The sequence below is a fragment of the Manis javanica genome, chromosome 2, assembly GCF_040802235.1.
Source record: "Manis javanica isolate MJ-LG chromosome 2, MJ_LKY, whole genome shotgun sequence".
NCBI lineage: Eukaryota > Metazoa > Chordata > Mammalia > Pholidota > Manidae > Manis > Manis javanica.
The window spans coordinates 143,677,098-143,821,276 of NC_133157.1; the positions used below are offsets into that span (position 1 = coordinate 143,677,098).

A 144,179-nucleotide genomic window follows, 5' to 3' on the forward strand; every position below is an offset into this window, starting at 1 on the left:
GTTGTGGAAAAAAGTGTATGTATGAAAGTTAAGTGACAAAAACTAAAAAATACTTGATGATTTTTGGAAATCTGCTTTTACCCCTTCACCTCCCATCCCAAGTTAAATAGAGTCACATTCTAATTTTAGGGGTCATATACAGGTAATTGTGTATGACCAGTGTAGCCATTATTTTAAAAAATGGTGACGTTTATTCACTACTCACAATTGCCACAGGATGAAAAAGTATAAAAACCAAGAACACTGACCAATTTTGATATTATAAATTAATAACAAATTAATTCAATTCTTAACGACCAGCTTGACTGCTCTGTATTGCAGGGCACTCAGCCATATGCTGTCAAGTTTCAAGAGACTACAGCTAGTATTGCTTCTCCATTCCCCAACAAAGTTGTTTTTTATTTAATAATTACTTTTTTCTAGTACTTATTGGAAATTCTCCCAATTTCAAGTTCTTCTGCTCCACTACAACCAAAAGTATGTTTTGTTTAATGTTAACATGCTCACACTATTAAAAGATAAAGGTCTGGAATCCCCAATGGCCAGAGTCCTATGTCCTTGTCTTTTTACCTACTTGTAAAAATAACTGAACATACATTTTATATGAATACTGAGCAACACATATTCTTTCTCCTTTCATTGCCAACAATATATTTCATATTGTTTTGCAATGGAAAATTTGAAAACACTCAACTTGATAAAACAAGAAGATGTTAAAAGGCAAATTCCAGATGGAGCCAAAACATGAAGATTGTAATAAGGTTCTAGAAAAAAGCTTGGATAAATGTATGTATTTTCTGGGAGTAGTAAAGATCTTTTAAGGACAAAAACTCAGAAGCAACAGAGGAAAAAGACTGATCGATCTAACTGCATAAAAATGTAAAACTTACATATGGAAAAAAGGTCACAAAGTAAGCCAACAGTAAACTGGAATTTGCCACACCTACCAAAGACAAAGGCTCTTTAATGTACAAGGGATTCACACATATTAAAAAAAAAAGGTAACCATGCAAGATAAAGGATAAGGACGGTCAGTTTAAAAGACAAAACTTATTTTTAAAAGACCAAAATATATAAAAATATGTTCAAATCTCATTCATAATTAAGGAAACACATACAAACAAAAAGATACCATTTTTTTCACAAATGAGATAGCAAAAATTACAATGTTTGATTATGCCCAGAGCTAGGGAGGGTGGACGGAAACAGACAATCCTATCACAGCACAGAATAGCTAATAATTCAACAAAGGAAAACAGCCCAGTTGTCCATCAATAGGGAGCTGTTTAAATCACTTATGGCATAGTCAGAAGACAGAATACAAGATGGCCACTGAAGGCAACGAGGTAGGTCTGTCTATACGTACTGACATGGGAAGGTCTTCAAGATATACTAGTAAAAAAAAAATACATATATATATTTTATAAAAAAGATATAATAAGTAAAAAAAGAAAAAGGGCGGGTTATTGAATGAACAGAGCATCAGTGAGGGGAAAGAAGTATATAGGGTATATTGCGATTCCTTTCTGTCTTTCAGAGGCATTACAAAATACTTCTAGCTGTGGTTATCTTTAGATAAATAACTAAAGGGTAGGGGAAGAGGATGGGGGAACTTTTACTTGTCATTTCATACCATTCTGTACTGTTTACGGTTCTACCCTTAAAGGTAGAACATTATTCTAAAGGTTATAAAGGTATGAAACATTATTTCAGCAGAAGTAGGCAGATAGACTGTAACTCATTGTTTTCTCATCTCTCTACATTTAAAACAAAAAACCATGTTCTTTTTTTAACACAAACACAAAGTTAAACCAAAATATACAAAATTAAAACACATACACACATATACACACACACTGATGTTAAGCACAGGGGAAAGCCTACTTTTTCCATATCAGACATTTACTATCCTAATGTATAAAATACATAGGTAAATTATCCAAAGATATCAAAATGCTTCATTAATCTTCTGGCAGTTTCCATTTCTTATGGTAATATAAGACTATAGGTACAAAACATCAGTGAATACAGAAATTCCAAGTGTCTCATCTGAATAATGTTCTGACCACTACATGATGTTTTTGTCCTTGTACCATCTCACAGTCATGATTCAGAAGCTGATCTTCGGATCAGGTTCCCAAAATAAGCAGTGATTGTCTTTAATTTATTATTAAGAAAGTTTTGTTCAATTTCCACTTGACCTCCAGGCCCAGCTAAGGATGCCACCTAAAAAAAGAAACAAGAAGGTCACACACACATAACCATGATTGAAAAATCAATCTTTCATTCATATGCTTCATCTAATAATAAGATTTTGGCCTTTTATTTAATAAAGTCCTCATAAATGAGGTATTGCATGTGTTCATTGTTACTTTCCAGATAGGTATTAATGCAATATTTGGTGGCAGAAATACTTGTTGTTCAGACATTTGATATTATGAGCAAGACCATAGTGTTACTGTACAGGACCCAATCTCTCCAATACCAGAAGATAGAGCACTCAGACGAAAAGAAAATGAACATATCCTTCTTTAATATCAGGTTTATTAAGATAGAAACTTACAGAACAACCCCCTTTCCTGAAAACTTCTGTCCTGCTCACCCTATCTTCTTCATCTTACCCGTTCATTCATTCAACAATATTTACTGATTATCTGCCACACAATGCTAGGAATACATCAGGGAGCAGATATGATCCCACTGTGATGTGCAATTCTAGTCTTTACTGCCTGCTTTTTCCTTCTCTAACTGGTCTCTTTTACTATTCTCCTAAGTAGGTTCACCTCTTTCACCTGTTGCTCGTGTGTGTGTGTTTAATCCCCCTTTTTTTGTAGTAAAATATATTGCTCTTTTTGAGGTCTACTACATTACAGTGACAAGCTCATCCCTTTACTAGGAAGCTAAAAGCACCACCTTGTCTTCACCTCTGCAGACTTAGTATCAAAAGGATGCTTCAGACTAACAATGCTTTACCGTAAGTTCTTGTTCAGATGAAGTTTTGTTTTAGTCCAACCTCTCAGGTCTATCAACTACCAAATATATTACCCTGTACCCCATGACTACATCACCAGAGATCAGTTTCTGGGGCCAGTAGTGAGAATGGTTAAGGGCAAGGGGAATGCAGCAGGAAGCTCCAGAAGTCACAGCCATGGAGACACTAAGTGTTGGAGAAAAGGGATACCCAAAGTATTAGGGACAGGTACAAACAAGGAGACATGTATTTCCTGCCATTATAACTAGCAAAACTACAGTTGTTCACTTTGCAAAGGAAGCACTGTCAGTCTAGTTTGGCTTGGACACTGACAGAGCTCAGCTCAGTGGCATGACACACACTACACCAGCATCTGGCAGGAGGTAAGGCCGACTGTGTGTCACCAACGAGTATGTATTTTAAAGCATCTCAACTTCCTCTTAGAAAAAAAGTCACAGATACAGAAATAGGAAAGAAACAACAGTCATTCTATGGTGCATTCTTAAGAGGAAAAGAAAAAAAAAGGAGCAGCAGCCATCCCACTAACCCACCCACAAACAACACATTGAAGAGATGCTATGTTATCAATAGGAATAAACAACATTGTGAGTCAAACACGGTATCTGTTATAATGATAAAAAGCACACATCCACCCCACTACTTGCAAATGAGGAATATAATAATTAAAGAAAAACTAGAAATCTAAAATAGCCAAGTCATCTCAGAGTGGCAATTATCTGGAATAATTGTTTTATTTTCTATTTTAGTACCTTTCTATCAGTCTGATTTTTCACAAGGAAGGGCAAAACAATTTTTTCTTTAAGGTATAAAAGACATTTGATGAGTGTCACAGTAATATTTCTATGAGTTAAGATATAACTTAAGGGCAGTGCCTCTTGTGTTCCTCTAAACAGTGATGTATTTAAAGAAAGTAAGACAGGCAAGGTGAAGTTTTCTCTGGGGGAGGTGCTGGGAATGGAGTGGGGAGAAAGGACAGGAGGAAAGAACAGGCTGAGCTGGGAGAACTGAAGAGCACGATCTACTAGGATAGGGCTAGTGACAAAAAGCAAAGTCAGAGGTAAGGTTTTTTTTTTTTTTTTTAACCATGGAAAAGCTTTATTTTACCCACACCATATTTGCCCTTAACATGATGTCAAACTTCCAGATCCAGTAAATTAATTTAAAAAATTAATTTACCCAGACACCTGAAGGACATTAAGTGATAAAGTGATAATAGAAATCTATTATTGTAACATTCTGCATAAATCATTTGAACCCAACTTTGTCCAAAATCTATCACAATTACATACATTCTTTGCAACTATAATGTGGACATAATGGCCTTAAATCTGATTTCTGGAAAGTAGCAAATGTAGGGATGTATGTAAGGCAATTGTCATACTTGGTACATAGGAGCTAATATATGAGAGTAATAATAATTATTACATGTATATATTCCTTAAGCATATGTATAGTTTCAAATTTCTATTGTATCACTCATTTCATGACTTTTGTAAGTTAACTTATCTGATTCTGGTTTAATAATACATATATAAGGCTGTTAATTATTTCAATAATATAATTTTTTATGAAGTCATATGACAATACATGGACTATGATAAATACTTTAAAATTTTTACTTCTTCCTTATTTGTACACCTTTTATCTTTTATAGTACTATGGGGACTGCAATACACATAGCAGGCCTTTAATAGTGAAATAATGAAAATGAATATTTGGTTGAATAAGTAATCAGTTAAGGAATATAATAAAACTTTTAAGTTATTTCAATGACATCCTTGAGAAAATATGGTGCATTATTTTTCTTCTATTAAGAATATTTCCAGTCACTATCAATTTATGTTTAACATTTATATAATTCAAAGATAAAATGATTCTACCATATATTAATTTTTTTTTCTTTTGAGAGGGCATCTCTCATATTTATTGATCAAATGGTTGTTAACAACAATAAAATTCTGTATAGGGGAGTCAATGCTCAATGCACAATGATTAATCTACCCCCAGGCTAATTCTTGTCACTCTCCAATCTTCTGACGCATAACAAACAAGTTCTTACATGGTGAACAAATTCTTACATAGTGAATAAGTTCTTACAAGGTGAACAGTACAAGGGCAGTCATCACAAAAACTTTCGGTTTTGATCACTCATTATGAACTATAAACAATCAGGTCAAATATGCATATTTGTTTGATTTTTATACTTGATTTATATGTGAATCCCACATTTCTCCCTTTATTATTATTATTATTATTTTTAACAAAATGCTGAAGTGGTAGGTAGATACAAGATAAAGTTAGAAAACATAGTTTAGTGTTGTAAGAGAGCAAATGTAGATGATCAGGTGTGTGCCTGTAGACTATGTGTTAATCCAAGCTAGACAAGGGCAATAAAACATCCACGGATGCAGAAGATTTCCCTCAAAACGGGGTGTGTGTGTGTGTGTGAGGTTCTAAGCCTCACCTCTGTTGATCCCCAATTTCTCACCTGATGGCCCCCCTGCGACTGTGCCTGTCTTAGGTTGTTCCTCCCTTGAGGAATCTTACCCGTCTCTGGCTAACCAGTCATCTTCCGGGGCCATACAGGGAAATGTAAAGTTGGTAAGTGAGAGAGAAGCCATATTGTTTGAAAAGGTTAGCTTTTTACTTCTTTGCAGATTTATGCCCTGTGGCTTCTATGCCCAGCACTTGTCTCGAGGTATCTTTACCACTTGGAGGAATTATGATACTCGGTGAATTCGATATGAGGCACGAATTCTATTTAAGGTTGTAATTAGGAAGGAAGAGGAAAAGATATAGAGGTAGCAAAAGGAAGAAAACATGGGAAGATTGATTATTTCTTTGACATATCTTCTTGTAGAGTAACTTAAGCATGTATAGGTTTTAAACTACTAATTAAACTGCGCACACACATTAACATAATAGGAATACAGTTACATAACCAAAGCAGATCTATCATTACCAGCCATCTCCAGTGAGGCCAAGAAAACCAGTTAGGCACCCTAGGAATTTGTGAAAATTTGTCTACGATACAATGGATATTGTCCAACTGTACTTGAACAGTCTGAGAGAAATCAGACAAATTAAAACAACCCATTCCTGGGAACTGTTCACATCCAATATGTTCTTTTTTTTTTCTTTTTGAGAGGGCATCTCTCATATTTATTGATCAAATGGTTGTTAACAACAATAAAATTCTGTATAGGGGAGTCAATGCTCAATACACAATCATTAATCCATCTCAAGCCTAATTCTCGTCAGTCTCCAATCTTCTGAAGCATAACAAACAAGTTCTTACATGGTGAATGAATTCTTACATAGTGAATAAGTTCTTACATGGTGAACAGTACAAGTGCATTCATCACAGAAACTTTCGGTTTTGATCACGCATTATGAACTATAAACAATCAGGTCAAATATGAATATTCACTTGATTTTTATACTTGATTTATATGTGGATCCCACATTTCTCCCTTATTATTATTATTATTATTATTTTAAATAAAATGCTGAAGTGATAGGTAGATGCAAGATGAAGGTAGAAAACATAATTTAGTGCTGTAAGAAAGCAAATGTAGATGATCAGGTGTGTGCCTATAAGCTAAGTATTAATCCAAACTAGACAAGGGCAACAAAATATCCATGGATGCAGAAGGTTTCTCTCAAAATGGGGGGGGGTGAGGTTCTAAGCCTCACCTCTGTTGATCCCCAATTTCTCACCTGATGGCCCCCTGTGACTGTGCCTGTCTTAGGTTGTTCCTCCCTTGAGGAATCTTACCCGTCTCTGGCTAACCAGTCATCTTCCGGGGCCATACAGGGAAATGTAAAGTTGGTAAGTGAGAGAGAAGCCATATTGTTTGAAAAGGTTAGCTTTTTACTTCTTTGCAGATTTATGCCCCGTGGCTTCTATGCCCAGCACTTGTCTCAAGGTATCTTTACCACCTGGAGGAAATATGATACTCGGTAAATTCTATATGAGGCACGAATTCTATTTAAGGGTTGTAATTAGGAAGGAAGAAGAGAGCTATAGAGGTAGCAGATGGAAGAAAACATGGGAGGATTGATTATTTCTTTGACATATCTTCTTGTAGAGTACCTTAAGCATGTATAGGTTTTAAACTACTAACTGACTTGCGCACACATATTAACATAATAGGAATACGGTGACATAAACAAAGCAAATCTATAATTACCAGCCATCTCCAGTGAAGCCAAGAAAAACAGTTAGGCACCCTAGGCATTTGTGAAAATTTGTCTATGATATGATGGATATTGTCCAACTGTACTTGAACAGTCTAAGAGAAATCAGACAAATTAAAACAACCCATTCCAGGGAACTGTTCACATCCCATATGTTCTTTTAACAGTAGATAGTCTGTAGTTGTAAGATTTTGGAGCACTGCAACTTGCACTTCTCCTAATTCTCAGTTGAGTTCCAACAGTATAGATCCAGTCAAATTTGTTGTTTTACTGTATGCACAGGCCAGCTTAGATATCTCCTTCTTCATTCCAATGGCAAGTCCAGGAACCAGTGGGATGAATGCAGCTACAACTGCAGTGTTGCCTGGATCTTTGTTGAGGTTTTTTGATGATCATCTTCTGGTATGACTCCTCCAAAGAGTGCTGATGTTGGAAGTTCTTCTTCATATTGTATCTTAGTTCATTTTCTGGGTAGCCAAATTAGGCTTTGATCCTCTGTATAAACACAAACAGACCCTTTGCCCACACTTTGATATGCCCTTTATACCACTGTGTAGAACTCATTGGAGGTCACCACACAGGAACTGCTTTTTTTTCTTTTTTAAGAGAAAGGAATATCATCAGAAAAGTGTACCTCCATAGCCGATCATCTGACACCCTTAAGTGATCAAAATTAAGGATATTTAAAGCATGCATTAACCATTGATATACAGTTAGTTTTATCCTATCAGGGAGTAATCCCCCTTCTCTTTCATTATTTTTTGTTATTTTTAATCTATATTTACATGAAGAATATTATGTTTACTAGGCTCTCCCCTATACCAGGTCCCCCCTATAAACCCCTTTACAGTCACTGTCTATCAGCATAGCAAAATGTTGTAGAATCACTACTTGTCTTCTCTGTCTTGTACAGCCCTCCCCTTTCTCCCACTCCCCCTATGCATGCTAATCTTAATACCCCTCTTCTTCTTACCCCCCACTTATCCCTCCCTACCCATCCATCCTCCCCAGTCCCTTTCCCTTTGGTACCTGTTAGTCCATTCTTGGGTTCTATGATTCCACTGCTGTTTTGTTCCTTCAGTTTTTCCTTTGTTCTTATACTCCACAGATGAGTGAAATCATTTGGTATTTCTCTTTCTCCACTTGGCTTATTTCACTGAGCATAATACCCTCCAGCTCCATCCATGTTGCTGCAAATGGTAGGATTTGCCCTCTTCTTATGGCTGAGTAGTATTCCATTGTGTATATGTACCACATCTTCTTTATCCATTCATCTACCGATGGACATTTAGGTTGCTTCCAATTCTTGGCTATTGTAAATAGTGCTGCGATAAACATAGGGGTGCATCTGTCTTTCTCAAACTTGATTGCTGCGTTCTTAGGGTAAATTCCTAGGAGTGGAATTCCTGGGTCAAATTTTAAGTCTGTTTTGAGCATTTTGATGAACCTCCTCCATACTGCTTTCCAAAATGGTTGAACTAATTTACATTCCCACCAGCAGTGTACGAGGGTTCCCCTTTCTCCACAGCCTCGCCAACATTTGTTGTTGTTTGTCTTTTGGATGGCAGCTATCCTTACTGGTGTGAGGTGATACCTCATTGTAGTTTTAATTTGCATTTCTCTGATAATTAGCAATGTGGAGCATCTGTTCATGTGTCTGTTGGCCATCTGTATTTCTTTTTTAGAGAACTGTCTGTTCAGTTCCTCTGTACATTTTTTAATTGGATTATTTGATTTTTGTTTGTTGAGGCGTGTGAGCTCTGTATATACTTTGGACGTCAAGCCTTTATCGGATCTGTCATTTACAAATATATTCTCCCATACTGTAGGGTTCCTTTTTGTTCTATTGATGGTGTCTTTTGCTGTACAGAAGCTTTTCAGCTTAATATAGTCCCACTTGTTCATTTTTGCTGTTGTTTTCCTTGCCCAGGAGATATGTTCAAGAAGAGGTCACTCATGTTTATATCTAAGAGGTTTTTGCCTATATTTTCTTCACGAGTTTTATGATTTCATGACTTACATTCAGGTCTTTGATTCATTTTGAATTTACTTTTGTATATGGGGTTAGACAAAGGTCCAGTTTCATTCTCCTACATGTAGCTGTCCAGTTTTGCCAGCACCATCTGTTGAAGAGACTGTCATTTCGCCATTGTATGTCCATGGCTCCTTTATCAAATATTAATTGACCATATATGTTTGGGTTAATGCCTGGAGCCTCTAGCCTGTTCCACTTGTCTATGGCTCTGTTCTTGTGCCAGTACCAAATTGTCTTGATTACTATGGCTTTATAGTAGAGCTTGAAGTTGGGGAGTGAGATTCCCCTTACTTTATTCTTGTTTCTCAGGATTGCTTTGGTTATTCGGGGTCTTTGGTGTTTCTATATGATTTTTTGAATTATTTGTTCCAGTTCATTGAAGAATGTTGCTGGTAATTTGATAGGGATTGCATTGAATCTGTATATTGCTTTGGGCAGGATGGCCATTTTGACAATATTGATTCTTCCTAGCCACGAGCATGGGATGAGTTCCCATTTGTTAGTGTCCCTTTTAATTTCTCTTAACAGTGACTTGTAGTTTTCAGAGTATAGATCATTCACTTCTTTGATGGATTTTCGAATGTTGTACCATTCTTGCATCCCTGGGATGAATCCCACTTGGTCATGGTGTATGATCCTTTTGATATACTTTTGAATTGGGTTTGCTAATATTTTATTGAGTATTTTTCATCTACATTCATCAGGGATATTGGTCTGTAATTTTCTTTTTTGGTGGGGTCTTTGCCTGGTTTTGGTATTAGGGTGATGTTGGCTTCATAGAATGAGTTTGGGGGTATTCCCTCCTCTTCTATTTTTGGAAAACTTTAAGGAGAATGGGTATTATGTCTTCTCTGTGTGTCTGATAAAATTCCGAGGTACATCCATCTGGCCCAGGTGCTTTGTTCTTGGGTAGTTTCCTGATTACCGTTTCAATTTCTTTGCTTGTAATTGGCTTGTTTAACTTTTGTGTTTCTTCCTTGGTCAGTCTTGGAAGGTTGTATTTTTCTAGGAAGTTGTCCATTTCTTCTAGGTTTTCCAGCTTGTTGGCATATAGGTTTCATAGTAGTCTTTAATAATTCTTTGTATTTCTGTGGAGTCTGTCGTGATTTTTCTGTTCTCATTTCTGATTCTGTTGATTTGTGTTGATTCTCTTTTTCTCTTAATAAGTTTGGCTAGAGGCTTATCTGTTGTGTTTATTTTCTTAAAGAATCAGCTCTTGGTTTCATTGATTTTTGCTATTGTTTTATTCTTCTCAATTTTGTTTATTTTTTCTCTGATCTTTATTATGTCCCTCCTTATGCTGACTTTAGGTCTCCTTTGTTCTTCTTTTTCCAATTTCGATAATTGTGATGTTACACTATTCATTTGGGATTGTTCTTCTTTCTTCAAGTGTGCCTGGATCGGTATATACTTTCCTCTTAAGACTGCTTTCGCTACGTCCCACAGAAGTTGGGGCTTTGTGTTGTTGTCATTATTTTCTATATATTCCTTGATCTCTATTTTAATTTGTTCATTGATCCATTGATTATTTAGGAGCATGTTGTTAAGCGTCCACGTTTTTGTGAGCCTTTTTGTTTTCTTTGTAGAATTTATTTCTAGTTTTATACCTTTGTGGTCTGAAAAATTGGTTGGTAGAATTTCAATATTTTGGATTTTGCTGAGGCTCTTTTTGTGGGCTAGTATGTGGTCTATTCTGGAGAATGCTCCATGCGCACTTGAGAAGAATGTATATCCTGTTGCTTTTGAATGTAGAGTTCTATAGATGTCTATTACGTCCATCTGTTCTACTGTGTTGTTCAGTGCCTCCGTGTCCTTACTTATTTTCTGCCCAGTGGATCTATCCTTTGGGGTGAGTGGTGTGTTGAAGTCTCCTAAAATGAATGCATTGCAGTCTATTTCCCCCTTTAGTTCTGTTAGTATTTGTTTCACATATGCTTGTGCTCCTGTGTTGGGTGCATATATATTTAGAATGGTTATATCCTCTTCCTGGACTGAGCCCTTTATCATTATGTAGTATCCTTCTTTATCTCTTGTTACTTTCTTTGTTTTGAAGTCTATCTTGTCTGATATTAGTACTGCAACTCCTGCTTTCTTCTCGCTGTTGTTTGCCTGAAATATCTTTTTCCATCCCTTGACTTTTAGTCTGTGCATGTCTTTGGGTTTGAGGTGAGTTTCTTGTAAGCAGCATATAGATGGGTCTTGCTTTTTTATCCATTCTATTACTCTGTGTCTTTTGATTGGTGCGTTAAGTCCATTTACATTTAGGGTGACTATTGAGAGATATGTACTTATCACCATTGCAGGCTTTAGATTCGTGGTTACCAAAGGTTCAAGGTTAGCCTCTTTAGTATCTTACTGCCTAACTTAGCTCGCTTATTGAGCTGTTATATACACTGTCTGGAGATTCTTTTCTTCTCTCCCTTCTTATTCCTCCTCCTCCATTCTTCATATGTTGGGTGTTTTGTTCTGTGCTCTTTCTAGGAGTGCTCCCATCTAGAGCAGTCCCTGTAGGATGCCCTGTAGAGGTGGTTTGTGGAAAGCAAATTCCCTCAGCTTTTGCTTGTCTGGGAATTGTTTAATCCTGCCATCATATTTAAATGATAGTCGTGCTGGATACAGTGTCCTTGGTTCAAGGCCCTTCTGTTTCATTGCATTAAATATATCATGCCATTCTCTTCTGGCCTATAGGGTTTCTGTCGAGAAGTCTGATGTTAGCCTGATGTGTTTTCCTTTATAGGTGACCTTTTTCTCTCTAGCTGCCTTTAAAACTCTTTCCTTGTCCTTGATCTTTGATATTTTAATTATTATGTGCCTTGGTGTTGTCCTCCTTGGATCCTTTCTGTTGGGGGTTCTGTGTATTTCTGTGGTCTGTTCGATTATTTCCTCCCCCAGTTTGGGGAAGTTTTCAGCAATTATTTCTTCCAAGATACTTTCCGTCCCTTTTCCTCTCTCTTCTTCTTCTGCTATCCCTATAATACTGATATTGTTCCTTTTGGATTGGTCACACAGTTCTCTTAATATTGTTTCATTTCTGGAGATCCTTTTATCTCTCTGTATATCAGCTTCTATGCGTTCCTGCTCTCTGGTTTCAATTCCATCAATGGTCTCTTGCATCTTATCCATTCTGCTTATAAATCCTTCCAGAGTTCGTTTCATTTCTGTAATCTCCCTTCTGGCATCTGTGATCTCCCTCCAGACTTCATCCCATTTCTCTTGTGTATTTCTCTGCATCTCTGTCAGCATGTTTATGATTTTTATTTTGAATTCTTTGTCAGGAAGACTGGTTAGGTCTGTCTCCTTCTCTGGTGTCTCTGTGATCTTGGTTTGCCTGTAATTTTGTCTTTTCATGGTGATAGGAATAGTTTGCAGAGCTGGGACTAGTGACGGCTGGAAGAACTTCCCTTCTTGTTGGTTTGTGGCCCTCCTCTCCTGGGAGAATAGCGACCTCTAGTGGCTTGTGCTGGGTTGCTGCACGCAGATAGGGCTTATGCTTCATGCCCGGCTGCTATGGAGTTTATCTCCACTGTCCCTGTGGGTATGGCATGGCTTGGGCTGCTGCTCCAAAGTGGTGGAGTCACATTGGAGGGGGAGCAGCTGGGAGGCTGTTTATCTCCGTAAGTGGCCTCCATGCTCCCTGCAGCCCAGGGGAATAGAGTGCCCAGAGATCCCCGGATTCCCTACCTCTGGACTAAGTGTCCTGCCCTGCCCCTTTAAGACTTCCAAAATGCACCCGCCAAAACAAAAGAACGACCACAAAAAAAAAATGGCCGCTCGTTTTTCTTTATTCTCCGGCACCAGCCTCGGGCACCCGCTCACCGGTATTGCTGCCCTGTTTCCCTAGTATTGGGGTCCCTATCCCTTTAAGACTTCCAAAAAGCGCTCGCGAAAACAAAACAACAACAAAAAAAAGGTGGCCGCTCGCATTTCTTTTGTTCTTGGCGCTGTCTCCGATACCCGCTCGCCGCAGAGGTAAGTTTTAATATTAGTTCTACTACTAATTTGCTACAGGAATTTATACAGCTATTAAGATAGGTTAAAAATGTGTATTAATATCTGAAAAATAGAAATACCACCTATCTCCCAAAAAGGTGTATTTTGTAATCTATAAATTGAATTACATTAAAACAAATCTCTGAGAAGGTAGGGTAGTTCCTTCTCTCTCTCCACTTTTCAGAGGGTTGCCTGGACTTGGGTAGTCTGGATTGAAAAAGGAATGAAGATATGCTTACATGGGAGTTTTCTGAGGTCTGTTACAAAATAGTTAAAAACTATTTTATTCAACAACCTTTAACTGAGTGCTTATTACAGGCTTTTGTTCTAGGCAGTGGAATGTAGAAAAAAAAACTCCAAAGAAATCTCTGCCTTCATGAATCTTACAATCTAGCTGGGGTAGTGAGAAGATGTACAAAGAAAGCAAGTACTGCTCCTGATATTGAGGGAAGGATGAATCTATGTCAAAATATGATGAGAAAACTTCAATTTATTTAGTGCTTAGAAACATTAGAAAAAAACCCTGAATATGTTACTTTCAAGGGTTCTAATCTTTTTCTACTTTTTCACAAATATATGTATTTTAAAGTCAGAATGCTGGAGTTAGAAAGACTGTAAATATCAGGTAGTTCAAGTCAATAAATACTTTGCTTCAAGCAAACAATGCCATCAATTTTTAACTGTATTTTTCCCGAGCAGGTTTAACTGACAACATGTATTTGATTCCTTCCCCTTTCTAAAAGTTTAATAAGTTGAGGGGGGAAAGATAGGGGGTGAAGGGAAGGTGAGGATGGGGAGAGAAGGAGAGGGAAGGAAAGACAGATAGGGGAGAAAAGTGTAGGTAGGTAAACAAAGATCAGCAATTCTGGAATACATGCCATGTTTTGGCATATTATCTAAATAGACTAGATTTACCCAAAGAAATTTCAGTTAGTTTGGGCTGGAACTAGAACACAGACTGAACTTTTCTCAACTAGATTTTTTTATAGGGCAATAAAGTTGTTCCTTGGGTACTGGGAAAGGATAAATGGGTAAAGATCACAATGAAGGTAGTAACTTTAGTAAAAAAGTAAGCCATAAAAGATGAGTCAAATAAACTCATCTTTTACTCAAGTACATTTCAAACACTCAAAACTGCATTTCTTCAAATGCAAACCGATTTAAAGTAAAAATGTATAGTAACTGAATGAGAGAAAATAATTTCTGAACTGGATCCTAATGTAAAAATACATAATAAATACTAAGGACAGGAACACTTTATTACAAGAAAAATTAGAGTGCTAAAAACATGTCCTGTTACTACATTGGAGAGGTGATTATATCTTCAGTATGCAAAAATTTGCTTAGAAAAAAATTACACCAGGTGAAAATTAAGTGTATTTTTTATGTAGCCTACGGATCTCTGTCAATTACAGTGACAGGTGCAGCTGGCATCTGAAATACTGGCTGTGATTACAGACCTAGTGTCTTATCTACTTCCTTTTGTCCTCATGTTCTTTTTGTTATATCTAAAAACTACACACAAATAAAAGTTGTGTAAGATTTCTGATGAACAGTTCTGTGGGAGATAAAATATTTTTGTAATTGGAAAACCATGCAATACTCAAACTTATATTAAATCAGTTCCATTTCTCTGCACATAAACAGAAATGAGATTTCTCTGCTTAAGTGAATAAATCCTAACTTTTTTGCTGATAGCTTTTCAGATCACTTGCTTTCATAGATATTATTTTCCCTCTCCTTTTTTTCAAATATTTACTTTTTCATTAAAACAAATAAATTTAAAAAGCCACCACTGTCAACAGGAAAACACTGGCATTAGGTTAAAAAAACTCTTCTGGGCAACAAAAGCTCAACTACATTAGAAGGCTGCCAATAATCCATTCATTTACCCAGCTTTGTCCCTTACGTGTTCTCAGAACCAGATACTAGGAACATGAGGACTGTTCTTGAGTTCAAGAAGATACATAAAGCACAACAGACAAGATACTCTGGAAGCCCTGCTATTAGCGTAGGACTTGTATGTCATGCTAAGTGCGGCATCCTTCTACTTCCTATGTACATCATTTACTGAATAAACTTACTCACTAGGAGTGAAGGAAATACAGTTTTTGTTCAGAAGCATTTGTGCCTTCCCAAGTTGCTCATGAGGCAGTTGCCAGCCCCTCTGGTGAATGACACTATACACAGTACAAGGACGAACAATACTGCCCTAACTGTCCAGGGGCAAAGCTGGTTAACAAACATTAGAAGCTGATCAATTGTATCCCTAATTGCAATGTATGATTAAACGGTGGATTTCACTAGGAACAGAGTGGGTCTAGAAACCTGGTCCCAGTTATCAAATGAGATAAGAGGATACCAGTGGCAGATAAAGCTCAGCAGCAAGTGCCTTTAATTATGTGGCGAATTTTCAGCCCTCGTTTTTCTCACCACTAAGGAGCAGAACAGAGCTGATTCAGCAGAATTTATGTGTAATTCCCTTTGCTTCTCTTGCCACCTTGACTTCTAGTCACCATTCCCATTCTCCTGGTGGGTGAACCCAGAGATAAGAGATGAATCTTTTCCTCTCCCTAAGGAGTACCTTCTCAGTGGGAGCCGGCAAGGAGCTAACTGCCATGGGGCAGAATGATAAGGCAAGTTACTGAACTTCCCTAGCTCACTCGCCAATAAAATCGGGCCAATTTCCTAACTTGCTCACTCCAGATCTGTTAGGACAACCCACTGAAATGCGCAGAGGAACCTCGCAAAGTCTAAGTTAAGTATGTCATTCAGACAAGAAACATATCTTCAGTTCCCATGCTGTATACGAATGCAGGGCACTGGTCCTGTGTAGGAGGAATGTACTTTTGAGTGCTCTGAGTGTTGAAGGCTGGTTATTTTTAGGTTAAGCAGTTTTACAGCTTACTTTTCCTACATGTACCAGAAGTCCAATCCAGTCCTTTTAGCGTTCACTGAACTCTCTCCTACTTCTGGTGCCTACACTTGGCCTAAGGGTCCTCCATTTGCTGGGACAATTTTATCATATTTACATGGATATAGTTTTGGCTATATGAGCAAGCTGCCATTAGGCCAGATTTCCACTATAGAAATTTCAGTTAGAACAATTTGACACAAATTTATCTTCAAGCTTTATATTTAGAAACTAGTAAGGCCTCGGTTTTCCATTTATGAAAAAAGCAGATATTATACAAGCTTAGAAATAATATTTGCAAAGAAACCAGTGGTAAATTTTTATTCTATTAAGCCAAACAAAACAATAAAAATGCTAATGAACTGAATTTAGTTATATTTAAAATATTTTTCTAAACAATAATTTCCTAACAGTTTTCACATTCATAAATGTTTAACTATTTGAATGCATATAATTGTATTCTTTTATATGGGATGTTTCAGGAATGTTACCTGTAAATAAGTCCATTCTTCTTTCCTTCTTCTGACCTACCTACCTATCTAGCCAACTACTAAAAGTGTGCTGACTGCTATAACTAGAACTTTTCCCTTCCTAGACACTATACACCGGCTCCAAAAGGAGCCACAAGAACTCTGTCAACTAGAAGAGATCTCGATTTAAATCTCCCATCAATTTCTGTAAAGATACAACTTAAACAAACACATGCAGGATTTTCCTACGGTATTGGGTCAATTTATAAGTACTTTCTCACTTTACTAGGAAATAAGGTAGGTGGGGTTTGGCCTGAGTGTTAACATGATGTCTGTTTGGGGGAGTCGTGCCTACATCTAGCAGGCAAGTGGCAGGTGTTACAATAATGTGGGGCCACCCAGTGGATTTTTTTCAACATAATTCTAAGGGACGCTGTTCAACGTTGCCTTGCTTTCTATACTGGTATGAACAAATTATAAAGAAAAGTACGTTAAATTAATTTGACCTAAAACTACAAATGCTATCACTTTTCTGAGGCTAGGCATTTTAAGAGTTAAGGCTAAAGAAGTACTGCTTCAATCCAACTAGGAGCCCCCACTCTCACCATTCCAGTGTCTGCTCAAGAGACAGGACTCCTGTCTGAGATTCAACCCACAGCGATTTCATACAAAGATGTCTGACAACTGTTGCTGTGTAACTTCTTTGGGGAGGCTAATCATTCTACTCTGCTAAAAAAGGATCCATATGGTAGATATTTACTATTTAAAATAAAGTTTTTCATGTTTGGAAAGCATCCAGGATCCAAACCTAGTATTGGCTACAATTCTATGGCTCTCAAAGGAGAGAGATGAAGGAAAACACAGCGAGAAACAGGCATCAAACAGATAAAATAATTTACCGTGGGCTCTTTGAATTGCATCTAATCAGTTTCCAAGTTTCAATACTTGTTTCAGAATGTGAGATACACCTTTCCTCCAAAGAGTCTCTCAAAAAGAATTTCAAAACTACTCAATTCTTGAGTTTGATAGTGTGAGTTCAAATAATAAGGAATACGTGTCCTGGAATAATCCTCAAACAGTAGGTAAAAAGGGAATAAGAGAGTGAGGTAATAGGGGACCTAGAAAAATATTTTACTAGTTACAGAAAACCATTAGCCTCATATCCCATATGGAGAGACTGCAAGCAAGCTATATGCATACTAAGTTCCATACTCAGTTTCTTTCTTAAATGTAAATATTATCCAGGGTACTAATCATCCTGGATGAGAAATTAACTCTACATATGGATAGATTTTCTTCATTTTAAAAAGAAAAGCTGATGCCCCAATTTTATTTATTTTCCAATTTAATACCAACCTAATGTACCTGAAATGTGGTTTCCGGTTGACTTTTATTATTCTCTAATGTCATTACTCCCTCTAGTGGTAGAAAATGTGATCAAACGACCAGCTCTAATAAAGGTAGGTTTTTGAGGTAAACCAAAAACACAAGTTTAAAGAAAAAAATTTAACTTTCTTATTGGGCAAATGTTAACTAAAAAAATTTACTCACTGTAACTTTTACAATAAACAGTGAATTTTCAATTGTCATTCAAGTATATGAGAAAAGTAAGAATTACGGTATCAACAGGCTCTACATTATCTGGGAGCTACCTTAATCTGAGAGACCTGAGTCACATGAGTAGCCACAGGTATTGGGTTTAATAACAAATTTGATATAAAAATGCATGAAGAAAGAGGATACTACTTTTTCTTGTAATATGGTATTTGGGAGGTGTAATGTTTAGATATGATGGCTTATAAATAGATGACTGACAACAATATCTAATTTCATCTCCCTTTAATTCAGAAAAAGAGCTTAGGCTTGTTGATTTTATTTCCTTGTCTTTTAACCCAGAGAATCTCAACTCTGGCAACACATGATCTCTTGGGAAATTAAAAAAATTTATGCTTGGGCCCCATCTCAGAAAATAAATCAGAGCATCATTCCTGGTGGACCACGGTATCAGTAGTTTTAAAACGGCACTAAAACTATAAAACTTTCAGAAGAAGACATAGGAAAAATATCTTCATGACATTGATCTGGCAATGATTTCTTGGATATGACACCAAAAGTGCAGCCAATACACAGAAAAAAACAGGTAAGCTGAACTCCACCAAAATTAAAGACTTTGGTGCAGCAAAGGACACTGTATCAAGAGAGTAAAAAGACAATTCATGGAATGGGAGCAAACACTGGCAAAGCAAGTATTTAATAAGAGATAGTATCAATATATGCATATGGAAAGATGCTCAACATCACAAGTCAACAGGGAAATGCAAATAGAATCAAAGCCACAATGAGATATCATTTTATATCCAGTAGGATGCTTCTTATCAAACAAGAACAAACAGAAACTACCAAGTACTGGTGAAAATGTGGAGAAATTGGACCTCGTGCGAATTGTTGCTGGGAATGCAAAAAATGGTTCAGCAGTTGAGATGAACAGTATAGTGGTTCCTCAAAAAACTAAACAATCACCATATGATGTAGCAATTCCACTTCTGTAGCACTGAAAGCAGGAATACATATTTTTACAGCCAAAAGGTGGAAAACAGCTCCAAATGTCCACTTGTGAATGAAGGGATGGATAAACAAAATGTAGTCTATACAAGCAATGGAGTATCATTCAGCCTTAAAAAGGAACGAGATTTTGAAATATGGAGGATGACCTTTTAGGACATTATGCCAAGTGAAATAAACTAAACACAAAAGGACAAATATTGTAGGATTCCATTTATATGAGGTACCTAGAGTAGTCAAATTCATAGTCAGAAAGAATGGTGGTTGCGAGGGGCAAGTGGTTGGAGTAATGGATAGTTAGTGTTTAATGGGTATAGAATTTCAGTACAGGATGATGGAGAAGCTCTGAGATGGTGGGAGTGCTTGTACAACAACTGAATGTACGTAATGCCACTGAATTGTATGCTTACACATGATTTATGGTAAATTTTGTTGTGCATATCTTAGCACAATTAAAAAAAAAGCCACTTGGGCAGTTTTAATTTGCAGTCAGAGCTGGGAACCAGTGTTGCAAAGACGAAGCAGATAAGCCAAGAAAGGGAGAGTGTGACAAGTTAACATGTGAAAATATTCAGTATGAGCAGTATGTTTCTGACAGGAGGAAGAGTAAAATCTATAATTTGGCATGTATTTCTATAAATTAATTCTATCATTTCACAAATATTAAAGATGTCCACTCTTTCTTCTAGAGAGAACATATCCTCTTTCCATACTGGTCCTCTTGAAAATCCAAGTAATGTTTACATTCTTCCACAATAACTATATAATAGGATCTAAGTAACAGACACAATACTTTATTGAGGGTTTATGGGCTGGAGGTACTGTAAGGTACTGTGATAAATGCCTTACCCACATATTTCAGTTATTCCTTAGAACTATCACCAGAAAGCTAGTACTGGCAGGACTGAGACTAAACTAGGTCTGCCTCATTATCTCCTTTTTATAGCCCATTACCTGAAGATTATCCACATATTTCTAGTCCTCTGTCATTGGTGTTCTTGCTACCTTCTCCGACAACCCAATCTTCTTTAAAGGTGAGTTGACATGCTGTATTATCCAAGCTTTCCTGAAGTCACCTACCAGACAGCCAGAGCACTTGGCCTCCGCCTTTCTTACAAGACTGCATTATTGTTATTACATACCTGCCTCGTAATCCCTAGGAAGACGCTGACCTAGCATGACTGCTGACTCCTGGAGACACTACAGAGGGAAACCACCTCTGGACAGACCTGGGATGGTATGAATGTGTGTGTGTAGGATGGAGGGTGGTGCCTCAGCCTGGGGCAGGAGGCACGTGCTTGTGAGAAGATAAGTGAGGACACTGGACGCCGAGAACTTAGAAATTTTGTTCCTGCTCCTCCCTACCCATTGCCTGTATAAACACATATGCTGCCTTACGTGCAGCCCCTGAGGGATCTGGTCTATGTTCAGGAGTTAAGGTAGGGCAGTCTAAAAAGAAGCCCTGCTGTGAAAAGCTGACAGAGCCAGGAGACAACAAGATCTGACAGCGGCTTTCTCACCCCACCCTCTCCAAACCCCAAGAGCTGATCAATTATACTGACACATTATAGAGCACAGCCTTCAAATGCTGCTTTTGTCCTGCTCCTCCCCAAACGTGGGGAGTTGCATCCTGAGACAGTGTTTTGTGATCATTAACTGCAGTCGTGTGGTACCTAGTTAGCAACCCCATAGCTCGCCTACCTTCATCCCTCAAGGTTATCACTGGGGCTGACATGGGCTCTAACAATGGTCCTCAACACAGGCTGCACATTAGAACGACTCAGGGAGCTTTAAAAGCAGAGTCAGACCAATTTTTGCGGTGGGGCTTGGAGAGTCACAGTTTTCACAAGTGCTCCCAGTGATTCTCAAGAGCAGCCAGAGCTGGCACTGGATTCAAGCCTGGCTTCTCTCCTTTTGGATTACTTGTATATGGCCAATACCCAGTAAGACAAGACATTTGAGGATCACAAATATTTCATGGAAGAGCAACAAAATGTATCATAAACTATATCAAATACAGAAAAGATTAAACAGATTTATTAATTTAAGCCTTTTATTATAATAATGTCAAGATATATTATTAGAGTATTAAAGAAGAAAAAAAGCAATGCAGAAATATTAAGTATATAGAATTAACTAAAAAATACAATAGATGGGATAGATAATACAAAGTACTTTCTGAGGAATGAACTAACTGGAAGACCCAGTCTCCAGAATGAAAAAGGAAGAGACAGAGCACCAGAAAATAGTCATGGAGGATTCATACCCACATAGTGGATGTCCGGAAAAAAGGAAAAAAGATAGAGGAGAACATAGTTGAACAAATAATGGAGTTAACTTCTCCAGAATAAAATAAGCTGAAAAAGCTAAGAATGATAAGGCCAGCTCTCAGAGTACTAAATAGGAAAGGAAACACCCACCCTTAGCAATACTGATATAAAACTTAGAATATGAAAGACAAAAGATTTTCAACAGAACGCTTAGCACACAGCAGATACGCAGTAAGTATTCATAAAAAAAAATCTACAGCATGAAATAAAGACATCATCAAACTTTTATAAGGCAGTTATTGTACCAAATTCAATTATTCTAGGGGGAAAAAATAACATGATGAACAAAATGAGGATATTTGAATTTGGTCAAGTTTCCTAAATCTCAAGACTGTTGTTAAAATTGTTTCTGGTGAAATTAAAGTTTTATCTGTATATTTTTAGTTATGCTACTATTTTGGGGAATAATCTAAAACCTCCATTCTCAAGGTAGGTTTCATTAAAGACAGATCTTGGCTAGTTATGCACATTTGAAACACAACACACCGTCATCCTTTCCCTCCTTTCCCGACACACAATTAAAGACCCAGAGTGCTCTATTCATGTGTAAGTACACTAGGAGCTGAGGGGATAAAGAGGGTGAAACAGGCATGGAGTTAACTACAGAACACTTCCAGTTTTCTAGTAATAGTCAAAAAGCCAGGGACTGCTCATAAGCACGTTTTCAATTACAGAAATGCCTTTTATCTTTATTTGCCCCTTCTTTGTAACAGTTATGCCAGAGGCTCATAGAAGCTTTTCAGTAATGGCTTACCTGGTCAATATCAGCATTTCTTGGAAGAAAGTAAACTATGTTATTAGTGATCTTCTTGGACAGTCTGAAAATTTCAAAGGTGGACAGCATTAAGGAAAAGTACAAAAACAGCAATTAATTTGTTATTATATCATAACCTAAATGTACTTTGATATGTAAAAATAAGACACACATTTAAATCCTTTAATGGAACCAAAAAGAGAATTAGGTACCAGATTTTGCAATTCAATAGCATACTGCTACAGAAAGGTCAGAGATTAGAAGTTAAACCTATTTATTCAGTTACCCTAGTGGTGGGCAGACAAGAGTCAGAAACACATTTTCTCTTTCTGCCATTTCCTAATTATTGGGAAAATAGAAATAACAGGAAAGCATAATACCATCATTTTCCAGTAAAGAATATAAAGACAAGTAAATATGGTTGCGCTAGTCTGTTATGAATTTTAATTAGCAATTTGGAAACACATTTCCTGTTACAGTCAAACAGAATTCCTCTGGGAGTAGAGATAAAGAAAGGGACAAATAATAAATGCTATTCTTTATGAAATAGGAGTTTGCTTCAGTATCTTGTAAGAGTAACAGGAAAAATTTGGAGATGCACAGAGAATTAGCACCAAGTTAGTGTGAGTTGGAGACAAGTTAAGGGATAGTCACCTAGACTTTGGGAACATGTCTTGAGGAATTCCCAATTTCCAGACAATATTTCCAAACAATGCATTCTAGTTCTTGTTTTGTAATGGCAAAACTGAATAGTAACCAAAGGAAATATGACCTCACATTTGCTACTATTTTGTAGGTCAACTACCACTTAATTTTTACATACTTGCTTTTTATGTAAATTAAACTGTAATCTTTCAAGAGTTATTATTAGCTGATCTCTCTCCTTTTCATTAATCTCTTTGAAACACACACACACATCCTTCGTCTCCACAACCACCGTGTGAGTAAACCCTTAGACTTCCAAAGGATATCCATCAGGAGTCATCATCGTCCTAATGTCAAAGGTCTCTGCAGTGGCATAGTCTGGCCCTCCCCAAGGAGGGCTAAGGAACACAACATCAGCCTTTAAATGAGAAGCCAACAGCAAGAAATCTCCACAGATGAACTCTATTTTGTCTGCTATTCCATAAACCTCTGCATTATTGCGAGCAAGATCGATCTTAACAGGATCAATATCAATGGCAATCACTAAAAATGGAAAAAGGAAAGATGAGTCAGATGACACTGATTATTAGTTATACAGAACAGTTCCTCTTCTGAGTAGTCTGTTGTTTTTTATTTTTCTGTCAAGAGCTTTCTTTTTTTTTTCTCATGTTGCCTATGCACTTTTTTTGAGAAAGTAGTTTTATTTCATTTATTTTTTATTACAATTTTTAAATTAAGGTATCATTGATATACACTCTTATGAAGGTTTCACATGAAAAACAATGGGGTTACTACATTCACCCATATTATCAAGTCCCGCCCCCCCATTCCCCATTGCAGTCACTGTCCATCAGTGTAGTAATATATCACAGTCACTACTTGTCTTCTGTGTGCTACACTGTCTATCCCGTGACCCCACACCATGGGTACCATCATGATACCTCACAATTCCCTTCTCCCTCCACCTGGCACCTCCCCCACAACCCCTTGCCTTTGGTAACCACTAGTCCCTTCTTCGGAGTTTGTGAGTCTGCTGCTGTTTTGTTCCTTCAGTTATCTTTCATTGTTATACACCACAAATGAGGAAAATCATTTGTTACTTGTCTTTCTCTGCCTGGCTTATTTCACTGAGCATAATACCCTCCAGCTCCATCCACGTGGTTGCAAATGGTAGGATTTGTTTCCTTCTTATGGCTTAATAGTATTCCAATGTGTTAATGGACCACATTTTCTTTATCCATTCATCTACTGATGGACACTTAGGTTGCTTTCATATCTCGGCTATTGCAAATAGTGCTGCAATAAACATAGGGATGCATATATCTTTTTGAATCTGAGAACTTGTATTCTTTGGGTAAATTCCTAGGAGTGGAATTCTTGGGTCAAATGGTATTTCTATTTTTAGTTTTTTGAGGAACCTCCATATTGTTTTCCACAATAGTTGAATTAGTTTATATTCCCACCAGCAGCGTAGGAGGGTTCCCCTTTCTCTGCATTCTCACCAGCATTTGTTGTTGTTTGTCTTTTCGATGCTGGCCAACCTAACTGGTGTGAAGTGATATCTCATTGTGGTTTTAATGTGCATTTCCCTGATAACTGGCAATGTGGAGCATCTTTTCATGTGCCTGTTGGCCATCTGAATTTCTTCTTTGGAGAATTGTCTGTTCATATCCTCCACCCATTTTTTAATTGTGTTATTTGCTTTTTGGGTGTTGAGGTGTGTGAGTTCTTTATTTATTTTGGATGTTAACCCCTTGTTGGATATGTCATTTACAAATATATTCTCCCATACTGTAGGATGCCTTTTTGTTCTGCTGATGGTGTCCTTTGCTGTACAGAAGCTTTTTAGCTTGATGTAGTCCCTCCCATGTGTTCATTTTTGCTTTTGTTTCCCTTTCCTGAGATGCATTCAGGAAAAAGTTGCTCATGTTTATATTCAGATTTTTGCCTGTGTTGTCTTCTAAGAGTTTTATGGTTTCATGACTTACATTCAGGTCTTTGATCCATTTCAAGTTTACTTTTGTGTATGGGGTTAGACAGCAATCCAGTGTCATTCTCTTGCAAGCAGCTGTCCAGTTTTGCCAACACCAGTTCTTGAAGAGGCTGCCATTTCCTTACTGTATGTCCATGGCTCCTTTATCGTATATTAATTGACCATATATGCTTGGGTTTTTATCTGGGCTCTCTAGTCTGTTCCATTGGTCTATGGGTCTGTTCTTGTGCCAGTACCAAATTGTCTTGATTACTGTGGCTTTGTAGTAGAGCTTGAAGTTGGAGAGCGTAATCCCCCCAGCTTTATTCTTCCTTCTCAGGATTGGGTCTTTTGTGGCTCCATATGAATTTTAGAACTATTTGCTCTAGTAGGTTGAAGAATGTTGTTGGTATTTTGATAGGAATTGCATTGAATCTGTAGACTGCTTTAGGCTGGATGGCCATTTTGACAATATTAATTCTTCCTATTCATGAGCATGGGATGTATTTCCATTTATTGATATCTTCTTTAATTTCTGTGTAGGAGCTTTCTTTAAAGACTAAGGGAGATATGGCCACATGTACCAGATACAATTTAATTAAAAATTTTAAATCAAAATTAGATTCACTTGTGTTGTACCAAGGAATGGTGATGGAAGGAACTGGCTTTCAGAGTTGTCTCATTCAGCCAGCTTTACCAAAGCAAGCAGTGAAAGTTGCCATGATCTCCTGAAAGACAAATCTGTGCTAAGCACTACACTCTGTGGACTTTAAAGCCTGAGTGACAAACACTTGGAAAGATCACTGACAGCATGTAAAGCCTGTCGTGCTAAGATTTCAGAGAAGACCAATTTCCTTAAAATGAGAAAACTTCAAAGGATGACAAATTTGAACTTCTTCAGAAAAGTAAATTAAAACACATTTTGACAAACCTACATAGCCAATTTATGATGAAGAAATGTAAAAACATCTGTTGATAATGTTTAATGAGACCTTTTAGGTAGAAGGAACAATGTTATATTTCTCCAAATGGGCTTTCATTTAATTTATTTCAATTTCATAATTAGCAATGCAAACATGTTAATTTTAGCTCATTCATGTCTTGCAGTAAATAACTCAATGCACCTGTATGTGCACCAGTGTGTTAGTGGCAATATTTTATATTTGGAAGGGCTAAGTGGAATCCTGATGCATATGCCATGATTTTCATGGAAACATAGCTGTTTCCCAAAAAATGCCAGTTTCAAAATTTTCAACAGTGCACTAAATAAATCACTTGAACAATGAATACAAGCACCAATTACATTTGTAAAGCCATGCATTTACAACGCCATTTCTTCTGTTCTAAATAAACTCATATTTATATGAGAAAACATGAGTATGTCCTTTTTAGCTGCTCTGTATAGACACAGTGGAAAGATATTCTGACAATACCGACACTCAATAGGAAAAGTGACCTTCAGCATCAAATGTATTTTGTTAATCCTCCTGTTTCCATCTGTACTTCTTTTATAGACTGACTTTGTTTTGAGGCCTAACAGAATGGCAACACTCTATGACACAGATGAAATACTGACAAATGTTGGATGATACTGTATAGAACTGCATTGTCCAGTAATAGTAGCCATTAGCCACAAGTTGCTATTACCTTTAAATTGATGAAAATTAAATAATATTCAGAATTTAGATGCTCTGTCACACTGCCACATTTCAAATGCTCAACAGCCACATATGTCTATGGCTACCACCCTTGTCAGTGCAGATATAGGATATATCTGTTTCAGATCTGTTGCTTCATCAGAGGGCAGATATTTTGTCTTGTTATGATACAATGCCAAAACGAAGACAAATGTTACAACTTTTGAGGAAAATCATTTTCATGCAATGAACATTGATTTTTTTTAAGCTCACAGGAATGGCTAAACTTGCAAAGGCAGAGAACCTTTTGAGTAAATAATGAATTCAGAGAAAACAATAAAATAGTTATTATTTCAAGTAAACATGAAAATAGCTTTCATCTCCAGGCTGTTGGGGGGCCATATAACATTAGCAAATGTCATGTCCTGGAGCATATGAGATACTGAATAAGGCCAGTTTATCATCATTACTCTTAAAGTCAATGTTAAGTTTCACTTCATCATCTTCTAGCTTTTATATTAAGCTTTCCAGAATCATACTCTTTCCTAGTTAACATCAAGAACTTTATATGAACTAATAAGAATCAATTGAAATTTACTGAAATGGAAACTGTATGTATAATATAAAGGCACTGGTGGAAAAAAGCATCTTCAGAGTATGACTTGACAATTGATGTCTCTAAATACCCTGTCACACTATCCCCTAAAGAGAATTTAGAAAGAACAGGAATATCAGACTTAGAAAAAAACAAAAACAAAAACCGAATAAAAGCCCTGGCTTCATGACTCGGTGATGCCCATGTGAGCAGACTACTGAGTTTCATGCAGCCTTGTTTTTTTCTCTGCAGACAGCACAAGAACTACCTACGTGACACAGTTCTGAGGAGATGCGTGGTATAGATCTTTTCTTTTGTGTGATTGCAAAGTCAACCATGAGATGACCTAATATTTAAGTCTTTTTTCTAGTGTCTTAGAATGTTAAAGCTAAAAGGTATGGGAGGTTATCTCAGTTTAATGTCTCCTTTAAATTAAGGTTAAAGGATGTCCAAAGTCATCAAGGTGATGTGTGGCAAAACTGGGACTCCGTGCCCATTCTTCTCTTCTTCTAAAGAACAGTCTTCCATTTTAGTCTTTTTAGTTTTATATAATGTTATAACCTTGGCTCCATCAAGCTGTGTCTGTGTAATTGTGGGCAAGTTACTTCATCTCTTTATTTCCTAGTTTATCTGTGAAATACAGATAATAAAAGATGCACCGAACAAGATCACTAAATAAATTAATGTATATCAAACACTTATACCAGCAGGTGATGCAAAGTATATGTGTAATATATGGTATTTTTATTTTAAATATTTGGCATTAAATTATTAATTATATATTAAATTTCAGCAAAGATAGGCTGAAGGATAATGCAATGTTTACTGAATATACTGAAGTAAATTATTTTTCTTCAACTGATGGCTGATTACCTCTCTTTCCTGTTAAATGCAATGTTTACTGAACATATTGAAGTAAATTACTTTCCTTCCACCGATGGCTGATTACCTCTCTTTCCTGTTAAGGCAAACTGAATGGTATTTCCTCCAACTCCACAAAATGCATCTACTACAATGTCACACTTGAAGGACTGACTGACCCGGCCAGCAATGTGCTCAGCAATCTTCTCAGGTGTAACTGAAAACCAGCCCTCTGTGAAGGAAGAGGATTTCAGTTAAGAGGTTCAATTTCAAGAAGCCAAGCCAAGCATAAACAGAGCAAACATTACTTATATGTAACACCCTTAAAAAAAATTTTTTTCTTTCAAAAAATTAGAAATTACCTAGTTTTAGAGAAGAGTTCTACAAAGCTTGTTATAAAAAGGAGAAATACCACTTCCATTCTCAATTTCCACAGAAACAACCACCTCAATTCTTGCCTGATTCTTTTGCAATATACCTCCAATAACTGCATGCAATTCTGAATTTTCAGTTTGAGGTATTAACTATTGACTACTATAGAAAATGAAAAGTTCACTCTTCTAATTGGCCAACTCCACTGAGTTTCCCAATTATTTCATACCTAATGAGGAAGCAATAAACCAGATGTGTACTGTACATTTTGGAAAAATTAAGACATCCAAAGGGTGAGAAAAAGCAAAGAGCTGATAGCAAAAGGCTGCAGAGCTGTAGGAATAGCAGAATCCTCACCATTTTCAGAAATGAGGTCCAGAGGAAAGAGGACATTGCCTTCCTTCTTTCCCAACAGAAGAAATTAACTTTTCAGAAAACTATTTCTCTGAACAAAATGGTGTACCAATTTTCCTATTCCCTTTCTTCACCATCACTTTAAATGGGTCCTCATTGTTGGGAGAATAAAAAAATAAACTGCTTTTATAGGATCAAAGGCTTTTTTCTTGGGTCAAAAGTCTTACTTCTCCTAACAAACTCCTGTGTAGTTTCCTCAATATACAACATTTTGTAAGTAATTATAAGAGGTTCACAGAACTCCTGAACTTCTATTCCAGAGCAACATGTCCTCATTTTCAATTTTTAAGGACCAATATTTAGGTACTCCAATATGAAACCATCCATTCACAGAATTGAATCAAGTAAGCTGTTTAAGGTCACAGTAGGAAAACAAGAGAAAGAATCCCAAGTTTCCAGCATTAACTCATTAAGTTACATATTTCTGCACTATGTTATTTCTTCATCAGATGTTCTGTTCAATTATCTATCAATTCCTTTTGCTATCTTAAGATGCTACAAATACAGATTAAACCTGAGTCTGATGTTTTAACAACAAATATAAATCCAAATAGAGAGACTGTAGAAAGTAACTGGCCATTGTTCTCTAGAAAATATCTAAGTCATAACTGACAAAAAAGGGTAAGCACTACTCCAGATGAAAGGAAAATAAGGAAACATGAAAACTAAATGCAGTATGTTATTCTATACTGGAAAAAGAAAAGGTTTAGAGGACATGACTAGGATAATAAACTATGGACTATGAATTATATTGTAATAATATTAAATTTGTAATTTTGCCTTGTGACATAAAAATACACACAATTCTATTTCTTAGAAAATACACACAAAAGTATTAAGGGGTAGGGGGCTACTGGTTCAGAGAAATACACACACACAGAATGATAAAGCAAATGTGGCAAAATGTTAAAAATAGTTGAATGTGGGTAAAGGAGATAGGCAAATTTTCTATTATTCTTGCAGCTTACATGTAAGTTTGAAATTATTTCAAAATAAAGTTAAAAAATTACATAAATACTTTACCTCTGTCTAATTTAATCCCATCATCAAAACGGGAGAAGAGCCTGTATCTCTGGGCCCAGTATTTTGCCAGCTCAGGAACAGCAGCAATTTCAGGAGGCAGACCAATTACCTTTCTGTTCTTGTTTTTCTTCTTCTTCTTCTTTTTAATTTCAGCTATAATAAAAAGAATATAGAGAATGCAGATGCTCACTATGAAACAGAGGAAATCACAGGTGAATTTATTTAAAAGTGTAGTGACATCAAATACTTAACAATCTGGGCTTGCACTTGAGAACAAGTATGTGAACTCATACCAGGAGAAGCAGAAGGCACAACGGACACAACGCAGAGTTCAGATCATAGCCTCTAGTTTGCAGGTATTGGCCCCCTGAGCTCTGAAAAGTAACCCAGGTTCTCTAAGATCCACTTTTTTAATACCTCAAGAGGAATGAATGAGCAGTATTTCACCAACTTCAGAGGATTGTTAGGAGATAGGTAGAGGTATTATCAAAAGTATAAAAGTTATTATGTCTGCTAGATAAGACATTGCTTTAGTTGGTGATTTACAGAGATCCAAATGTTTCCCTTCCCTTCTTTAAAATAGTATCTCCCAAGGATTGATTAAGCTCTAAGTCTCAGCTCATTAATCCTCCGAACTCAGCTATGATCTACAAGTCCCACAACCTCCGTGAAATGCAAACAGGTGTCATTAGCTCCACTGAGTAGAAAAGGGCCTCATTCACTCAGAAACTGGCTTTTTCTTAGATAAACAATTTTTACTAGTTTGGTTATTTAGTTTTAATTCTGAGATTAAAGAAGCAACTTAGAAATATGAGAGTATGGTCACAGCTAAGTTTAATGATAAGAAGTAATGTTGACAAATAAAACACTCCTTATATTTAAATGGTCCCCAAGGATAGGACTGTCTTCATATGGTTATTGCAAATAGCAAAAGGTGTCATCAAAAGCAAAGTGCAACATGTGTTTCTTAGGAGAGGGGGACACTGACATTCTGAGTAAACAATTCCTTACTGTACAAGACCACCCTGTACATGACTTAACATTAAGTGATTCAAAGTAGTATATGCTAGTTAGTATTTCCCAGATCATTCTGACAACTGACATCTTCCAAATGCTCCTGGGAAGGTGGCATAACCTCAGGTGAGAACTACCAGCACTGTGACTAGTAGTGATTAGGCAGGTAGGGTAGGGCAGGAAAATGGGATGGAGGAATCAGACAACTTGGCACTCCACGCTGTGCCACCTTCCAGCTGTGTGAGCTCAAATTTCTTAGTTTCTCTCAGCTTTACTTTCCACACTTAGAGAATGGGGATAATTCCACCTATCTCCCTGAGCTGCTTCACACATTAAGTGAGAATAAAGGCACATGAAAGCATTTCATAAGTCTGCAAATATTACATGAATATCAGTTGTATAATGACAATAAAAAAAACTTAACCTACCTTACGTATGCTACTGAGAAAGGCAAAGAACTAAGTGACACAAAGATCACAGGTTTACACACACTAAGGTTCACAGAGAAAATACTAAGGTCCAAATAAGGCATTTTCTTCACTACTAAATTAGGAAAGAAACCATCACAACAAATATAATTGCTTCATTAGGGTGAGTGTGAAATAATTCATCAATAAAACTGAATACTCTGTCACATGAAAATTTCTACCTTATAAAATTCTCAGTGTTCTACTGTACACAATTATTTTTTAAATTATGAAAGAACATTTGGTGTAAAGTAAATTCAAAGTGTACAGAAAGGCATAAAGTAAAAGTGTGGCTCTGTTCTCCATTCATTACAGCCAACTACTATAAATATTTGTCAACATACCACCCAAAAACAAACTATCTCTATTAACATCCATGACAAAAAGCAAAAAGAGGAAAAAAGAAAAGAAAGCCAGGGCAATACCAAATTTCAAAAGGAATAAAAGGGATTGGCCCCAGTGAGCCCATGGGAACAGTTGAGCAGTGCAGACCAATCTTAATCGCACAGGAGGAGGTCTGCAAACACAGTTTTCCCACATGCTTTCCCTTCTATTTTATTTACTCTCTTAGTCAAGAGTGTAGTGTGCTCTGTGTGCCAAAGCACAGCCATTAGCACATTTACATTTAATATGCCTTCTCTCAAAAGCATTCATGGACACTAGTGGAAAACATAAAAAAAACATATATTTATCTAATATCTAAATCCATTAGCAGACTGAAGCACAGTCAGTCTTACCTGCAGTTTCTATGTGAAGAGAGTCTGGTGTAACCTGAGTAACACAATCTTCCTTATCTGTAATGGCTGCTACTGTGCTGGCCCTTCCGTTTTTTCCTGTTTCGAGTTCACCAGTTGAAGATGTGACATGATCCTTCTCAGGTTCTGGAGTGCTTGTCCCCAGGGGATTGTTGTCTTTTATAACAGACATTTCCTGTTCCTCGGAATCAGTACTTGTGCAAGTGTCTTGCACATTGTCATGAGAAACTGACTCCTGTGATGCTTCCTCATCCACTGGTTCATTTACCCACTTTAGGAATTTTTCCACCTGAAATTTCAGTTGTCACAAGTGTGAATTAATTCCAAATTACACAGAATATTACCACCTGCTTTAGCTTTACTATTCATGACTTGACTGATATGCTGTGTCATGATCATTAGTGATCAGATTACTGATCTAATCAGATTACTCTGATAAATTCACTGTATCATACAAGCTAACATGAGTAGGTAATTATGAGCTAACTATAATATCTAGACATATCATGACCTTAATTTTTCAAATTTTATGGAGCTTTCTGTAATGGCCCAGGCTACAATCTACATTAAAGGGTACTCAGCATCAAAGATAAACTCTAAAAAGATTTGTGCCAATTATCTGTAAGAATAAGAGCAGTGCTAGCTTGGAAAGAATGTGAGCTGCCTTTTAATGAAGCAGTAGAGTCAGTAAAATGATTCCTAAAAACTAGGTTTCTGCTTCAAATGTTAACAAGGCTCCAGGCCAGGTAATATATGCCTCTTGCAATTTTCTGAACAAGAATGGTCTTTATAACAATCTTCATCACCATCCTAAGAGTTAGGAAATGAGAACAAAAGATGGACATGGTCAATAACCCAGAACCTTCCTTTTAGGAGATTGTGCCTACAGAGCATCAGATCTCTAAGGACACAACAGTGACATTTTTTCTTCAATACTTAGCAGTTATATTTCTGCTCTTCAACTATAGATGAATGTATGGGGCCTATCTCATCCAACACATTACAAAAAGTCCCATAAGACTGATTGGGAAATTGTTCCAGATATAACCAGTACCACTAAAATATTAAAATATCACCAGCAACCAACCAATCCGAAATATAATAAAAATAGAAGCAGTTATAAATTTGTAACATGTTTTGGAAAAATGCTAAAGTTAGGAAGGCTAGTTCCCTAAGGGTAAAACAGTCATCACAGAGGCCGGAAATTTTGTTCCATTGCCTGAAGAGCTGCTGAAGATGGGACTGACACAAAGGTCCTGTTCACTAGCAGATGTTTTCTTATGTAATGGAGAAGGATCACTCATTAGGCCAAGCAGAAGGAACTCTGACTACTTTTGTGTTCCAGGTTCTTGGAGAGCAGGTACAGCAAGGTCCACAAGAGGGGATAGGAATATTCCACAAGAGTGGATAGGAATATTCCAATTAACAATGTGAATCACTCAATTAGCACAAGAGTATTAGGATGAACTTGTATAGCAAAGTTTGACTGATCACCTCTAGATAACCTCAAAAATTAAGGCTTACAACAGATGCGGTAACAGAAATTAGACTTCCAGGATCCTACTTAGCCTGGAATAGATGAGAGATAACCAGCCTGTTACTACTATGCAAGGCAATGTTACCTATTTACCTTCCCAGATACTATGCAAGGCAATTTTACCTATTTACCTTCCCAGATACTTCTACTTTGTAGCTTTTAAAACATCCCCCTTTCATACTGCTCCCAAACTTTTTTCAAATTTAGTTCCCACAATATATGCCTTTAGAAAGTAAGTTATAAACCAATCTTAGGTACCATTTACAAAATTTTAAGTATATCTGGTAGAAACAGGTTTCCCACCGGAAAACAATTTTAAGGAGTCAAGCTCACAAATGAGTTTCTATTGTAAATACTTATATATACCTTACTCAAAGTTTTGCTTTTCTTGAGAAATGTTTTTTCTGACTCTTCAGTAAAGAAGATGTGTTTGTTTTTCATATTTATCTGTCTTCTCATGTCCAAGAACTTTGACTTGTACTTCACATTCTTCTGTAGATACCTTACCCGCCGATGACTGAAATTTGAAATTCCACCGTATCTGTTACCAAACCAAAAGAAGGTGACTCAGACCTTAAGTTCTGAGTTTGTTTCCTTACATAAAAAAAGATTAACAATTTTCACTATTTTTCTGTTAGCAGCCACCATTTTCACTTTTCTTAATTTTGCAAATTATGAAATAAAATTCAAAATGCAAAGGAGTTTAAGCTATAGCTTATGTGTTAATTCTCAGGTAAATGTGAAACAACAAAGTTGGGAATAGCAACATGTCTTTTATATAGAGCAGAAAGCAGAAATTACGTAGTAAAATGTAATTAAGAAAGAATAGGAAATAAATTTTTTCTCACCCAGGTTTTACCAAAGCTCTTTAACACTTAGCTGAATATGTTTATCTTAAAAGTGGTCATTAAATTCTTAACCTAAAATAATCCAAGCTTACCAAAGAGGCAAACACCTGTTATCAAAATAATTGAGAATGTCTGCTCATCTACTCATTTGAATTTTTCTAGTCCTAAAATACATATTTGCTATGAAGCCTTCTTTTGACTACATCAAACCTCTTTTAACTGCCTCTCCTATAGATTGGAGACTTAACAGTGTAATACAAAATTTAGTATAGAATTTAGCACGTATAAATTCCTGAATGGTTTGGTTTGAAATGTCAGTTGTTATCTTTTAGCTATATTAGGAACTTCTTTATAAAAAGTCTTTATCTTGTCCTTCTTTTTAAAGTAGAGTCGGGTACCCTAAATAGGAGTAGAGCTAAGGTGAATCCCAGGTAACAGAATAAATCCCTATGAGTCAATACTAGGAAGAGCTAACTCAGTAATTTCTCAATAAAAATTACATGTGGTTAGAAATAAATTCTGCCAGGAATTTAAACATGGCAATACCAGGAAAATGTCTTATATTACTTATCTTTATGAGCCTTAGCCTTAAATGATTATACAAACTACAACTGTCTTGAAGTATCAAGACAAAGATAAAATAAATAATTAAAAAAAATATTCATAGATCATTTTTATAAGCATGTTTTTTAATTTTAATTTTTTATTAAGTTATTATTGATATACACTCTTATGAAGGTTTCACATGAAAAAATCAATGTGGCTACTACATTTACCCATATTATCAAGTCCCCACCCATACCCCAAATGCAGTCACTGTCCATCAGTGTAGTAAGATGCCATAGATTCATTATTTGCCTTTTATGAGCATGTATTTCTGAGCTAATTTGGATTCAATTTGTAAGTCAACCTTGAGATTTACGCCCTTTTACTGCTGATTTCATAATGTGTAGGTATCCATTAAATTTTCACAACTAACAAAATAAGTCTCAATTTTCAGAAACATCAAAGACCTTAATCTTGGTTTAAATCACTGGTGCAAGCTGACATCCATGGCAGGTCTTAAGTGTGCCTTAACTACTCAATTCAGTCTTTGTCAGATACAGGAACCATTTCAGTTTTCTGATATTTAATGCTTGGGCATTTAATCCCAGAGAAAAATTTTATTTTCTGGACAGAAATATTCAGAGCAGCTTTATCTGTTAATAGTGAAATGCCACAGACAATCCAAGTGTCCTTTAACAAACAAATGGTTGAACAACTATGGTACATCCATGCTATTAAGCATTAAGAAGGAATGAACTATCGGTACATGCAATAACCTGGGGGGTCTACAAGGACACATGCTTAGATCTTAGGAACAACCCAGATGTACATACAGGATTATCAATTAAATACACAAGGATCAGATATATGTGTGTGTGCTGATATGGCAGGGCGTTCATGGTACAGTGTTGAAGACAAAATATGCAACATATATAAGAAAGCAAGCCACAGAATATGTATGGTATGATTCCATTTTTGTGTTTTATAAAAAGGGAGTAACAAGTGTGAGTGTGGGCATGTACATAATTATAAAAGTAAATTAGGAAGATAAATGCCAAACATTGCATATCTATGGAGAATAATTTGAAGGAAAGATTTTCTCTCTTTTTACTTGTTTTAGGTTTAATTACTTTCATAATAAAAAGAAAAAAGACCACTGCAGCTTTGAACTTTTCATGGCATGTTTGCAATACACTTCAGATCTACACAGAGGTAGACACAGGAAGTGCTAAGTGTAACGAGAAAAATGTTTAGAAGTCTCAGGAGATGGCTTGCATCCCTTTTCTGGGAAATTATGTGATCTTCACCAAGTCAAAACCTCTGTAAGCTGCAGTGCTTCAACTATGAAATTGGAACAATAGTGGACTGTGATGAAGCACAACTGAGTTATACATGTGAAGACATCAAATGTACAGTGATATCTCTAAAATTTCTACCAACAAGAGTGTTTTAATTATACCATTGCAAATCCTATCCCATACATAATCGTTATTAGCTCTTTGGATATCAGAGAGCTTTGAGATAACTGAAGAGGTTAAGATTTCTGAAGACAAAGCATTTATGTATAATTACTTTTGTCCAGAGCCATGCTTGAATCCTAGAACGGAACCACTGTCATCAAAGTCTGAATCTGGGTTTTCATCAATGTCCAGTTCATGACTAAACAAATAAACAAAAGGTAAATAGTAGTAAGTCATTACTTGCAGAGCCCACCAGCTCAGGCAAATATAAAAAGATACACGTAGTCAATCTATGCAAATTTCCCCACCACAACCATCAACTGCAGCTTACAAATCTAGGAAGACAGAAGAGTACTTTAATCAGGATTTTCCAAATGAGAGAAAGTACCTACCAGTGTTTGGAACATAGCACTAAGCACTCAATTGTTAAACCATGTCAAGTAGTTATCTCTATTTCTGAACATATACAAATATAGATCTCTCCATCCTCCTTTGGAAAAACACCAGTAAAAGTGTAGGATCATCCTAGATAACCCAGGATCATCCATCTATTAGGGATGCGTTCCAGTGCTCCCTACACCCTGGGCAATAGGACCAAGTGAAGAAAAATGGTGAGAAATAATTCTTACAAATTAAGTTAAGGTCACTGTACCCACTAGGTCCCAGGAAGCATACACATAGTCACTGCCTCTGGGAACTAATGGAGGAGTTAACAAGCAATGTCTACCACGCAGAAGGAACACAGTTATGGACATACTTCTAAGTACTGAGTTACTGTGCCTCCAAAACTTGATTATTGTTTCTCTAAAAGCTGTATGGAGCATGAAGGTGTTATGTAGAGCACTTCATTTCCTGTCAGAGAAGTAAAATGCTTTCAGCTAATACCCAAGTTCTGTAATGTCCATCCTTTCCTTGTATTTCACAGCATTAACATTTGACCATATATCCTACCTTCCACTATTCTCTACGTGTTTGATTATGTACATCACTGCCTCCAGAAGAGTTGGTCTTTAGCCTGAGAGCTGGCATTGTTGCTATGTAACTCTGAGCAACGTGCTTATTTTTGTCTTGTCTTAGTATTTCTATTTGTAGAATGAAAGCATTGGACTGGATATTGGAGGTCTATTTTAGCAATAAAATTCTGTGTAATATATACTAAGACTTTTGGGGAAAAAAAATCAGGACTTCCTCCAGAGAGACCATATCTACTTATATATTATTAGTTAAAAGCTATCATCCATTGATAGCTACTGTCAGATGTATTACATGCTAGGTTCCAGTCCTCCCAGTAAGCTCACAAAGAGGTAACATGGAACTTGCCTCCTTTTGAGTTTGCTTGGCTTATGTTCAGGTGGATCTTCTTCACTCTCATCTCCATCAATACCGTTGGGATGTACTCTTTCTTTGACTGTGTTTGCTTCTGAAGACTCCTGTGAATCTGAAGAGGCAGAGATATTACAGTGGTTTTTTCCCCCATGGTTAGACAACTCTTCTGCCATTTACAAAGGCAATCAAAACATTTCAGTGCCTTTTCTACAAACTGTATGTGCATGACAGGCATAGTGCTAGACCACATCTATCTATTCTGTATATCTATATGCAGAGACTGAGCATAAAAAAATGTAGCTATGTCCATTAAAGTTTAGAAGTTTCCAAGATCTAACTATTTAAAAAGCAAACTAGAACTATTTATCCTCACAGCTGTCCAAATCTATATAAATTAATATATGAAGTTACCTTTTTGATAGCTGTCAGCTATCACATTTTGATGGAATTTTAATCTAAATGACTATAAAGACAGCATGATCACATTGATTTAAAATTGATTGCTCTCTATGAAGAAGCAAACACAGTTAACTGTGTCTAATACAGCTGTTAAATTCATAGTGGAAGTTAACAGAAAGATAAACACCACCTTTTTTAAAAAAGCATATTTTTAACATGTGGTGCTTTCAACTGAGGCATATGTCTGTCTTTGTTCCTTTTCTTCAAACTAGAACCAAGTGGGTAGGTGGGACTACAAGTGGAGAGGTGCCTGCAGTGTAGGCAGTGGGAAGCTCTGACTGTGTGGGGGCAGAATGCTTCAGGAGACCACCCAGTATAAAGTATGCTTACACAGAAATGCAATATATACCTTCTGTTTTCATCTCAAGGGAGGATGTGAAAGAAATCAAAATCTAGAATTCTCAAGTTGATCCCAATGGCAGTCACACTGGAGCTAATTATAGAAATGGCTAATTATATACATAAGTAAGAGAACAGACAACAGAAACATTCAGCCTATACATGTGACTTGGGAAACAGGCCACAGAAGGCAGACTGTGAGGTTTACAGCATTTGACAAAGGAAAAAACTGGAAGACAAGGGAAGATAATCAAAGGAAATAACATGAAGTAGTAAGATAGGGACCAATACATTGACCAATATATATATTTCATGGCCAAAATAAGTACAAAAGTAATCGGGAGGGTATAAAAGAGTACCAAAAGACTAATATAAAATAATCACAGAAAGGTAAAAGGATGAAAATAACACCAAAATAGAAAGGCAGAATACTGTACTAAAGTAAGCTCCACTGTAAGAGACCACAGAAAAGAGAAATAAGAAAGTAAAGAGGGCTCTTTAGTAACTTTCTAAAGGAAACTCTCAACTGCAATCTGCGAAAAGCAAAGCAAACCCCAACATTAAGCAAAAAGCCCAGACCTTCTGTTTCATACAGGAACAAAGCTGAGAAACAGAGTCCTTATAAACAAGACTTTTCTAGCACCAAACATCAAGGATGCTAAGACAACATCTTATTAGTGGGCTTCAGGAAATTCCCAAGTTATCAATACTTCCTCCTCCCCCATTTTCCTGGGGGCCATCAGTTGGAGAACCCTTCTCCCTGGCAAGAACATGCTTACACACTCCACTCTAACTTCTCTTAACGCGCCTCTGACTGGTTTCTTTAGCCCTGAGGGTGGCACCAGTGTGCACGATGAGGGTTTTTTTAAAATATCACTTAGGCATGAGTCAATTCTTTTCCTATTCTGGATATTCTATGAGAATCCTGAAATCAACCCTCCCAGTTATAAATTAATATCATGCCCTGTTGAGATTCTCTACAGAGCAAGACATCATTTATCCCTAATGAATTTCAGATATGACTCAAAATCAGACCTGCCTAATGTCAAACATGTAGTATGGACGTCTCTCTAGCATGACTCCTATAAACTCATTTGCTCTGAAGAAACTAGCAAGTCCCAAACTCACTGTAAATTAGATTTCTTGAGGGATATCCAAGTTTTAATTCACTGGCCACCAAGGTACAAGAGGAAGGAATGTGATACTTTTGAGAAAGGGTAACAAGCAACTTGTGATATAAAAGTAAGATGGATCATTTCATTATACCACCATAAAGGATTAGTGTTATCTTGTTATTAAACAGATTCATTTTCCTAACCATTACTTAGTAGGGTAAGTCTTGGCCAGTCTTACCCTGAGCTGGTTGGTTTGTGCTGCTATTCCCAGATGAGGTACTTTCCTTGGCTCCTCCATTACATGGTTCTCCTTGGCCAGAAGCAGGGCATTCTTTTCTGCTGTTAACTTCACTTAGCCACTGATGCCCATCACAGCTCACAGAGGAATCCAACTGGCTCTGTTCTATGGCCTCTGAATTCAGACTTATGTTACTAATTCCATCAAGTATTTCATTATGCTCTTTATCACTTGAACTACAGCTTTCACTATCAACTGTAACAGATGGGGATGGGAAAGAAATTAAGTCTGCTTTCACACAACTTTCATCATTCTCACTGTCAACTTCTACTTTAGACCCACAAGTATCTGTATCACAGGTTTGTGAGGCATCAAAAGTCCAACCCTGAGCTTCCCAATAGTGGAACTGTTCCAAATAATACCAATAAAGTTGGCTATAGTGTTGTTCCCATTCTTCCTTTGTATCAGGAATGTTCCAAGGTTCAGAACATAGAGTTTGATCTGAATGTTTTTCTTGCCAGCTTTGCCACAGCAGTCCTCCACCATATTCATTCCAATACTCTTCCCATTTCTTCGTAATTTCTAGCTTTGGAGATAATGTATTTTCAGCAGGAAGATTTTCAGTTTCAGTGTCTCTTTTGGTTTGAGGGTTACACGTTCTGGTGTTCTCACACTGGCCAACTGAAGATGGATCATCGGAAGCCAGAAAGTCATCCTCTTCATATTCTGGTCTCCAAGATTCTCTCATAATTTCATCTAAGTACTTCTTTTGAAGTTTTTTATTTTTCTTTTTTATTTTAACTTTATTTCTACTATTCATAGACACCTAGATAAAATAACAAATATAAAATGTATTTCATCAACTGAAAGACAAAATAGAATCCAAGTCTTTTTTGATGTCAAATGAAACAAAACACACTCAAACTCCCACCCTGGGCTTTCAGTTATAAAAACAAGGGGATATTACTATCTAAATTCCCAAAAGCAGGAACAATCACACCTGGGACACATCATAACTTGTAGTGTTGGTTAATTTATAAATACACACATTTAAGATGAGTGGTATACTCTAATTTATGAATGTATTAGATTTCGGATAGAAAAATTCCATGTGGTATTGAAGAAAACTAAGAAACAAAATAAAAGTAAACCAATACCTCAAAATTCTTATGTGCAGATACCCCACCAAACTGAAGTGGCAGTCCCATGCTTCTCATGAGCTCAGCCTCAGAATCAAGTTCACTTTCATCTAGGTCCATGCCTTTGCTGTCATGTGACTCTGTAGTGCCCTGGGAGTAGCCATCTTCCTCTTCTTCTGTAGCATGGTCTCCTACAGATAGCATTTGTTAGTTTTAGAGAAAATTTAAACACAGGTTTTATCAACCTTAGACCCAGATTAATGCAAATGGTTTAATTGTTAAGTGGAGAAAGAAAAGGAACCGATGACAATATGGACCAGTAAAAAAACAGCCAACTAAGAATCAAGAGACAATTCCTGGTCTGGCTTTGCCTGCCACTATTCATCCAGCTGCCCAATCAACTTGTGTTTACTGAGCATTTCCTCTGTGCTGGATATAAGAAGGAACCTGGTAGGGTAACCACAGGGGAAATACTTCCATTCATATTCTTTTTCTGCAGTATTACCAAACTAAATCAATGGACTTAAAATAATGATTTGTGAAGTCATTTTAGGAGCTGGTAGAAGAGGTGAGAGGTACGTCTTTGGGCCCCTCATGGGTACTGCAATCACAATTGGGATTTACATCCTGGGACTCTGTAGGAAAGTAGATCTAATAAAAGCATTCTGTTATTAGAAGTCTGAAATCCACTGAACTGACTGACCCTTTCAAGCCCTCTAATTCTAGGTCTTATTGAACCTGCTTTGTTAAAACAAGTGTTACTTTATCTTAATATGGTTACAAAAAGTAGGTCATACCACTAACTGGACAAATGCCATTCAAATACTCTATTAAGAATTTTAAATGTGAGATAAAAATCACTTTCTATTATTAGCATACTCAATTAGGTCTGAGCTGCACTCCAGCTAAATGATCTAAGGTAATAGACAGTAAATTTCACATAGCAAACATGGAGACTGAAAAAAAGAAATCTTGTGTGGACACATTCTACTAAAACAAAGGGGGAAAAAAGGCATTTAAGTAAGGAAGGGGATTCCACTCACCATTCCAGTGAATGAACTTACGAAAGCTCAGGAGAGAGCAAACTAGGGACAATGAATCAGCTAAGAGTTATGCTCCTTTCATGGTATATGTATTTCTTACGTTCAGTGGGAGCCTAGTGTCTAAAGTAACCTTATTTGTGCAGCATTACACTGAAACGCAAACTCAACATTTCATCTAGTGTTTAATTGAAGAAATAGTGATTGCTCCATTAAAGGATTTTCAAGGGTAACATGACACATTTTACTTGTGCTGATTTTAGCCTATTAATTCATGCTGCCATTTCCTGTGTCTAGAGAAACATAAAAGATCTGTGTGAAAAGAACAAATGGAGTCATGATAGGAAAATCTAAGAGAGCTCAAGATGGTTTTTAGGTAACTAGGTGAAGCTCACAGTATAGAACAAATTCTATTTATTATTTGGGAAAGTTAGCCCAGATGGCAGCCTCTTTACTTTAGGCAAAAGACTGTGGACGTTCACTTGGAATTCATCCTGAATAATTTATCTGTACAAAAGTATTTAAACAAGGAGGCCATTAAACAGGTGGCTCTGCCTTGGTAGCTGATGTAAGCAAACCAAAATCTAGGCCAGAGTCAAAGCACTTGTATCTAAGAAAAAGAAACTTAAAAGCCACCAATCACGCACAGCCAACTATGCTTTCCACTGCTTAAGCTATAACAAATTCAATCACTTCCCAGCATGGCGCCTGCATCTTCTCTATAAAACCCTTCCTCTGGCTCCTGTCATGCAGCGTTCCTAACCACCTTTGGTTTGGTGCTGCCCAGTCTTCATAGATGTATGCACAAATAAACTTGAAAATTTTTAATGTGCCTCAGTTTAACTTTTAACACAATAAAATTCTGCTAAAAAATATATGTTCTCTACTTCCCAAAGCTTCAAATTTTGGGTTGCTCTCATCCAATGGTGACAACTCAGGAGGAAATGCTACACAGGGAAAAAGAGGCTACCTTAGGTCCACACAGGAACCAGCTACAGGGAAAGAAGAGATGCTTTGATAGAGGCTATAAAGCCACATTATAATAAACAATAAGGACTATCTACAAGAACAGAATATTTGTCAATTTTAATTTTTATGCTAACAAATCAATACAGTATTATAACAAGTTAATACATATTAACAAGTTAATAATATTATAACAACTTAATACACCATTATGGTTAGTTTGAGCGAAAAAGGGCTATAGAGTTTTATACTGTATTACCTGCATTGCTGCCACTGTCTTTGACAAAGTAGCCTTTTAATCCTAAATTGCATAATTTTCGATCTCTGTGAAGCAAATTAAACAGTCAATATTGAAGTAAACTCAATTATAAATTCAGAAAGAAAATAAAACAGGTTCAAGGCAGCATAGATTAGTTAATAAAAAGTTAAAGAACAGAAAACCAATCTGCTACTATATTTTTCTCATCTGGAATATGGAGGTAGTAATACATATTTTATGGGGTTGTTACAAAGGGTGCCAGTTTATGTAAAATATTTAGTACATACAACATGGCAAGCATTTACAACCACTAATTATTAAAACTGAGTGGTAGTTCTGGATACTGGGGGAAGAATTCAATCCTCCTTGTGATATATAAACAATGAAGGTGTTCCCTAAATTTACTGTAAGAAGTGAGCATAGAAATGGAAAGATTTATCTTATACATATATAAATCCACATGCAGACACAAGTCTGTTTGCAAATAGAACAAATTAGCCATTGCCTAGTAGACAAGACATTCATGGTCCAGGCAAAGGCTGTTTTGGGGAGTACCATACAACAAAGTTCTTATTCAAATATTTTATCACGTTGAAACATAAGACAAAACAATCCAGTCTCATGATTTTTAAAAACAGTGAATGGTTAAACCTTTCTTTACATATGTACTTCTAAATTTTTCTCTATTTACTAAGATTGGAAATCATATAACCAAAATAAACTTAACAGACCACTTGAAAAGGGAGGAAATGTTGCTATTATTATCTTTCTACCAGTAAATTCAGCTGTAATAAACTCCATCATAACTGCCATAATAAGGCCGTCTTCAAGTAATAGCTAATACTACTTTTCTAATGGACCTACCTATAATAAATTCAACAAAATGAAATTCTTGTGTGCTTAATATATTTTTTGACACTTTATAAAATATAAAGTGACTCCCAGCAGGGCAGTACATGGCAGAGGGGATGAAGTGCAAGTGTGCTTTGGTAGCATGCCCACCGGCCCCCAAGGCATGGGATGGTGGAAGGGGCCAGGGCAGCAGGGAGAGCAGCAGCTGCAGAGGCATCAATCATGTGCCGTCAGCACCCAAGGACAAGGGCACTAAGCTGTCGGGTGGAGGAGAGGGCAGATATGGTTGCAAGACTGGTCATGTGTATGGAGGATAATGATAGCCAAGAGGCTCCTACACATATTTATGTGTGTATGTAAAATACGCATATATACTGCCTAATGTTGTCTGCCAAGAGAGTGCAGAAAGATGACATTCCAGGAGCAGTGAGCATAATGAGCACCTAGGTCTTGGTTTATGCATAGTATTCTACACTAAAAGGAACCAAGGTGCCTTGGAGAAATGGCAATTTCAAGCTGAAGCATAGACTATAAAAGATAAACTAGGATCATCTTATTATGTTGGTTTGGAAGAGTTCAAAGAATGCCAGTGACACAGCAAAAGGATACAGGAGATACTCAAGGGACCTCCACCAGCCAAAACTGAGACAGTTGAATACCAAACAAATAACAATAAAAATGGAATATAACCCATTAATAAACTAACAGTTTAGAGCCCATGTTAATATAAATAAAGGAAAAAACAAACACATGAGAGAGAAGGGAAAGTGCTCATATAGAATGCAAAGTAATAAAAACAGAAGCGAAGGCAGTATAGCACAGAGAAGACAAGTAGTGACTCTATAGCATCTTACTATGCTGATGGACAGTGACTGTAATGGGGTATGTGGTGGGGACTTGATAATGGGGGGAATCTAGTAACCACAGTGTTGCTCATGTGATTGTATATTAATGATACCAAAAACCCAAAACAAAACAGAAGCTATGAGGGAAACAGAATCATTCTTTAGCAACCTTCAGAGGTAGCTGACTCAGACATGAACATGTGTCATGTTGGAATATCTGCTGATAAAATACTAATTCATAGAAAGGGAACCACTGTGATTTTACAGTGGAGGAACCTGGGAAACAGCAACATTAGGAGATGGAGGTCAAGGCCACAGTGGTGGCATGGGTCTATAGAAAGCGACTTCCGAAGGGACGCACAGCCAAGCATAGGACCCTTTCTGTAGCATTCCTGCCAAGAAGGCATGGCCCAGTTCTGTGCCTATGGAAATGTCAAACAGACCCAGGTTAAGTAAGGTTATCCTACAGAAAGTAAAGTCTGTAGTTTTTAAACTGCTGAGGGCATGAAAGGAAGGGAAGAGTAAAGAATTTGTCCAGATTGGAGAATAATGGCAAGACAAGTAAATATAACATGTGGAACTACGTGGAACGCTCCATCAGAAAGGAAAGAGAAACAGTTGAGAAAGTTGGGGAAATTTGAATCGACTACAATGGTTATGTAAGAGAATATCCTTCTTTTGGTAAAATACACAGTGGAGATTAAGGAATGATGGAGAATCTCTTGGTCTTAAATGGCTCAGAAAAAGACTAATGATTATCTGTGTGTACATGCATGTATGTGTATGGAAAGGGAGAGATGAAGCAAATGTAGTTAATCGTTCACACTTGGTAAACTTGGGTGAGGGGAATATGGGATTTCCCTGAACTGTTTTTTTGTAAGTTTTAAATTATTTCCAAATGAATTACCTAAAAAATAACTAAGTAATTAAAGCCTATTATTTATAGCACAAGCAAATTTATAACAAAAATCTACCACTCCATCATTTCTGCATTTTCCTATCTATGTTCTATTCCAGGCTTTGCATATAAATACACAAAATTTTTACATAATTGTAATCAGAGTAGGTATTTTATATTTAGGTATGTTAAGTAATACAAGGTATCTTTTCATGTTACTGCACAGCCACTGTAATGATTGTTTTTAAGAGTTCCGTAACATTGCAATTCTGTCTTCTTCATACGGATAACTTACAGAAACTTAAGTGTGTGGAGAAAATAGGATTACTACTCTAATTACAGAGTTCATAAGACGTTATGTTAATATACTATCCTCAGAAAATAAAAATCAGTTACACTATTGTGTTTTACTTTGTGCCCTTGAGGGGAGGTATACAAATAATCCTACTTAGTATGAGAATCAACTCAATTACTGAGAAGTTGTTTGGCACCTATGCTAATGCTTACTTTCTATGTTTTCTGCTATATGGTACTAATTTTTCAGTTTAATAATTTATTCTAGAATTCTGCTGACAATCAAATCTGTTGTTTTAAGAGTCTGGGACAGACCTTTTCCTGCCTGCAAAGTCAGAATTACACTTACAAACTCTGAACTTCACCCTGTCTCCCACTCCCAAGTACTTAGCCATGACTACTGACAACAATTTCAAGATCTTATCTCCAAGTTATTTTTGTTCTAAGGGGTTCTAATTTGTCTGAACATTAAGTGATCTGAAGGAAAAAACCATTCTTTTCTCCTTACCAATACTGAACTCAGAATGTAGCTTCTAAAAGTAAAGTAGAGCTTCTCAGTTTTAAGAATATGTATGAAATTATCCATAATGGAATAAATGCATGTTTAAGTTCAAAAAGACTAAATTCAAAGTAATAGATTTTTATGCTAATTAAGTTGTGCTTTAAATAAAGTCACGTCACTTTAATTGAAGTACAGTCATATGTTGCTTTCTACAGGTATTGCATGAGGATTTCTCTCAACTCATTTTATTTTATAACTTACATTCCTTGCTCTTCTTTTTTGGAAAGGAGGCTTCATGAAGACAGCACCAAGACTTGACTGGGCTGCAGGCTAAGAATTAAGTGTGTGGCCTTGGTTGGTACCATATGCGAGAGGACTCTCTTTTCTTGGTCTGCACCTCCAACACACAGACAGGTAATCTTTTCTAGTAAGCTCCACAGCCCCCATCACAGTTCCAGCCTGCATGCCTTCTGGGGACTAGGTAGCTTAACAGGTCATGCCAGGTCCTGAGAAAGGAGCAGAGAGACCCTTCTTCATGGATGAGAGGTGAAACTGGTGTCCAAGGTTATTACTAGTATGTACCAAGGCTATGGAGAATGAGGTAGAAAGATTAGCAAAGCAGAGAGAATGCCAGCTTTTAAACTTTTATGGAAACTGTTTCCTGCTTAGGCAACTTTCAAGTACCTCTAAGAGCATTCATCACTGGGAAAGATGTATTTCTGATGCCTGGTATTCAAATTTCCTGTTATACTTGTTAAGTGTTTTCTATAAAGCACCTGCTCTATCAACTAAATCCACAGAGTATGGTGATTCTGGATGAGTACTTGAACGTGGCATACTGCAAGGACTAAATAAACCTTAACTGCTGAGTTAAATTGCAAAGTGGAGACCAGGCCTGGATTGTAGTAACCCCCTAAGAGCCCTGACTGAGCAGTTCATCATCATCTCTTGAATACAACAATTATCACTACCATGCCAAAGTCATCCTTTTATCACAGTACCTGACACATGGGTGGGCAAAATACATGCTGAAGTAATGATTCTCAGAAATTTCTGAAGTACTAGAAGCAATTTCTCTACTGAAAACAGTAGACAACAGTTAATTAGTTTCAAACAGTATAAGGGAAAAGAGGTCCTTTCTGAGAGTGCTGCAATGGGCTCCCAGAAATACTATGTGACTTGCCCAAGGCCATACAGCTAAGTTTTGGTAGAGGTGAGGTGTAAACAGATAGATACTCTGTGTCTAAGGCTGGTGCTCTTAATTTACAGCTCAGGAACTTGTGGGGAAAAACTCAACAAATGACTTTGTTGTGCTGTATACAGAATACTAGAGATCACTACCAGACACTGTCACATGGGTCTGATCAGAGGTAAATACAGGCTCTTTAGTTTCCAGAATCTATCTCAACTAGAATATATATGTGAAAGTATCACAGGTCACCATCTGTTCTAATGGCTTTAGATGTCTTTAATATCTTAATCAGGAAGAATCAATAAGATCACATGTTCTAGACTAACAAGAGGACAGTAGAAAAGCTTTGGAGTCACACAGACCTGGGGTTAGTGTATTCACCTAACTGGCTGTGTGATTTTTTTAAGACCAATAACTGAGACCTGGTTTTCTGCCTGGATAAATTCAGTAAGGGTAATAAGACATACCTAAGGGGGCTGCTGGGATGCCTAAATGGAAAAAAAAAGTAAAAAAGTCAGTGCCTGACACTGAGTGAGTCATCAGTTTGGTAGATAAAAAAGATTTTTTTTTTTGCCAATTCTAGTGGATATTTTTAGTTTCTCATTTGCTTGATACTACAGCAGCTTTCGAATGTAACTCCTTCAAAAGTTTGGTGACAGCATACTTGAGCTTGCCTTCTACCTTTCTCAGTTAATCCATGTCTCCTCCTCTTTTCATCTTTAAAATGTTGGAAATCCTCAAGGATGGATCCCACCTCCATAACCCTCCCCAAGCATGGCTTTCAATTACTGTTTGCACTAGAATGCCTCAAGTTTTTAAGATAGCACAGACATCTCCAAAGCTCCAAACCAATGTATCCAACTACCTGTAACATCTATCCTGGGACATTTCTTAGGTACTTCAAAATCAGGATGTCCAAAATTGACTGTCTTCTCACTGCTGTCCCAAAATAAAAACCCATGAGTCTTCTGAGGTCTCTATTTCAGTGAAAAGCATCAGAACAAGCCAGAAAACAGTGAGTTACACTTGACCTAGTCTCCTCCTTCCCAGCCTTGATTTTTCATTCAGTTTACATCAGTTTCTCTGATATTTTCTCCTTCCTTCATTTCCACTGCCACCAATCCTAATCAACCACACCATATTCTATTATGGGGAAAATGGTTTTAAGTGGTTCTCCTCCAAACCATCTCCATGTTGCTGTTACAGTGTAACATTTAAACTGCAAATCTGAGCCTGGCTTCTACAAAGTCCTGCATGTTTTGACCCTGCCTACCTCACCAATCCTATCTGCTATCTTTCTTTCTTGGTCATTTTGTTTCAGGCTTTGGTTTGCTCCCTGAAGGGGTTTACACAGAGTTCTGTTCGCTGGGAATGCTTCCTCCTCCTCAAACATACCCCAGTTTATTTCCACTCACTATCCTAAGACCTCTTTTCAAATGTTACTTCCTCAAAGAAATCTCTGGGATTTCAGGTTAGGTTTTTGTTATCACAGCATCCTGTACTTCCCTCCTATAGCACTTACAAGTATAATTAACAAAATAATTATGTAAGTCATCTTAATATTGACATCCTTTGCTGAAAAAGTAAATGCAAAGTGGGTAGGGACCGCCTGTGTCTTGCACCCAGTGCCTACCAACAGGCCTAATACAAGAGCACAAATAGCATTCCTTGAAAGAACACATGAATACAAACACAATGCTTTTTACATTAAATTTAACGTAGTCTTTAATTTCTTTTCCTATATTCCATGAAAACACACGATTAGTAAGAATTCCTCCAAACTTAAAACTCTACTGCATTAAATTACATTCAAATTCTAGCACATAAAATTCACTTCCACAAGTTGAATCTTACAATGAGCTTGTGAGAGGATTAGGGTAAATACACCTGTTTTAGAGATGAAGATTCAAGGGGCTTATTACTTCACACACATATTAAAAAATAAGCCATCCGTAGAATCTAATTCTTCAGTTTTTTCCTACTCCTCAGCTACCTTCCCATGCAGAGCAATTGCTACCGGAAACAAGTATTTTCCAAAAATACAGACAGCTCAAAAACTGCTATAATGAGTTAAATGTTTTATCTAAGGTAATTATAAGTTCCATTTATGTGCATTTACACTTTAGCACATCTTAAGGTTTTAAAAAAGATGTTAGCCCCAAAAAGTTACTCAAATTTAAACCGTCACCTTGTGACATCATATCCATTACCGATTTCCTTTTTAAGGTTCACTTTCCCCAATTTTAAAATGTCCCCTCAACTTAAAAATGAAATGACATACATGAGCTACCACGTTTTTTCCTAACAATCTACAAAGCTGTTTACTCCTTCACTTAGTGGCAGTAGGCGACCGCTCCGTCAAGTCTAACGACTTGTTTTCCTTCTTACACATCACCTTGCCCCAGGGGCACATACTCTGGCCTTGGTTTCAGGGATCAATTGCAACTAGTTTGCAACGCCTCCATTTCTGGGAAATAATCGTGCTGGAAATGAAGAGGAACACGTCGGTACTTACTCCACAAATGCCCTGGAGCAGAGGCAGAGGATCTTACAATCCTCCTCCAGGTCCTCAATGAAGAGAAACATTTCGGCCACGCGGCTCCACTTCTCGCAGCACATTTTACCAACACGGAGGAGGAAGCCCTGCGGAAGCGGCACGAGCCCGGCCTCCGGCCTCGCCTCGGCTCCCGCGGACCGAAGGAAGGCCTCGGCCGCGCGCCTCGTGGGTGAGGAGTGAGGAACAAGCACGGAGCGGCTCGATCCGCGAGCGAGCTGCGGGGCCGCCGCCGGAAGTGCCTCCGGGCCGCCACAGGAAGGGGCTGGGCGAAGGGAGGTGTCACACTGAGCGCCGCCCGGGATACAGCCGCCTCTGCCTTGTGCTTTACAGGTTGCGCGGGGAAAACCGGCCGCTCAAATCTCTCCGCTTCCCTGGGTCGCTGAGCCACCGGAGAGCTCCCGCCGCTTGCGGGAGAGGACGAGCCGCGCCTGCCGCCTCCCGCCCGAGGTGCGTCGGCCCCGCTGGGCCTCCGCGCGCTCTTCCCCGCCCGATGCCGGGCGGCGCGTCAGTCTCGCGGGGCTAGGAGCGGCCGCGGCCGCGCGTCCATTCTCCTGGGGCCGCTCGGGAGCCGCCGGCCCGGACGGGCATGTTCTGCTCCCCGCAGGACTCGGGGTTTGGTCCAGGCACCGGAGCGGCAGGGAGGGGAGGCCCTTCTGGGTCACAAAGATCCTATTCACCTCGCCCTGCATCTCCCTCGCGCTCAAAACCTCCAGTTGGGCTTGTTTCAATTTAGGTGGTGGGCGAGGTGACTCCAGACTCACTAGAGGCCTCTTGTCTTGCCGAGAGATCTGATTCCGGCATCTGAATTGAGCCTACCTTGTATAAAAGCTAAAGGAAATGACGTGATTATCACGAGAGTGTACTTGAGAGGCTACATGAGTGGTGACAGAGGGATCGCGCGTCCAGACCCATCAAGACTCCTGGTTTGTGCGCCTTTATTACCTGTGTGACCTGGGCGGGCGACTCACCTCTCCGAGCCTCTTGGTGATATTCTGTAGAATAGGGGTGATTCATAGTACCTGTTTCCTAGGGCTGTTGAAAGGACTAGGTGAAACTGTGTTACCAGACCTATCATGTATGCTACTACTAATAGTTTGGGTGGATGCATACTTTATATGCGTCGGGCACTGTCTCGTCGCTGGGGTTTGCCGCCTGCAAAACAGGTCTCTGTCTTCAAGCTGCTGATTAATAAGAAAAATATTCTTGCACATAACCAGGGCGTCTAAAACTGCAACATCACTGCTAGATTTGAAAGAAAGCAGTCAGTATTTAATGTGGTATGCGTTGATACTGCCCAAGCAGCTTCTACAAAGAAGCACTTTCAGACTTCAAGGCTGTTGGAGCACTCAGGGCTTGGTTTCTGCTATTAAGACCAGAATGCCATTGATATTTCTTTAAAATATATAAAAACTGAGGCAAAATCCAGACGTATAGAACAGTCATTAAAATAATTTGATCGTGTTTACTGTGAATGGAAATAAAAGATTAATTTTCAAACGAAATGCTTATTCCCACATCCTTGTGCCTTGCTCTGATGTCAGAGATGCCCATTTAATGACTCAAGAAGGTAAAGAGCTGCACAGTTGTAGATACACCAGGATAGATGTGCCACATTTTTGGAATGAGATTAGGTTCAGAAAATAAGGGAAGAATAGTGATTATCAAACGGGGGAAGATTTTAGCTAGATGTTGACATTCTAGAATTAAAAAAAAAAACAACTTTGAAAGGTAATTCATATCAGAACCTAGAGTTTGAAGCTTGAAATCTAAAAGGTATTGTTTAAAGATAAAATAATAGGTTTGGCCAGATACTTTACTTGAAATTTAGATAAACTTCAATTTTATTTATTGATTATTTATTGATCACTTAAAAGTGAGTACTAAACCCTGTTGAACCATTATAAAATATGTGGAAAGGAAAAAGGGAAAGTTAATTTATATTTCCGTGAGTATTTTAATTGGCAGTTTCAGCATGTCTCCACTGTGGCTCATACTGAAAGTAAGAAATGGGTCTGTTACTACATGGTTCTAAAAGTACTGGTAATGTGTGTTTAAAAATAGGTTCATTTCCTAAAGGTTTTGTAGAGAACAAACAAAACAGAAATCCTCTGTTCTCTATTAGTTTTTGAGATATTCTAATTTTCGACATCTACAAAGTCATTTATAGTGTTTCTCATTATCAATACCAACATGGTGATATTTTAACATGTCAACTGCCTAGGACGGTGTTTTATTGTAGATTTTTTTTGATAGGAAATTACCTGGAATTTGATAACTTAAATATTATATCTCCCCAAAAACATCTTTTAACAGTTCAGTTTTTATTGGGCTAAAATAAAATGATAAGGAGTCAAGTACAACCTATGGCAAATGGGAGGGAGAGAAGGGCGAGGCAGATGTAGAGGAAAGACAAACTGCAATATTAATACTTTCAGCTTTTCTGTCAGAGAGAGAGAGAGAGAGATTAAAGAAAATGTAATGACAACCAGAATAGGAAGGAGAACCATATTTTAATTTTGGCTCTTACTTTTTCACTGAATTAATTTAGTAATGTTGGGCATGTCAGCTTGGCTGTGTTTAACTTTTGTTTTCTGCAAAATCAAGAGGTTGCATTCATTAAGTTCTAAAGCCATTTTCATATTTTAAAAAGTATTTTTATCAACTCAAAAGCTTGTTATTCAAACTCTAATAGTTTTTAATGACAAGTTTTGGGACACTTATTGGTTCACATTTTTGTCAAAGATTTGGGTGAGCACAGTTCAGACCTGTCTATATTTAGCTGATATTTGTTAGGTGCCAACTCTATGCCTATTTTTCAAAGTGCTTTACATGTTTTCTCATATAACCAGCCATGTATTTTGTTGACTCATACATCCCCTGTGTTTGGAATAGTGTGGAGCACAAACTACTTGCTCCATAAATATTTATGAAGTGGATTAATGACTCAATGATGTAAGTCTTCTCTGGGCCATCCCCTTTTTTGTACCCTCTAGTCTGTCCCCACTGGCCTAGTCAAGGACAGGCCCCAACACTGTTCGGTCCTGCACCATCTGATTCTGATTCTAAATTGTTACTGCTGTCTGCCCACTTTTGACTGCTCTCCCTATCATTTTTCCTCAGCTGACCATGATGCTTCTCAGACTACACCAAGTGTACACCCTTTGTACTTCTTGTTCTTTTAGCCACAAATTCTATTCCAGATACCCACATGGTTTGCTTTCTCACTTCTTCAGGTTTCTGCTCAATTGTACCTTTTGGAAAGGCCCTCCCAGACTACCTGGTACCCGCCTCCCCCCTCACCTGCTATAGATTTCCATAATCCTCTTACCCTGCTGTATGTTTTTCTCTCTAGCACCTGTTATCATCTAACATAGTATGTATATTGTTATTCCAGTTTTACAGGTCTTAGCAAACTGAGACATAGGTAGGTTACTGTTTATGCCCCTCTCAATATCAGGTAACTGGAGTCAATCAAAGGAAGTTACCTGAGTGGTGAAAGGTTATGAAGCTAAAGTCTAATCTGAGGAGTGATTGTAAGAATCAAGGATTCTGACTAGCAAAGGCAATTGCTCAGCTTGTGATAGCCATCCTGAGACCTCAGACAGAGGTTGTCTAATGGAAGAGGTTCTATGTTATAGATCTAGGTCCAGTAGGGAAAAGTTACGGTGATGTAAGCATAAGGTGGAGATGGTTTTGAAGATGGAATGGGACACCTTTTGAGTTTTCTGTTCTCGAAGGGTTTAAATCAAAACCAAGGATGACCATCTGTGGAGGAGGTTCTTGCATGAAGCACTGGGGCACTGTTAAGGGACTAGATCTCATGAAGATTTCTGTCTAACCTCTCGCCCTGATGTCTGTCTGCACACTGTCCCTCTTCCCCTTACTGTTTGTTAAGTTTGTATAATAAATTAGAATGTGGTAGAGGATAAGAGGTAAAATTCTATTACCAGTTTGGTTGGGGGAGGTACTAATAAGGCTTTAAAATCCTAAGATTTTACAATCCTATTAAAAATAAAAAAATGAGACTAGATTATTGGGGCAGTGTATTAAGCATTAAGGATCAGATTACCAAAATGATTGGCTTTTAGGCCTAGGAAAAGTTCCTTTTAACATATTTGAGAGGCTATTATAAATTTTAATTTATTAATTATTTAAAAAGCTTTTTCTGTTGAGATATAATTCACCATAACATTCATTATTTCAAAATGTACAACTTAGTTGTTTTTAGTATCACAAGGTTGTACAACCACTGCTATGATTTAATTGTGGAACATTTTCATTGTCTCAAAAAGACACCTCCATTTTCCTTATCAGACGCCTCTCATTGTCCCCTTCCCCAGCTCTTGGCATCCACTAATCTTTCTGTTTCTATAGATTAGCCAATTCTGGTATTTCATATAAATGGAATCATACAAAATGTGGTCTTTAGTGTCTGACTTTTTAAATTTAGTATAATGTTTTCAAGGTTCTTATATATTTTGGCACAAACCAGTATTTCATTCCTTTGTATGGCTAAATAATTTTCTGTTGGATGGGTATAGCACATTTTGTTTATCCTTTCATCAGCTAATGGATATTTGGGTTGTTTCCACTTTTTGGCTATTATGAATAATGCTGCTGTCAAAATGTTTGTATACAAATGTTTGTGTGAATATATCTATTTTCAGTCCTCTGGGATATATACCTACGAGAGAAGTACTGGGTTAATAGTAACTCTGTGTTTAAGTTTTTAAGGAACTGTTAACTGATTTCCACAGTGGCTACACCATTTATATTCCCCCCAGCAGTGTATGAAGGTTCTGATTTCTCCAGATCATGACCAATACTTGTTTTCTTTTTTTTTTTATTACAGCCATCCTAGTTGGGGAAGCTCTCATTTTAAAAAGTAGTAAGTTTGACATGTTGCATTCTAAATGATCAAACATTGATAAATTATGGCCTTAATGTGTGCTGTATTCATCTTTGGTTAACCATAACAGGCCCAGATTTCTCAAGATAAATGCTATTGGTTACAAGAAAATTAGACTGAATCCTCTGTCCTTGAGAACAAGTCAAAGTGCAGGCCTTGCTAATAGTTAGGAAGTTAATCTTGGTATAAAGACAACATATAATTGCTCTTAAATGTCTGTCTGTCTCTCTCTGTATCCTGTTCTTCCAATTATTCATTTCTTGCCTCACCCACAAGTATTTGAGATGGTTTTCAGAAAGATTATGTCCTATGGGGCAGTGATAAATTATCTCTTAGAATAAGAACTAGAGAAAACAAGAATGGAAGAAGGAAATCTTACATAGGAGAGCATGATCATAAGGGCTAACCTAATAGTATCATCGAATATCATTGACCTTCAGCTTATTATCTGGTAAAGTTACCAAGGAGAGACATGGTCAGTTATATATCAGAACTTCTTACTTTTCTATGAGGCAGCAGTTTTTTTATAGCTCTGAGTTTAAAAAAAGCTTTGGGGGGCTTTATACAGTGCAACTAAACTATAGAAGTGTCCTCACTTAAGTACTGGTAATGTGAATATAATTTTTAATTGTGATACACTCATGCAGAGCTGTAATATTTGTCAGATTTGTGCATATCTCACTATTTTATGGAAATTCTAACTCTGGATATTAATGATTACCTTCTTTTAATCATATTTTTCTTCCATTTGTATACTATATTTTCCAGAATACATACATTGAAGCTTGGGACAAGATATTTATTTAATTTCCGGTAAGTTAAGTGACTGGTTTATAAAGTGCAATAAAATAATTGTATGGCTTTACTTTTAGTAATTTAAGATTTAAGAGAAATTTTAGTGACTGTAAGATACTGATAAATTTTAATTATTGCATGATGTCAAAAGAACAGAGAGGTTTTCTATAAATCTGCTTATATATAAGAGAATACCCCAAAATGTATATCATTTCCTAAAGAACTGGATTATTTTTATTGAATAAGATATTGATGTTTTCTTTTGTAAAGAACAGATATCTCAACAGAACCTAGTTTAAGATACAAATACTCAGTATGATCCATTTAAGATGTCAAATTATTAAGATCAATCTGAAATTTCATTCTTCATCAGCTTTGTTTTCCTTCTCAGTTATAGCTTTTGAGTTATTTCAAAAGCTAAACATGACATGCTTCATGAGCAAATGGTGTCTTATAATTTTCACATTGAATTCTGCAACAAAGTTAACCATTAATCTACTAATTTTTGGTATTAAGAAATGACTCTATATAGTACTTATGTAGACTAAAATATTTAATTTCTTAGCTATGAAGAGAATAACATTGGATTATTTTTCCCTTCTCTGATAGTGGCAAAATTAAAGACCTGCCATGACAATGAAGAAGGAGACAGCATTTGTCATTTTCACCTGAAGAAAGATGATAGACAAAAATCAAACCTGTGGTACAGGACAGGATTCTGTGCCCTACATGACTTGTCTGATTCACATACTTGAAGAATGGTTTGGTGTGGAGCAATTGGAGGACTATTTGAATTTTGCAAACTATCTCTTGTGGGTTTTTACACCACTGATACTTTTAATACTCCCTTACTTTACAATATTTCTTCTCTACCTTACTATTATTTTCTTACACATTTATAAGAGGAAGAATGTATTAAAAGAAGCCTATTCTCATAACTTATGGGATGGTGCAAGGAAGACAGTGGCAACTCTGTGGGATGGACATGCAGCAGTTTGGCATGGTAAGCAAGATTAATTTGATCTCTGTGTGTTGCTATTCTTGTGTCATCCCATTTTATTTATTGAGAAGATACTGAAAAATATAAAATGGAAGAGATATTTATTATTACCTGCTAGCTATTTGAATGCATTGTGCATATATATGTCTTTCTTAAAAAAGATTTTTTATATACACATACTTTCCATAGAATCACACAGCAGTATAGATATTTACTATCAACTAAAATATAAAAATTTATTTTTAAGATACCTAAGAGAATAAAAGACTAAAACTATATAGAAACCTTTAAAAAAAATTCTTTAATTAAGACAATGTGGTACATACACACAATGGAATATTATTCAGCCATAAGAAGAAAACAAATCCTACCATTTGCAACAACATGGATGGAGCTAGAGGGTATTATGCTCAGTGAAATAAGCCAGGCAGAGAAAGATAAGTACCAAATGATTTCACTCATATGTGGAGTATAACAACAAAGCAAAAACTGAAGGAACAAAACAGCAGCAGACTCACAGAACCCAAGAATGCACTAAGAGTTACCAAAGGGAAAGGGTTTGGGGAGAGTGGGTGGGAAGGGAGGAATAAGAAGATTAAGGGGCATTATGATTAGCACACATAATATGGGGGGGGGGCATGTGGAAAGAAGTATCGCACAGAGAAGCTTACTATGCTGATGGACAGTGACACTAATTGGGTATATGGTTGGGACTTGATAGTAGGGGAAAAGTAGTAACCACAACGTTGCTCATGTGAAATCTGAGCATAAGATTGTGTATCAATGATACCTTAATAAAAAGAAAATACTTGAACAGTAAAAAAAAAAATGCTTTAATTATTCAGCATTTACTTCCATTTTGTTCAGAATAAGTTTGACTTTCCTAGTGTAGATTTTTAGAAGTTAATAGTAAATAATATTAATAATATTAAATATACACAAAAATTTGCCCATTTTGTTTGATTTATTTCAGAAGTCACTATGTCTTATTGAATAAATGAATAGCAATAAGTTTCTCTCCAGCATATTCATTCTTTATTTGAGAGATTGTGTAGTCATACATTTAACAATTGGTGGTTCTTCTTTGTTCGGCCATCATGAAAATTGCCCTCTAGTGGCCTATTTTCAAGGACTTGGTGTTTTTCTTTACCAATTTTTGTCTTATATATTGATCTCTTTTGTGTTTGGATTATACAAAAATACAGAGGATTCAATAGGCATGTAACAGATATGTGCTTTCCATATCATGTTGCTGAGAATCAAAGAGGTTTCACAGCAAGATCTGGAAGTGCAGATTTTGAAATAGACCCTTGAGGTTATAGATCACCAGTGACATACTTATTAGGCTAATGTGTTACCATTTTAATGCTGTATATATTCTTACAAATCTTTTTTGAGCACTTACAGTGCCATACACTGTCAAATACTTAACATGCATTATTTTTAAACCCTATAACATAATAGATAGATTCCCTGTATTATCTGCATTTTACAGTTTTCCCATGAGGAAACTGAGAAACAGAGAGGTTGTTATTTGCCCAAGGCACGGTAGGAAGCTAGGAAGAAGACCAGGATACAACTTCAGATAGCAGGCTCTAAGGTCTGTGCTCCCTTGATGTGTGCGGTATGGTAAGTCTGTCCTAGGTTGGGGGTTCAGGGTCAAAAGTAATGGTAATCAGCAGGTTTGTAAACAGGAACTATATCTTTGATGTGCTGAATTTTTAATATTTATTTGTTAATACCAGTACTCTTGATAGTCAGTACAAGGCTTACAGCCTCTCATGGTTGTTTTATATGAGGCTAGCTGATGCTCTGGCTTTCCACATGTATGTGCTGCATTGGGCACAGTGCTACTGTTCTGTGTACAGTGCTCTGTGTACAGTGCTATTGTTCATTGCCTTTAAAACAGTGATACAAAAATTCAGTGGCATCCTTTACAATACTGGTTGGGAATGTATATCTACCTATCAAATATGTACCACCTCTTTTTCAGTATAATATATATTGTAAGGAAGTTGAATTTGTTTATATTTTAGGAGACATAATTCAATTTGGATAAATTTAAGCATTAAACTTATTTTCTAGCAGAATATATAATTTTGAGGTATTTTTATTATTTATTTAAAAATATGCACTTATGGCTCAGTAAGTAAAGTATATCATTCTTTGCCTGTTTTAATGTTTTATTATGATAACAGTTTATTAGGATAAGTGATATTTTGCAAATGATTTTCTCTTATTCAGCCATAAAAACGGAAATCCTATCATTTGCAATAATGTGGACAGACCTTGAAAGCATTATGCTAAATGAAATAAGTCAGATAGAGAAAGACAAATACTATATAATCTCACTCATAAAATGGAATCTGAAAAAAACCCAAATATATAGAAAAAGAGACCAGACTGGTGATTGTCTGAGGCCAGGGCAAGGAGGTGGGGAGAAGGAAGATTAGAGGAAGGTGGTCAAAAGGTGCAGACTTCCAGTTATGAGGTAAATAAGTATCAGGGATGTAATGTACAAAATGATGATTATAGTTTTAACACTGCTGTATGAAATACAGGAACATTGTTGAGTACAAATCCTGAGTTCTTATCACAAGGAAAAAAAAATTTGTTCCTTTATTCTTTTCTTTCCTTTTTGTTGTATCTATGTGAGAATATGGGTGTTAGCTGAACCTGTTGTACTTACCATTTCACAGTATATGTAAATCACACCATCGTGCTGTACACGTTAAACTTCTACAGTGACATATGTCAAAAGTTTCTCAATAAAACTGGAAAAAATTGCTTTTCTTTACCCTGTTCTTTGATGATATATATAAAAGGCATTTCTTTGCATATTTGGACTTCACGTTGGTGTCAAATCAATTTTAATTCATGCTAAAGAATCTCAATTTGTTAACTAATAAAAATGTTCATTGAAAAAATATGGCAAATAAAAAAATGTAAAGAAGAAAGTAATAGTTACCTAAAATTTACCATGCAGTTGAGTTGTTCTAAAGTTGTGGTGTGTTTATCATTTTTTATGTGTGAGACCAGTAGTTTTCATGTCACTAATCAATCTTAGTGACTTCTAATGACTACATGGAACTCTGTAAATCCTGTAACTAATTTAGTCACCTTTTGAACTGTCATTTATATATAAAAATTTTGGCTTTTCAAAAAACATTATTCCTGGAAAATATAAATGATATTTTTAAAAGCTAGATGTTTAATAACTAATTAAATGACTTATCCTGAAAATTAATATAATGAGGAAGAGTCCTCAATAAGTCACTTAATATTTTTGAGAAGATTAAAAACTATGTATTTTAGCACAGCTGTAAGGTAATGAGGACCATAGTGTTAACTTCAGGGAAATAAGGAATATTTTATCTTCAGGGCTTTTTGTTGCTTGTTTTATCTTGCTTTATTTTGTGTGAATATGTACACATCATTGTGGTTTTATTTTTGTTTTACAAGGGAAATTTACTTCATTATTTGAAAATGATGTTTATGCTTATCTAACTGGTTTAATTCATTGGCAATATAAAATTTTGGAAAAATGCAGTGGTTTGATTAAGTAGTCTGATCATATGGTTTATTATTTATATTATGAATTACAGATTTTAAAAAAATGGACCATAAAAGCACAAAATAACTTTTTAACTTCATATTTATTATTGTTTTTTAAATAAAAGAATATATTTTATTCACTGAAAAGGTCCTATAAATTAAACCATATGTAGCAAAGTTTTTTATGAGATAATTAAATTGGGGTATCAAAAGACATGCCCTCTACTTCAGTTGGATAAGTCTCCTTTCACCACTTCTGTCTTTCATGCAGTGAAGGAGACGTCTCCGCAGTCAGACTATCTGAGCTCAAAACTAAGGTCTCTCCAGTTACTGGCTGGGTGACCTTGGCAAGTTACCCAACTTTTCCTTTTCCCCTTTCTCCCTCTCTTCTTCCCTCCCACCCGTCTTCCCCTCCCTCTTCCCTTCCTTTTGCAATAACTGATTTTTAAAAAATATCATTTTGAAAAAAATTTATAATTACAGAAAAGTTGCAAAGTCCAAGAGTTCCTGTATATTTTTCACCCAGCTTCCCCTAATGTTCGCATCTTATATAACCACTTGTATAATTATCAAATTAACCATGGTACAGTATTCATAACTAAACTACAGATCTTACTTAAATCTTAACAGTTCTTCCACCAGTGTCCTTTTAGTAGGACCCCATACTGCATATAGTTGCCAAGTCTCTTCCTATCTATAACAGTCTTGTACTCTTTTCTTCATTACCTTAATGCCTTTGAAGAGTACTCCTTGGTTATTTTGTACACTTTCTCAATTCAGATCTGATGTTTTAATTATATCAAAGTTGTACATTTTTTACAAGAATACCACAAAATTGGTATGTCCTCAGTGCATTAAATCAGAGGTTCATGATGTTGAGATGTCTTATTACTGGGAAATTGATATGTCTTATTAACTTTGATCATGTGGTTTCTGCCAGGTTTCTTCACATAAAGGTTTCACTTTGTAATTGATAACTATCTTGGGAAAGCTACTTTAAAAGTAATTTGTATATAATGCTTCTCCTCAAACAAGATACTTAACTTTTTTGAATTTCATTTTCCTGTTCTGTAAAATGGATTATTATAATTCAGTGAAGTTTCATGTAAAGTATTTAGCATAATTTGTATTACATTACTAATTGTTGAATAAATGTTAGCTATTATAGTTATAGAGCATCCTCTAATAATTTGGAAGGCACCAAAATACATTGTCTATGTCTTGATCATTGTTAAGTTCAACTTAACTCACCTAAAGGTCCCTAGTGTTTTCAAGATACAGTTTTAGGCTATCCAGGTTTTTTACTGTTAAACCCAGTAAGAAATGTATTTTGCAACATAGTATACACACATATATACACTGTTCATGAAAGGTATATGTTTTCTACATGTGCTCTGCTCTATTTTCTATTGTACCGTGTTTTATTTAAAAAGAAAAATGCTGGTCATAACTTACTAAAGTGATATTACAACTCCCTGATAGACTCAACTAGCCTTTGGAAAGTTAGCATTGCCATACCTGTAGGAGGTGTGGTATAGGGCAAGAGCATAGATTTTAGTTAGGTTAATCTGAGTTTGCATCCTGGCTCCCCATTGTGTGACCTGGGCTGTGGCTCAGACTACTTGGAATCTGTATATTGAGGCTCCCCCTCTCTGAGCAGTGGTTGATGGACAGTGACAGTACTTGCCTCTGTGATTGCTTTCTGTGTGCTTCTACATGTACTCTGCTCTATTTTCTATTGTACTGTGTTTTTTAGCATAATATCAGATCCTCTGAAGATTGGTGTAATGTAGGCAAGAGAAGATGGGCTGTGCTTTGAAACTGACATTGGGAAGAAGGAATGGCAAATTTAAGAGAGTTTCTGGAGGTAAAATGCACAGAACTTGGTGATCAGGTGAATATAGAGTGTGAGCAAGAAGAAGGGTTAAAATGTCCTAAGATTTCTGCTACATGGAAATATTGGACAGGAAGTGCTCTGTAGAGACAATCACATGAACAGAAGCACAAAGATGAGAAAGTTCATTTAGGGAACATTGTTAGTCCATGTGATTTATGAAAGAATCTGATATCTCTTGTAAGGGAGTTGGAATCTTACAAGCTTGAAAATGCTGGACTAGAGTGATAACCCACTGATGCTTTATGAGCAAGGAATGGTATGATCACATCTGTGTTTTAAGAGGGACACAGTTAAATAATATTTGGATTTCATGTTTAGTGGCACTATGGTAATCTATACTTGTCAGCAATTGAATTGATTGAATTTTTCTGACTTCAGATGATGTGTTATTATATAAACAGGTCAGTTATTTCTTAAAAGCAAGAGAAAAATTCAGGAATACTCTGTTCAGAATCCCTCAAAGAAGTATTTCTTATTCTTCAGAAAATTTATCTCATGGGCTAATTAATCCTTTTGGTCATTTCAGACAGCATCAGTGATCTGTAGAGCTTAAATTGAATTACTTGAATTAGAATTAAGTAATTGGAAAGAAATATTAAAAGTAAGGAAGCATAGAAAATCTTGAAATATGATTAAGTTTAATTTACAAAAATATTTTCTTGAGTCCATTTGAAACATTACCAAGTAGTTTATTCCTTCAATGCTAGAATCACAGTTACCACACCCAGTTTAATCTATTGATGATGTTATGAACTACTTTAAAAATGAATTTCCTGCTCTAAAATTTACACTGAAGTCTTCATTGTTTGAATGCTCATTTCTTAGCAAATTAAACAAGGATAACTTTAAGGGAAGAAATGAACTGAAAGTTTAGATTTCCATATTTTGGACTTTCCTTTTGTCTCTTAGGTGTAAGCGGCAGGCCTTGGGCCAGCTTTTCTAAGTAGGGCAATATGGCTGAGGGGGCTGCCTTTCCTTTTCTGCTAGTTCTTGAGATATCCTTCCTTTTTAACCTTCCTTTTACCTTGATCCTAATTCTTGGCCTCTGGATGCTTGCTCTTTTCTTTCTGTTTTTTTTTTTTTTTTTAGAGAAAGAATTCTAAAACCTGCTGGGTTAAAGTTTTTCCTGGACATTTTATTCTTTTTTGATGTAATTGTAAATGGCATTGTTTTCTTAATTTCTCTTTCTAATAGTTATTAATGTATGAAACAAAAATTTCTATATATATATATATATATATATATATATATATATATATATATATATATATATAGTCTTTGTATCCTGCAACTTTATTGAATTTGTGTATTAGTTTTAACAGTTTTTTGTTAGAGTTTTTAGGATTCTCAGTATATAATACTATGTCTTCTGCAAATACTAACAGTTTAACTTCTCCCTTTCTAATTTGGATACCTTTTTTTTCTTCTCCTGGCCCAATTTCTCTGGCCAAGATTTCCAGTACTATGTTGAATAAGAATGGTGAAGGTGGGCCTCCTTGTCTTGTTCCTGACCTTGGAGGAAAAGCTTTCAGGTTTTCTCCATTGAGTATGATGTTAGCTATGGGTTTGTCATATATGACCTTTGTTATGTTGAGGTGCATTCTCTCTATACCCAGTTTTAGAGTTTTTCTCATTAATGAATGCTGAATTTTGTCAAATGCTTTTACTGCGTCTATTGAGATGATCATGTGATTTTTATTTTTTCATTTTATTGATGTATCACATTGATGGACTTATAGATATTAAACCATTCTTGTATCCCTAGAATAAATCACACTTGATCATAGAATATGATCCTTTTAATATATTGCTGAATTTGATTTGCTAATAATTTGTAGAAGATTTTTGCATCTATGTTCACATGGATATTGGCCTGTAATTTTCTTTTCTTGTGGTATCCTTGTCTGGTTTTGATAACAAGGTAATGTTGATCTTGTTAAATAAGTTTAGAAATGTCCTGTTTTTTGGGGAAAACTTGTGAAGAATTTGGTAGAATTCAATGGTGAAGCCACTCAGTTCTGTAATTTTGTTTGTGGGTAAGATTTTGATACTCATTCTATTTCCTATTAGTAATCAGTCCATTCAGATTCTGTTTCTTCATGACTCAGTTTTGGAAAGTTGTGTGTTTCTTGGAATTTATTCATTGCTTCTAGGTTGTTCAATTGGTGGAATATAATTGTTCGTACTTGTCTTACTATCTTTTATATTTCTTTGGTATCAGAAGGCCTCCTCTTTCATTTCTGATTTTCTTTTCACTCTCTCTTTATTGGTGAATCTAACTAAAGTTTTGACAATTTATCTTTTCAAAGAACCAGCTCTTAGTTTCATTGATCTTTTCTGTTGTCTTCTTAATCTCTATTTCATTTATTTTTGTTCTGATCTTTGTTATTTCCTTCCTTCTACTAACATTGGGCTTCATTTGTTCCTCTCTCTTTGGTTCCTTGAGGTGTAAAGTTATCTTGCTTATTTGAGATTTTTCTTGTTTCTAGAGGTAGTTGTTTATCACTGTAAACTTCCCTCTTAGAACTGCTTTTGCTGCATCCCATAAGTTTTGGTATGGCAAATGTCCATTTATAGTTGTCTCAAGGTATTTTTAAATTTCTCTTTTGATTTCTTCATTGATCCATTGGTTGTTCAGTAGGCTTTTTCTTTTTGCCCGGACAGCTGAGGCTGTGGTCTGTATGGCATGCCCAAGAGTGGTAATAAGGGAAGGAAGATTTTATGATTAAAGCCATGCTCACAGTCTGTTAGTTCTTCAGAGTTATCACTTCTCAGCTCTTGTGCTATAATTTCCAGGGCATTCCCCCTAAAGCATATGTGATGCTTTAAGTCTTTCATGTTCTTCTTAATCCACCAACAGCACAGGATTGCTGTGAAAAACGTTGTTGGTGGTTGGGAGCAGTGTAAAGGACAATACCCTCCCCCATGGTAACCACCAATTATTTCTCAGTGTAAGTGTACTGCTGTTTGTTCATTGTTTTGCTTTGTACTTATATTCCACAAATAAGTAAAATCATATGGTACTTGTTATTCTCCACCTGGCTTATTTAACAGAGTATAATACCCTCTAGATCCATCCATGTTGTTGCCTCCTGGTCTAGAGAGTAATGGATTTATGAAGAAGATGTCTTGTGGTGCCCAGAAGCTGAAGTCTCTTTATTTGCCAGTGCCTGGTTCTCCTTTGCAGTAGAGCCCCAGTTGTTGGTGGGCTGTGGTCAGGCTGCAATGTCTGTTAGCAGTGTCCTGTCTCAGTCTTCTGTGGGTGGCATCTTGCCTCAGCCGGTCCTTTGTGAGCCAACAGACGCTGTGCTGGAATTGTTGTGGGTGAGGCTGAGAAAGCTAAATGCCTCCCCCTGCCTGCCAGGCAGCCAAGTCTGGCACTGATAGGCTGAGCGGGCCAGGTGGGTGGGCCAGTGTGCAAGGAAGCACCTGCCCGCTGAGCCACCGGTGAGGGGTATGGTGCATATGGGGCTCCCACAAGCACTTGACCAGTTGCGCTGAATGAGGGCTAGGAAGTGTTGTCCATCTGTCCTTTCTTCTGCAGAGAGAACTCTGTCCAACTCTTGCCCCTCTGGCACCCTTCCTGCGGCTGGTATATCTTTCAAACTGCCACCTCTATTTTGGATCTCATTGTGACCACTGGAGCATGCCTGTCCTCCGCAAGTGGCAGGAATCTCTTGAGTGTCCAGCCCTGTTAATCACCAAAGGTCAATTAAATGTGGACTCGTGTTCCCAGAGCTGTTCTCCAGGGTCAGGTGTGCAGGGTTCCTGATTGCTTATTCCCTTCCTTTTCTGTTCCTCTCCCTTCCTCTTGTGGCTGGGCTGGGGGAAGGGCTGGGGTCCTGATTAATGTGGCTCTGCCACTTTACCCTTCTGTATGTGGTCTTCTCTTCTTCACCAGATCTAGGTGGTCTGTTCTGTGATGTTCAGGCCCTTTTCAGAGCTAGTTGTGTTTGCTTTAGTTGCTTCCTTTGTGTTTGTGTGGGAGAAGGTTTTGCCTTGCCTTCCTACTCCAGCCATCTTTTCCCCTCTGAAAATGTAAGTATCTTTTATGTGTCTATATTTTATCTTTCTAACAGGTTATGAAGTTCATGGGATGGAAAAAATACCAGAAGGACCAGCACTTATAATTTTTTATCATGGAGCTATTCCCATAGATTTTTACTACTTCATGGCTAAAATTTTCATCCATAAAGGCAGAACTTGCCGAGTAGTAGCTGATCACTTTGTCTTTAAAATTCCAGGTAAAGTTTCAGTATACATGATAATACAAAAATGTTTAATTACCATGATCAAATTATGTGATAATCAATCTTTGAGCTGTCTAGTATCAGTTGGAAAAGCTTTTTGCCTTTTAAGGGTGCCACACTTGGAACTCCTATTTGGGTGTATCTAATTTCCTGTTTAGGTAATGTATCTAAATGTAAAAAACTATGGCCAAAAATGTTATATAATTCCTTTCTTTATTCACAGGTATTTAGTCATTTTTTTTCCAAGTTAATCCTAACTTCCACTTTTTAAAAAAAAAGTGTAACTTTTGCCAAGCAATTAATTTGTATTTTGGTATATTTTCATACGATTAATTTTTCCATGAGATACTGGTTTTTGGAGTTTAATTTTACAGTACTTAGAGTTTGATTACTGTCAGTTTGATAGCAGGTGAAAACTATTTAAAAAATTAGCCAGGAATATTTTATCTTAATATAATAATAGAATACTGCCTCAGGAATCATATTCTGAAGAGTCTATTATATCTGTTATCACACATGACTTGCTTGGTAGACTTATAACTCTTAAGATTGAGGTCTACATTCTTTTTAATATGTTCATAAATGCTTTGTACCTTTTAAAAAAGATGAATTAACTAAATTTCGAACACAATGAAGCTTTTTAAAAAGCATTTGAAAATAAACTCATTGAGAGTAAATCTATGTTCTTCTGTCTCTAAGTCACCAGTAACAAGCCCATAAAGTTTATAATATGTTGTGTGAAATAATAAAAGCAAAAACCACTCATCAACCAGACAAACACCAAGCAATGATTAAATAATAGTTTTCTTAGTGCCTTTCATAGACATGGTTAATATTTTGGGTATCCTTGTGTCACTAAAAAGCCATTTGTACTTTGTGTATAAATTAAAGTAGCAATAAAAGCTTTTTCGTTAGAAAGTAATATGACAACTCTATAATAAATTTGAAAACTAGAAAAAATAAGGACACTGTTATAATTTTGTCAACCTAATATAACCAGTTATCATTTTGATTTATTTCATTTTTAATTTTCTTATTTTTACATGCAAACTATTTTGTGCTCTTTTTTGAAAAATGTTGGCATTAATATTTTACCATGTTTTATAAAGAACAGTTTTAATATATGACTAAAATTATTGCTTAAACTAGTTTTCTCTTATGGAACATTAGGTTGCTTCCATTTCTCTCTTATTTTTATACAAAATAGAATGTGAATGTCTTTATTTAGTATTTGGCTTTTAAAAAATTTCCCCCTTTAGAATCTTTATGATCTTGTAATTTAGGAGACCTCCCCTGTTCATTCATTCATTGTGAGAATGCATCTAGTTAAATCAGTGACAGTGTAGTCTGAAAATATTCTCCATTTGAGTATTTATAATCTTGCTTCAGATCCTTAAACCTATGAGAAGTTTGGTTAGTCTGCACAGTTTTACTGCCCATTCCTCTTTTACTGCTATTCCTGAGCCAAACACTCTGTTAAAACTTGATCATTTTTTGCTCTTATTATTTATTTAAAAATTTAATTGTGGAATTAGCATCATCTTTTAATTTCAAGAGATTTGACTATGGCTTGCCAATTTTGGTAGGACTAAGCATAGTCAGATTCACATTCTTTTGAGTGATTCTCTTTTCTGTAGGGTAATGGAAGATTAGATTTGTGACTACTGATGGGATATCATTTCCAATTGCTTTAATAAATGTTGTAGACAGTGTTTGGCCTTGAGATGCAGTAGAAAGAGCTTTGGACTAGACACAGTTGGACCAAAATCTCTGCCCTGCCATTTGCTAGGTGTGTGTGACTTTGAGCAAGCTACTCACTCTCTTAGCCAACAGGATCAGAATCTCTTTTTTCCAAGGTTTTTGTGAGTTTTAATTAAGAGTTTGAGTATGCAGAGTAGCCAAGTAGCAGGTCATAACAAAGGAAGTAATCAGTAAGACATAGCTCTTATTTTACCAACAATATTAATCCTGTGTTAACCCTAAAGAGTTCTGTTGATACAAAAAAAAAAAAACAAAAGAATTTTCTGATTTAAGTATAGATAGTAAATGAGTAGGTTGTGAAGTCTTGTCTTGAAGAATTGGACAATACTTAAGCTCTATCTTCCTGCTAATGTTTCTTTACAGGGTTTAGTTTATTACTTGATGTATTTTGTGCTCTACATGGACCAAGAGAAAAATGCGTTGAAATTCTGAGGAGTGGTCACTTGTTAGCTATTTCTCCAGGTGGAGTTCGAGAAGCCCTACTTAGTGACGAAACCTACAACATCATATGGGGCAATCGTAAAGGCTTCGCTCAGGTTGCAATTGATGCGAAAGTGGTGAGTTGGACAAAACTAATTATTAAAGTAAAGCTAGGTTGAATTTAAAATAAACACTTCAGTAGTGAACCAAAACATAAAAGAATTTACTTTCCTTGCACTACTTAAAAATTAGTGTTAGTGTACATATAACTGTTCATATGGTAACAATAGAGAAATACTCCTTATGTGTGGGAAGCCATCTTAAAAAAAAAATCAATCTGAAAATTCGGCAGATATCCCACAAAGTTTTATTTTACATTTCAGAATCCAGCTTCTTAATAATTTTATTTGTAAAATTCTCACTATTTCTTCAGTTGTATCTTTTTCGTAAGTATAATCTGTCCAGTTCTATGTATTTTAATCCTTTGCTGTGATTGAGTTAGGATATTTCAGTGATGGTTGTTGGTTGGTGTCATTACAATTCTTTTATATAACAGTGTATATGTAACAATTTACATAACAATAGGATTCTTATTATTTTTCATCAGCAAATGTGATCAGTTAAATAATAGTATGAATAGAGAAATAGATATTGGTGTGATTTGGATAGTTTTAAAAGACTTTACAAATTAATTAGTAAAATTAAGTCTTCCTCTGGGATTCACTGTAATTATTCTACTTTGTAGACTGGAAAATGTGAATGCTGTTTTGTCCTTTTCTTTTGCTTTGGAAAATATTTCTCAGGTTTTTGGTCTCCTCCATGTTGTACTTTATCCTATGGAACACTTATTATTACTTATGAAATATTTCTTCTTTTTTATCTGTTTTCATTTTAGACTGTTTGCCAGAAAAAGAAATCATAGAACCTTTGACAAGGTGGTGTTCTTTTTTCCAGGCTAATTGGAGACCGCTGCCAGTACTTTCACCTTTCAGTTTTTTTCTCCACCCCTTGCTGCCACGTAGAGACCAGTTTTCACCATTAGCTTTCCTGTGCGTCTTGCAAATGCAGGCTGTTGATTAAAAAAGAAAAGATTATAGTCAGCTCATTGTAATCCAAGACCAGTATTTGAAGAAGAATGGAGACTTTCCCTTTATTTCCGAATTGCAAAGTTAAAATGTTTTGAGCTCTATTCTGTCCTGTACATACGTCTATGTAAATCCTAGAAGTATGTTATTGCTATAATGCTTAATAATGTGATCCTAGTGTAAGAGATAACATACTTCCCAAGTGTTTAGTAATAGACAACATAAACATTTAAATGCTCCCTGTGGACAAGGCCATACTACCTCTTTATATTCTCAGTCCCTAGTACAGTGGCTAGCACTTAGTAGGCTATTTGTATGTATTGAATTGAACTGATTTTTTAAACACAATATTAAATGTACTAAAAGGAGCCTTTTGAATTTAATTTTATGTTAATAGTATTAGTGATATATGAAACTGATAGCACATTTTGCTTTCCAAAAAGTCTTAACCACTGATAATAGAAAACAAAAGTTTTCACTGTGTAATATAGAATACAAAAGGATATATGTACAGTTGTACAAAAATTAAGGATAATCAGTTTAATGTATATTAAAGCAATGATAGAAGCTAAGAATCTAATCAAAGTTGTTTTCAAGTTTACAGTTTGAATTATTTCTTCTAAGGTTTAAGATAAAAATGACAAAAATAATAGATTTGGAAGCACCTAAGTTGATCATGGGATTCTAATTTCTCATCCAGATGTTTACAGTTTTAAGGAACATTGCCTGGATGAAGGCCTGAAAGAAAAAAATTACATAAAGAAAGGAGCAATTTTTCTAATCCCTGAAAGAATTTATAGATAATTAAGATAATATGGATACTTTAACTGTTTTTGTACAAAACCTGAGAAAATTTCATGAACAGCATTTTACAAGTTTAAATAAAAACAAAAATCTTTAACATTGCTTATTTACAAAGTAGCATTACAAGTTTGATGAATATTGTACCAGCCCGACCTTTCATAGTGCTTTTAAGGCTTTCTGTTGGTACTCTTGTACAGTAAATAGGTGATGTATATAATTATTCCAATGTTACAGATGAGGAAACTCAGGCACAGAGAGATGAAGGGATGGAGGGATCGGGTCATTCAGCAAGGCAGAAGCAGAGCAGAGCGTACAGTTCAGGACTGCAGGCAGCTGGTGCTGTTGTCATCCCTGACTGCATTTCACAGTGAGTTTGCTGACCTTTAGACTAGTGGGACCTTCCAGTTACATGAAGGACATCTCTCAATTATAAATGAATGTAGTTGTAAAGGGCACAAATATACCCTCTGGAAAGCCCCATCCTAGGCCTCACAGAATTACCATAAACCTTGAGTAAAAAATTAAGATCATAGTTAGTGGGGTTAAGTGCACTTACATTGTGACTTAGTAACAGAAATTAAGGTGAAAAAGTCTAAATTGTGAATTCAAGCTCATAAGATATTGGTAGAAAATATTTAAGGTTCATCTGAAAGTTACAGGCTTTTTGGTATAATATAAATCACCCTATTTGGTGAATTCCTGAGAATTACAACTTTGCTAAGAATTTTTAGATAACTTCAGTTCTAAATAAATTGGTAAAAAATTAGCCCATTTACTCTAGTTGGTAAACAACAGGTATAAAAGAAAACAGCAGTTGTTTCAATAAAATTGTTTGTATGTGTTATCTCAGTCTACTAAAAATTCTTTGAGATAGGATAATTGTTACTACTCCCATTTTATGCATGGAGAAACTGAGGCTTAGATACGGTAAGTCACTTGTCCAATGGTTCCCACTTTTTTAGTGGCGAAGTTTGACTCTAAGACCATGTTAAACTGATTCCCCAAGATGTGAACAGAATTCGATTCTCAGTTACTTATGCAACTAGCTTATATACAAAGTATGGACAAGGAAAGGAATGAAAAATCATAATATCAAGTTGTAATAAGGTAATGCTTGTAGCTTTAAGGCTGTAAGCTTTGTGCAAATTTAGAAACCATGTACCCAGGTGATAGCCTTGTAGGGTAAGCTTTCTCCTGTTCTAGAAATGTCCGACTTCTGGAGAATTAGCTATTTAAGGAATGATATGTAACTTGAAGAGTCTTATAAAGTGTATACTTAAGTACAAATTCCTGGATTCATGCTAGTCAGTACACATAAATCCAGCAGTACTGGTCACAGAAGAAAAAATTGTGTTGATACATGAGCTGAAAGGTTTCCGTTTCTTCTTGGACATTTTAAATTCTCAATTCTAATGACATTTTGTAACTATTTAAAACACTGGAATTTCAGTCATGATTTTACTTTTACAAAACTAGTGATGGTTTCCTAGGTTGTAATCTGAATTTTTTTCCAAAAAGTCAGTGTCCTTATGTGTTATCTTTGTGAATCACCTCCATCAGATTTTTAATTCTTCATCTGATTGCTTTTCTTTTTACCTGACTTCTTTTTCTTAACTGGTTTTAAGGTCACTGCTGCCTATTTCTGACCCTTTTTATTCAGAGAATACAAGCAAATTCATTAGAAGCATTGTCTTTTTGTTCTATTCATTAATTCCTTCTTGAATTCATCCATTACACTTACTTTTGGTACCTGGTCTATTCTAGGCATTTTTCTAGTTGCTGGGAACAGAGCTGTGAATAAAACACTGTCCCTATTATTAGGTGCCTTCCTTCCGGTGAGTGGAGAGATAAAATAAGTAAATGATCAGTTAGTTATATGGTTAGTTATATGTGAGGTAATAAGTTTTATAAAGAAAGCTATCCCTGTAGTCTCTGCGTCAGTCCACCATATTTTACTGTTTTCCAAAGCTGAATAGGAATGGCTTTTTAAATGTCACCTTATTTAAATATCCCAAGCCCTGCTCACGAAGGCAGGTAATTCTATATTAGGCAAATACTGATGGTAGACTGCAGGTAAAGTGACACTGGCCCCCTCCCTCCCAGCCTTTTCTATTTTTCTAAAACATTGTTTAATTCAGTATGTTTCATGTACATTTTAAAGTGTACTAAGTTTTTTATCTACTTCAGTTTCACTGTGGCATAACCTCCTCACATGATCCTTTGCTTCTTATCCATTGTTTTATGACATTTAAAGTCTCCATTTAAAAAAATTATATTTAATCATTGATATTCATGGAAAATTACAAACCATGGGTCTGTGAGCAGAAATCCTCTAAAATTAATGATACAAAGAGTTCTTTTATATATATGCTTTTCTTTTTTGTTTCAAGGAGTCTTATACTTACTTTTAATTGATGTTGAATATTTTTAGATTTAATAAGCTTACAAAAAAAGTTGTTTTCAGTAATTCCATGACAGCATCTTGCTAAAAACCTGTCATTTCAATTTATATGGATTACCCCGTAGAGAACCTCTGTCTTGTAACTTTTTCTTCAATAAGCATACAGTTTAGTAGATCACTAAAACCAATTTAATTTACCACATTAATTTTGTTTAATAAAATTAATGATTACTGTAATCTTTTGAGTTTCAAGGGTGTATGTGATAATGATAGGGAAGTTGGTAAATGAAATATTATATGTTACCACTAGAGGGTAGTGTTTCTAATTTATATTTTTACAAAGTCAAGTTAAATTTAGTGTGATAAATCACCTTAGTGATGTAAGTATACCTTTATTTTAAATAAATAGCTTATTTTCATAATCTTAAACAGAACCTCAAAAGTTTGCATTAATGACTCAATGGAGACATTGAATGGATTTCTATATTTACTTTTAATTCAAATTCTCTCTTTAGCCCATTATTCCTATGTTTACACAAAATATCCGTGAAGGATTTAGATCACTTGGAGGAACAAGTAAGTTCTGATTCATATGATTTTTCTAATTATAATGTAATGTTTAGAATATTTTAAATATTTGGGCTTTTGTACCCAATAAGGAATCTTTTTTAATAGTAACTTTAGATAATGGATATGCTGTGTAGATGTTTTCTGTTTAAACTCTAAATGGTAACTGGTTTAAGTAATGACAGTTCTTAGATGATAGATTTTTGTTAAAAGTCTCAAATACATACTAAAGCTCATTTGTCATGGGCTTTTTAAAATTACAGTGAATCATCTATTGTGGTAAGCCATATTGTTGAGGCTTCGAACAAATTTACATGTTACCCAGACTGTATTTGCAATTACCCCCTGAATAAATTACAGCTTTAAAAATGGATGACAGTATCGTACTGAATTAAGATTAGCAACCTAAGGAGATATTGTTTGCTTTGGTTTATTTACTACTTCTTGGTTTTTGTTTTTAAATATTGTGAACCATAAATGCACTATTTTCTTACTTTTTTTATTTTTAAAGATAAGTATCTCAAAATTAGTTTTTAGTGATTTTTTTTGAGTATTTGGGTCTTATGATACATTCTGTTCCCATATGTAAATAGTGTTTTAAACTTTTGGTACAATTCATGTCAATGTATTTAATTTTGCTTCCCTTTTTTGGATTTATTTTTTTTAAACCCAGTCCACCAGTTTATTTTACATTATCACCACTTTTAGTCTTGCTAAATTTCACACTTTCTTATTAGCATTAGTAATTCTTTGTTTTAGTGACTTTTTTGTAATTTACAAAAATGTTTTTAGTCTTTATCTAGTTTATTATGCATTTTAGTCTTATGTTTATATTAACTCATTTTATACTTCCTTTTTTTATTTTATTCATGTAAGTCACGTATTTGTGAGTCTGACTTTTTAGTTTCTAGCTTTTGGTTGCAGTCTTTACCCTTTGTTTTATAATAATAGTAATTGGTTTGCCTTTTATAACTTGCATATTTTCAAAAAGTCACCTTTTAAAAAAATTAATAGGTCTTATTTTTTTGAGCATTTCTAGGTTTACAGAACAAGTGAGCAGAAAGTATAGAAAATACTCATAAACACCCACTCTACTCCCCCTGTTTCTCCTATTATTAACATCTTGCTTTAGTGTGGCCCATTTGTTAGAATTGATGAAAATTCCTTCTTTAAAAAAAAAATTGTATTAATTGCCAGGAGGTGATACTATTTGCTACCTTTTTCTAAATCTTCCATAATTAATTTGAAAGTTTACAATGATATGCTCAGAATATTTAACTAGTTGAATGCTTTGCTTACTTTAAAACAGGGTTATTTAGGTGGCTTTATGAAAAATTCCGCTATCCATTTGCTCCAATGTATGGAGGCTTCCCAGTGAAGTTATGCACCTATTTAGGTGATCCTATTCCATATGATCCAAAGATAACAGCAGAAGAATTAGCTGAAAAGGTAAATTAATCTTTCTTATTCTTAGGACAGATTTTTTACTTCCAAAACTATTAAACTAAAACTTTGTTCATTTATTTATTCTACAAACATGTTCTAGATCAATGGTGACTTTTTCATCATTGGGGACATGGACAGTGTCTAGACACTTTTTATTGTCACGACAGGCAGGACTGGGGAGGTGAGGGTGCTATTGGCATCTAGTGGGTAGAGACCAAAGATGCTGATTAACATCAAAGATGCTGATGCAACACACAGGACAGCCTCCAGCCCCCCAAAAGAACTAGTCATCCTAAAATGCCAATAGTACTGAGGGTTGAGGTTTTTGGCCCTGTTATTTAAAGAGTTTTTTAAGTGATGTTCAGAAGAAGAAAGTTTGATGCTCCTGAAAAGAAAATAATTGTTCCTGTCTGGTAGAAATATCTTTGGAGGAAAATGGAATTGTTTAAGAGCGTGGGTTATGAAGTCAGATTGTTGCCAGCTCCACTGTTTTGTTTTCTGGGTGACCTCAGAGAGTCCACACCTCACCCTCTTAGTCTACAGAGAAGAGAATAGTACCCACCCATAGAATTATACCTGAGGATTACATAAAATTGCTCATGTTCATTGTTTGGAACAGTGTCTGGCATATAGTAATGCTCTGTGAATGCTGGCTACTGTTGTTATCTTAGGAACTTGTGGTCCAGTGGTGGAGCTAAACAACTAAACCAATTTTTATAAGGTGGGAAGTATCACCCCATAATGTGCTTATAGCAGAGTTTCTCAGCTTGGACACTGTTGATGTTTTGCTGTGGGGGACTGTCCTGTGAATAGTAGGATGTTTACCATCATCCCTGGCCTCTACTCACCACTGCCCATCCCACCCTTCACCCATCAGGACCATAAAAAAATGTCCCTAGACAGTGCCATATGTTCACCAGGGGGAATCTCACGGATTGAGAACTGCTGTCTTAGGGTATTATGGAAGCACAAAGGTAAGGTGTCTAAAGTGGATCAGAGACCCTCTGTGAGGGAGATAATGCTTGAATTCAGTTTTGAAAAACAAGAAGAATGCACTCGAGTATCCAACTCCCCAAAGGTTCCATACTTCATGTTTCCATCCCTGTGTACATGGTTTCCTTCCCTCATTACTCTTTGTCCCATTCATCCCTTCCTATCTTCCAACCTCTCTACTATGTCGTTCATCTGTGAGACTCCTTTACTTTCACACAGAACACTTAACTCCTGACACTCTGGTCACCAAGTATGTGGGGCTTTCCCCCACACCAAGCAGTTCTCTGACACCAGTTGTCATCTTACTTGAAAATGTCAGATCCCACTCGCTAAGGGCTCAGTCCCACAAGACTGCTGCCACCTCACTTCAGATGCCAGATGTAAGTAGGCCCCAGGTTGCCTGCAACTTCTGTCTGATTTGACTGAAAATCAGAGGTTCCCATGATTCTCTCCTCAGGTTTGATTAATTTGCTAGGGTAGCTCGCAGAACTCATGGAAATAGTTGCTTACCTTTGCCAGTTTATTAAAGGACACAATAAAGGACACAAATGAACAGCTAATGAGGAGATGTGTCAGGCAAGATCTGGGAGGATCTTGAGCACAGGAGCTTCTGTCCCTGTGAAGCTGGGGTGTGTTACCCTCCTCATGATGTGTTTGTCCACCTGTAAGCTCCCTGAATTCTGAACTCTTGGGATTTTTATGGAGGCTTCCTCTCATAGGCATGATCAGTTATTAGCTGTTTCAGCCCCTCTCTGGAGGATGGGGAGTAGAGCTGAAAATTCCAACCTTTTTATTCATGGCTGGTTTTCTCTGTGATCAACTATCATCCAGGAGGCCATCCAGAGTTGCCTCATTAAAACAAAAGACACTCCTGTCACTGAAGAAGTTAAAAGGTTTCAGAAGCAGTGTGTGAAAAACCAGAGTCAAAGAAAAACAGATTCTCTTGATTCTCTTTATTCCTTAGGAAATTACAGGGGTTTTGGGAGCTGTGTGCCAGGAACAGTGGCAGAGACCAATACATATTTTCTGTTATTTCAGAGTGTGATAATTTTGTTTTTTTTTTTGTCCATATTGTTTTATAGTTCTTCTGTTATCTAACAATATGGCAATTCTATTTTTAATTTTTTTCATCTGAACTGTTTTCAGTAGTGGCTATGCCATTTTACATTCCCACCAACAGTGCACAAGAATTCCAGTTTCTCCTCATCAGCACTTGTAACTTGTGTTTTTTTTTTGCCAGTAGCTATACTAATAGGTGTAAAGTGATTATTTCATTGTAGTTTTGGTTGCATTTCTCTAATGAGTATAGTGATGTTGAGTATCTTTTCATATGCTTGTTACCCATTTGTATGTCTTCTTTGGAAAAATGTCTGTTCAAGTTGTTTACCCATTTCTAGATGTATTATTTGGTTTTTTTTGTTGTTGTGAGTTGTAGAAGTCCTTTATAGGTTCTGGATATTAACCCCTTATCAGATATATAATTTGCAAATATATTTTCCATTACATAGGTTCTTTTTCACCCTGTTGATTGTTTTTTTTTGATATGCAGATATTTTTGAGGTTGATGTAGTCCCATTTGTTCTGCGTTTGTTGCTTGTACTTTTGGTGTCATATTCAAGAAATCATTGCCAAATCCAATGTCCTGAAACTTTTCTTCTATATTTTTTTCTAGGAGTTTTAAAGTTTTAGTCTTACGTTTAGGCCTTTAATCCTTTCTAGTTTTTGTATATTGTAAGAGAAGTCTCACCTCCATTCTTTTTAATGTGGATATTTAGTTTTCCCACCACCACTGTTGAAGACTTCTCCCATTGTATTGTGTTTGGCACCCTGTTAAAGATCACTTGACCACACATGCAGATGTTTATTTCTGGGCTATTTTGTACCATAGGTCTATATGTCTATGTATATGCCAAAGCATACTGTTTTGATTACTCTGTAGCTTTGCAGTATAGTTTTGAAGTCAGAAGTATGAGGCCTGCAATTTTGTTTTTTGGCTATTCAGGGTCCTTTGAAATTGCATATAAATTTTAGGATTTTTTTGTTGTTGCTACAAAAAAATGCTTGGATTTTGGCAGGGATTGCCTTGAACTGTAAATCTCTTTGGACAGTATGGACATCTTAACAGTATTAAATCTTCCAATCCATGAACACAAGATGTTTTTCCATTTATTTGTGTCTGTATTTTTTTCAGCAAAGTGTTGATAGTTTTATTTTACAAGACTTTCTCCTCCTTGGTTAAGTTTATTTTATTAATTAATTTATTTTTTGTTTGTTTTTTTTTGTTTGTTTATGGAAGCTTTATTTGTCATAGCCAAAATCTGGAAATACTTCAGGTGCCCATCAGCAGGAGAATGGCTTAAAAAAACAAACAAACCTGGTATCTCATACAGTGGACTACCCCTTCGCGAGGCGCTGGGTTCTCGCGGGTGTGGATGTAGTCTGGCTGTTGTCCTGTATCTTCTGGTCTCTCTTTTAGGGATAGTTGTAGTTGTTGTATTTTTAAAAATATATATGTTTTTGTGAGGAGATTCCCACTGTCCTACTCACGCCACCATCTTAGCTCCGCCTCTGGTTAAGTTTATTTTTAAGCATTTTATTCTTTTTGATGCTACTATAAAATGGATTATTTTCTTATTTTCTCTTTTAGATTGTTCATTATTAGTGTATAGAAACAACTTATTTTTGTATATTGATTTTATATCTTGTAACTTTGCTAAATGTATTCTAACAGTTTTTTTGTGGAATCTTCAGGATTTTCTATGTAATAAAACCATATCATCTGTGAACAAAGGCTTTAAAAATATTTTTATTGAAGTATATTTGATAGACAATATTGTATTGGTTTCAAGTGAACAACATGGTAATTTGACAGTTACATACATTATTAAATGCTCACCCAGCTAGTGTAGTTACTGTCAACATAGATGTTACAGAACTATTGACTATGTTCTCTATGCTATCCTTTCATCACCAAGACTAATTTATATTATGATTGAGTTTTTGTGTCCCTTTATCCCCTCCACCTGTTTCATCCACCCACTCCAGCCTCTTCCCCATGGTAAACACCAGTCACTTCTCAGTATCTATGAGTCTACTGCTGTTTTGTTCATTTTGTTTTGTTTTGTTTTTAGATTACACATACAAGTGAAATCATATGATATTTGTCTTTCTCTGCCTGGCTTATTTCACTCAGCATAACCCTTAAGTCAATCTATGTTATTGCAAATGGCAGGATTTCTTTCTTTTTTATGGCTGAATAATACTCCATTGTGTGTATATATATATATATATATATATATATATATATATATATATATATATATATATATATATATACCACTATCCATTCGTCTATTAAAAGACACTTTGGTTACTTCCATAGCTTGGCTATTGTAAGTAATGTGGCAATAAACATAGGGGTACATATATCTTTTTTTAAAAAATATTGTTGATACACAATCTTGTATTGGTTTCAAATGTATAATACAGTGGTTTAACAGTTACCCATATTATTAAATCCTCACCCCAACTAGTGCGGTTACTATCAACACAGGAATGTGTTACAAAATCATTAACTATATTCTCCATGCTGTACTACTATCCCCATGACCAACTTATTGCATGGTTGAGAATTTTTATGCCCCTCTATTCCCTTCACCCTCCCTGCCCACCCACGCTGACCCCTCCCACATGTTAACCACTAGTCACTTCTTAGTGACTGTGAATTGACCGCTGTTTTGTTTATTGTGTTTTGCTTTGTTTTTATATTCCACAAATAAGTGAAATCATATGGTATTTGTCTTTCTCCATCTGGCTTATTTCACTTAGCATAATACCCTTTAGGTCCATCTATGCTGTTGCAAATGGCAGGATTTCTTTTTTCTTTATGGCTGAATAATATTCCATTGTATATGTACCACATCTTCTTTATCCCTTCATCTGTTGATGGACACTTTGGTTGCTTCCATATCTTGGGTATTGTAAATAATGCAGCGATAAACAGAGATGCACGTATTTTTTTCAATTTGGGGATTTTATTTTCTTTAGGTAAATTCCTAGAATTGGAATTACTGGGTTGAATGGTATTTCTATGTTTAGTTTTTGAGGAACCTCCATACTGTTCTCCATAGCAGCTATATCAGTTTACATTCCCACCAACAGTGTAGGAGGGCTCCTTTTTTTTCCATATCCTCACCAACAGTTGTTATTTCTTGTCTTTTGGATAGTGGCCATTCTGACTGGTGTAAGGTGGATACCTCTTGCAGTTTTAATTTGCATTTCCCTGATGATTAATGATGTGGAGCATCTTTTGTGAACAGACATTTTACTTCTTCCCTTCATGTGTAGTCTGATGTAATCCTCAACATCTTCACACCAACTCTATAGGGTAGACCTATTACTGCTGCTTTACACATGAGAAAGCTAGGTAACTTAGTTTTGCTAGGTTATGCTGCAGTAACAACCAACTGGAAAATCTCAGGGCCTTAGGAAAATAAAGCTTCCTTCTTGTTCATGTTGTGTTTCCCCTGAGGTCCATTGTCTTCTCTATTTTGAGATTCAGGCTGAAAGAACCCCATGTGGGATGTTACCGTTTGCACAGCAAAAGAAAGAGGTCAGGAGTGGAACCATGAGATGGCCCTTAAAGTTTCTGTTGGAAATAGCCCTCTCACTCCCACTAACATTTTATTGGCCAAAGCAGTCACAAGGCCACTTTGGGCTTAGTCATGCGGGACCTGTATTCCTTCCACAGGTCAGACACTTAGAAAAGGAAGTGCAGCTGAAGAAGAATGTTATATTAGATGAGACTATTCAAATCAAGCTTCTGGTATGTAGGAAGAAGTTTCACAAAGGTAACATTAGTTATCTACGTGCCTTGCCTATGAACCTCATTCTTAGAAAACATACCTCTAATTATTTTACTAGTTCATTAAATCCACTCAGTTTATTGCTCTCCTTTGTCCTGAAAGTAAAGCCCTATGACACTGGCTTTTAGCATCAGGTCATGCTTTCCGCACAGCATGCCTCTTCTCTCATCCTGAAGATGCCTTAGTAATGGTTCCAAAGCCATGCACCAGGGCTGAGACCTCACCCTGTGACATTGCTTCTGCCCACTCACACTTTATTGTTAATGTAACATATTGCTTTGCTGGTCCCTAACAAGTATGTTCTCCTTTAGGATATAGCTGTTTTGTTCTTTTTACATTTTTTCCTTCCTATCTTTTAGGATTTAAGTGGGTCAGAGCTAAGTAGGAACACTTTTTGCAAATACTGGCTACTTTTATGTTCAAAATAGAAGGTAATGGAGGGAGAGGGAATAAAACACCTGGCCTAGAAGTTAGAGATCTAGCTTCTAATCCTCTACCTCTGGGCAGCAGTGTCACTTTGGATAAATATATTCTTATCTAGATCTCTGTTTTCTTGTTTGTAGAAAGGGGAAATTGAATCAGATAATTTCAGAGGTTTCTTCCAGGTTGAAATTTAAATTAATCTTCTCTTATTTTTCTCAGTTAAGGAAAATACATTGCTGATAGTTAAATTCCAGTGACTTGATTTTTCACATGAGGTTTTTCATGTGAGAGAAAAATTTATTCTGTGTCACTGGTAGATTTAGGTACTTATGTATTAAAATATATAAATATAGCAAAACCTTATCAATTCAGACTAGGTAAGGAAGAAGAGGTCTTTCTGAATCATTGAAATACCTCAGTTATTGTCTCCAGTAACTTTATTAATCAGTAATTAAAGTAGTAAGTAGAATACCAAGGCATCGTTTAATAGAATTTGTTGAGGGAATTTACTTAAGTATATAGTTGCCATATATATATTTTTATTGTAAGTTGTTATTACTGAACTAAAGTATACTTGAAATAAAGAATACTTGAAATTTTCCTTCTGTGAATACACTGTCATGATTTTACAATCTTTATTGTTAACAATATAAACTATAGAATAATGATTCCTGGATTATTATAGTTTCAAAATTACTAGCACCCAAATTAATGTAGAAATGAAACCTCATTTAAAAAATGGGTGATAGATTGTTCAGGGATTTGATTGTGGAGAAGCAACATTTTGTAAACACTGTCTAAATTTAAATTAAAATATACTGTACCAGTGCTGAAGAGGACACCTGAGACATTCCCTTAGAGTTCTCTCTGTTTTACACTCTGTTCTGTTTCCTTGTTGACAGAGTCTGTTTTTGTCTGTCTCTGCCTCTCTCTACATTCTCATACACACATCCATATATGTATATAGTATATATATATGCACACACATATTTATATTTACATGTATATACATTATTTTTATATACGTGCATATATAATATATGCATTATTATGTATACATGTATTATATAGGTATAATAAATGTATGGTAATATGCATTATTATAAGGTGGAAAGAAGATGGAGAGAAGTGGACATATTTGAGTGGTATTGATGAGGTGGAATTTAGGGAAGCTAACAATGGATTCACTTGTAAATGCAAAACAGGACTTGTTAAGGATGACTACTAGGTTTAGACTTTCTTGGCAAGATTCATGGTAGTGTCATTTGCTAAAATAGGGACAGAACTCAGGAAAGGACAAAATGTGAGGGGAAAAAAGTTTAATCTTAAATTAAGCATGTTGAGTTTGAGGTACCTTTAGCACATTCAAGGGAAGTCATATTCAACATTCCTATCTGAAGCTGAGCATGCTAGATATGAGTTTGGGAGTTATCAGCAAATGGTAATTAAAGCTGTGAAATGGATAAGATTATCCTGAACCTTTGCAGCATAAGTGCCTGATTTAGGGATTATATCTGCAAAAGGAGGTTGAAAGGGAACAGCTTAACATCTGTAAGAAAACCTAGTTTTTCCTCTAGTGTGAGAGTTTTACAGAAGCAAGATCAATGGTCATAGAGAGGTCAAGGAAGATTAAAAGAATGTCTATTGGATTTAATGACAAAAGGGGATTGTTGGTGATCTTTGTATTTGATCCATGCCCTTCAAGGAATTCGTATATAGGCTTTTTGCTCAACAGCACTTTGTCAGGAAGTCAGGCAAAGGAGAACTCAAACACTGAAAGTGTATTTAAGGACCCTTTGGTGCTCCCATCCCAAAACCTTCAGCAGCAGCCCATCTCTGGTCAAGGTTTTGGTAAAATCACGAGACAGCCCAGCAGTAACAAGCTTTTTAACCACCAGGTTCACTCTCATATGAAGGTATACACTTACTGCACCACACTCACCACACTAAATGCCTGCAATCAACTCTTAATCATGGCAGCAAAAGGGATCCAAAGATAAAGGAGACAACTCACTGAGAAGGAACCAAGAGAATGTTTATTACAATGAACATATGCCATGAGCCAGACTTTTGAAGTTACACCACAGACGATTCAGCCAACCAGCTCCCCTTTTCCAGAAAGATGCTCTTACCTGTGGGATGTTTTCTTATATTTCCTCCTGTAGGAAAAGAAGCATAAACACATATCAGAAAATGGTTTGCAGCAGGCAGTGAGTTAGAAAAAGAAAATATCATTGAGGATGGGCATGAAGGGGAATCCTTCTTAGAAGGGTCTCTCCTCTACATGAGGTTTGCAAGTTTCAAAGCCCAGTTAAAAGTTTTGGATTATTGTGTTATACTATGGTCAGCTGTATACTACCATAGTCTTAACAGTTACAAATACCATCCTAAGAGCAATGGCTCTGTCTCCCTATGTTCTTCCTCTTCCCCTTTGAAGGCACTGTAGCATTTAGATTGAGGTCAGGCTTTAAAGACAGCAAGATCCAACTTCAAATTTCAGCCCTTCCATTTACCAGGTTCATGGTGTTGTTCAGGAATAAATGGGCAGAGGCTTGTAAAGCATGTCTTTTTGCTAGTACATTCTAAATGGCCATTAACTATGAGCTAGTTAATGATCAGATATAAGGTTCTTCAGAAAAGGAAGAAGTGAGGAGGGGGACAATGAGAAAATCTAGAATCAAAATGGTGAAAGCAACATTAGGAACCTGCTAATGGCTCAGGAAGCAGAAGTAGCTTAAGTTCTAGTGATTTACAGTCCTCATTTACTCTTGGACCAATCTCCTGGATATAGGGCTTCTTAATCTATCACATGAAGATAACATCTGCCTGGCTATACACCATCCAGGTCAGAGTGGCGTTCAAGGGGCAAATGGCCATAAGTTTATTGTCCCAGTATCCCAAAGTTTTTAATGCTTGTGTCAGTTTTTGTAGACTCTGAAGACCCTCTAAAGAGTTGCAATAGGCTCTCTATACTGGAGGAGATTCAGAGGAAAGGATGTGCTGGGACAGGAAAATGCATCTCCTCCAGCATCTCCTGGAAGAGCAATGCTGCCCAGGTGTCCTTAGTTCCACACCTACATCCACATTACAGTCACTTCATGCAGGAAGCCAAGCCATGATTTGCTAATAGAGCTGTATCTATGTTACATGTTTTTTAAAAAGGCACAGATGTTTCAAATTCAGAATCAGTACAACCTATTATATCTCTGTTCAAATGAAAACATGTATGGCAGTGTTAGGTGTTACATGAAGAAGGCAGCATGTAACACAGAACGTGCAGTATGATCTTGACTATTGTTCTAAAATCTATTTATCTGAAAGGATAATTGTATTTTCTTATTGCATTGCCCTGATATTTCTTCACCCAAAAATCTTCCTTGACACTTCAATTCATACTCAAACAAACTCTGTACTTTTTTGCTTGAAATTTAACTCCCTTCATGATTTAACTGGATCCTAATTTTAAGCCTAATAAACCCACCTTATGAACACACATGTGCAACTCCAGCCTAACTCACCAACTCTCCATTCCTTAGTTTTCATGCTCCTTCCTTCTCTGTTACGGAAATCTTTACTGATCCTTGGAGACCCAGGCGAAATGTGTCTGGTTCATGTGCTCTTCCTTGGTCACTGCCCATCAAATGGGCTCTCAAGTCTGAACTTCCAAATACTTTCCTTTCACATCACAGCTGATATGTTTCACAAATGATCTTACATTTTAATTACTTTGTACTTCACTATGACTATTAAGTAATGAGCACCTTGAGATTAGAGTTGTTTTGCTACTATAGCTTACAAAGCACCTCATATGTTTTGAATAAGTGAATATTTACATATTTTATTGAAGTATAATTGATACACAATATTGTATTGATTTCAAGTGTAGAAAACAGTGATCCAACAGTTACACAGATTATTAAATCCTTATCTAATTAGTGCAGTTACTATCTGTCAACATAGGAAGATGTTACAGAACCATTGACTATATTCTCCATGCTGCCCATCCATCCCTGTGACGAATTTATATTATGATTAAGATTTTGTGCCTCATTATCTCCCTCAACCTCCACCCACCCACCCCAAGCCCTCTTCCTTGGTAATCACCATTCACTCCCAGTGTCAATGAGTCTACTGTTGTTTTGTTCATTTTATTTTGTTTTGTATTTAGATTCCACAAATAAGTGAAATCGTATGCTATTTATCTTTCTCCACCAGGCTTATTTCATTTAGCATAATATTATGTAGATCCATCTGTGTTGTTTGGAAATGGTAGGAGTTCTTTTTTCATGGCCGAATAATATTCCATTGTGTATATGTACATCTTCTTTATCTGTTCATCTATTGAATGACAGTTTAATTACTTCCATATCTTGGCTATTGTAAATAATGTGGCAATAAACATGGGATGCATATGTCTTTTTGAATCAGAGATTTTGTTTTCTTCAGATAAATTCCTAGAAGTTGAATTACTGGGTTGTATGGTATTTAAATGAATAAATTTTAAAACTATACTTCACAGAACAAAACCTGTGTGTTAGTCATTGTGCCAATCTGAAGACATGGTTTTAATTTCATGTAGACCTTATAATAACTGTAAAAAATATTTCTCATTTCACAGGTGTGAGAACTTATGGATTAGAGAAGCATATTCTTTTTTTTGGTATCATTAATCTACAATTACATGAGGAACATTATGTTTACTAGACTCCCCCCTTCACTAAGTCCACACAACATACCCCATCAGTCACTGTCCATCAGCTTAGTGAGATGCTGTAAAATCACTACTTGTCTACTGTGTGTTGCACAGCCCTCCCCATGCCCCCCCACATTATACATGCTAATCATAAGGCCCCTTTCTTCTCCCTCCACACTTCTCCCTCCCTTCCCACTCATCCTCCCCAGTCCCTTTCCCTTTGGTAACTGTTAGTCCATTCTTGGGTTCTGTGAGTCTGCTGCTGTTTTGTTCCTTCAGTTTTTCCTTTGTTCTTATACTCCACAGATGAGTGAAATCATTTGGTACTTGTCTTTCTTGGAGTGGCTTATTTCTCTCTAGCCATAATACCCTCTAGCTTCATCCATGTTGTTGCAAATGGTAGGATTTGTTTTCTTCTTATGGCTGAATAACATTCCATTGTGTATATGTACCACATCTTCTTTATCCATTTGTCTACTGATGGACACCTAGGTTGCTTCCATTTCTTGGCTATTGTAAATAGTGCTGCGGTAGAAACATAGGGGTGCATCTGTCTTTTTCAAATTGGGCTGCTGCATTCTTAGGGTAAATTCCTAGCAGTGGAATTCCTGGGTCAAATGGTATTTCTATTTTGAGCTTTTTGAGGAACCTCCATACTGCTTTCCACAATGGTTGAACTAATTTACATTCCCACCAGCAGTGTAGGAGGGTTCCCCTTTCTCCACAACCTCGCCCAACATTTGTTGTTGTTTGTCTTTTGGATGGTGGCCATCCTTACTGGTGTGAGGTGATATCTTATTGTGGTTTTAATTTGCATTTCTCTGATGACTAGCAATATGGAACATCTTTTCATGTGTCTGTTGGCCATCTGAATTTCTTCTTTGGAGAAGTGTCTATTCAGCTCCTTTGCCCATTTTTTAATTGGATTGTTCCCTTTTTGTTTGTTGAGGTGCGTGAGCTCTTTATATATTTTGGATGTCAACCCTTTATCAAATCTGTCATTTATGAATATATTCTCCCATACTGTAGGATGCCTTTTTGTTCTATTGATGGTGTCCTTTGCTGTACAGAAGCTTTTCAGCTTGATATAGTCCCACTTGTTCATTTTTACTTTTGTTTCCCTTGCCCGGGGAGATATGTTCATGAAGAAGTCGCTCATGTTTATGTCCAAGAGATTTTTGCCTATGTTTTTTTCTAAGAGTTTTATGGTTTCATGGCTTACATTCAGGTCTTTCATCCATTTTGAATTTACTTTTGTGTATGGGGTTTAACAATGATCCAGTTTCATTCTCTTACAGGTAGCTGTCCAGTTTTGCCAACACCAGCTGTTGGAGAGGCTGTCATTTCTCCATTGTATGTCCATGACTCCTTTATCATATTTAATTGACCATATATGTTTGGGTTAATTTTTGGAGACTCTATTCTGTTCCACTGGTCTGTGGGTCTATTCTTGTGCCAGTACCAAATTGTCTTCATTACTGTGGCTTTGTACTAGAGCTTGAAGTTGGGGAGCAAGATCCACCCCCACCCCCCACTTTATTGTTCCTTCTCAGGATTGCTTTGGCTTTTCGGGGTCTTGGTGGTTCCATATGAATTTTAGAACTATTTGTTTCAGTTTGTTGAAGAATGCTGTTGGTAATTTGACAGGGATTGCATTGAATCTGTAGATTGCTTTGGGCAGGACGGCCATTTTGATAATATCAATTCTTCCTAGCCAAGAGCATGGGATGAGTTTCCAGTTGTTAGTGTCCTCTTTAATTTCTCTTAAGCATGTCTTGTAGTTTTCAGGATATAGGTCTTTCACTTACTTGGTTAGGTATATTCCTAGGTATTTTATTCTTTTTGATGCAACTGTGAATGGAATTGTTTTCCTGATTTCTCTTTCTGTTAGTTCATTGCCAGTGTATAAGAAAGCCACAGATTTCTGTGTATTAATTTTGTATCCTGCAACTTTGCTGAATTCAGATGTTAGTTCTAGTAGCTTTGGAGGGGAGTCTTTAGGGTTTTTTATGTACAATATCATGTCATCTGCAAATAGTGACAGTTTGACTTCTTCTTTACCAATCTGGATTCCTTGCATTTCTTTGTTTTGTCTAATTGCCATTGCTAGGACCTCCAGAACTATGCTGAATAACAGCAGGGAGAGTGGGCATCCCTGTCTTGTTCCTGATCTTAGAGGAAAAGCTTTCAGCTTTTCACTGTTCAGTATGATGTTGGCTGTGGGTTTATCATATATGGCCTTTATTATGTTGAAGTACTTGCCCTCTATACCCATTTTGCTGAGAATTTTTATCATGAATGGATGTTGAATTTTGTCGAATGCTTTTTCAGCGTCTATGGAGATGATCATGTGATTTTTGTCCTTTTTGTTTATGTGGTGGATGATGTTGATGGATTTTCAAATGTTATACCATCCTTGTATCCCTGAGATGAATCCCACTTGATCATGGTGTATGATCCTCTTGATGTATTTTTGAATTCGGTTTGCTAATATTTTGTTGAATATTTTTGCGTCTATGTTCATCAGGCATATTGGTCTGTAATTTTCTTTTTTGTTGGGGTCTTTGCCTGGTTTTGGTATTAGGGTGATGCTGGCTTTGTAGAATGAGTCTGGAAGTATTCCCTCTTCTTCTATTTTTTGGAAAACTTTAAGGAGAATGGGTGTTATGTCTTCTCTGTATGTCTGATAAAACTCCACGGTAAATCCATCTGGCCCAGGAGTTTTGTTCTTGGGTAGTTTTTTGATTACCGATTCAATTTCTTTGGTGGTAATTGATCTGTTTAGATTTTCTGTTTCTTCCTTGGTCAGTCTTGGAAGGTTGTATTTTTCTAGCAAGTTGTCCATTTCTTCTAAGTTTTCCAGCTTGTTAGCATATAGGTTTTCATAGTATTCTCTAATAATTCTTTGTATTTCTGTGGGTTCCGTCGTGATTTTTCCTTTCTCATTTCTGATTCTGTTGATGTGTGTGGATTCTCTTTTTCTTTTTATAAGTCTGGCTAGGGCTTATCTATTTTGTTTATTTTAAAGAAGCACATTTTAAAAACATATCTTTGGGCTAGGGTTTATTAATTATATTAAAACAAGAGAAGGTCCAAGATTTGTAAAGTGAAGCCTCACTGAATGATTAACATCTAAAATGAGGCATGTATGCATGTTCTTTAGGTAGCCATAACTGATTTAAGGTAAAAATAGTTGTAATTCATTAATGAATTTAATAGGAAACATAGTTTGGGAAGATTTCTTGATATATCCTAATTGACTTTTCTATAACTGTAATTTAAATTCCTGTTAAACTGTCTGAAAATTGAGGTAATAAAGTGTATCAGTTCATTTGTAGTTTCTCTCCCTTTTTCCTCCTGCATTGCCTAAAATAATTGGTGCATATGGTGATGGAAGAAAAATTTATTAATGGATGGAAAGGAGTGAAACTTCCATTTGCCTACTAGAAAATTTCCTACTACTTTTTTCTTCAGTTCTTTTTAGTGTTTATTGTGTACAAGGCATTATTGTGCTCACTGCTGGAGAAATGCTAAGCTGTGTCTTAAGGAGTTTACAACCTGGTGTAGACAATAGCCGTGTGAAAAATAACTCTGATTCAAGTATAATAAAATAAGTATAAGAAATATAGTGTGGGTATACTGAGAAGGAAATCATTAATTCTGAGGAGAGATGGGTTTAATTAGGGAGGACTTCTTGAAAGTAGTAACAAAAATTATCTATATTGAGAACTAAAAGAACAATGGCTTTTCTTTTGTTTTCTTAATAGACAAAGAATGCTGTTCAAGCTTTGATTGATAAGCACCAAAGAATACCAGGAAACATTATGAGTGCTTTGTTAGAACGTTTTCATAGAAAACAAGAGGTCAACTAGAAGATGATTTAATGAATTTGTATTAATATGTTTGTGTCTATAGTACTCTTTTAAATTTTATAGGCTGTATAATATCTTTTTAAAAATCATGTTAGCATCTTTCACTGAACTTGTTTGTTTAAAGTTGTATTATTGGTTTGGTGTTTGCAATCAGTTATGTCAAATTTAAATAATAGTTTGTTATATGCTTAATTCAGAGAATGATCATTTTCTTTTTATAAATTCCTGTAATGTATGATAACCATTTACATTTTTAAAGTTGAGTTTATGAATAACAGCAGTTTAGGGTAAACAAACATTCCTAAATAATGCATCTAATTTTTGTATCTGTTGCACTGAGCTAATTTTATAGAATGTAATGACCAAGGGTTTTGTAAAGACTAAGAAATAAGTTAGAAGGAAAATGCCCTTTTATCTATCCCTCATTACTTTCATTACTTTGGGCAAATCATGTAATGTTTCTGTGCTTCAACAATTTACTTTTTAAAAACATGTTAATACTATGGTGAGGAATATTATCTTAACTTGTTTATATTTGCTGTGATTGATAACTATAAAACTGAGATTATAACTGAATTAACTAAGCAATACCAAGAATTTTTAGAAGCTTATGTATATATTTCTATATAGGTTGTTTAAATTATTTCTTTAGGTATAATGTCAAGTTGCCAAGCACAATAAAAAAAACTCTACTGTCTTTCAAAGTGAATAAAAAAGAAATTAGGAAAAGTAAAATTCTAATTATTGTTATTATTTTTAGTATTATGTTTTTAATGAGAATCTACAGACAGTATAGGATATGTTGTACATTGTCAGCCCTATAATAGGCATTTAATAGCATAAGGTTACAAATTACTGTTGTGCTCTGCATTTCATATGTTAGAAGCTGATTCTAGGCTGATAAAAGCAGAGAGCTAAAGGAGGCTCTGCTTATGCTCAGTATTGTGGTTTATTCAGTTTGACTTTGCAACCAGTCAAATGGTTTATTGTTTCAATAAAAATATACTTGAATGATGAATTTATGTGAACACAAAGCTTTCTGAAAAATTAATGGCTTTTGATTTTTTGTCTCCTTGAAATATGAATTTTAAAAGTATTTAAACAGAATAGTTCCAGAAATCAAATGCAGTGTCTCTCTCCCTTTTTTGGCTATTAAATTACTTGGATTTTTGTATAGTTTTTTTGTATATCAAGTATGTATGTATCATATCTATAATGTATATAAAACTAAGCAACATAAAAATAAAAGTAAAGCTGAAATGCAGGTCATTTTCTTGTGAAAATTGCATGTGACATATTCTCATTTTAAAACTGATTTTTTTGTTTTACTGTTTATTCTCATCCACAATCATACTCATCTATTTCAGCCAACATGAAGAAACCTTACTTTCCAATGTAATAAATACACTTTAATTTCAATGAAAGGACTGAATTAGTCATTATTTATAGCTTTCTTTCCTCTGGCAGTGACCAGTATTTGTTTCAAATAGATAAATATTTCCAGAATAAATGAGTAAATGATCACAAGGATAATGTTTTTGGGAAACTATTGGGTTTTAAAAACTGAAGAAAGAACAGCCTTCATTGCTAATGCAGTGAAGGTGATTATGTTTTAAAGTATTTAAGTTTTACTGCTTTACTTAAAGCCTCTTTTTGTTCTCTAATTCTCAGACTAATTCAGACTTTCTGTCTCACTTGGTACAAGATCTTCATCTGTGCTATGTATAACATAAATTCTAGCCAAAATAAGCAGGCGACGAGAGGCAACAAAGGGCCAGGGAGTTTATTTGAGTGCAATGCCCGGGCGATGTTCCCCAGTCTATGGAAATGGAGGCTGGGGAAGTCACACTCAGCAGGGCAGGCAGTGAGTTTTTAAAGAAGGTAGGGGGAGGCGGAGCTTAGATTTACAGCCATGCGAGGATTGGCTAGCCTAAGGCACATTTTTCAGATTGGGAGTGGGTAGCAGCCAGGCACTTTGGCACGTCATCACTGTCTGACGTGCTCCCCCCTTCCCCCCAGTGCCTTCAACCTTACATTCCAGCCTTTTGGTCATAATGGGCAACGACTTGATCTGGCTACTTCTGGCTGACAAGGGGCGTCGTGTGGGGGGGTTCATAGCATGTAGTTACATTGCTCTGACTGCAAATATCCTGCCTTGCTTTCTCCAGAGGATCTCACATTATTCTGTCTAAGCTTATGGTCCCTGTCTCATTTTCCCCTCTACAGATAGAGACTCTAGCTGCTGCCAGGGAAAAGGGGCGACGACCACTCTGGCTGCTTCATGCTTAGAAGGGGCATAGTAAAGGGTGCAGCTAGGTTTCTATCACTGGTCAGTTGAGAGGGCCTCGGAAGGTTGGTGCTTCTATTTTAGATGGACAAATTTGATGAGATTAAGAATGCAAGGCTGAATATGAGAACTAGAAATATGAAGAGTCTAATTGAGAATCATAGCCAGGTATCATGGGGAAACTAAAATTTTGGATCGAGTTTACATCTTAATGACTAGTATTAGAATTTAGTATAGATAAGACTGCATTATTGGAACAATATTTTCCTCTAAAATCACTCTTATTTTTATTAGAAGTAGCCAGATTAAGAAATAATAAACAGTTGGCTTTATTTGCATAAGTGCAGCAAGAAGAGCAATTAATTACATAAGCTCTTTTAAATGTGCTTTGCTGGAACTTTTTGTAAGGAATTTAAGATTGAACTTTTAAAGGCCTCTTGAGGCCAGAAAGCTAAGCCAGACTTGCCATCAGGTTGTGCCTGCAGTACCTGTACATTTGGGTGAATTCTTCTCTTCTTGAGGTTCTCAAGACATCCTGAGGTTCCTGCACTTGCCAGGAAGTGACCTTCTTTACTCACCTGGTAAGGCTGCTGAGAACCTTGTAAGCAAGGTACTAGGCCAGTTCTTCTAAGGGGCTTTGTTGGCTTTATAAAGTCAATCTTAGTTTTTTAAAGTTGTCTGTTCATATCTGAGTTTACACATGTGTCTCTCAGGTATGAAGTTCCAGTTAAAGCTTTGGTAATATAACTAGTGTTTTTAATTGGTCTTCTTACGAGGAAAGCAGATTCTTATTGAACTTGTGAAAATAAACATACTGCCATGAAATATAAAAATAGTCACTGAGAGTTTTTAAGTTCTGGAGGGATCAGGTAGAGAGAAAGATAAAGTTTCAATTCTGCTTATACAGGCAGTCATTTACTAAACTGTTGTCAGCTTAAGAGAAAAAGCTTAAAACACTTTATCAGCAACATTTGAAACAAAAAGCCACAAAATCATCTTTAGTTTACTTAATCTTACATAACTAATACTTGTTCTGCTGAAATCTAGTTCTTTACTAGCTTAAGAGTAATAAAACAGTAACTATAAATAATAAAAGACTTGCAAATGACAATGGTTAAAGATCTGATGAGAGCTTACTGTAAGACAGTTGACATAAGGAAATTCTGGTATTTCTGTAACAAAACATTCAGTAACAAAGTTTAGCATTATTCCTTTTGACAGTGCTTTATAGGTATTTAAGCAGGTAATTATATATCAGATAAATAAGCTAAATTAGCCAAATACTTTCTCCAATGAGAAAAAGTTCCTCTGACATGTTCCAGGGGCTCTCTGGAAAATATCAGAGTTAACTAGAGGTAAAAAGTACCTTTTTGAATTTGATTTTGGGAAGCTGTTGTAAGTTTTAAGGGACTTGCTTAAATAGGATTATAGGTTGCTATGAAGCAATACTTATCTATTTAACCAGAATGACAACAAAATACCTCAAAGGCAAATAAAGAAGGTTACACAGTTGTTAGCAAACTTTAGCTTTTAGTCGTTTTAATATTAAGATCTCATTTTCTTAAATACTCGGACAACTCATTGAGACTTTAAACGAGAAACTGCTTTGATAAAACAGAGAACTTTTTGCAATCTTTCAATATTAAGAGCAGACTAACATTTAAGAAAACTTTGTCTTTTTAACTGAAAACAAAATTCTAATTTTGCTGTGTACTTGATACCAAGACTCATTTGCTTTAATTTTATATAGCATGACCATATTAAATTCTTCCACCAATTTTCTACCTTTTTACATTTAGATTTCTCCCTCTAAATAAACAGCTGTACCTTAGAACAAAGTTACTTTCTTTTATTAAAAGACATATTCTTTAGCATGCAGAAATGTTTTCCTTATTACTTTAAGTAGTTTTAATTAGAACTTAAAACTATTAGGTACCTTAATTTTTAGTGAACACTGAGAAGTAGGCTATTATAAACTGTTACACTAGCATTCTTTGGATTGACAAATATATGAACATTTTATAATTTCTGTTAACCATGAGCTTTACAACACAATCTCTCACTAAGCACAAAATGTATCTTTTTTTTTTTTCAGAGGGCATCTCTCACATTTATTGATCAAATGGTTGTTAACAGTTAACAACAATAAAATTCTGTACAGGGGACTCAATGCACAATCATTAATCCACCCCAAGTCTAATTCTCATCAGTCTCGGATCTTCTGAAGCACAATGAACAAGTTCTTACATGGTGTACAAATTCTTACATAGTGAATAAGTTCTTACATGGTGAACAGTGCAAGTGCAGTCATCACAGAAACTTTCGGTTTTGATCACGCATTATGAACTATAAACAATCAGGTCAAATATGAATATTTGTTTGATTTTTATACTTGATTTATATGTGAATCCCACATTTCTCCCTTATTATTATTATTACTTTAAATAAAATGCTGAAGTGATAGGTAGATGCAAGATGAAGGTAGAAAACATAATTTAGTGCTGTAAGAAAGCAAATGTAGATGATCAGGTGCGTGCCTATAAGCTAAGTATTAATCCAAACTAGACAAGGGCAGCAAAACATCCACGGATGCAGAAGGTTTCTCTCAAAATAGGGGGCGGTGAGGTTCTAAGCCTCACCTCTGTTCATCCCCAATTTCTCACCTGATGCAACCCCTGCTACTGTGCCTGTCTTAGTTTGTTCCTCCCTTGAGGAATCTTACCCGTCTCTGGCTAACCAGTCATCTTCTGGGGCCATACAGGGAAATGTAAAGTTGGTAAGTGAGAGAGAAGCAATATTGTTTGAAAAGGTTAGCTTTTTACTTCTTTGCAGATTTATGCCCTGTGGGTTTTATGCCCAGCATTTGTCTTGAGGTATCTTTACCACTTGGAAGAATTATGATACTCGGTAAATTCAGTATGAGGCATGAATTCTATTTAAGGGTTGTAATTAAGAAGGAAGAAAAAAAGCTATAGAAGTAGCAGATGGAAGAAAACATGGGAAGATGGATTATTTCTTTGACATATCTTCTTGTAGAGTAACTTAAGCATGTATAGGTTTAAAACTACTAAATTGCACACACACATTAACATAATAGGAATACAGTTATATAACCAAAGCAGATCTATAATTACCAGCCATCTCCAGTGAGGCCAAGAAAACCAGTTAGGCACCCTAGGCATTTGTGAAAACTTATCTATGATATGATGGATATTGTCTAACTGAATTTGAATAGTTTGAGAAAAATCAGACAATTTAAAACAACACATTCCTGGAAACTGTTCACATCCCATATGTTCTTTTAACAGTAGATAGTCTGTAGTCTCAAGATTTTGGAGTGCTGCAACTTGCACTTCTTCTAATTCTTGGTTGAGTTCCAACAGTATAGATCTAGTCAAATTTGTTATTTTACTGTATGCACAGGCCAGCTTAGATATCTCCTTCTTCATTCCAATGGCAAGTCCAGGAACCAGTGGGATGGATGCAGCTACAACTACAGCATCGCCTGGATTTTTGTTGAGGTTTTTTGATGATCATCTTCTGGTATGAGTCTTCCAGAGAGTGCTGATGTTGGAAGTTCTTCTTCATATCGTATCTTAGTTCATTTTCTGGGTAGCCAAATTATGCTTTGATCCTCTGTATAAACACAAACAGACCCTTTGCCCACACTTTGATGTGCCCTTTATACCATTGTGAAGAACTTATTAGAGATCACCACATAGGAACTGCTTTTTTTTCTTAAGAGAAAGGAATATTATTAAAAAAATGTACTTCCATAGCTGATCATCTGACACCCTGTAAATGATCAAAATTAAGGATATTTAAAGCATGCATTAATCGATGATTTACACATAGTTTTATCCTATCAGGGAGTAATACCCCCTTTTTTTTGTTATCATTAATCTACAATTACGTGAAGAATATTATGTTTACTAGGCTCTCCCCTATACCAGGCCCCCCTATGAACTCCTTCACAGTCACTGTCCATCAGCATAGCAAAATGCTGTAGAATCACTACTTGTCTTCTCTGTGTTGTACAGCCCTCCCTTTCTCCCATGCCCCCTTTATGCATGCTAATCTTAATACCCCCTTTGTCTCACTCACCCCCTTATCCCACCTTACCCACCCATCCTCCCCACTCCTTTTCCCCTTGGTACCTGTTAGTCCATTCTTGGGTTCTGTGATTCTGCTGCTGTTTTGTTCCTTCAGTTGTTCCTATGTTCTTATACTCCACAGATGAGTGAAATCATTTAGTATTTCTCTTTCTCCGCTTGGCTTATTTCACTGAGCATAATACTCTCTAGCTCCACCCATGTTGTTGCAAATGGTAGGACTTGTTTTCTTCTTATGGCTGAGTAATATTCCATTGTGTATATGTACCACATCTTCTTTATCCAATCATCTACTGATGGACACTTAGGTTGCTTCCAATTCTTGACTATTGTAAATAGTGCTGCAATAAACATAGAGGTGCATCTGTCTTTTTCAAACTTGAGTGCTGCGTTCTTAGGGTAAATTCCTAGGAGTGGAATTCCTGGGTCAAATGGTAAGTCTGTTTTGAGCATTTTGATGAACCTCCATACTGCTTTTCACAATGATTGAACTAATTTACATTCCCACCAGCAGTGTAGGAGGGTTCCCCTTTCTCCACAGCCTTGCCAACATTTGTTGTTGTTTGTCTTTTGGATGGTACCCATCCTTACTGGTGTGAGGTGATATCTCATTGTGGTTTTAATTTGCATTTCTCTGATAATTAGCGATGTGGAGCATCTTTTCATTTGTGTGTTGGCCATCTGTATTTCTTTTTTGGAGAACTGTCTGTTCAGTTCCTCTGCCCATCTTTTAAGTGGATTGTTTGTTTTTTGTTTGTTGAGGTGGGTGAGCTCTTTATATATTATAGACGTCAAGCCTTTATCGGATCTGTCATTTTCAAATATATTCTCCCATACTGTAGGGTTCCTTTTTGTTCTATTGATGGTGTCTTTTGCTGTACAGAAGCTTTTCAGCTTAATATAGTCCCACTTGTTCATTTTTGCTGTTGTTTTCCTTGCCCGGGGAGATATGTTCAAGAAGTGGTCACTCATGTTTATGTCTAAAAGGTTTTTGTCTGTTTTTATCTAAGAGTTTTATGGTTTCATGACTTACATGCAGGTCTTTGATCCATTTCGAATTTACTTTTGTGTATGGGGTTAGACAATGGTCCAGTTTCATTCTCTTACATGTAGCTGTCCAGTTTTGCCAGCACCATCTGTTGAAGAGACTGTCATTTTGCCATTGTATGTCCATGGCTCCTTTATCAAATATTAATTGACCATATATGTTTGGGTTAATGTCTGGAGTCTCTAATCTGTTCCACTTGTCTTTGGCTCTGTTCTTGTGCCAGTACCAAATTGTCTTGATTACTATGGCTTTGTAGTAGAGCTTGAAGTTGGGGAGTGAGATCCCCCCTACTTTATTCTTCTTTCTCAGTATTGCTTTGGCTATTCGGGGTCGTTGGTGTTTCCATATGAATTTTTGAATTATTTGTTCCAGTTCATTGAAGAATGTTGACGGTAATTTGATAGGGATTGCATCAAATCTGTATATTGCTTTGGGCAGAATGGCCATTTTGACGATATTAATTCTTCCTAGCCATGAGCATGGGATGAGTTTCCATCTGTTAGTGTCCCCTTTAATTTCTCTTAAGAGTGACTTGTAGTTTTCAGGGTATAGGTCTTTCATTTCTTTGGTTAGGTTTATTCCTAGGTATTTTATTCTTTTTGATGCAATGGTGAATGAAATTGTTTTCCTGATTTGTCTTTCTATTGGTTCATTGTTAGTGTATAGGAAAGCTACAGATTTCTGTGTGTTAATTTTGTATCCTGCAACTTTGCTGTATTCCGATATCAGTTCTAGTAGTTTTGGAGTGGAGTCTTTAGGGTTTTTTATGTACAATATCATATCTGCAAATAGTGACAGTTTAACTTCTTCTTAACCAATCTGGATGTCTTGTATTTCTTTGTTTTGTCTGATTGCCATGGCTAGGACCTCTAGTACTATGTTAAATAACAGTGGGGCGAGTGGGCATCCCTGTCTAGTTCCCGATCTCAGAGGAAATGCTTTCAGCTTCTCACTGTTCAGTATAATGTTGGCTGTGGGTTTATCATATATGGCCTTTATTATGTTGATGTACTTGCCCTCTATTCCCATTTTGCTGAGAGTTTTTATCATGAATGGATGTTGAATTTTGTCAAATGCTTTTTCAGCGTCTATGGAGATGATCATGTGGTTTTTGTCTTTCTTTTTGTTGATGTGGTGAATGATGTTGATGGATTTTCAAATGTTGTACCATCCTTGCATCCCTGGGATGAATCCCACTTGGTCATGGTGTATGATCCTTTTGATATGCTGTTGAATTCTGTTTGCTAATATTTTATTGAGCATTTTTGCATCTACATTCATCAGGGATATTGGTCTGTAATTTTCTTTTTGGTGGGATCTTTGCCTGGTTTTGGTATTAGGGTGATGCTGGCTTCATAGAATGAGTTTGGGAGTATTCCCTCCTCTTCTATTTTTTAGAACACTCTAAGGAGAATGGGAATGTCTTCTCTGTTTGTCTGATAAAATTCCAGGGTAAATCCATCCGGCCCCGGGGTTTTGTTCTTGGGTAGTTTTTTGATTACCGTTTCAATTTCTTTGCTCGTAATTGGTTTGTTTAACTTTTGTGTTTCTTCCTTGGTCAGTCTTGGGAGGTTGTATTTTTCTAGGAAGTTGTCCATTTCTTCTAGGTTTTCCAGCTTGTTGGCATATAGGTTTTCATAGTAGTCTTTAATAATTCTTTGTATTTCTGTGAAGTCTGTCGTGATTATTCCATTCTCATTTCTGATTCTGTTGATTTGTGTTGATTCTCTTTTTCTCTTAATAAGTTTGGCTAGAGGCTTATCTATTTTGTTTATTTTCTCAAAGAACCAGCTCTTGGTTTCGTTGATTTTTGCTATTGTTTTATTCTTCTCAATTTTGTTTATTTCTTCTCTGATCTTTATTATGTCTGTCCTTCTGCTGACTTTAGGCCTCATTTGTTCTTCTTTTTCCAGTTTCGATAATTGTGATGTTAGACTATTCATTTGGGATTGTTCTTCCTTCTTCAAGTGTGCCTGGATCGCTATATACTTTGCTCTCAAGACTGCTTTCACTGCATCCCACAGAAGTTGGGGCTTTGTGTTGTTGTTGTCATTTGTTTCTATATATTCCTTGATCTCTATTTTGATTTGTTCATTGATCCATTCATTATTTGGGAGCATGTTGTTAAGCCTCCATGTGTTTGTGAGCCTTTTTGTTTTCTTTGTAGAATTTATTTCTAGTTTTATACCTTTGTGGTCTGAAAAATTGGTTGGTAGAATTTCAATATTTTGGAATTTACTGAGGCTCTTTTTGTGGGCTAATATGTGGTCTATTCTGGAGAATGTTCCATGTGCACTTGAGATGAATGCACTTGGATGTAGAGTTCTATAGATGTCTATTAGGTCCATCTGTTCTACTGTGCTGTTCAGTGCCTCCATGTCCTTACTTATTTTCTGCCCGGTGGATCTATCCTTTGGGGTGAGTGGTGTGTTGAAGTCTCCTAAAATGAATGCATTGCAGTCTATTTCCCCCTTTAGTTTTGTTAGTATTTGTTTCACATATGCTGGTGCTCCTGTGTTGGGTGCATATATATTTAGAATGGTTATATCCTCTTCTTGGACTGAGCCCTTTATCATTATGTAGTGTCCTTCTTTATCTCTTGTTACTTTCTTTGTTTTGAAGTCTATCTTGTCTGATATTAGTACTGCAACCCCTGCTTTCTTCTCGCTGTTGTTTGCCTGAAATATGTTTTTCCATCCCTTGACTTTTAGTCTGTGCATGGCTTTGGGTTTGAGGTGAGTTTCTTGTAAGCAGCATATAGATGGGTCTTGCTTTTTTATCCATTCTATTACTCTGTGTCTTTTGATTGGTGCTTTAAGTCCATTTACATTTAGGGTGACAAGAAGGAACCCTACGGTATGGGAGAATATATTTGAAAATGACAGATCCGATAAAGGCTTGACGTCTATAATATATAAAGAGTTCACCCACCTCAACAAACAAAAAACAAACAATCCACTTAAAAGATGGGCAGAGGAACTGAACAGACAGTTCTCCAAAAAAGAAATACAGATGGCCAACACACAAATGAAAAGATGCTCCACATCGCTAATTATCAGAGAAATGCAAATTAAAACCACAATGAGATATCACCTCACACCAGTAAGGATGGGTACCATCCAAAAGACAAACAACAACAAATGTTGGCAAGGCTGTGGAGAAAGGGGAACCCTCCTACACTGCTGGTGGGAATGTAAATTAGTTCAATCATTGTGAAAAGCAGTATGGAGGTTCATCAAAATGCTCAAAACAGACTTACCATTTGACCCAGGAATTCCACTCCTAGGAATTTACCCTAAGAACGCAGCACTCAAGTTTGAAAAAGACAGATGCACCTCTATGTTTATTGCAGCACTATTTACAATAGTCAAGAATTGGAAGCAACCTAAGTGTCCATCAGTAGATGATTGGATAAAGAAGATGTGGTACATATACACAATGGAATATTACTCAGCCATAAGAAGAAAACAAGTCCTACCATTTGCAACAACATGGGTGGAGCTAGAGAGTATTATGCTCAGTGAAATAAGCCAAGCGGAGAAAGAGAAATACTAAATGATTTCACTCATCTGTGGAGTATAAGAACATAGGAACAACTGAAGGAACAAAACAGCAGCAGAATCACAGAACCCAAGAATGGACTAACAGGTACCAAGGGGAAAAGGAGTGGGGAGGATGGGTGGGTAAGGTGGGATAAGGGGGTGAGTGAGACAAAGGGGGTATTAAGATTAGCATGCATAAAGGGGGCATGGGAGAAAGGGAGGGCTGTACAACACAGAGAAGACAAGTAGTGATTCTACAGCATTTTGCTATGCTGATGGACAGTGACTGTAAAGGGGTTTATAGGTGGGACCTGGTATAGGGGAGAGCCTAGTATATGTAATATTCTTCATGTAAGTGTAGATTATGGATTAAAAAAAAAAAGAAAGTGAGAAAAGGGGGATTACTCCTTGATAGGATAAAACTAATGGTAAATCAATGATTAATGCATGCTTTAAATATCCTTAATTTTGATCACTTAAAGGGTGTCAGATGATCAGGTATGGAGGTACACTTTTCTGATAATATTCCTTTCTCTTAAAAAAAAAGCAGTTCCTATGTGGTGACCTCTAATGTGTTCTACACAGTGGTATAAAGGGCATATCGAAGTGTGGGCAAAGGGTCTGTTTGTGTTTATACAGAGGATCAAAGCATAATTTGGCTACCCAGAAAATGAACTAAGATACGATGTGAAGAGGAACTTCCAACATCAGCACTCTCTGGAAGACTCATACCAGAAGATGATTATCAAAAAACCTCAACAAAGATCCAGGCGATGCTGCAGTTGTAGCTGCATCCATCCCACCGGTTCCTGGACTTGCCATTGGAATGAAGAAGGAGATATCTAAGCTGGCCTGTGCATACAGTAAAACAACAAATTTGACTGGATCTATACTGTTGGAACTCAACCAAGAATTAGGAGAAGTGCAAGTTGCAGCACTCCAAAATCTTGAGACTACAGACTATCTACTGTTAAAAGAACATATGGGATGTGAACAGTTTCCAGGAATGGGTTGTTTTAATTTGTCTGATTTCTCTCAGACTGTTCAAGTACAGTTGGACAATATCCATCATATCATAGACAAATTTTCACAAATGCCTATGGTGCCTAACTGGTTTTCTTGGCTTCACTGGAGATGGCTGGTAATTATAGATCTGCTTTGGTTATGTAACTGTATTCCTTTTATGTTAATGTGTGTGCAATTTAGTTAGTAGTTTTAAACGTATACATGCTTAAGTTACTCTACAAGAAGATTTGTCAAAGAAATAATCCATCTTCCCATGTTTTCTTCCATCTGCTATCTCTATAGCGTTTCTTCTTCCTTCCTAATTACAACCCTTAAATAGAATTTGTGCCTCATATCGAATTTACCGACTATCATAATTCCTCTAAGTGGTAAAGATACCTCAAGACAAATACTGGGCATAGAAGCCACAGGGCATAAATCTGCAAAGAAGTGAAAAGCTAACCTGTTCAAACAATATGGCTTCTCTCTCACTTACCAACTTTATATCTCCCTGTATGGCCCCAGAAGATGACTGGTTAGCCAGGGATGTGTAAGATTCCTCAAGGGAGGAACAACCTAAGACAGGCACAGTCTCAGGGGGGCTATCAGGTGAGAAATTGGGGATCAACAGTGGTGAGGCTTAGATCCTCACCCCCCCCATGTTTTGAGAGAAATCTTCTGTATCCATGGATGTTTTAATGCCCTTGTCTATCTTGGATTAGCACATAGTCTATGGGCACACACCTGATCATCTACAATTGCTCTCTTACAACACTAAACTATGTTTTCTACCTTTATCTTGCATCTACCTACCACTTCAACATTTTATTAAAAATAAAAATAATAATAATAATAAAGGGAGAAATGTGGGATCCACATATAAATCAAATATAGAAATCAAATGAATTTTCATATTTGACCTGATTGTTTATAGTTCATAATGCGTGATGAAAACCGAAAGTTTCTGTGATGACTGCCCTTGTACTGTTCACCATGTAAGAACTTATTCACTATGTAAGAATTTGTTCACCATGTAAAAACTTGTTCGTTATGCTTCAGAGGATTGGAGACTGACAAGAATTAGGCTTGAGATGGATTAATGATTGTGCATTGAGCATTGACTCCATTATACAGAATTTTATTGTTGTTAACAACCATTTGATCAATAAATATGAGAGATGCCCTCTCAAAAAAAAAAGATATATACAGTATCTTTATCCATTCACCTATCAATGGACATTTAGGTAGTTTTCATATCTTGGCTGTTGTAAATAATGCTTCAGTGACTATTGGGATGCGTATATCTTTTTGAGTTATTCTGTTTTCTTCAGATAAATATCCAGAAGTGAAATTGCTCAATCATATGGTAGTTCTATTTTAATTCCTTAAGGAACCTTTATACAGTTTTCATAGTGGCTGCACCAAGTTACATTCCCACCAACAGTGAATAAGGGTTCTTTTGTCTACACATTCTTGCCAGCATTTATTATTTCTCCTCTTTTTGATAATAGCCTTTCTAACAGGTGTGAGGTGATATATCATTGTGGTTTTGGTTTGCATTTCCCTGATGATTAACGGAATGGAGCATCTTTCATGTGTCTGTTGGCAGTCTGCATATCTTCTTTTGAAAAATGTCTATCCTGATCCTCTGCCCATTTTTCAATCAATTTGTTTTGCCACTGAGTTGTATGAGTTCTTTGCATACTTAGGACATGAACACCTTATCAAACATAAGTTTTGAAAGTATTTTCTCCCATTCTGTATGTTGATTTTTCATTTTGCCGATGGTTTCCTTTGCAGATCAGAAGACTTTTAGTTTGATGTAGTCCCACTTGTCTATTTTTTCTCTTGTTGCTTATGTTTGTGGTTAAATCCAAAAAATCATTACCAGGACTTATGCCAAAGAGATTATTGCCTTTTTTTTCTAGGAATTTTATGGCATCAGGTCTTAATTCAAGTATTTAATCCATTTTGAGTAAATTTTTGTACATGGTGTAAGAGAGTAGTCTAGTTTTATCCTTTTGCTTGTAGTTGTCCAGTTTTCCCAGCACCATTTATTGAAGAGACTATTTTTTTCATCTGTATATTCTTGCTTAGTTTGTCACAAATTATTTGGCTACCTATGTATGGGTTTAGTTCTGGGCTCTGTATTCTGTTCTATTGAACTACATGTCTGTTTATATCCTAACACCTTGTTTTGATGACTATAGCTTTCTGACATTCTTTGATATCAGGGAGCATGATAATGCCTCTGGCTTGTTCTTGCTAAAGATTGCTTTGGCTATTCAGTGTTGTTTGTGGTTCTATACAAATTTTAGGATTATTTTTCTATTTCTGTGAAAAATGCCACTATTCATTCTCTCAGTCCACAAGTGTGTAATATTTTTCCATTTATTTGCGTTTTCTTCAATTTCTCTCATCAGTGTTGTGTAGTTTTCAGTGTATAGGTCTTCCACCTCCTTGGTTAAATTGATTCCTAGGTATTTTATTCTATTTGATGCTCTTGTAAATGGGATTATTTCTTTAATTTCTCTTTCTGATAGTTTGTGATTGGTATATAGAAATGCAACAAATTTCTATTTATTAATTTTATATCCTGCAACTTTACTCAATTTATTTATTAGTTCTAACAGTTTTTCGTTGAGTCTTTAGGGTTTTTATATAATATTGCATAATCTGCAAATAGTGATAGTTTTACTTCTTTTTTTCTAATTTGGATACCTTTTATTTCTTTTCTTTGCCTAATTGCTTCCAATACTTTGTTGAATAAAAGTGATGAGAGTGGGCATCCTTGTCTTGTTCCTGATCTTAGAGGAAAAACTTTCAGGTTTCTTCATCAATTATGATGTTAGCTGTGGGTGTGTCTGATATGGTCTTTATTATGTTAAGGTACATTCTCACTTTGTTGAAGTGGGTATATCCACTTTGTTGAACATTTTTCTCATAAATGGATGTTGAGTTTTGTTAAATGATTGTTCTACATTTGTCGAGATGGTCATATGATTTTTATCCTTAATTTTGTTAATGTGGTATATCACATCAATTGATTTGTGGATGCTGAACCTTCCTTACATCCCTGGAATAAATCCTACTTCATCATAATGTATGATCCTTGGAATATATCATTGAATTTGATTGTTAATATCTTATTGAGGATTTTTGCATCTATGTTCATCATGGATATTGGCCTGTAATTTTCTTTTCTTGTGGTGACCTTCTCTGGTTGTAATATTAAGGTAATGCTAGCCTCATAAAATGAATTTGGAAGTGTTTCATCCTCTTCTATTTTTTGGAAGCATTTGAGAAGGATGGGTATTAATATTTCTTTCAATGTTTGGTAAAATTCACCAGTGAAGCTGATTTTGTACTTTGTTGATATATTCTTTTGATCTGGAAGTGTATGTATTTTATTTCTAAGAAATTTTCTTCATATTTTTGTTTTCAGGTTTAAAAAATGTTTAATTGTGAAATATAACATTTACCTAAAAGTGACTATAATGTATAAATGTTTTTCCTATAACTTTTCTTTCCTGTGTTGTATTTGTCAGGTTTTAATCTCAGGGTTATGCTGGGCTCATAGACCATATAAAAATGATGTTTTCTATACTCTGGGAAAATTTCTGTAGTATTGCCATTTCTTCCTTAAACAAATGGAAGAATTCATCAATGAGTCCATCTGTGCTTGGTGTTTTCTTTGTGAGAAGGTTCTTACTTACAAATTCAATTTCCATAATAGATACAGCTTTTCTTTGTGTTAAGATTTTCTATTTTTTCTTGGTAAAGTTTTGATAAGTTATGTTTATGTAGAAATCTTTCCATTTCCCCAAAATTTCAAATTTACTCTCATGAAATTATTCTTAATATCTTGTAGGATTTGTAGGATAATCCTCCTTTTCATTCATGCTATTGATAATTTGTACTTGTTCACTCTCTCTGTCGGGCTATAAATCCCTTTTTCCTTTTGACTCTCTTCTCTTTTTACCTTGATACTGTAGAACAGGGCTTGACAAGGTTTCTCTGTAAAGGTGGTCATTTCATAATAAATAATACTGATGTTGTGGGCTACAAACTATTCTAACAGATATCATGAGATTTCAGAGTCTATAAATTGGTTGCTTGTTTTAGTCATCCTACAAGTTTTTAATTAGCAGGTAGTCATAAAATATCTATTATGTGCACAAGCACTGCTATATGCCAAGGGTCTGAAAACTTTTCTGTAATGAGCCTGATAGAAAATATTTTAGACTTTGCAGGCCATGTAGTCGCTGTCACAACTATTCAACTCTGCCATTATATTGTGAAAGCAGCCAAAGAAAATCCACAAGTAAGTGAGAATGACTATGTTCCAGTAGAAATATTTATGGACACTGAAAATTTAATTTCACATTATCATAAAATATTATTCTTCCTTTGACTTTTTTCCAAACATTAAGAAATGTGAAAAAACAGGTGTTGGTCTGGATTTTGGCCCATGAACTGTAGTTTGCTCACTTCTACTATAGAAAATTCGGTTTTAATTTTCTTTTGAGTCTTCTTTTTCTTGTTCTTAATTTTCTTCCTTAATATTTATGTTTTCTTTTTTAGTAATTTCTGCTCTTTACTGTTTCTATCTTTCTTTTCTTTGTTTTAATTTGTTTTTGTAATGTTTTGAGCTTAGATCAAGATCAACCTTCTTTTCTAATTGATGCATTTAAAGTTACAGATTCCTTCTTAAAAATTGCTTTAATTGTGTCTCACAAATTTAGATGTTATTATTTTATCATTCAATTCAAAATATATCTAATTTGATTATGCTTTATTCTTTCTTTAGTTTATTCTTTGACATTAGGGTAACTTAGAAGTGTATTTGCTTAATTTCCAAATATTTAAGGGTGCTCTCTTTTTTGCTTTTAGTTCATTTGTAGCTTAATTCCACTGTCATCAGTGAGTACACTTGAATTTCAATTATTTGAAATCTGCTTTAAGGTCCAGCATATTGTCAATATTTGCTAGATGTTCCATGGGCATTCACAAAGAGTATTCTATATATATCAATTAGGTCAAGTTTCTTAGTTTGCAGTTTTGTGATTATTCAAGTATGGGGAGACCAATAGATTGGAAGACAATTGCCATTGAAGGTACATAGTCCCCCCCTTATTTGTGTTTTGCTTTCCTTGGTTTTAGTTATTCACAGCCAACTGCAGTCCAGAAGCAGATGATCCTCCTACTGACCTATGGTGAAATTTCAATAGTAGCCTAACACCAAATCACATGCTTATGTCATTCAGCTCACTTCTCAACTTATAGGCATGTTATCATCTCATGTCATCACAGGAAGAAGGATGAGGACAGTACAGTATGATATTTTGAAAGAGAAATCATATTCACATAACTTTTATTATACTGCTTTAATTATTCTATTATTAGCTCTTGTTGTTAATCACTTACTATGCCTAATTTATAAATTAAACTTTACCATCATTATGTGTGTATAGGAAAAAACATAGTGTATATAAAGTTCAATACTATGTGTGATTTCAGGTATCTACTGGGGGTCTCAGAATATGTCTCCTATGAATAAAGGGGGATGACTGTAGTTTGTGACTCACAAATCTCAACAGGAAGGAGGGGACATCATGGCCTCAGGGTGACACATTTGGCTCATATTGAATTTCTAAACCATATAGAAATAACTTTTTCATAAGAGCTGTTTTAAATAGGTCATGCACAAAAGGGGATGAGATGAGAATTTATTTCTCTGAACCAGACATTGTTGATTATCTACCCAGTATTCATGCTTTCCTTCCTTCCTTCTTCCTAACAGAACCCAAATTTCATTCAGATATTGAACCCTTCTCCAGGAATTCTGTGTGTTTCAGGGGATGCTGACCCCACTTGTAATTCGAGGTGGGACTCAAATGGTCTAAAGGTAATCTCACTGCCTTGATTTATTAATAATTTTGACCTGGGAGACAGAAGTAGAGGTGAACTGGGAATTTTGGGAAAATTCTCTCTCATTTGAGTGTGCTCCTAGAAATGAACCTTTCTCTCTGTGTCTGGATTTATTGTGCATGGATGTGAGCCCTGGATCCACTGTGAGCTTGTCGTTCCCAGCCTGGGCAGCAGCCAACATCAGAGGAGGCCAAGCAGAGAGATTTGCAGGGAAATAGAGATGGAGTCATTAGTTTAGTCAATCCTCAATGCCATCCTACCTTTGCAAGTCCAGCTCTATGAACCAATTACTTTCTTTCTTGTTTAAACATTCTTAAATTGAATTTTCTTATTACTGTGCAGTTTAATTGATGGACCATATTAGATAATGCACATGTATCCCTGTTAAATTTTATGTTCTTTATTTCACTCCATTATTCCAAGTTGTGACAATCTCTTCAATTCCATCATTCAACATACTGATATTTCTTTCCTTTAAAATTTTATTTATTTATTTAAATAACTCTTTCAAGATATCTATTTAAGTTTTGATTCATGCACAGATTTGATACATAAATTTGTTCTCACACTTAATCCAAATTTTTGGTGAGCTTTTGTCCTGCATTAGAGAGCTTCTCTGTGAGTTATTTGTACCCTGTGTGATTTCAAGCCCTGTACCCTTTATCTTTCCAATGCCCAAGTTATCTAATTCTACCCTTCCTACAGCCCAAGGAGAAAGAAAACCAGCACTTATTAAGCAGCTACTCTATGCTGGGCTTACTGCTAGGTGCTCTGTATGTCATGCCTTTAATCCTCCCCTAAATGTTCTGTAAATACAGAGGAAGCTGGAACCTCAAAGAGGTTAAATAACTTGCTAGCAAAGAACTGACCTGTCTGAAAAAGTCCTTGACTTTTCCACAGCTACCACTGCTGTCTCCATTTCAGTTCCCCCCATGGTCCAGAAGGGCAGAGGCCATTTTCCTTGATGTTGTGGAGATCCAGTGGCAGGCAAGGTGTCATGAGTACTGTGAAACACCACCAATCTCCCTAGGACAGAGTGCTTTCCCCCAGCTGCTGAAGCTCAGAGCTGGGTGTCTTCCCTGGCACTGGCCTCTGCTGAAGGGGCTGCAGCATTACCCAAGGGCAAACCCCTCCCCAGGCACTAGCTCACATCAGGCCATGGCAGTCTGAACATAGGCCTGACCCCTGCCTCAATTTAAGATATCTCTCAGGGTAGCCCCAGCTCCAGACCTCCCAATGGGGTTGGCTGAGGTCTCTTGCAACTGCATCATACATAATTCAACTTCTCCTGTCAGTCCTCTTTCCTTCACTGCTTGTGGTCCAGAGACTATAGCCCTCTGCATGCTAAGACCTGTCCCAGCAGCCAACTGTATCACATGGCCAGCCCCGTGAATATACTCCATCCAGCTCTGGCCAGGCTCCGCATGCCCGAGTTCTGGTCAGGGGGTCAACTCTGAATTCCTTGTCATTTCTCATCTTCAGCCCCAGATACCTATGCATCTTCTGCCTGCCCATCTGCTGGACCCACAAATAGTGCCTGCTCCTAGGCTCTTGGATTTAATACATGGTGCTCCCAGATCTCCTGTTAAATTAACTTTCTCCAAAAAAACAGTGAAGATTAGTATGTAATAACTCATTCTTAGCAAATCAACACTGGTTTTAGATGATCATTCTTCCTTTTCTAAGTGGTCATAAACCATCCACTTGATTAACAGAGCTACATTTGTTTTAAGCAGGGTGTCTATGCACTGAAACAGTTCACTTGGCTTTCAATATCTGTACTTTCTTTCTTTATAGATCTGGTGTTCTCAACATCCCCTTTGGTCCCCTCTTGAAAATTAAGACATTTATCCAAGTTCCCCCTGGAAATTTTGGTCCCTGTATAGCTGTCTAAAATGTCCTTGGATATTAGTAATTATAAATTCTAATTTATCTGGACCTGGAGATTTAAAAAAAATCAAAAACAATGAGAAATAACCATGTTTGACAAACACATCTTAAGCATCATTTCTTTTGAAGAAAGCTTATTCACGACTTTTCTAGTTTTAAGATATTTTCTAATGAAAACCAAACCTGAATTAAAAGTGAGTGCTGTGTTCTGCTATTAAATGTTTAGTTTTATTATTAAATATTTTAAATTTGTTATTCAATGCTCTGTCATGAAATGTCTAGTACTCCCTTCTTCCACAGGTACCTGCCATGTCCTAAGTCCTTCACAGACATGATTCACTCAATGAATCCTATGAGGTAGAAATCATGATCTCTATTATAAAACATGTGAGACAATCACATTTCCATAGAGAAACAGAAATATAGGCTCCTGGAGATGAAAGAACTTGCCCACAGTCCTGGGACAGCTGGGAACAGAGTGGAGAATCCCCCCTGCTCTCGGCTGTCTGTCTGCCCAGAGCCTGCCCTCTCTATTTGTACACACTGCTCCTCACAGCACCAGCCCCACCCATGGGTCTGTCCCTCTCCTCTTCTTGATGCTTAAAAGGCTCTCTCATTGTCTGTGATGGTTAATTTTATGTGTCACCTTGACTGAGCCATGAAGTGCCCAGATATTTGACCAAACATTATTCTGAGTGTCTGTGAAGGTGTTTTAGATGGGATTTGATTTAGTGAAGTGAGTACAGAAGATTGCCCCCCACCCCTACCCCATGTGAATGTGTCTCCTCTAATTTGTTGGAGGCCTGAATAGAACAAAAGGTGAAGTAGGGAAGAATTGGCACTCTCTGCCTGTTATGAGCTGAGACATGGGTCTTCTCCTGTATTTGGACTGGAATTTATACCATTTCCCCTGGTTCTCCAGTAGGCAGATGGCAACCTTCATAAGTGTGGGAATAATTTCTATTAATTAATCACCTTATATGAATATGTATCTCCTTTTGGTTCTATTTTTCTGAAGAACCCTGATCAATACATTTTTGCTTGGTATTTCATCCTGGAATGCTGATCCAGAGTCCTGTGTTGTGGCATTTGAGAACTTCTCAGACATTTGCCATTTCTTCCATCTTTCATAAATGATTGATTAAAATGTGAGATTGCTGGAGGACAGTTTGTGTAACTACATACATTCTGATATGTGCCCTTCCTGTTCGTTATACTTTGTGCTTTTGGGAGGACTTAAATATTGTATCCCTCATTCCTCTCAAGCCACCTTCCCTATTTTAGAGTCTCCAGGTATAGAAATGTGCCTAATTTTATCTAAAGCTAGAAGTGTCTCTGTTCAGAATTCTTTTGCTTAGCTTTCAAAGAATCATTGTTTTTAACCTTTACACCCTGTTCTTCTTGTTCACAATTGAGTTAGAATATCAATTCTTCTATTCCTCTTTCCACTGAATGTAGTATGTATTTAACTTCAAGGCAAGGCAAGGTCATAAACTGCATTTTCTTTGTTTGTTTCCTCTTAGTCAAATGAGATACTCAGCAGATGTTTTCATATTTTACTGCCTCCTATACACTGTGGGAGGGAGTTGTTTCTTTTTCCTCATTTACTTGAATATTCCTGTTTTAGAAAATCTCCTCTCTTCCACTGTCTATTCTGTTACTTTTGAGCCTTTGTATTTTTAATACTGTCAAGTGTATCTCAGGTTTTTTTCTTTTTAGGGAGAAACAGGTGGAGGATTAAAGATGGCGGTGTGAGAGGTGAGACAGAGAACTCCTCCCCAAACCATATTAATATGAAAATATAGTTAATACAACTAATCCTAAAAGAGCAACAGGAAAGAAGGCTGCAACAGATTACATACACCTGGAGAAATTAGCAGACCTAAAGAAACAGGGCACCAGTGCCACTTCCCTGCAACCCCCGAAATCACTCCAGGGGCTGAGCAGCTCCGGAGAGTAGAGCTACTGGGTACTAGAAATGTCAAAAGAACCTGTTCAAACCAAAATCCAACAAACACCAGAAAAAGGGCCAAGTGCACCTGAACTCATCAATCCTCCTGAAAGAGAGCTCAAAATAAAAATCATAAACATGCTCATGGAGGTTCAGAAAAATATTCAAGAACTCATGGATGAATTGAAGACAGAGATTTAATCATTAAGAAATTCCGTATCTGAATGAAACATACAATGGAGGGATTTAAAAGGACATTAGATGTAGTAGAAGAGATGGTAAATGGAAGAGAAATTAGAGTAGAGGAATAAAAAGAGGCTGAGGCACAGAGAGATAGAAGGATCTCTAGGAATGAAAGAATGTTGAGAGAACTGTGTGATCAATCCAAATGCAACAATATTTGCATTATAGGGGTACCAGAAGAAGTAGAGAGAAAAACGGATAGTAAGTATCTTTGAATTGTGGAACACTTCCCCAATCTGGAAAAGGGTGGTTCTCCCAGATCATGGAGGTGCTAAGATCTCCCAACACAGGGGACCAAAGGAAGACAACACCAAGATATAAAATAATTAAAATGGCAAAGATCAAGGATAAGGACAGACTTTCAAAACAACCAGAGAGAGAAAAAAGATCACATATGAAGGAAAACCCATCAGGCTATCATCAGACTTCTCAACAGGACTCTCACAGTCCAGAAGGGAATGGCATGATATATTTAATGCAGTGAAACAGAAGGGCCTCGAACCAAGAATATTCTACCCAGTAAGGTTGTCATTTAAACTTGAAGGAAGGATGAAACAATTCCCAGATAAGCAAAAGCTGAGAGAATTTACCTCCCACAAACCACATATACAGTGTATATTGGAGGGACTACTATAGGTGGAAGTGTTCCTAAGGTTAAATAATGTCACAAGAGGTAATAAAATCACAGTAAAGAAAGAGCAATTAATTACTAGGCAGATGCAAAATCAAATCAACTACACCCAAGGTCAGTCAAGGTATAGAAAAATAGTACAGAATATAATACCTAATATATAAAGAATGGAGGAGGAAGAAAAGGATTAGAAAAAGAACCTTTAGATTTTGTTTGTAATAGCATACTAAGTGAGTTAAATTAGACTGTTGGATAGTAAGGGAATTAACCTTGAACCCACGAATCTAAAGCCTGCAATGGCAATAAGTACATACCAACCGATAATCACCCTAAATGTAAATAGTCTGATGCACCAATTGAAAGACATAGAGTCACTGAGTGGATAAGAAAACAAGACCTGTCTATATGCTGCCTACAAGCAACTCACTTCAAATCCAAAAACATACACAGACTAAAAGTACAGAGATGGAAAAAGAGACTTCATGCAAATAACGAGAAAAAAGCAGGAGTTACAGTACTGGTATCAGACAAAATAGACTTCAAAACAAAGAAAGCAACAAGAGACAAAGAAGTACATTAATAATGATAAAGAGGTCAGTCTAACAAGAGGACATAACCATTACAAATATCTATGCACCCAACACAGGAGCAGCTACATATATGAAACAAATACTAATAGAATTAAAGGAGAAAATAGAATGCAATGCATTCATTTTAGGAGACTTGGGCACACCACTCTACTCTAATTTCTCTTCCATTTACCATCTCTTCTACTACATCTAATGTCCTTTTAAATCCCTCCATTGTATGTTTCATTCAGATACGGAATTTCTTAATGATTAAATCTCTGTCTTCAACAAAGGATAGATTAACCAGACAGAAAATAAGTAAGGATATAGAGGCACTGAACAACACACTAGAACAGATGGACTTAACAGATATCTACAGAACACTCTACCCAAAAGCAATAGGATACACATCCTTCTCAAGTGTACATTTTCAAGAATAGATCATATACTAGGCCACAAAAAGAGCCTCAGTCAATTAAAAAAGATTGAAATTCTACCAACCAGCTTCTCAGACCACAAAGGTATGAAACTAGAAATAAATTATGCAAAGAAAATAGAAAAAGCCCACAAACACAATAAGCCTTAAAAACATGTTCTAAATAATCAATGGATCAATGACCAAATAAAAACAGACATCAAGCAATATGTGGAGAAAAATGACAACAATAATTCGACACTGCAAAGTCTGTAGGACGTATCGAAGGCCATGCTAAGAGGGAAGTATATTGCAGTACAGGTCTACCTGAGGAAAGAAGAACAATCCCATATGAACAGTATAAAACCACAATTAATGAAAGTAGAAAAAGAAGAACAAATGAGGCCCAAAGTTCATAGAAGGAGGGACATGGTAAAGGTCAGAGAAGAAATAAATAAAGTTGAGAAGAATAAAACAATATAAATAATGAATGAAACCAGGAGCTGGTTCTTTGAGAAAATAAACAAAATATATAAAACCCCAGCCAGACTTATCAAGAAAAAAAGAGTCTACACACATAAACAGAATTAAAAATGAGAAAGGAAAATGACTATGGACACCACAGAAATACAAAGAATTCTGCGAGAATATCATGAAAAATGATATGTTAACACACTGGAGAACCTGGAAGAAATTGGACAACTTTATAAAAAAAAATACAACCTTCCATGGCCGAACCAGGAAGAAACAGAATATCTCAATAGACCAATTACCATAATGACTAAAATGGCAAAGATCAAGGACAAGGACAGAGTTTTAAAGGCAGCTAGAGAAAGGAAAAAAGGTCACCTACAAAGGAAAACCCATCAGGCTATCATCAGACTTCACAACAGAAACCTTACAGGCCAGAAGAGAATGGCATGATATATTTAATGCAATGTAACAGAAGAGCCTTGAACCAAGAATACTATATCCAGCACGATTATCATTTAAATATGAAGGAGGAATTAGACAATTCCTAGACAAGAAAAAGTTGAGGGAATTTGCCTCCCACAAAGCACCTCTACAGGGTATTTTAGAGGGACTGCTCTAGATGGGAGCACTACTAAGGCTAAATAGATGTCACCAGAGAAAATAAAATCACAGCAAAGAAAGCAGACCAACCAAATACTAACTGAAGGCAAAAAATAAAATCAACTACCCCACAAAAACAGTCAAAGGAAACACAAAAGAGCACAGAATAAACCATCTAACATATAAAGAATGGAGGAGGAGGAATAAGAAGGGAGAGAAACAAAGAATCATCATACTGTGTTTATAATAGCTCAATAAGGGAGATAAGTTAGACAGTTAGATAGTAAAGAAGCTAACCCTGAACCTTTGGTAACCATGAATCTAAAGCCTGCAATGGCAATAAGAACATATCTCTCAATAATCACCCTAAATGTAAATGGACTTAATGCACCAATCAAAAGACACAGAATAATAGAATGGATAAAAAAGCAAGACCCATCTATGTGCTGCTTACAAGAGATGCACCTCAAACCCAAAGATATACACTGACTAAAAGTCAAGGGATGGAAAAAGATATTTCATGCAAACAACAGGGAGAAAAAAGCAGGTGTTGCAGTACTTGTATCAGACAAAATAGACATCAAAACAAAGAAAGTAACAAGAGATAAAGAAGGACATTACATAATGATAAAGGGCTCAGTCCAAGAAGAGGATATAACCATTCTAAATATATATGCACCCAACACAGGAGCACCAGCATTTGTGAAACAAATACTAACAGAACTAAAGAGGGAAATAGACTGCAATGCATTCATTTCAGGAGATTTCAACACACCACTCACCCCAAAGGATAGATCCACAGGGCAGAAAATAAGTAAGGACACGGAGGCACTGAACAACACAGTAGAACAGATGGACCTAATAGACATCTATAGAACTCTACATCCAAAAGCAACAGGATATACATTCTTCTCAAGTGCACATGGAACATTCTCCAGAATAGACCACATATTAGCCCACAAAAAGAGCCTCAGTAAATTCCAAAATATTGAAATTCTACCAACCAATTTTTCAGACCACAAAGGTATAAAACTAGAAATAAATTCTACAAAGAAAACAAAAAGGCTCACAAACACATGGAGGCTTAACAACATGCTCCTAAATAATCAATGGATCAACGACCAAATTAAAATAGAGATCCAGCAATATATGGAAACAAATGACAACAACAACACAAAGCCCCAACTTCTGTGGGATGCAGCAAAAGCAGTTCTAAGAGGAAAGTATATAGCAATCCAGGCATATTTAAAGAATTAAGAACAATCCCAAATGAATAGTCTAAAGTGACAATTATTGACTTTGGAAAAAGAAGAACAAATGAGGCTTAAATTCAGCAGGAGGGACATAAAAATGATCAGAGAAGAAATAAACAAAATTGAGAAGAATAAAACAATAGAAAAAAATGAATGAAACCAAGAGCTGGTTCTTTGAGAAAATAAACAAAATAGATAAGCCTCTAGCCAAACTTATTAAGAGAAAAAGAGAATCAACACACATCAACAGAATCAGAAATGAGAAAGGAAAAATCACAATGGACTCCACAGAAATACAAAGAATTATTAGAGACTACTATGAAAACTTATATGCTAACAAGCTGGAAAACCTAGAAGAAATGGATAACTTCCTAGAAAAATACAACCTCCCAAGACTGACCAAGGAAGAAACACAAAATCTAAACAGATCAATTACCAGCAATGAAATTGAAGCAGTAATTAAAAAACTACCCAAAAGCAAAATCCCCGGGACAGTTGGATTTACCAAGGAATTTTATCAGACATGCAGAGAAGACATAATACCCATTCTCCTTAAAGTTTTACAAAAAATAGAAGAGGAGGGAATACTCCCAAACTCATTCTATGAAGCCAGCATCACGCTAATACCAAAACTAGGCGAAGACCCCACCAAAAAAGAAAATTACAGACCAATATCCCTGGTGAACATAGATGCAAAAACACTCAACAAAATATTAGCAAACTGAATTCAAAAATACACCAAAAAGATCATACACCATGACCAAGTGGGATTCATCTCAGGGATGCAAGGATGGTACAACATTCGAAAATCTACCAACATCATCCACCACATAAACAAAAATGACAAAAACCACATGATCATCTCTATAGACACTGAAAAAGCATTCGACAAAATTCAACATCCATTCATGAAAAAAACTCTCAGCAAAATGTATGTAGAGGGCAAGTACCTCAACATAATGATGACCATATGTGATAAACCCACAGCCAACATCATATTTAACAGCGAGAAGCTGAAAGCTTTTCCTCTAAGATCAGGAACAAGACAGGGATGCCCACTCTCCCCGCTGTTATTCAGCATAGTTCTGGAGGTCCTAGCAATGGCAATTAGACAAAACAAAGAAATGCAAGGAATCCAGAGTGGTAAAGAAGAAGTCAAACTGTCACTATTTGCAGATGACATGATATTGTACATAAAAAACTCCCCTCCAAAGCTACTAGAACTAACATCTGAATTCAGCAAAGTTGCAGGATACAAAATTAATACACAGAAATCTGTGGCTTTCTTATACACTGGCAATGAACTAACAGAAAGAGAAATCAGGAAAACAATTCCATTCACAGTTGCATCAAAAAGAATAAAATACCTAGGAATATACCTAACCAAGTAAGTGAAAGACCTATATCCTGAAAACTACAAGACATGCTTAAGAGAAATTAAAGAGGACACTAACAACTGGAAACTCATCCCATGCTCTTGGCTAGGAAGAATTGATATTATCAAAATGGCCGTCCTGCCCAAAGCAATCTACAGATTCAATGCAATCCCTGTCAAATTACCAACAGCATTCTTCAACAAACTGAAACAAATAGTTCTAAAATTCATATGGAACCACCAAGACCTCGAAGAGCCAAAGCAATCCTGAGAAGGAACAATAAAGTGGGGGGTGGGGGTGGATCTTGCTCCCCAACTTCAAGCTCTAGTACAAAGCCACAGTAATGAAGACAATTTGGTACTGGCACAAGAATAGACTCACAGACCAGTGGAACAGAATAGAGACTCCAGATATTAACCCAAACATATATGGTCAATTAAATATGATAAAGGAGCCATGGACATACAATGGGGAAATGACAGCCTCTCCAACAGTTGGTCCTGGCAAAACTGGACAGCTACATGTAAGAGAATGAAACTGGATCATTGTCTGACCCCATACACAAAAGTAAATTCAAAATGGATGAAAGACCTGAATGTAAGCCATGAAACCATAAAACTCTTAGAAAAAAACATAGGCAAAAATCTCTTGGGCATAAACATGAGCGACTTCTTCATGAACATATCTCCCCAGGCAAGGGAAACAAAAGCTAAAATGAGCAAGTGGGACTATATCAAGCTGAAAGTTTCTGTACAGCAAAGGATACCATCAATAGAAGAAAAAGGCATCCTGCAGTATGGGAGAATATATTCATAAATGACCGATCTGATAAAGGGTTCACATCCAAAATATATAAGAGCTCACGCACCTCAAGAAACAAAAAGCAAAGAATCCAATTAAGAAATGGGCAGAAGCACTGAAGAGACAGTTCTCCAAAGAAGAATTTCACATGGCCAACAGACACATGAAAAGATGCTCCACATTGCTAGTCATCAATGAAATGCAAATTAAAACTACAATGAGATATCACCTCACACCAGCAAGGGTCACCATGATTCAAAAGACAAACAAAAAAAATGTTGGTGAGGTTGTGGAGAAAGGGGAACCCTCCTGCACTGCTTGTGGGAATGTAAATTAGTTCAGCCATTGTGGAAAGCAGTATGGAGGGTCCTCAAAAGGCTCAGAATAGAAATACCATTTGACCCAGGAATTCCACTTCTAGGAATTTACCCTAAGAATGCAGCAGCCCAATTTGAAAAAGACAGATGAACCCCTATGTTTATCACAGCTCTATTTACAATAGCCAAGAAATGGAAGCAACCTAAGTGTCTATCAGTAGATGAATGGATAAAGAAGATGTGGTACATATACACAATGGAATATTATTCAGCCATAAGAAGAAAACAAATCCTACCATTTGAAACAACACGAATGGAGCTAGAGGGAATTATGCTCAGTGAAATAAGCCAGGCAGAGAAAGACAAGTACCAAATGATTTCTCTTATATGTGGAGTATAAGAACAAAGAAAAAACTGAAGGAACAAAACAGAAGCTGAATCACAGAACCCAAGAATGGACTAACAGTTACCAAATGGAAAGGTACTAGGGAGGATGGGTGGGAAGGGAGGGATAAAGGAGGGGTGGGAAGAAAGGGGCCATTAAGATTAGCATGTGTAATGTGAGGGGGGAGGCACGAGGAAGGCTGTGCAACACAGAGAAGACAAGTAGTGATTTTACAGCATCTTACTATGCTGATGGACAGTGACTGTAATGGGGTTTGTGTGGGGCACTTGGAGAAGGGGGGAGACTAGTAAACATAATGTTCCTCATGTAATTGTATATTAATCATGCCAAAAAGAAATGGGTAAAGAGGCAAGTACCTTAACATAATTAAGGCCATATATGACAAACCCACAGCCAACATTATACTTAACAGCAAGAAGCTGAAAGCTTTTCCTGTAAGATTGGGAACAAGACAAGGATGCCTGCTCTCCTCACTTTTATTCAACATAGTTATGGAGGTCCTATCCATGGCAGACAACACAAATAAAAAGCATCCATATTAGCAGGGAAGAAGTTAAACTGTCCCTGTTTGCTTATGACATGACATTGTACATAAAAAACCCTAAAGAATCCACTCCAAAATTACTAGATCTAATATCTGAATTCAGCAAAGTTGCAGGATACAAAAGTAATACACAGAAATCTGTTGCATGCCTATACACTAATGATGAACTAGCAGAAAGAGAAATCAGGAAAGCAATTCCATTAACAATTGCATCAAAAAGAATAACATACCTAGGAATAAACCTAACCAAGGAACTGAAAGACTTATACCCTGAAAACTATAAGACACTTGTGAGAGAAATTAAAGAAGATACCAATAAATGGAAATACATCCTATGCTCATGGATAGGAAGAATTAATATTGTCAAAATGGCCATCCTGCCTAAAGCAATCTACAGATTGAATGCAATCCCTATCAAAATACCAACAGCTTTCTTCAGTGAACTGGAACAAATAGTTCTAAAATTCATATGCAACCACAATAACCCTGAATAGCCAAAGCAATCCTGAGAAGGAAGAATAAAGCAGTGGATATTACTGTCCCCAACTTCAAGCTCTATTACGAAGCCACAGCAATGAAGACAATTTGGTATTAGCACAAGAACAGGCCTGTAGATCAATGGAACAGACCAGAGAGCCCAGATATAAACTCACACATACATGGCCAATTAATAGATGATAAAGGAGCCAAGGACATACAATAGGGAAATGACAGCCTCTTCAACAGGTGGTGTTGGCAAAACTGGACAGCTATGTGGAAGAGAATAAAACTGGATTACTGTCTAACTCCATACACAAAAGTAAACTTGAAATGGATCAAAGACCTGAATATAAGTCATGAAACCATAAAAATCTTAGAAGAAAACATAGGCAAAAATCTCTTGAACATAAACATGAGCAACTTTTCCTGAACACATCTCCTGGGGCAAGGGAAACAAAAGCAAAAATGATCAAATGGGACTACGTCAAGCTAAAAAGCTTTTGTACAGCAAAAGACACCATCAGCAGAACAAAAAGGCATTCTACAGTATGGGAGAATATATTTGTAAATGACATATTCGACAAGGGGTTAACATCCAAAACATATAAGTATAAAAGAACTCACACACCTCAACACCCAAAAGGCATTTTTTAACCCTATTAATGGGTGGAGGATATGAGCAGACACTTCTCCAAAGAAGAAATTCAGATGGCCAACAGGCACATGAATTAGCTCCACATTACTAATTATCAGAGAAATGCAAATTAAAACCACAGTGAGATATCACCTCACACCAGTTAGGATGGCCAACAGACAAAAGACAAACAGCTGCAAATGCTGGTGAGAATGTGGAGAAAGGGGAACCCTCCTACACTGCTGGTGGGAACATAAACTAGTTCAACTATTGTGGAAAGCAGTATGGAGGTCCCTCAAAAAACTCAAAATAGAAATAGCATTTGATCTGGGAATTCCACTCCTAGGAATTTACCCAAAGAAAACAAGTTCTCAAATTCAAAAAGACACATGCACCCCTATATTTACCAAAGCACTATTTACAATAGCCAAGAAATGGAAGCAACCTAAGTGTCCATCAATAGATGAATGGATAAAGAAGATGTGGTACATATACACAAGGGAATATTATTCAGCCATAAGAAGAAAACAAATCCTACCATTTGCAAAAACATGGATGGAGCTAGAGGGTATTGTGCTCACCGAAATAAGTCAGGCAGAGAAAGACAAATACCAAATGATTTCCCTCATTTGTGGAGTATAACAACGAAGCAAAACTGAAGGGACAAAATAGCAGCAGACTCAGAGACTCTAAGAAGGGACTAGCGGTTACCAAAGGGGTGGTTTGGGGGAGGGCAGGTGGGGATGGAGGGAGAGGGGGATTGTGGGGTATCATGATTAGCACACATCATGTGTGTGGGGTCATGGGGAAGACAGTGTAGCACAGAGAAGACAAGTAGGGACTTTGGCATCTTACTACACTGATGGACAGTGACTGCAATGGGGCATGGTGGAGGGACTTGATAATAAGGGTGAATGTACTAATCACATTGTTTTTCTTGTGAAACCTTCATAAGAGTGTATATCATTGATACCTTAATAAGAAAAAGAGAGAGAAATAATAGTTAAAAAATGCACAGGGGAAGTGAAAAATAAACCAGGAACAAATTTTGATGCCACATTTCCTTCAGCTTGTCAAGATGGCAGATTTGTGTTCTACTTCATATTAGTTTTCTTTAGGTCTTCAGTTCCTTGAGAACAAGAACTACTTCTTTTAAGAAAGTTTTATGCCCCATTAGAGAATCTCATGCAAACTTCATTGTTCAATAAATACTTATGGTTGATTGCATTTAGTGAAAATGAAAATAGTGTATTCTCATCATCAATGATTTTTCTGAGGTGAAAAAAGGTCCACCATGGTGAGCGTTCAAGTGTAATTCCTGATTACCTACTGCTCTTGTGCTCAAATCCAGAATGATTACTTGTCAGCATACTCTTCTTTTTAAAAATTTGAAACTATATTTTTAATTTCTCTACAATTCACTCTTTTTAATGTACAATTCTATGGGATTTGACTGCGTTACTATGTACCCACCATCACTATCAAGATATGGAAGTGTGCATCACCCACCCAAAACCTCCCCCATGAGCCACTTTTGCAGTCATCCCTTCCCCAGCTCCATCCCCTAGTAACTATAGTGCATCTCGTCCCTGAAGATTTCCACCCCTAGACATTTCCAGAATGTCCTATCAATGGAATCATACACTATAAAGCATTTGGGTCTGGCTTCTTTCACAGACCATAATACATTTGTGATTCATCATGTCATTACATGTATTAATGGTTCCTTTCTCTTGCAGAGCATTATTGCATTGTATGGATGAGCTACAATGGCCTTAACAACTCCCCAGTGAAGGGACATTTGGGATTTTTCCAGTTTCTGGCTACTATGAATAAAGCTGACTAAATATTTTGTATAAGTTTTAGGTGAACATAATTTTCATTTCACTTGGTTAAGTACCTAGGAGTGGGACTGCTGGGTGTTTTAGTTTCTTAAGGCTGCCATAACAAATTACCACAAACTTGGTGGTTTAAAATAACAGCAATTCTCTCACAATTCTGAAGGCCAGAAGTCCCAAACTGAGGTGCTGGCAAGGCCACACAAGGGAAGATCCTGTTCCTTACCTCTCCTAGTTTTTTGGTGGTTGCCAGCTTCCTTGGCTTGTGGCCACATTGCTCCAGTCTCCTCTTCCACCCTTGCCTCAGTCTCTCCTCTGCCTGTCTTCTGTGGATGATTCTATTCCATTGTGTGGACTCCATTTTTGACTCCAGATGACAAAGAAACACATTTAATCTGAGTGCACACAAGTCCCCTGTGATGCTTACCAATGAAGTTAAGGATGTATAGGAAGGAGGTGTCACTCCAGGCAACATATTGTTGTCCTTATGACTGATTCTTGAATCTATTGCTTCCCTCTGGGCTCACTTTTTTCCTTGTTCAAGTACGCTGTCACGATTCTTGGTTGCAAACAACAAAAACTAATTCTGGTTAACATTATCCTGAGAAAACTTTATAAGAATATTGGATAGCTTGCATAATCTTTGGTAGTCTAGATTCTTGAGCTCAGGTAATGCACAGTCACCAAGAGAGTCTATTTATGACATTTGGCTTGAGGCTCCTGCTCTGTGTCCCAGGATTCTTGGCTTTACCACCCACGTCAGGAATAACCTCTGTTTCATCACATTTACATTATCTCTCAAGATTCAGTCTTAGGCAGGGAGATCCAATTGACTAAGTCAGGTACATGGCTGCCTTAGCTGTGAGGGAGCCCAGAAGAAATTTTAACTGTCCCTTTGCATTAGTTGCTCTTCTGGGAGCATCCTATTCCCACAAGTTTGATTTTTCCAAAAAATAGGAAGTGTGTTTAACTTCTAAGTAGTCAAAACAAAAGTCACAAATGTTTGTTACATATACTACATTGTTCTTTTAATCATTTTTTTATTTCATTGAGTAGGACTGAGTGTTACCCTTCTATTTCCAGTCCCATACAGGATGAATTTGTCTTCTTATTTTTAACCTCTGTCACTGCTATGGTTTGGAACTGAGAAGAAAGCATAAAACATAAAACTTTATAGCATTATCTTAATCAGAACTTCTCACATTGACCAGATTTGTTAGCTAATGCCTATCACTTGGAAAGCCCTTGTTTACTGTATCAAAAAACGTTTAACCAAAATTACTTTAAATTTTTAAAAACAATTAAGAAAAAAGCCTGGACCAATGGTAAAGATGTTTTTAAGTATACACATTTGACATGTGGCTTTACTATGGGATAGAAATTGTGCCCTCCTCTCAAACTCCTTTCTGTCTCCTCACTTCCTTGGCTAACATGCTTCTGCATGCACCATGTTGCCCTTCCACCTTTGGACATTCTTAAAACTTTCACAGAAGAGTGCCTTTCTGAGTGGTCACCAATGGACTGGGTGATGCTACCTGGACATGGCAACATTAGGTCTTCTTGAGGTGAGCACTGGAAAGAAGGATCTCAGAGATGAGTAGAAGTTGGGCACACACATTCTCCTCTTTTCTCTCTGTTATGGGCTACTCAAGATGCAGTTTCTCTTTGCAACCATTGTAGAAAATCATGCCTGATGAGTAAGCATACTACTGAGCAACTTGCTGTTTTTTGTTGTCACTGAATAAAAAATAGCTCAAGCAAGCTAACACATCCCATTATACTGCATCACAACTCAGCTTGCCTCACTTCTCATTTTACTTCACCCTCACTGCCCTGGGCTTGCATTTCACAAATGAAGTATTTGCACCTTAATCCTTGCTTCAGGTTCTTCTTTCTGGAGGATCTAGGCTAAAAGCAAGACATGTATTTTAAGCCAACTCTCAATGGACTTACTCTGTCCACAACTATTAAATGTGCCTGGTATAAGGATCATTTCCATATCTATCCTGTTCTGGAAATTCAGGGAAGAGGTATGGAGTTTGTCTCTCACTCCTAGAAGAAATTCCAAACAAATCCTATCTTCCAGAACATACAGTTTTAATGCTATAAATTTCTAAGTCTGAGCAGAAATGACTTATAAAGCTACACATCTGGTACAAAGGTCAGAGGCAGGGAGACAGTGGGATTTTAGAAATATTAAATAGATTGGGAATAATATAAATGACTCAATAATGGCTGGGATAGGTCAGGTAGTCCAATGCAAAAACCAGCAATGAGGGAAATTTTCCAACTTTTATCATATTTTTATTGGGAAACTGAATCAGTTTAGCTGACTCACAAGGGCTAACAACAAGGTAACTTCTATATGTCTATATGATAATCATCTTTAGTCATCTCTTGTCATTTGTATAACAATTATTCATTCTGTTAATGACTATCATTCTAACATTTCTTGATTTATTTTAAAAAGCCTATCCTGAAGTACTGAGTGAAGAATAGCAGATCTTTAAAAAATCACTTAACTGTTCACAACAAAAGAATTTATACATATTCTTTATTGAAAATACATCTATTTCTACAAAATTAAGACTACTCTAGCCTTTCTAAGCTTTTCTTTTCTCTAAACATCCCTTGTACTTTTAACTAGTGTCTCATAATTTTATTAAACATGCTGCCAGCTTGCCCTGCTCTCCATTGTTTTCTTAGGACTGTGACTCTTTCTACTTCCTTTTTGTCCTTCAGGATACAGAGCAATATTTGGACACATAATGGATGCTTAACAACTATCTGCTGATTAAAAACTTACACAGTGAGTAAATAAGCAATTGATCACTACGGAATTTGAAACCTCAATATATGAGTTAGGACTAGTTTGTGTGAATGTGACAGAAACCCCCAAATAACAGGTGCCTTCAAAACAGTGGAAGTTCATCTTTCTTTCACTTAAAAAAAAATCCCTGCCCTGGACCATTAAGTCATGATCCCTTCCTGCACCCTGAGTCAGGTCACAGTTCATGATGAGGCTCAAGGTCCAGCCTCATATTGCAGCCCCAGCTGCAGAGAGGAAGGCATCAGAAGATAGCTCTGCCCCATCCCTTAGAAGAATTTTGGAAGATCCTGGAATTTTTCCACATAGTACTTAAGCGTATGCCTCAGTGGCCACCATTTACCCATACAACGACCTCTAACTGCAAGAGAGGCTGGTGACAATGTTTCCAACTACAAACCGAAACTCTTATACCTGAAGAAGGAGGGACCCTGGGATGCAAAAATAATCCAACACCATGGCCACCTTGAAATATCAAGATGAAAACCCAATCTTTTGACTGTGGACTTGCAATATTGGTCCACTTCTTCTGGAAAATACTCAGTCTCAAGGGGAAAGGATCCAAAGCTTGGACACTTTGATGAAGGGAATCCCCAGAAATGAGAGATTTTCCTTTCTCTGGGGAGGAGCGATAAACTAAGGCACGCTGTCTGGTGCACCTTTGACCTGTTCAACTGAACAAAGGAGGGAAAATCAAGTCCAGTTCTTAACAGGACCCAGAAGTTTGGCGCAAAGTTAGTCACCAGGAGGCCGCTAAGAGAGATGGGTGAAAGTATCTACCAGGGAAGAAGGTAGTAAAGAATAGGGCTTGTCCTGGGAGCTGGGAAGACTCAGTAGGAGGCCAGACCATGTTAGACCATTTTCATGAGAAATACACACACACACACAGCATTAGGTGGTTTAGATTCCACCCCCTCCTTCTCCAGGTATCTTTTAATCTAATGATGGAGGTATAATGGGAATATAGAAGTCTCTAGGGAAGAGTTTTTTGGGTTTGGTTAGAACTCTGTTTCAAAAGAAATTTAAAATATTTCTAAAGTATAAAAGCAAAGCATGGTCTTTGTAATAATTTGTATATGTAAAGGGAGAAAATGGATTATTTCCCCCTTAACTCCCCTTCCATGGGTCTTGGAGGTGTGCACTCACTGTCAGCCTCCTGATGGGCAAGGAGCACCTATGGTCCCTGTGGGGAAGTTGGGGTTCCTATGGCCAGGATCCTCACTGAATTTAAACCACCTGATGATATAACTGGCCTGTTGCTAGGCTACTGCTTCCACACCTTTAGGCAATAAGCTATTATTGCGCGATATAGAGAGCTCGGCCATGATCTGGGTGGAGGCAGAGATGTTAATGCTCGACCTACCGCCAGGAGAACAAGCTGGGTAATAAACCCTTTCACCCCAAAGAACATTTTGCTCTCAATTTCTTTGGTTACAGTGAATCCATAACGAACTTGCCTGGGGCTGAAACCCATTGGCAAAATAGTCCCCCTTCCTCAGGCGTGCACAAACATATCCCAGTGCACAGACGGGAACATGGTCTCTGGTGTGTGGTGTGTGGGTGTGTGTTGTTATAATCACATTAAATGTAGGATTTGATTATAAACATTATCTTGAAATCTGCTTTAAAAAGAAAAAAATTATCTTGAAACACCCTCTAAATGAATACAGATAGAAGTCAACCTTTCTAATAGATGCATAATATTCCACAACATAAATACCTTTTATTTTTTTAAACCATCTTTTTAATGGTGGATATTCAGTACCTCACTTGAGAGTCAACTGTGTTAGAATAACTCATTTCAGCAAAAGGCTTGCACATAAACTCCAAGTGCTAAGTTAGCATGCCTGTAGAGAAAATAAAAGTTCCTATGGCCAGGATTCTCACCTCACCCTGATTGGCTTGCTCACTGCACATATGTGGGCAATACATTATTATTGACTCTATAATATGTTATTATCTTGATTCTATACAATGAGCTCCACTTAGTGCTCTGGGCTTCTCAGCTGCAGGAGAGCAGAGGCTGGAGTGGTGGCAGCACCTGGGACCAAGGCTGAGACAGCTGTCGGGGCAGAGAGGCCCAGAGGCAGAGACGGGCTTGCTGCACACAGACTGACTCTGAGGTGGATGGGATTCTAGTACTTGACCTGCCACCATGGGAATAAAATTGGGTATAAACCATTTCACCCCAAGAATGTTCCATTATAATTTTTCGTTCTCACTGAATCAAGAGTGAACTTGCCTGGGGCTGAAACCCATTGACAAGATAATGCCAAACCCAAGAAATACCAACATTGTTCACATATCCTAGAGTTGGGGAGTCATGTTAGGATCCAGTATTCCACTGAGGACCGGAGAGGAGAAAAATACCAGCAAGCCTTCAAAGAGTAAGTAGTAATTATATTATGGTGCATCACTATTTAAACATTTTAAACTGTAATAACTTCACCAAAATGCCAAAGAAGACAAATGCATTCCTGAGGGAAGTATCCATCTTCCAAAGATAGTAACTGTTAAGTCAATTATGATGATAATCCTGTGCTTTTGTCTGTATGGAAATCTGTGTGTTGTTAGTCAAGGAAAGAAAAATCATCTAAAAGTGATACCTCCAGGATAAATACATTAAAGCAGATACACTGAAAATAGCTAGTCACATCATCTATAACTAGTTAACAAGACACGACAAGCCCCAGCATGGCATAAGGTTCTGTGTCACTGATCCCCTGCAGCGCAGCCCTGCTAATGGTGCTCCAGGCCTCCCTAATGAGACACATCCATAACTGTCTCCCTTCAATCCAGTGAGCACCGTGTTACCAGCACCTAGACCTTCCCTTGTACTGCCAGGCCTCTTTCCAAGGCCTGTGGAATCTTCTCTAGCAACCTGGTAATACTTGTAAGGCTTAATCTTAAACAGTGTAAATAAGTGGGGCTCTTGGTTTAATTAAAACAGCCAACACCTGTTGAACACTCATCAGGAGCCAGGTGTGTTCAAAGCACTTACATGTCTTTTTGAAATCCTTGGACAACCTTGGCAAACAGAGGAACACCGTCAGTGTAACATGGGACATCATGGTTCATAAGTGGTGCCTTCCCCCCACCCCTGCTAACATTTTAAGTTGATCAAGGGCAAACACTTCCTAAGTGCTCAGGAAGAAGCTGGGAGGACCCTCCAGGAGGGTTTGGTTTTTTTGTTTTTGTTTTTTTTGATGCAGAAGGTTGTTCCTCTATCTGTATTATATTTTAAGTTTTGATGTAATGGATGTCTATTAGAAGCAAGCCTTTAAGGACTCATTGACTTCTTGAAAGCAGAAGCACTGGTTTTGCCCTGCAAAGGAGGATGGACTGTGGTTCTTGATGCCCCTGGCGGGAGCTGGGGCCCAAAATGCTAACCCGTTGTCAAAGTGTGGTTTATGAAGCAGCGTGTATCCACTTATGCTGGGGGCTGGAAATGCTAGAATCCCCTTCTTAGTCAGATGGTTTTTGCAAAACCAGTCAAAATATAACTTCACAATGAAGGACCCTAACCAAAAAGTGGCATTCCTAGTCTTTAAAGGACATTTTATTAAAAACACCCTGATAACCCCAAGTCATACCTCTGTTTAATGTTAACTATGGAAGAAAACTGATAATTTTAAAAACTGAAATATTCAATTAAAACGAAAAGAAAATACATAAGAAAGTACACAGATATAAGAAACCCACGCTTAGATAGTGAGATAATTTATGTGCGTTTGCATTGAGATAAAGTTCCATGCGATTAACAAGGTTCATAAACCTGCATTTTACTACTCCCCTTTTCTTCCTCCTCCCATCACTTGATTTCGTCCATCCAGGTCTTTTTCTTTTCATTTCTCTGCAAGTTGCCCCTACTCTCCCTCTCCTTAGCTGCACAATTCCCATAGCTTCTCCAACTTTCCCTGGTCAACCCTTGTTCAGCTAAAATGTCACATACGTGATGGTCTTCTCTGTCCCCCTGCAAGGCTGTGTGCCTTCCATTTTCTCTCTATTTCAGTTGGCACACTTGTGATTCCTTTACATATTATCTGCCAGAAGCATTATAGCAGTAGTGTTAAGAGCTTGGGTTCTGGAGATAGACTGAATTTGAGTGTTCCCTATTCCACTTCTCAGCTATTATAGCCTGGGCAACTCACCTCTTTAAGCAAAAAACAGATGTGACTCACGTGGCACAGAACTGGCATATATACTGGGTACATGTCATATAGATATGCCATATGATATATGACATATGTCATATGATATATGTCAATATTATTAGTCAGCAATGGATTATATCACTGACTGTGTGTCCTTGGTTACTTCCAGAGTACTTGCCATGTTATAGTTACTGAATAAAAGGACAAAATATGAAAAGACTAAAACATTTTCTTGTGATAAAAAATCGTTTGATTTAATCTGAAAATGCAATTCCACTGATTTGTAAAAATGCACCAATGTATTTAAATTCCAAGCAGTGAGTTCTACTGTCTAGGAAATTAGAATTAGTTCAAAAATGTTTTTTTAATTGGTAAATAAAAGAACTTGATTCCCCCAAAATATTGATTTTAGGACTATGTTAGCCTAGAATATAGACGTGATAGATTCTCTGTAAAATGTATTGAGTTTTCTGCAAATCGAATCTAGGAATTGTTCATTTTTATTGATTGGTACTGCTATCAAGAAATGCTATAAACATGTATCTTTTAAATATTCCAGGACACAATTAAATAGATTTTGTGAAACCTGTGTGGAATAACTTTTAGAAATGAACAGTTGTATTTCATGTATATTTAGGACTGAAAAAGAATAGTTGGCCTTAAATTTAGGCAAGCACGGTATTGATTAAATTTCTTGAACCTCAAGGTGATACAGCACTATAATAGGCTAGAAAAGGACATGGTGAATCCTAGAGGGTGTTAAAAAATGATAATACTTAAAAGACACCTTCCATCCATTTTTCTCCTGGAAAAACGTTATTTTCCCTCATCCATCTGAGACATTATTTGAGTGTGTTCTCTTGTCTCCCCTACTCACTAACATTGAAGATGTTACTTTTTATGAAAAAGATGGGTTATGAGATTCTTTATGCACTTCACTTCGCCATGCCCATGACCACTTCAAGGTCATTACTTGCCCATTATAACCAAACAAAAACAAAGCCTCTCCTCAGGTTCATCTCTTCTGCTTGCAGCACCATTTATGCCCTTAGCAGCTGCCGTCAGTTGATCTTCAGCCATAATTTACAGTTCCTCCCTCAACTCTCCCCGCACTGTGCCCCGGGGTCCCCTACAACGTTCCTTTGAACGTACCATCTAACATTCTAAGCTGCAGCTGGCTTTGACCTGGGAAATCTGCCATCCATCCCCAAACAGCCATTTCTGTTTCTTCCTTGCTGAAGAGTCGCCCTTTGGTTTGGGGGACCTACTGCCTTCCCCACATGGTGCCAAGAGAGTCACTGAATTGCTTAGGGAATCCCCTTTGCCTCATCAGAGATTTGTTCAGGTGCCGGCATGGGACCCAGTTCGGGCCGAAGACCCACAGGAGGGTAGTTTTCTTGTGGCTTTTTATGTTCCTCACTGATTAGAAGTGATGAATATCAAAAGAAAGAGCTCTTCGTCTCCCATGTCCATTGTTAGGTCCGGAACATAACACAGCCGTAACATAGTCGTAGCCACTGTCTTGTAACCACAGAGGAGCTAAACTGACAGGCTATGGAGCAAGGTGAAGAACGTACAGAAACAGAAACAAATGATGAAATGCTAACTTAACTAAACCTGGAGCTGTTCTTCCTCAGAAAAGAAGAAACCTTTCTTGTTGTAAGGGAATTTCTTTCTTTTTTTATTGTTATTTTTTATCCTCATATTTTCTCATAACTTGACTCAATGGGATGCAGTTTTTGGAAGGAGAGTGGAAACGAAGCGCTGTTATGTTCTCAGGCAGCTGTCAGGAGGCACGGAGGGTCTGTTCCCCCTGATACTGGTGAGGTCACCTGATCATTTGGTTAAGGTGTTGTGTGCTGTTTGTCTCCTTCTATAATCATTGTCTTCCTTCTATAATCAATGGAAAGGAGGTACTTTGATACCCTAAGTTTCCTGTTCTTCAGTTAACTTTTGCCCTCTAGTATTTGTATTCACTGATCCCTAAATCACTTATTACTGTGATGGTTGCCAAAGGATGTATCCTGTGATTTTTAAAAAGTTAAAAAAAATTTGTGGTAAAATACACATAATGTTAAACATGGTGTTTTAAACTTTCTTGAGTGTACAATTCAGTGGCATTGAGCACATTCACACTGTTGTGCAACCGATGCCACCGCCCATCTCTAGCATATTTTTAACATCCCAGACTGAAACTGTACGTATTATTCACTAACTACCTGTTCCCCCACCTCCTGGCACCTAGTAACCACTATCTACCTTCTGTCTCTAGGAGTTTGACCACTGAAGTATTTTTGTAATGAAGGAACTAAGTTATATCAGAGAACAGGAAAATTATTTAAGACAATGACTAGTGTACTTCGTGTAAGCAAAGAAATCTCCAGGTCTCTCCTCCTGTGGGTTTTTCCTGTGTGTGTCCTTTACTCTCACGCCACTAGTACACTCACACAGAACACTCACTTCTGGCCACCAAATGTGTGGAAGCTTTTCTCCACAACAAGCAATTCTCTGTGACAGCAGCTGGATGTCCCACAGTTTACCCCAGTTCTAACACTATGGAAGATGGGGTGTGTCACCTTCCTGGTATGTATGTGTTCTACCACTTAGAAGCTCTCCTACTCTGTACTTTGTGGATTTTATAGAGGCTTCCTTATATGGGTATAATCAGGCATTAACCCATATCTAGCCCCACTTGTCCCTTTAGAAAATAGGGGGGCATGCGCTGAAAATTCCAAGCTTGTATTCCTGTCTTAGTCTCTCCAGTGATCAGCCCCCATCAGGGTGCCCATCCAGAGTCACCTCAAAAGAACAAAAGATGTCCTGGTGCTCTTATCACTTAGGAATTTACAAGAATTTTAGGAGTTCTGAGTCAGGAAGGGATTGCACATTTTACAAAATACCTACAGTGAAAGATTTGGCATGCCTCCAGTTAGGACAGTCTCTAAAAAAAGACCAGGCCATCAGAAGTATTCATACCAAGGAACTTGATACTGAGAAGTATTTAGCTTCAAGAAGCTACTCACAGAGAGGTTCTAATAATACTGACCACGGAGTGGCACAAGATGGAAGCTTATTTTATCTTATTTATTATCCAACTACATACTGTAAGGCTACTAGAGCAGGCTGCCCCCAGAATACGAGTGTGAGAGACAGAGCAGATTCTCAGCAGAGTACTGCACTCTGACATGAGGAAAGTAGCCTCCTTCTTCTGCTACTACTCAGAATAGACTGGCTCTCCTTTTTCAGACTCTCCTCCTCCAACTTAAGAAATCTAAGAAGCTAAGAACAAAAGTAACACTCCTATGATCTAATGGGAAAATCAAAAAGATGTTATGAAATGGATGCATTAGAAACCAATTTCTTGGGAAAGTCTTTCAGAATTTCTTGATGCTCTCTGAGTCTTTTTTGGAAAACATTTTAGAAGATAATGCTGTGGAATAATGGCTCCCCAGTAAGTTCCATTCAACCAATGTCCTGTTAGGTCCCATCAAGAACACTCAGGGAAGGAATAAAGGAAGGTGTGGTGAAAAAAGTAGGGAATCTCCAAAGTATGCAAAAACCCCAAAAGATTAAGATGGTGAAGAAGAGCACACATGGTCACATGGTAGATAGCAAATGAGCAGACCAGCAGACTGCCATGGCAGAGCTACATTTCTACCCTCAGGTACAAAGATACCGTGAAGCCAAAGAGCAGAGGTGGCAGAAGAGAAAGTGAAGACCTAACAAAAGCAGAACAGGAAGCCATGTTGCTCTTATGCCTGAAAGAATTCTGGGCCTCTGGGCTCCCAAGGCTCGGAGACCATCCTCTTCAGTCAGTTGCCTTTTGCTCAAGAGGCACCTCTGGTGTGGTAGGCTAAGTGTAGGTGAGGGTGAGAGTGGAGGAAGCCAGAGTGAGCTGCCCAGAACTGGTGCTAGAACTCTCAGACCTCTTTCTGATGTGGCCAGCCCACTTCTTCAGAATAGCAAAAGACTGAAACTTAGCAGATGTTCTATGCAAGAATCTAAATTATGCATTTGTCTGGACTTCCCTTGGGCTGTCATGGTCTGAAAGCTAAGTTTAGATTCAGGAGAAAAATCATTGGATTTAAAGGGTGAATATTAGGATTTATTTGAATCATAGCTACTGGATATATATTCATTATTCAAGTACTTGGCCAAAGCTAAAGAGGTCAAGGTAAAAATAAGAATTATGTTATCTTTGCTTACATATTTTCCCTGCCTAATAATATGCAACATTTGGAAAAGAAAATGATGGAAAAAATACTGTTTCTGCTTCCATCTTTCTCACCACCACACTCCCACCCACCATTTGTTCTTCCACCTGAGAACAGACAGCTTCTGAGGAGGCCTCAAAAGAGATGTTAGGTCAGTAGATGAATGGATAAAGAAGACATGATACATATACACAATGGAATGTCACTCAGCCATAAGAAGAAAACAAATCCTACCATTTGCAACAACATGGATGGAGCTAGAGAGTATTATGTTCAGTGAGACAAGCCAGGCAGAAAAAGACAAGTACCAAATCATTTCTCTTATTTGTAGAGTATAACAACAAAGCAAAACTGAAAGAACAAAATAGCAGCAGACTCACAGACTCCAAGAAGGGATTACTGGTTACCAAAGGGGAGGGGGTAGGGAGGGTAGGTGGGGAGGCAGGGAGAAGGGGATTAAGGGGCCTTATGATTAGCACACGTTATGTGGGGGGGGGCACGGGGAAGGCAGCATAGCACAGAGAAGACAAGTAGTGATTCTATAGCATCTTACTACACTAATGGACAGTGACTGTAATGGGGTGTGGGTATGGGACTTGATAATATCGGTGAATGCAGTAACTACAATATTGCTCATGTGAAACAAAAAAAGTGAAACTTTCATAAGATTGTGTATCAATGAAACCTTAATTTAAAAAAAAGAGATGTTAGAGCATTAATCAGTTTCTAGGCAAAAGCCTGTGAGATAATAGAAAATATATAAATTGGTCTCTGCCTGCCATTCCTGACACAGAATTCCTAAAATCCTTGTAAATTCCTAAGTGATAAGAGCACCAGGAGCATCTTTTGTTCTTTTGAGGTGACTCTGGATGGGCTCCTGGATGGGGGCTGGTCACTGGGAAGACTAAGGCAGGAATACAAGCTTGGAATCTTCAGCCCCACCCCTCCATTTTCTAGAGAGACAGTGGGGCTAGATATGAAATTAATGCCTGATAATATCCCTCCTTACTCTGGGCCTAGATCATTATTTTTCAACCCTGGTTGCCTATTAGAATCATCTGGAGTATTTAAAATATAAAACTGCCTGGGTCTTGCCCCCAACTAATTAAATCCAAATCTTGATGGAGTGGGTGGTTGTGGTAGGATTTTTTTTTTTGCTTCTAAGTATTTCTTACACGTAGCCATGATTAGAACTCATGGCTTACACTCAGAGGCCTTCGAATTGCCTTCAGGGAGTTGATAAACTCTCTGAAATTGTGTAATATATAAAAATTGGGTGGCCGCCTGGCTCATGATGAATCCCCCTTCTGTGAGAGGAGTCCTGATCCCCAGAGTGGGAGTCTGTCAGCGGGAGCCTGTTGATTCAGCCTAGATAGCCAACCAAAGTTGAGTCCGTCTGTATCTTTGCCCTTGAAGTTTAAAAATTTTTCACTTTTATTTTTCCCTTACTAGGCTGTTTCTCAAAATAAACATAACTTTATTTTTTCTTGTAATAAAAGTTAACACATTAGTAGAAATAAATCCAGAAACACAAAAAGGTTTAAATTAAAAATGAAAATTACCAACACCCAGAGAGAAATCTTATTAACATTTTGATGTGCACCTTCCCAAAGTTTATCGATGCATATATATGAAAAATGTGATGATATTATCCGTGCTGTTTAGTAATCTTTTTTATTAAATGTAACATGTCATGGGCATTTTTCTTCATAGGGAGTATTGATTTTCATGATTATTTTTAAATCTGCATAGCAACATTCCATTGCATGGCTCCACTGTAATTTATTTAATGAATTCTCTATTGAGATTTGAGAAAACATGCTTTCCATTTTTTCACTATTACGAATAACACTGTGATGAACATATGTGATCATATAACTTTGTGTACACTTCCAGTTATTTCCTTAGGACAAATTCACAGAAGTAAGATTTCTGGGTAAGGACATGCATATCTAAACACTGATTACATATTGCCAGATTATCCCCTAGAGAAGCTGATCCTGTTTACACTTCTGCCACCATGGTGTGAGAGCATGCTGCTCTTCACAGTACCAACACCAGCTATTAGTAATCTTAAAAGTTTCCCAGTCTGTTAGGCAAAATTATACTTATTATTGCTTAATTGCTTTGATTACCTGATAGGAGAACCACCTATCAAATTCTGAGGGAGAAAATTTCATGGTAGCCATGGAAGCCATTAGATTCAGTTTCACACTGGAAAGGAACAACTGACCTGAATCTGAGAAAGGCAAAGGGGACATCCTGCTTATCATTATCATCATTATTGTTATTAAAGAGTTTGCTCTTGAGTTCTGTACTGTTAAATTACTGGCTGTTTTGATTATTACTTAATCAGCCACTTTTGGATACTGCTTAGGGCACAAATTAACTGGTAAAAGAACTTTTGGGAAAAAAATATGGGTAGAGAGAAATAACATTTGCAGCCAGTTTGAAGGACCTGTCTTTTAGTCTTTTGTTTTGATGTCTATTTTTACTGAAACCTGGTTATTAACTTGTGTGTGTGTCCCTTGCCAGCCTGATAAATGACCTTAGGTGTGGACATTGGAAAGAAAAATGATCAAACCTCAGATGTGTTTCTTGTGTGGAATGAATCTCAGCCAGAAATGCAAAATGTCCTTTTTCCTTGATGTGTACCTCCAGTTGTTGGGACAATGCTATGTCATTCTCTGATCAGAAGTGAGTTTAATCTGATCTGTTGAAAGCAGAACATAGGACATAGAAGTTAGAGGTCTCTTAAGTTGGAATTTGAGTAATATGCAATATGCATATTATGGATATCTGCATAAAATATCTATTTCCTTTTAGATGTTGCCCACATTCGCTATAAACTTTGTTAAAAATTGTTGATTGGATTCTTCTCCATGAACAAAAGCACCTCAAACAGTAAATAGCTCTAGCAACTATTCATATTTTATTCAACATCCATTTTTTAATATAATTTATTTGAACAACCAACATTCCTTCAAACATTAAACACAAATAACCAATATTCTTCTAAGTATTTATATACTACTTAAGGTGAATAAATCAAAACGTGCACATTTAACAAACTATCCAGATACTTGCACACTGATTGCAAACTCATTTAATCAAACACTTCTAAACACTAAATAAGATCACAAATCTCATCTATCTATGCTCCAAATACCTTAAGCAGCAGGGGAAAAAATACACAGAAATATAGCAACCAAGCTGTTTGATCTTATTAACACTAGTTACAAATGTGCAACAGCCCTAGATTGAGTGATTGATTGATTTCTTATATTTTTCTGGGGTTGCCATCCTGGAGTTGTAGAGAGTTTTATGAGACCTAAGAGGAAAAAGAATCCCTCCTCCTACCGACTGAAGTTGCAGGATCTGGTTGTCAAGCAACTGATTCTTGGTCAGGACCCAGCATCTACTGTGCCATCCAAGACTTTTGAATGTGAGCAATAAAAAAAGTCTGAGTCCCTTTTCACAATTCAGTTTCTCTTTTACATCAGTGAGATTTTTAAGTCCATGTCTTTCAGGGAGATTTGGTTCTTTCTGTTTCCAAGAAATGATATATTCTTTAACTTTCACATGGCCTGCATTACCAAGCTTATCTTGCTGTTATGACCTGATTTCTTAGCAGGCCTGAAATTTACAAGTGGTAAGAATTATATTTAAGAAGGTCATTTAGAGTTTTTGTCTACGAATGAGTGAGGGGTAATTCCACCTTTGGGACATCTGGTTTAACGGATCATCTCAGAACAATCACATATGACCACTAGTATTGATGACCTGCTAGATCCTGACTTCAACTGGGGATCTTAGTTCCCTGAGTTCTGTTCAGTTTTTAAAATATATTTTTCTCTCTGTTTCTTATGTAGGATAATTTCTACTTTTAACTTTTTAAAAAATTCTGACATCCTCAATCTGCTCTTAAAATTCATCCGATGAATTTTTAATTTTAAGTATTACACTTTTCAGTCATAGAATTTCCATTTGGTTTTTTTTTATGGTTTCTATTTCTCTACTAAGATTTTCTCTCTTTGCATTAATTACAACACATTTTCTTTTATGCCTGCAGCATAGTCAAAATGGCTGCTTTAAAATACTTGTCTAATTCCAATTTCTGGATCATCTCAGTTATATCTGCTGATTGTCTTTCCTCTAAGTATGGGTATTTTTTTTCCTGTTTCTTTGTATATCAAATAATTTTGGAATGTGTCCTATATGTAGTCAGTGATATACTATATAGATTATGGATGCATGTCACTACAAAACCCGTGGATGTGTTGTTTGGGCAGGTAACCTATTGAACTCAAATTGTAAACTTTTCTTCCCTGTTTCACTTTAGCTTGCAGTTGGGCTGTGTGTGTGTGATTCGAAGGTCAGCAAGGGGTCTGGGCTGTGTTTATATGCAGAAACTGGTTCTCTGGCCCTCTCGTTTCTGAGACTTTCTTCCTAATTTTCCAGCTGCTAGTTCTCTCCAATCGGAATTCTCTTATTCTTCAAGCCAATAAGACTTACACCAAAACGAATTGTTTTGAAAACCCAGGTTAGCCATCTGGTACAGACTGGAACCTCCCCCTCAGGTTAAAAATGATAAAATGAGAAACTAATCCCCAGTGCCTTCCTTCTTCCCTGTGTTGGTCTCCTAACGGCTTCCTTCTCTGGTTTTTCTTCGGCATACAGAACTGTTGTCTTCATCTATCATCCAGAGTTTATAGCTGTCATTTGTGGGAAGATTGGTCCAACAGGAACTACCCAGCCATTGCCAGAACATATCTTAAGGTCAAAGGTTCAGCCCAATTTTTCCAGTTTACCGTAATACAGTTCTTGCTTTACTTTTTTTTGCAATATGAAGTCTCATTGAGCATTAAAATGTATTACTGCATGATCAGAAGTGATTGCAAGGGAAGATTTTCTCTAAAGAGGGAGTGCTAAACAAGTTAGCTCAAGCTTATATAAATGTAATCCCATATTATTTGGCAGAAGTTGTGGTGGAATGATCTAGATTGATTCCATCTGCTAACAACTGGATGATTTGGGGCAAGACTTTTAACTTCTCAAAATCTTAGTTTTTCTTTTTGTGAAAGAATGGTGACTCACTGTCCTCTTTACTTCCACAAAGTTGATATTAGAATTAAGTGATATGCTACCCTGAATAGTATTTTTAAATGAAATCAATTATAATAATTTCTTTATCTCGTCTCATCATTCACCAAATATTCTGAGCATTAAGGGTGAGGATGAGAACATAATGGTTTTGACTCAAGCCCTGGACCTCCCATCTTTCATATGTTGCCATTAGAAGCCTGGTGGCCAGCCCTTCCCCAGATGGCTGAACCATAGGATGGTGCTCCAGAACAGATCTGACTGAACTAACCAAACTCACAAGAGTCTAATGTGCACAATAGAAAGCTAATTTACTAATTTGCAACAGACCAGAATATTCATATCCGATGTAGGGGGTGCTCTGCACCATAGTGTCAGTGTTTCTGTACACTGAACTAATAATCCACAAGCTGTTTCCTGGTGTGGAAATGGGACAGAGAGAGATGGATAATTACAATAAAAAAAACTGCTATTGCTGAGTGCTTTGCATTCCTTTTCGTTCATGTTCACAGCAACCTTACAAAGAAGATATTATCATTCCTGTTTTACAGTTGAAGGAAATAAAACACAGAATTTAAATATGTTTTTCATATCCTCAATCCCAGAAACACTGGGATATTTTTCCAGCTGGAGTGAGATCAGACCAACCATCTTGGCCCTTCAAGAGACAGCCGGGCTCCGCAGTGACAGGGATTCTTATGTCTGCAGGTTCAATATCTGTACACTAGACGGTGCTGGAAAAGACCTGCAAATTCTCTTTCTCAAATGCCCTTGTTATCTAAATTTCATGCTAACTGTGCTTTTGTGTCCCGTTGTTTTCCCGATTAAATTAATTTCTTAGTTTCATGTGCAACCTAGTCTACTCTCCTTGGTATTCTGCCCAAACATCTTGCTTGGTTGGATTAGTGATTGTCCCCAAGGCTTTTGGGTACAACAGCCACATACATGTGCTGGGCTGAGACTCTGAGACCCTGCTAAGGGCTAAGAATGATGCTCCCCTCAAGCTAATGTTCTTTACATTTTTTAAATGAGTGCAAGGGAAACTGATTTTCCATTATGTAAAATTACTTCTTTCTTTATGTTCAAAATAAGATAATGAATTTCTGATATAAACTGACATTTTAGCTTATTGGGAGTTATCTTTCACTTCATAGTGCTGCCTTCACTCATAGCTGGGCAGTGTAAGTGACCCAACTCACTGAGGGCCCAAGTGAATTCCACTGAAATGATATAATGATAGTAATACTTTGAGCTGAACAAATGCCTGTCACTGCTCTGCTTGCCTTTTTAAATTCTCATGAAAATCTCTATCAGCTATATACTTTTATTTCCATTTTTACAGATGAGGAAAATGAGGCATGAATAGGGTAAGAAATTTGCTCAAGGACTCACAGCTTGTAAATGAATAAGCTGGCCTCAAACCTAGGCCTTCTGCTAATACACTGATCTGCCTAATAGTGCATTGCTACTGTTATGGGTTGAATTTTATCCTCTCCAAATTCATGTGTGAAGCTCTAGCCCCCAGTAGCTCAGAATGTGACTGTATGTGAATAGTCTTTAAAAGGTTGATTACATGGCAGGATTTCTTTCTATTTTATGGCTGAATAATATTCCATTGTCTAGATGTGCCACATCTTCTTTATCCATTTATCTATTGATGGGCACTTCAGTTGCTTCCATATGTTGGCTATCATAAATAATGTGGCAATAAACCTAGGGGTACCTATTTCTTTTTGAATTAGAGATTTTGTTTTCTTCAGGTAAATTCCTAGAAGTGGAATAACTGGGTCATATGGTATTCTTATTTTTAGTTTCTTGAGGAAATTGCCACAGTGGCTGCACCAGTTACATTCCCACCAATAGTGTAGGAGGGCTCCCTTTCTCCACATCCTCACCAACACTTGTTATTCCCTGCCATTTGTAACAACATGGTTAGACTTAGAGGGTATTTTGCTAAGTGAAATAAGTTAGGTTGAAAAAGGTAAATACCATATGATTTCACTTATTTGTGGAATCTAAAAACAAACAAAACAAAATGAATAAAACAGCACCAGACTCACAGACATTGAGAAGTTACTGTTGGTTACCATGGGGAGGGGTTGGGGTGGATAAATGACATTGGTGAACGGGATAAAGAGGCACAAAATCTCAGTCATAATATAAGTTAGTCACAGGGATCAAAGTATAGCATAGAGAATACAGTCAACAGTTCTGTAACATCTTTCTATATTGAACAGATAGTAGCTACACAAGTTGGGGTGAGGATTTATTAATGTATAAACTCTTCAATGTCTATGTTGTATATTTGACACCAATATATATTGCATATCAACTATAGTCCAATAAAATATATATCTGTAATAAAAAATTTAAAATATAAAAAGGTGATTAAATTAAAATGAGGCTGTTGAGGTGGGCCCTCATCCAACCTGACTGGTGTCCCTTTAAGAGGAGGAGATTTGGATACCCAAATTTCCCTTCTTATAAGAAGCACACCAGGGGTGTGTGCACACAGAAACCACGTGAGCTACCAGCGAGGAGGGCCTCTGTAAGCTGAAGAGGGAGGCTCAGGAAACCCAGTCTGCTGACACCTTCACGTGGGACATCTGGTTTATAGAATTGTGAAAAAATACATTTCTGTTGCTTAAACCACCACATTATGTGGTATTTTGCTATAGAAGTCCTGCCAAACTAACATATTAATCTTGTTTTAGGCAAGTTTTAATGTTCCTTCCCTGCATTTCATTTATTTTTATCAAATGATTTTCCGTTCTCCCATAGTCCTTCCTCTTCAGCCTTCCTTCCTTCCTTTGTTCCTCCCCCTCCTTTCTCTCCCTTCTCCTCCTCCTCCTCCTTTCCCTCTCCCTGCAATCTTTCTGAAACAGAAGACTTATTAATCATGTTAAATAAAGACCTGCATATTAAATTTAATAATCATATTAAAGGGTTTACATTTTTTATGGAAAAAGAAATCATTGGCCCTAGTAGAAAGGCCACCTATGCATGACTGATTAGAACATTCTGAGGTCTTTCTGATTTTTGGCCTCTCTCAGCTGGTGAGCTTCATGGCCTCCCCAAGACCATGGTTGCCTTGTGTGGTGAGCATGTGCACATGACAGAGAGCCTCCGTGTGCATGGACCAGCTCTCAGCTCTGCCCCAGGCTTCTGTCTACTCTGCAGGAAGTGGGGCAGGCTTATATTCTGCCATGTAAGGAATCCTGACATATGAGCTGGTCTAGTGATGCTGTTATGCCCTCTAGAAATTAGCTCAGGGTAGCTGACTGTCTGGCCAGCTGCTTAATGTAGCTTTACTTAAAAATGTCCTAAGGAGCTTTTTTCTCAATTCAATTCTCAGTGCTCGGTTGTTTTAATATCAGTTTTATTATTATTTAGGTATAGTGAGGCCAACAGATCAGGATGATTGCCATTGAAACGATAGTTTATTATCCACAATTGCCAAGAGAGGGCCCACTATGCCATGCAGGGCCACACAAGCACCAGGGTTGGTCAGGAGGCAGAAGGAGCAGGAAGGAAACAGAAGGCATGTACCTTTACTGTGGTTTCCGTAGGGAGGAATGGAAGAGGCAGGGTAAGCAGGTTTAGGATTGGCTAGTTTGAATCACTTCAGTGGGCTCAGGAACACAGGGGCTGTCCCTGGTTGTCCGGTACCTGAACTGGGGGATTAGGGTAGGGCAGAGTGGCTCAAAGTCTGAGAGCCCCATAAAGGAGACAGGTGGGGGATGGGCTCCCAAACTGGTTGGCTTGCATTTTAGCAGGCAAGCTGTTTATTATCCCTAGGAATTGGCTAACCCTGGGAGGGGCAGTCGCTCCAGGTCTACAAGACCCCAAAGCAATAGAATACAGAAAATGAAAGATGTGGTCAATACACCACAAAGTTATGCCTAGTGACATTTTGCATATTTCCTGCACTGACACACGGCTGCAGATCTGAGGACGAAAGGCAAGAGTCGTGCTCTTGTGAGGCAGAGCTGAAGGAGCATACAAACTGCGGATTCCCAAATCTCCATTCTTTTCTTTTTTTTCTCATCTGTACGCGTCTCAAAAGGTAATGCTTTTTTTTTTTATTAAGGTATCATTGATATACAATCTTATACTCAGGTTTCACATGAGCAATATTGTGGTTAGTACATTCCCCCTATTATCAAGTCTTCACCACATACCCCATTACAGTCACTGTCCACCAGCATAGTGAGATGCTAGAGTCAGTACTTGTCTTCTCTGTGCTATACTTCCTTCCCCGTGCACCGCTTACATTATGTGTGCTAATCATAATGCCCCTTAATCTCCTTGTCTCTTGTTCTCACCCATCCTCCCCAGTCCCTTTCCCTTTGGTAACTTTTAGTCCATTCTTGGGTTCTGTGAGTCTGCTGCTGTTTTGTTCCTTCAGTTTTTGCTTTGTTGTTATACTCCACAGATGAGTGAAACCATTTGATAATTGTCTTTCTCTGCCTGACTTATTTCACTGAGCATAATACCCTCTGGCTCCATCCATGTTGTTGCAAATGGTAGGATTCATTTTCTTCTTATGGCTGAATAATATTCCACCGTGTATATGTACCACATCTTTATCCATTCATCTACTGATGGACACTTAGGTTGCTTCCATGTCTTGGCTATTGTAAATAGTCCTATGACAAACATAGGCATGCCTGTGTCTTTTTGAAACTGTGATCCTGTTTTCTTAGGATAAATTCCTAGGAGTAGAATTCCTGGGTCAAATGGTATGTCTATTTTTAGTTTTTTGAGAAACTTCCATACTGCTTTCCACAATTATTGAACTAATTTACATTCTACCAGCAGTGTTGGAGGGTTCCCCTTTCTCCACATCTTCACTAGCATTTGTTGTTGTTTGTCTTTTGGATGTTGGCCATCCTAATTGGTGTGAGGTGATATCTCATTGTGGTTTTAATTTGCATTTCCTTGATAATTAGTGATGTGGAGCATCTTTTCATGTGCCTGTTGGCCTGAATTTCTTCTTTGGAGAACTGCCTGTTTAGATCCTGTGCCCATTTTTTAATTGGGTTATTTGCTTTTTGGGTGTTGAAGCACATGAGCTCTTTATATATTTTGGATGTCAACCCCTTATTGGATATGTCAATTATGAATATATTCTCCCATACTGTAGGATGCCTTTTGTTCTGTTGATGGCATCCTTTGCTGTACAGAAGCTTTTCATCTTGATATAGTCCCACTTGTTTGTTTATGCTTTTGTTTCCCTTGCCCGAGGAGATATGTTCATGAAAAAGTAGTTTATGTTTATATTCAAGAAGAGTTTTGCTGTGTTTTCTTCTTAGAGTTTTATGGTTTTATGACTTATATTCAGGTCTTTGATCCATTTAGAGTTTACTTCTGTTTATGGAGTT

At 36.8% G+C, this 144,179-nt stretch overlaps 2 protein-coding genes across 12 annotated transcripts; one reads left to right on the plus strand and one right to left on the minus strand.

Moving 5' to 3' along the window:
* Window positions 1-948: 948 nt before the first annotated feature.
* On the minus strand, window positions 949-50,706 carry TGS1 (trimethylguanosine synthase 1). The gene is made up of 14 exons (XM_073229537.1): window positions 50,575-50,706; window positions 50,373-50,536; window positions 43,275-43,339; window positions 41,028-41,200; window positions 39,871-40,696; window positions 37,714-37,831; window positions 36,506-36,592; window positions 33,906-34,080; window positions 31,985-32,291; window positions 29,767-29,919; window positions 28,046-28,189; window positions 23,219-23,435; window positions 22,248-22,326; window positions 949-2,226 (listed from the first exon to the last, which is right to left on the minus strand). The coding sequence occupies exons 2-14, from the start codon at window positions 50,474-50,476 to the stop codon at window positions 2,104-2,106; spliced, it is 2,571 nt and encodes an 856-aa protein (XP_073085638.1). The 5' UTR covers window positions 50,477-50,536; window positions 50,575-50,706; the 3' UTR covers window positions 949-2,103.
* A 15-nt stretch (window positions 50,707-50,721) lies between these two features.
* Window positions 50,722-91,574, plus strand: TMEM68 (transmembrane protein 68). Of its 11 annotated transcripts, XM_073229540.1 has the most exons (10): window positions 50,724-50,861; window positions 51,148-51,337; window positions 55,267-55,302; window positions 56,092-56,136; window positions 56,728-57,121; window positions 66,650-66,814; window positions 68,945-69,138; window positions 73,807-73,867; window positions 75,168-75,307; window positions 90,046-91,574. In XM_073229540.1, exons 5-10 carry the CDS (start codon window positions 56,797-56,799, stop codon window positions 90,148-90,150), a joined length of 990 nt encoding a protein of 329 aa, XP_073085641.1. In that variant the 5' UTR covers window positions 50,724-50,861; window positions 51,148-51,337; window positions 55,267-55,302; window positions 56,092-56,136; window positions 56,728-56,796; the 3' UTR covers window positions 90,151-91,574. The 11 variants fall into 11 exon arrangements, 10 of the variants coding, with proteins under 10 accessions (XP_073085642.1, XP_073085641.1, XP_073085640.1 ...); XM_073229541.1 differs by lacking the exon at window positions 51,148-51,337 and having other exon boundaries at window positions 50,722-50,861; XR_012128182.1 differs by lacking the exons at window positions 51,148-51,337; window positions 55,267-55,302 and adding an exon at window positions 71,125-71,257 and having other exon boundaries at window positions 90,046-90,065.
* Window positions 91,575-144,179: the final 52,605 nt, after the last annotated feature.

Coding starts and splice junctions, on each gene's coding strand:
- TGS1 (XM_073229537.1), bottom strand. CDS start 50,476: ATGTGCTGCGAGAAGTGGAGCCGCGTGGCCGAAATGTTTCTCTTCATT. Junction 28,190..29,766: donor TGGGATTAAATTAGACAGAG/GTAAAGTATTTA, acceptor CTTCCTTCACAG/AGGGCTGGTTTTCAGTTACA. Junction 23,436..28,045: donor TGCCTTAACAGGAAAGAGAG/GTAATCAGCCAT, acceptor TTCCATTTTTAG/TGATTGCCATTGATATTGAT.
- TMEM68 (XM_073229541.1), top strand. CDS start 56,797: ATGATAGACAAAAATCAAACCTGTGGTACAGGACAGGATTCTGTGCCC. Junction 57,122..66,649: donor ACATGCAGCAGTTTGGCATG/GTAAGCAAGATT, acceptor TCTTTCTAACAG/GTTATGAAGTTCATGGGATG. Junction 66,815..68,944: donor CTTTGTCTTTAAAATTCCAG/GTAAAGTTTCAG, acceptor GTTTCTTTACAG/GGTTTAGTTTATTACTTGAT.